General features: G+C 41.7%; 2 protein-coding genes across 7 annotated transcripts; one reads left to right on the top strand and one right to left on the bottom strand.

Annotated features, from left to right (window-relative positions):
- Positions 1–55,487: 55,487 nt before the first annotated feature.
- Positions 55,488–114,951, bottom strand: PMS1 (PMS1 homolog 1, mismatch repair system component). 6 transcript variants are annotated; one of them, XM_066635466.1, is made up of 13 exons: positions 114,852–114,951; positions 106,943–107,114; positions 103,805–103,987; positions 101,864–101,966; positions 96,955–97,118; positions 78,286–78,402; positions 74,620–74,742; positions 73,334–73,477; positions 72,008–72,915; positions 68,054–68,509; positions 66,453–66,583; positions 58,364–58,524; positions 55,488–56,494 (listed from the first exon to the last, which is right to left on the bottom strand). In XM_066635466.1, exons 2-13 carry the CDS (start codon positions 107,072–107,074, stop codon positions 56,336–56,338), a joined length of 2,781 nt encoding a protein of 926 aa, XP_066491563.1. In that variant the 5' UTR covers positions 107,075–107,114; positions 114,852–114,951; the 3' UTR covers positions 55,488–56,335. The 6 variants fall into 6 exon arrangements, 5 of the variants coding, with proteins under 5 accessions (XP_066491563.1, XP_066491572.1, XP_066491593.1 ...); XM_066635475.1 differs by lacking the exon at positions 114,852–114,951 and adding an exon at positions 110,604–110,679; XR_010794801.1 differs by lacking the exon at positions 66,453–66,583 and having other exon boundaries at positions 56,408–56,494.
- Positions 114,952–115,040: 89 nt separating this feature from the next.
- Positions 115,041–125,237, top strand: ORMDL1 (ORMDL sphingolipid biosynthesis regulator 1). The gene is made up of 4 exons (XM_066635456.1): positions 115,041–115,126; positions 118,585–118,766; positions 121,576–121,727; positions 123,330–125,237. The coding sequence occupies exons 2-4, from the start codon at positions 118,593–118,595 to the stop codon at positions 123,463–123,465; spliced, it is 462 nt and encodes a 153-aa protein (XP_066491553.1). The 5' UTR covers positions 115,041–115,126; positions 118,585–118,592; the 3' UTR covers positions 123,466–125,237.
- The last annotated feature ends 248 nt before the right edge of the window (positions 125,238–125,485 follow it).

Below are 125,485 nucleotides of genomic sequence, written 5' to 3'. Positions count from 1 at the left end.
AGGTATATAATGTCTTGCTCCTGCAGCTGGGCAGGTTTAAGATAATATGATAGAAATGGAAACTCTTGTGCTCTGTAAAACACTGAGTTAAAGGAGGCATGAATAAAGCTCTACTTTACTTTGATGAAAAATGCACAACCATGGGTTAGAAAACAGAGTGTCGAACTCTGACACCCTCCCAGCAAACATAACTGCTACTCTAATAAAACGGATTTTAACATTAACACCTTAATGTTAAACACATTATCGTCAGAGGCTGGCTCCATCACAGCCATCAGGTCCTAATTCAAGTTCTAGGAAGGAGCCTCAGGAACACCAGAGGGCTGATTAGCAAAACCCCTGTAAAGAACAGTGATTGGTCAGCCACCAGAAAAGTAATTGCCTTGAAACTCCCAGAAATGGCCAGGAATCTCTGCTGTTTCTGGGTGATCAGACCATGGAAGGGCAACAGCAGTTTCTGGAGCTCCCTTGAATGGAACCTTGACCATCACATGATGTTTTGGTAAGACATGAGACCCATGAAATGAATCAACCGCAAAAGGTTCACTTTCTTGGCTTTCTGGACTTTGATTAGTGCTGAAGTAAGCTTGTGTTGTCTCTCCTCCAACAATCAGTTGCAGAATTTCTCTGTGTTCAATACCACTCCTAAGTGCTGCAGAGGCATGACTAGGCTCATGGAACTCTTTTCCAGGTTGACTACAAACTGATGGTTTGCACCGTGATCTGAACATCCCTTAACCTGTTCTTGCAAGAATGCGAGTGCAACAGAATATTAAGAGAAGGATGAAAGTAAATACCTGAACTCTTGAAACATGATACCACTGTCACCAGAATTCTTGTGAACACTTTGAGAGCTGATGTAAGACCAAATGGTAGGGTTTTGTATGGGAAACGTCCGCCACTGTAAGTGAAACTCAGATACTGGTGATGATCATCTCTGATGGAAGCAGCCTTCTTAGCATTGTGACAATGGATCTGAGGGTCCCTAGCCCAAATAACCTCTTTCTCAATAATTGTCCTCCTTCATCTTGGACACCAAAAAGAGAATGGAATAAACACCCCTTGTCCTCTGCTCCCTGGTTTGTATGTCAAACAGATGTTGGGTTGCTGCCAGCATTGCCCCATGCTGTATTGCAATTTGGAGCCAAGGAATGGGAACAAACCTTTATTTTGATAAGGAGATAAATTCCAAGACATATCCTGTCAGTTGTCTCTGAGATGCAGGTGTCCAAGGTAACATTAGACCACATGTGGATGAATCTGAAGAAACATTCACCTTCTGGTATGCTATCAACATCCCAGGCCTCATGCCAATGATTAAGGGCCAAATTCCATCCAATTTTCCAGTGCCAGTGCAACCATGCCAATGAGGCAAATGTTGCAACCTGCAGCAGAAGGGCAATCATGGAGGCCTCCTCCAGGTAAGGGAACATTTGTTCCCTTTCCTCAAGTCTGCATTGCAGCTGCACGAACACTGGAAGGTTGGATAGGATTGGGCCTTGATTCTTTTGCCCTTTGGTAAAGAATGGACCTTGGGTGGCTTCAGGATGACTGCTGATTTACCCTCTGTGGCTGCGTGCCACTTGAACCCGAAAGCTATAAAGCGGGGGTCAACAATCTATAACCTGGGGGATGGATCCAACCTGTCTCCTAAAGTCATCTGGCACACAGTCTCTAGCCCACAGAATGTAAGGGTGTAAGAGTCCACCCTTTGTCTGCTGGGTACTGCATGTCAAATTTAAATATCACAAACAATCGATTAAAAAAACTGTTAACCATGCTATTTTGTTATTATATGAAACATGATGGTTTACAGAATAACCATGTTCTGTATACCATTGAATTATTAACAACAGAAACAGGATAATAACACTGTTTTGTTACTTATAGTTTAAGTGGAAGTACATTAGTTACACCAGTGGTTCTCATATATTTAGCACTGGGACCCACTTTTTAGAATGAGAATCTCTCAGGACCCACCAAAAGTGATGTCATGACCGGAAGTGACATCATCAAGCAGCAAGGTTTTAAACAACCCTAGGCTGCAATCCTACCCACACTTACCCAGGAGTAAGTTCCATTTACTATCATTGTTAAAAGAATATACATACAGGTGCAACCTATTTATCCACAGATTTTTTATCTGCAGATTTGTCTCAATACAGGTGGGGCGAACTGAAAGTCGAACACACCTTTGCCTCCTTTGCCCTGCGCAGATGTCTCACTTCATTCAAAGGCAGCCCAAAACACTGCAAAAAGGCTCCAACTGGCACAGGCAGGGAAATAGCCCTGGAGCCATGGAAGAGGTTCCTCTTGCGAAGGAACAGTAACACTCTTGGAGCCCCTGAGCCAGCAAAGAGGCTGGGGGCCCCCCCGAAAACCCCTGTAGCCAGAACACGTGCAGCAAGGTGGAGCACTCACTCTCTCTCTCTCACACACACACAGGGGCAGGTGCGGTAGTAACAGAGGGGATTGCTTTAAAAAACTCAGGGAGTGTTTGCCCAGTATCCCCCTTCAGACTGAGATGGTGCAGGCTCTCCGTGCTCCAACCTACACAAACCAAACAGCTTAGCAAGCAAGACTTCCCAGCAAGCAAAGCATGAAATTTAGGCTACAATCAGATCCACACTTTCCTGGGAGTAAGCCCCATTGACTAGAATGGGACTTACTTCTGAGTAGGCAGGCATAGGACTGGGCTCTGAGGCTACAATCTGATCCACACTTTCCTGGGAATAAGCCCCCCCCCCTGACTAGAATGGGACTTCTGAGTAGGCAGGCATAGGACTGTGTTCTCAGGCTACAATCCTCTCCACGCTTTCCTGGGAGTAAGCCCCATTGACTACAATGGGGCTTAATTCTGAGTAGAAATGTGTAGGACTGGACTCTTAAAAGCTCAGCATCCCACCTGTGAAAGATGCAGGGGGGGCAGCTGGCAATGGGGAGGGCTGAGTACAGAGCCAAGGAGGGGGATGCGGGAGGCGATTGAGAACCTCTGCCTTAGTTTCCTTCCATCCCCAAGTGTCAGGCTGTAGCTTATTTGCGTAACTCTATGCAATTTAGCACAACACGTTTTTTCTTAATCGAGGCAGGTCAAGGAACTCACGTGCATAAATAGGCTCCACCTGTAGTAGCTTGTTAAAAGTACCTGTCTGTAACATTTCCCCAAATGCAGTCACATACCATGGTAGCATCAAGTCTAATATACTAAAAATAAAATATTGAAATGAATGGGGACCCACCTGAAATTGGCTTGCAATCCACCTAGTGGGTCCCAACCCACAATTTGAGAAACACTGAGTTACACAATTGATCAAAATTTTAAAGATAAAGGAAATGGCAGAACTTTCACATACTCTAAGTGAATTCACAAAATTTTCTACAAGAGAAAAAAAATTAAATAAATGCAAACACTTTTGAAGAGTGCTTTTTCCCCCTGGGAACAGATGTTTAAACTAAAAGTAATATACAGTGCAAGTAGGGTATATTTATTTTCCAATTGTAAATATAGTTACATATTTCAAGGATATGTTTTCCTCCCAATATGAGCACGTAACTCCTATTAACACTAACTGGAGCTACACATGCACACTGAAAGAAGATATACCCCTTTTCCTTTTATGTCACTATCTAAAAGCATTAGAGTAGTGCCAGCTGCCTGAAGGATCATACTGCAATTGTGGTGCTAATGTTAGCAAAGCTATATCAAGTAATGTATGTAGCAATACGGCCATCTATGCAAACATTTAAAATAGAAAATGTTTCATTGATAGCTGCAGCAGAGTGAAAATGCACATGCTATATATTAATAATTAATCACCCTCTTCAAGATCTTTCTTTTATAAAGATAACTGTTTCTGTATTTATTATTGTGATCAAAACATTTTCCTTTTTGTATTTTAATGACAGTATGATTGCAAACTTATATATCCTTAAAACTAATTTATAAACAGACACTATCAACATTTGACTTGCTAGTGCCAGAAATATACCGCATCTTTGCCTACTTTTGCCTTCAGAGTGTGTACTGGGCTGCAAAGAGAAAGCTTGGCCTCAAAATATCCAGACCTGATTCTCCCTCCCCCACTGCCAAACCATGCACTGCAGTTTAAGGATAAAGAAAAAGGTTGGTTCATCTTCTGCTCCACCTTTTCCCAACCCCCTCACACCACTACACTTGTCTAAATATTTAGGCTGGCCAGGGAGCAGGTCTTTTGTTTGATGTTATAAATACATGTTAAGGTGCAATACTAGTAGTTATCTGAGCATCAAAATAACTACATGGAAAATCAGATGCACCTGCAGAATCCTCTTTGAGAATCAGCTTTACATAAAACTACTATTAAGAGACCATCATCAAAAACAAAAACAGGGAACACAGAAGAGGATTTCAGCTACCCATTTAGGGTTGCAGTCCTATATAGATTTTCCTGAGAGCAAATTCCTTTACACACAGTAGAAATTACTTCTGAGTAAATATATACAGGCTTGCACTGAAAGTGCAGTAAATTGTAGATCAGTATTATACATTCTTTACAAGTTAGTAATCCTGATTAAAAAATGCAAAAGACTTGGTATACTTTAACAGACATGCTACCCATTTAAGAATGCTTTCCTCCATTTCTATTTACTACTAAAACAATTAATTATGCAAAGAAGTTTGAGATTAAGATCAGATGATGGCTGGAAACCTGACAACCAAACAGTAATATAGCACATTTCAATGGCATACCCAATACCCTTACTTAAGATTTTCCATTAGCTTCAATGAGGCTGTCATGTCTGGAATGCTGAGACCTGGAAACTTACCTCTCACTATGGTAACTATGCTTGATCAATGGTGTTAAAAAAATAAACCAATTACTCTTTGCTTTAATATAATACAATAGCTGTCAACTTTTGAAAATTGCACAATTATTCTTCAAGATATAAACAGAATATATATATAAGAATGAAATCTATAAATGTCTAAAACTCAATATACGTGCTAAGCTTGTGAATGTGATCTTTTGAGGCATCTGTAACCCTCTGCAGGAAACAGAAGGAGCTTCTCATCTTCCTAAAGTTTCTGCTGATGCATTCAGTATGCAGCCTGGGATTAATGAATCTCCACATGTCTTGCAAAATACCAACAATTAGAATAAGCTATGATAAGGATAATTTTTTAGGTATATAAAACATTAGCTGTTTTCAAAAATGTAAAAACACTTCTATTGACAAATACAGCATTCGAAAAAAGTACATACGCAGTTTGGATAATAATATTATTTGGAAAAATAATAAATATTATACTAAAATCAATTAAAAATAGCTGTACTATCAGATGGCCACTGCTGGGCTCTGAATGGTTAGTAAACTCCATATTCCCACACCCCAATCTCCTCCAGACTCTAATCTGGAGTCACCAGTTATGGCGCCATGGGTCTATCAAGACCATATTTTGAAATAAAAAAGACAGCATTAGTAACATGTATGTTAATCAAGCACACGAATTAATAGCAAGGGAATACAGATAGAAAAAATCAAAATGCTTTTGAAGTTCTTCATGCAAGTATTGACAACTAATACCTTGATTCTAGGTGTTCTGGGGGACTGTTATGGATTTTGTAAATCTGTTCTGCTCTTCTCTGGAGATTCAATAGCTGCATTGCTAATTATGGTATATAATTCAAAGTTTGTTTAATTTTGTTTGCAGTCTTAATGTACATGTCATTTAATTTTAACGCTATTAATGCCTCTGATTTTGACAGCAGTATGGAACATTCCTAAGCAGGCAGAAAGATATGAGTAAATCCTCTTATAATGTTTGGCATCTATGAGATGTATACATACAAAATCATTTCAACAGAATGCAACTTGCTCAAAGATGATACTCTGAGATGAAACTAGATGATTTCATTTCAGGATAATCTCCTACCAAGCTGCATGAATGATCAATTCCAATCGAAGGTTTTCTTGTCTGTGCATCTGTGGAAATCATTCTAAGAACTATTTTATGAATGCAAAATACATTGTTTTAAGTGGCTTTGAGCTATAACTATCAGTAAACATTTCTTTTATAATATTGTTTAATGAATGAAATATTAGACATTGAAATCACAATTATATTAAAGGCCCAACCCTACCATGGATTGGGCTGGTGCATGAAGGGCTTTACAACAGCAGAATAGTTTCACTGTTGTAAAATGGCTTTTGATGGCGCACACAGCATGCCGCCAGCAGCCATTTTAGGTGCGCTGTAGCAACTGTTGGTACAGGTGCTACCCCCCCCCCCAGAATTAAAAAGGTAGGTATGACAGTGGCAGAGGCAAAACAAAGTGAGGAGGGGTGGATCAGGGGTGGAGAGGTTAAAATGGGGGGCAAAGAGGGAGACTGGGGAGATTTCGATGGCCCTTGTGTGCACCAATAAGCCTCAATAACATCCCCTCTTAAGGCCCACACCTATACATCCCCAGCGCTGAGGTCCAGCGCTGGCACCGGGTGTCACAAATGTTCCATAAAGCATATCCGCGGCACCTGGAGAGGAGGAGCTGCCGGTGCTGGGCCTCAGTGTTGCATGGAGGATTGGTTGGCTTTCCAGTAGCACTGGCCCACAGTAGATTCAGGCAGGAGGAGGTGGGGAGTGGGTGGAACAGGGTGGGGATGGGGGAGGAACTGGCCCAAGGGGTGTGGGACCAGCGGAATTCTACTCTGCCATATCATATCCTCTGTGTCAGGCTTCTGTGTCAGGCTACAAAGGAGGCTCTCAAGTCTGCACCAGCAAAATAGACAGTGCAGACTTGAAAAGTCACATTGCAGGGCTCATAGCTTTCCCTGGGGGAAAGGAGACAAAAGTCTTCCTTCCGAGACTTCCAGCAGTCTTGGCAGTGCCACTGGATGCAGCAATAGCCATTTTGGCTCTGTTGCACCTGGCGGAGCCAGTGGTTTCAGAATTGGGCTGTTAGTTGCCTTTTTCTCTAAACTACAAAGTCCAAAACACTAACTTTTCCTTGTAGGGAAGGTTCTCCAACTGATAATTTTCACTGCCCTCTTCTGCACCTTTTCCACCTGTACAATCTTGTATTTTGAGATGTGGTGGACATAACTGTATACAGCATTCCAAATGTGGACTCATTGCTGATTTGCATAATGGTATTATAATATTAGTGATTTTATTTTCAGTCTCTTTCCTTCTTCATAGCTTCCAAACGCTGAATCAATGTTTTCACTGAGTTATCAACCATGACCCTAAGATAACTTTCCTGGTTTGTCACACACTGCTCAGTATATATGTGAAGCTGGGATTTTTTTGTTTGCTGCAGTATTCATCATTTCACACTTATTTACACTAAATTGAATTTGCTATTTTGTAATCTACTCATTCAGTTTTGAGAAATTGTTTTGGAGTCCTTCACAATCTGTTTTGATTTTCACTATCCTGAACAGCTTGATGTCATCTGCAAACTTGGCTATCTTGTTGCTTATACCTAAATCCAGATCATTTCTAAACAAGTTAAAAGGCACTAGTGCCAACAAAGACCTTTGAGGGAGCATCTCATTTTACTTCCCTCTATTATGAAAATTGCCAGTTTATTCCTTCTCTCCAGTTTCTGTTCTTTAGCCAGTTTCTAATGCAGAAAAAGGCTGTTAGGAGTTACTCCACAACTGCTAAATTTACTCAAGAACCTATGATTAGGGATTTTGTCAAAAACATTTTGAATGTTCACATATACAGTATAAACTGGATTGCCTCTAGTAACATCCCTGCTGATACCCTAAAATAACTCTACAACAGTGTTTCTCAAACTATGGGTTGGGACCCACTAGGTAGGTTGCAAGCCAATTTCAGGTGGGTCCCCACTCATTTCAATATTTTATTTTTAATAGATTTGATGCTACCATGGTATGTGACTGCATTTGGGGAAATGTTATAGATCTGCACTTTTAACAAGCTACTATGTAGATTCTTTTAACAATGACAGTAAATGGAACTTACTCCTGGGTAAGTGTGGGTAAGATTGCAACCTAGAATTGCTAAAAATATTCCTGCTTGATGATGTCACTTCCGGTCATGACATCACTTTTGGTGGGTCCTGAGAGATTCTAATTCTAAAAGTAGGTCCCAGTGCTAAATGTGCGAGAACTACTGTTCTACAAATTATTGAGATATGGCTTACCCTTACAGTAACCATGCTGATTCTCCTTTTTCGTTCTTCTATATGCTTCATAATTTTATGTTAAATTATACTTTCCTTCCATATACTTGCAAGCTAAAAGACTTTCCTTCCATATACTTGCAAGCTCAAAGATTTCCTAGATCTCTCCAATTTCAGGAACAAGTTACATATTTTCATTAAGCAATCCACCAGGATCCCAAAATATCTTTCCTGATTAATTTAACATAAAATTGAGATTAGAATCTCTCAGGACCCACCAAAAGTGATGTCATGACTGGAAGTGACATCATCAAGCAGGAATATTTTTAGCAATTCTAGGTTGCAACTTGAGTAGTGTGCCTATCCCTGCATTATATTTGTGAGAATTCAAGTATATGAACTCAACAATGAGAGAGAGAAAGCAAAAATTTAAAAAAAGAGAGAGGAAAGAAGTTTAAATAGTGCCTAGCAATTCCACTCACTATGTGCCCTGGAGTAAGCAATGAGAGGGTAGCATGAAATCTGCTATTCCCTTTGTTCCCGTATGACTCTTGTAGTTTTTAAAGAGATAGTATATATTTTTCAGATCTAAGGTAGTTTCAACTACAGGTCCAACCTTGTTATACATGGATTTTTTTATACACAGATTTGACTCAACAAGAATGGCCACTGCAAATGAAAAGGAATGTGCTGATCCCTGGAGAAGGGGAAAAATCCATCCCTTTAAAATCACAGTTTAAAAAACTGCTTTTCTTACTATTGTAGAGAGACAGTAATGAAAGGGATTACATGTTTGTTTTTTTTAAAGCATCAAGTACAGCATTTTGTAATTATAACAAAAGGAATCTATTTAGGGTGACAATATAGATAGGTTCTTCAGTTTCCACAATACTCTTTTTTTCCAAATTCAAAAGACATTGGCTTCCAGCAAAAAGCACTAATCTGGAAGGGATTACAGGTATAACCTAATTATCCAAGATTTTTCTATCTCAATGAGAAGGGTCCTTTAAATTCAAGGAAAACATTTGTTTAACATGTATGATTATATGCCTCTGGGGCATAAGTCATGGGTGTGTCCTCGGTGCAAGGAGCTCCAGGCTCTCAGGGAACGCGTCCGCTCCCTTGAAGCCTTGGTGGCCGACCTGGAGAAGCGCAGGCAGCCAGAGGAGGACTGTGGGGAGACTTCCGGGGACGATCAGGCTTCGTCCCAACCTCAGGCGTGCAGCTCCTCGGCTGCCCGGGTGGGAAGTCTCGGGACTGGAGGACGTCATCCTGGAGAGGAGGGAAACAATCCCCTAGGGGGGACCCCTTCTCCAGGGGATGGGCCCGTATCCGAGTGCACTCGGGATACTCCTCGGCGGGAGGGGGGTCGGGGGCTTCTTGTAGTGGGGGATTCGATTATTAGAAACATAGAGAGGGGGGTTTGCGACGGATGTGAGGACCGCATGGTGACTTGCCTGCCTGGTGCGAAGGTTGCGGACATCACTTCTCGTCTAGACAGGCTAGTAGACAGTACTGGGGGAGAGGTAGCGGCTGTGGTGTATGTTGGCACCAACGACGTGGGCAAGTGTAGCTGGGAGGTCCTGGAGGCCAAATTTAGGCTTTTAGGCAGGAAGCTGAAAGCCAGGACCTCAAAGGTAGCGTTCTCTGAAGCGCTACCTGTTCCACGCGCAGGGCCAGCTAGGCAGGCGGAGATCAGGGGTCTCAATGCGTGGATGAGACGGTGGTGTAGGGAGGAGGGGTTTAGATTCGTTAGGCACTGGGGAACGTTTTGGGACAAGCGGGGCCTGTACAAGAGGGACGGGCTCCATTTGAACCAGAATGGAACCAGACTGCTGGCGCATAACATTAAAAAGGTGGCAGAACAGCTTTTAAACTGATCCCTGGGGGAAGGCCGACAGGAGCCGAGGGGCATCCGGTTCGGGACTCCTCATCCCTATGGGATGAGGATGGGGAGGTTAGAGAACAACAAGACAAAGGCAGGGTAGGAGAAGAAATTGGGAAAGGTAGGGTGATGGGATGTGATAGACGGTTTGGCACAATGAGAGGATGCGGGGACAAAGGAGCAAATAAGCAGCCCATCCTGGGGCATTCCGTGTATAAATGCTTTTATGCGAATGCCCGAAGTCTACGAGCAAAGGTGGGGGAACTGGAATGTCTGGTGACAAGGGAAAATATTGACATAGTGGGCATAACGGAAACCTGGTGGAATGCGGAGAATCAGTGGGATACCGCAATCCCGGGCTATAAACTCTACAGGAGGGACAGGCAGGGGCGTGTTGGAGGTGGGGTGGCCCTTTATGTTAAGGAAGGGATAGAATCCAGCAAAGTAGAGATTGAAGGTGGGTCCGACTCCACCGTAGAATCTCTGTGGGTTAAATTACCAGGCTTGTGCAGCAATGTAATACTGGGGGCGTGCTATCGTCCTCCAGACCAGAAATCTGATGGGGACCTTGAAATGAGGAAACAGATCAGGGAGGTGACAAGGAGGGACAGGGTTGTAATCATGGGGGACTTCAATTATCCTCATATTGACTGGGTCAATTTGTGTTCTGGTCACGATAAGGAAACCGGATTTCTTGACGTGCTAAATGACTGTGGCTTAGATCAGCTAGTCACGGAGCCCACCAGAGGACAGGTGACTCTGGATTTAATATTGTGTGGTACGCAGGACCTGGTTAGAGATGTAAACGTTACTGAGCCATTGGGGAACAGTGATCATGCTGCGATCCGTTTTGACGTGCACGTTGGGGGAAGAATACCAGGCAAATCTCTAACAAAAACCCTTGACTTCCGGCAAGCGGACTTCCCTCAAATGAGGAGGCTGGTTAGAAAGGGAGGGTAAAAAGAGTCCAATCTCTCCAGAGTGCATGGAGGCTGCTTAAAACAACAGTAATAGAGGCCCAGCAGAGGTGTATACCGCAAAGAAAGAAGGGTTCCACTAAATCCAGGAGGGTGCCCGCATGGCTAACCAGCCAAGTTAGAGAGGCTGTGAAGGGCAAGGAAGCTTCCTTCCGTAAATGGAAGTCTTGCCCTAATGAGGAGAATAAAAAGGAACATAAACTGTGGCAAAAGAAATGTAAGAAGGTGATATGGGAGGCCAAGAGAGACTATGAGGAACGCATGGCCGGCAACATTAAGGGGAATAATAAAAGCTTCTTCAAATATGTTAGAAGCAGGAAACCCGCCAGAGAAGCGGTTGGCCCTCTGGATGGTGAGGGAGGGAAAGGGGAGATAAAAGGAGACTTAGAGATGGCAGAGAAATTAAATGAGTTCTTTGCATCTGTCTTCACGGCAGAAGACCTCGGGCAGATACCGCTGCCCGAACGGCCCCTCCTGACCGAGGAGTTAAGTCAGATAGAGGTTAAAAGAGAAGATGTTTCAGACCTCATTGATAAATTAAAGATCAATAAGTCACCGGGCCCTGATGGCATCCACCCAAGGGTTATTAAGGAATTGAAGAATGAAGTTGCAGATCTCTTGACTAAGGTATGCAACTTGTCCCTCAAAACGGCCACGGCGCCAGAAGATTGGAGGATAGCAAATGTCACACCTATTTTTAAAAAGGGAAAGAGGGGGGACCCGGGAAACTATAGGCCGGTCAGCCTAACATCCATACCGGGTAAGATGGTGGAATGCCTCATCAAAGATAGGATCTCAAAACACATAGACGAACAGGCCTTGCTGAGGGAGAGTCAGCATGGCTTCTGTAAGGGTAAGTCTTGCCTCACGAACCTTATAGAATTCTTTGAAAAGGTCAACAGGCATGTGGATGCGGGAGAACCCGTGGACATTATATATCTGGACTTTCAGAAGGCGTTTGACACGGTGCCTCACCAAAGGCTACTGAAAAAACTCCACAGTCAGGGAATTAGAGGACAGGTCCTCTCGTGGATTGAGAACTGGTTGGAGGCCAGGAAGCAGAGAGTGGGTGTCAATGGGCAATTTTCACAATGGAGAGAGGTGAAAAGCGGTGTGCCCCAAGGATCTGTCCTGGGACCGGTGCTTTTCAACCTCTTCATAAATGACCTGGAGACAGGGTTGAGCAGTGAAGTGGCTAAGTTTGCAGACGACACCAAACTTTTCCGTGTGGTAAAGACCAGAAGTGATTGTGAGGAGCTCCAGAAGGATCTCTCCAGACTGGCAGAATGGGCAGCAAAATGGCAGATGCGCTTCAATGTCAGTAAGTGTAAAGTCATGCACATTGGGGCAAAAAATCAAAACTTTAGATATAGGCTGATGGGTTCTGAGCTGTCTGTGACAGATCAGGAGAGAGATCTTGGGGTGGTGGTGGACAGGTTGATGAAAGTGTCGACCCAATGTGCGGCGGCAGTGAAGAAGGCCAATTCTATGCTTGGGATCATTAGGAAGGGTATTGAGAACAAAACGGCTAGTATTATAATGCCGTTGTACAAATCAATGGTAAGGCCACACCTGGAGTACTGTGTCCAGTTCTGGTCGCCGCATCTCAAAAAAGACATAGTGGAAATGGAAAAGGTGCAAAAGAGAGCGACTAAGATGATTACGGGGCTGGGGCACCTTCCTTATGAGGAAAGGCTACGGGGTTTGGGCCTCTTCAGCCTAGAAAAGAGACGCTTGAGGGGGGACATGATTGAGACATACAAAATTATGCAGGGAATGGACAGAGTGGATAGGGAGATGCTCTTTACACTCTCACATAATACCAGAACCAGGGGACATCCACTAAAATTGAGTGTTGGGCGGGTTAGGACAGACAAAAGAAAATATTTCTTTACTCAGCGTGTGGTCGGTCTGTGGAACTCCTTGCCACAGGATGTGGTGCTGGCGTCTAGCCTAGACGCCTTTAAAAGGGGATTGGACGAGTTTCTGGAGGAAAAATCCATTATGGGGTACAAGCCATGATGTGTATGCGCAACCTCCTGATTTTAGAAATGGGTTAAGTCAGAATGCCAGATGCAGGGGAGGGCACCAGGATGAGGTCTCTTGTTATCTGGTGTGCTCCCTGGGGCATTTGGTGGGCCGCTGTGAGATACAGGAAGCTGGACTAGATGGGCCCATGGCCTGATCCAGTGGGGCTGTTCTTATGTTCTTATGTTCTTAACAATAGCCTCTTTAATTTGAGAGAGGGCAGCCTCTGACAATCCATTAACCATTCTCACTCCAGGCTTCACTCCAAGACAAAGCCCTCCCCCCCAACACGTGAAGGAAAGATCATTTTGCTCTGGGTGGAGGTGTTGCTGGCTCACCTGGGAGAGACTGATTGATGGATTGTCTGCTTAATGACTCTTTCCAGCAAGGCTGTTTTTATATCTCCTAGCAAAAGGACATTTTCTAAATGGGTTTGCTTTAGTGCAATTTTTGCAATTCACTTGTGTTCTGGGAAAGGAACCATTGTGAATAATGAGACTCAACCTGTATATGCGATTTTCCCTTTACCTGCTGACCCCAGAACCTAATTTTCATGTGATATACTACCTATCTGTAAAGAGTACCTTTTGAGAGTTTGCTGAGTCTCTTTTCCCCATAAAAAAATTCATGTCAACTGTTTCATAAAGATATTTTTGAATATCTTATCTCTGTTAAGACGTAAAAACCCAAATATGATGTTGGTTTAACATGTTCTGGGACAAATATGAAAAAAGAAGAGCATGGATATGGAGAGAAAATTCATTTTACTATTGATGAAACAATTCTAGAAACACAATATAATTCTGTTAATCAATAGATGAATATTCAGTATCTCTACTGTGACTAGCGGGTCATGTTCACCCTAAGCAGAGTGATGTGCATTCAATACCACTACCATCCCAGCTGTACAGAAGCTGAGCTATCACATAACAGTGGCAAGTCTCCAGGGAAGACAAAATGTGCTGCACCTGTTTATAAGTGTTTAGCTATTATTCATATTTACCTTCACCCTACTTTTGCTGAACCACTTCCCATCATGACTATCACTATGTCTACAAAATATCTTCTTAAATTTCTGCATTCTAAAATCTGAATCCATAATCCCGCCAATAAACAATTAATTTTTACTGATACCAACCCTGTTTTTATGTCTGCCACTGACATTTTACCTGTAAGCAAAATCTCTTTAAAATTCTCACAATTCATTTTATGTGCATTATGGTTTATCACAATACAGTAATGCAATTTCTACTACTTCAAACTGGGATACTCCAAATATATCACAGCAAAGCGTACTTCAATTATGTACATTCAATTACAATGAAAATACTCTAAACTTATGTACAGGTGGAGCCTCCTTATTCGTGATATTGTTAACCACAAATCTGACTCAATGAGGGTCCCCAGGACCTATGTGCAGCCAGACTTGGCCCACCTGAGCCCTCCGGAGGTGCTTCTGAGGCCCGTGGAGCCGGACGCAGCCTCCATGAGCCTCACAATGGCCTCCAGAGGTACTAGAGAGGTTTTCAGACAAAAAGGGGCTCCGGAGGCAACTGGAGCACAGCTCCAATCACCTCCGGAGAACTGGCCTCTGAGGCATTTAGAGGCCTTTCTGGGACCCACAGAGGCCATGCGGAGAACTGGCCTCTGAGGCATTTAGAGGCCTTTTTGGGACCCACAGAGGCCACGTGCAGCCTCCAAGGGCCTTGGAAAGCCCTCCGGAGGTCCTAGAAGGGCACTTCCGGTTTTCAGCTGAAAACCGGATGTGCTCTTCTAGGACCTTCGGAGGCCTTTCCAAGGCCCATGGAGGCTGTGTGTGGCCTCTGTGGGCGTCAGAACAGCTCCGGACATGACTGGAGAAAGATTTCAGTCGTGTTCAGATGTGGGTGGAGCCCAAATTTCATGTGACTTGGTTCCACACAAAATTTGATATTCGTGTGGGCTCCAGAAATGGAACCCTCGCGAATAATGAGGCTCCACCTGTACGTACATACATACTTACATAAAGAGTAGTTTGTTATTGGCTGATGCTGGCATATGTAAATAGCTAGTCCAGCAGCTGACTACCTCCAAGTCCAACTGTTAGTTTTGGAATCAGCCTGGGAGCTTAAGACATGGCTGATTGGCAGAAGATGAAGTATTTGAGAGTGATTTAAAATTTAACAACCATAACTGTAAAATCAAATTGGCTAAAAGCTGTTATGGGAGGACATAAGTAAATAGGAAATATTACCAAAGATGTGGGGTAAATATCACAACTCCCTATGCTATGGAATTTAAACATACGAATGACCAAGTTTTACTACTTGAAATCATATAGGAAGGTTGGTTTACTACCAATTTCAAAAGGAAAAGTAATTGTAGGGCTGATCATGTACAGCAAAATAGTTTTATAAACTTCATTGTTTAGAGAATGCAAATTGTATGAAAGGTCCAACACATCTATCACTTACAGCACAATCCCATGTACGACTTTGCAGAAGTACAACCCAATAAACCCAATGGGATTTAGGGCCCAATCTTATAGGTGGTACCATTGCTAGGAGCAGCAGCACCAAAGCAGCTACCACTGCATCCTGTGGCACCTTGGCAGCTGCTGGAGGTCTCCCCCAGGGAAAAGCCCCAAGCCCGGGGGAAAGCCCCAAGAAAACTCTGGGGGCATTTCAGGACAGGGAAGAGCAAGCAGGATCCAGTGTGCATGGCTGCAACTGAGATCCATCCTGCTCCTGGCCTAGTCCACAGCCCACCCTGATCTGCCCCAATCCTCCACTTAGCTGGACCCAACGCTGACTTACCAGTGACAGAAGACATTCTGCAGCCCACAGAATGGTGGAGTGTTTGCTGTTCCAGCAGCATAGGCCTTAAGTAGAAGGTTGCAAGTTCAGCCAGCATAAATCCTGGATAGGACTGGGCCCCCTCAGTACCTGTTTCTTGTTATACTTATTCTTGACAATGGGCTGCAAAGATTTCCACAGCTCAAGCCTTGACAGTAGATCATACTGTTTTGTCTAATTCATTTGCAATGTGTCATCTGAAAATGACCATATCTATAAATTAAATTATTGTGAACAAGAGTACATTTTTCAATAAGAAAATAACATTGTAATCCTATACCAAAGCGGCACCATGACTGCTATGTCACTGCAACTTTTGTCATAAGTCTAAGCCCAACCAGCTCTAAGGGGGAGGGGCGAATGAGAGACCAGTACCAACATCAATGTCCATGGAAACTCATCATTTATGAACTGGTAGTCTGGTGACAGCACAATGTCTGTGTGATATTTATTTATCTGAAAAATTTATATCCTGGCTTTCCCATGCCTAAACAAATGCCCTAGGCGGCTTACAAAGTTCCATAACAAAAGTACAATGTATCACAACAGTAAGTAGGAAACATCAAAACAGAGCATTAAAACATTAATTTTAACATTAAACACTAAAACATAAAAACATTAAAAGCCCAACATGCAAGAAGACAAACACCACACCTTTCCAGACCCAGTGCTGGCAGCCAGAGAAGTCCTACCAGGGTGAACCAAGCACAGAGTTGGGGCAGGGGCAGGTCCAATGAATAGCCAGTGCTGGGATGGTGCCTCCCCCCCCAAGCCCCTAGGATTGAGTACCACAGATACAGTCATCACCAACAACCATGGGGGATACCACAGTGACACATCGCACACACAAGGATGCTGCAATATTCTCTGCCCCTATAAGAGCTACTGTGGCACAGAGAACAAGGAGGTAAAAATAAAGAACTGCTAGGAATCCCAGTACCTAGGGTTTGAGTACGTCATTCACACAAATGCACACACCCCAAAAATACCTGACTACAGTCAAGTATAAGATGAAAGGATAAAGGAGAGTATAAGCAGCCCATCTTGAGGGATCTTTGTATACAAGTGCTTTTATGCAAATGCCCAAAGTCTCCAAGCAAAGATGGGGGAACTGGAATGTTTGGTGACTAGGGAAAACATTGACATAGTGGGCATAACGGAAACCTGGTGGAATGCGAAGAACCAGTGGGATACCGCAATCCCGGGCTATAAACTCTATAGGAGGGACAGAGAAGGGTGCGTTGGTGGAAGGGTGGTCATCTATGTTAAAGAAGGGGTGGAATCCAGCAGAGATTGAAGGCAGGTCCGACTCCACCATAGAATCGCTGTGAGTTAAATTATCAGGTTCGAGGAGTGATGTAATAGTGGGGGCATGCTACCATCCTCTGGACTAGAAACCAGAAGGGGACCTTGAAATGAGGAAACAGATCAGTGAGGTGTCGAGGAGGGACAGGGTTGTAATCATGGGGAACTTCAGTTATCCTCATATCAACTGGGTCAATTTGTGCTCTGGTCATGAAAGAGAGACTGGTTTTCTTGACATGCTAAATGACTGTGCTTTAGAGCAACTAGTCAGGGAGCCCACCAGAGAACTGGCAACTCGGGATTTAATATTGTGTGGCACTCAGTACCTGGTTAGAGAGGTAAATGTTACTGAACCACTGCGGAACAGTGACCTTGCTGCAATTAGTTTTACCATGCATGTCAGGGGAAGAGTGCCAAACAAATCTAACACAAAAACCCTTGACTTCCGAAGGGCGAATTTCCCTCAAATGTGGAGGCTAGTTAGGAAGAAGTTGAAAGGGAAGGTAAAGAGGGTCCTATCTCTCCAGAGTGCGTGGAAGCTGTTTAAAACAACAGTAATAGAAGCCCAGGAGAAGTGTATACCTCAAAGGAAGAAGGGCTCCACTAAGTCCAGGAGGGTGCCCACCTGGCTAAAGAGCCAAGTTACAGAGGCTATAAAGGACAAGGAAGCAGAGGCTATAAAGGGCAAAGAAGCTATACAGAAGCTATAAAGGGCAAAGAAAGCAGAGAAATTAAATGAGTTCTTTGCATCTGTCTTCACAACAGAAGACCTCGGGCAGATACCGCCGCCTGAACGGCCCCTCGTGACTGAGGAATAAGTCAGATAGAGGTTAACAGAGAAGATGTTTCAGACCTAATTGATAAATTAAAGATCAATAAGTCACCCGGCCCTTATGGCATCCACCCAAGAGTTATAAAGGAACTGAAGAATGAAGTTGCTGATCTCTTGGCTAAAATATGCAACTCATCCCTTAAAACAGCCATGGTGCCAGAAGATTGGAGGATAGCAAATGTCACGCCGATCTTTGAAAAGGGAAGGAGAGGGGATCTGGGAAATTATAGGCCAGTCAGCCTCATGTCTGTTCCAGGTAAGATGGTGGAATGCCTCATCAAAGATAAAATCTTAATACACATAGACGAACAAGCCTTGCTGAGGGAGAATAAGCATGGCTTCTGTAAGGGTTAGTCTTGCCTCACAAACCTTTTAGAATTATTTGAAAAGGTCAACAGGCATGTGGATGCAGGAGAACCCATGGACATTATATATCTGGACTTTCAGAAGGCGTTCGACACGGTCCCTCACCAAAGGCTGCTGAGGAAGCACCACAGTCAGGGAATTAGAGGGCAGGTCCTCTCCTGGATTAGGAACCGGTTGAGGTCGAGGAAATAGAGAGTGGGTGTCAATGGCCAGTTTTCACAATGGAGAGAGGTGAAAAGCGGTGTGCCCCAAGGATCTGTCCTGGGACTGGTGCTTTTCAACATCTTCATAAACGACCTCGAGGTAGGGCTAAGCAGCAAGGTGGCCAAGTTTGCAGATGACACCAAACTTTTGATGACCAGTGATGAAGACCAGAAGAGATTGTGAAGAGCTCCAGAAGGATCTCTCCAAACTGGGAGACTGGGCAGCAAAATGGCAGATGTGTTTCAATGTAAGTAAGTGTAAGGTCATGCACACTGGGGCAAAAAAATCAAAACTTCACATATAGGCTAATGGGTTCTGAGCTGTCTGTGATAGATCAGGAGAGAGATCTTGGGGTGGTGGTGGACAGGTCGATGAAAGTGTCAACCCAATGCACGGCAGCAGTAAAGAAGGCTAATTCCATACTTGGGATCATTAGGAAAGGCACTGAGAATAAGACAGCTAATATGGTAATGCCATTGTACAAATCAATGGTTAGCCACACCTGGAGTATTGCGTCCAGTTCTTGTCGCCACATCTCAAAAAGGATACAGTGGAGATGGAAAAGGTACAAAAGAGAGCAACAAAAATGATCACTGGGCTCAGGCACCTTCCCTATGAGGAAAGGCTACAGCACTGGGGCCTCTTCAGCCTAGAAAAGAGGCGCCTGAGGGGGGACATGATTGAGACATACAAAATCATGCAGGAGCTGGACAGAGTGGATAGAGAGACGCTCTTTTCCCTCTCGCATAACACCAGAACCAGGGGACATCCACGAAAGCTGAGTGTTGGGAGAGTTAGGACATACAAAAGAAAACATTTCTTTACTCAGCATGTAATTAGTTTGTGGAACTCTTTGCCACAAGAAGTAGTTATGGTATCTTGCCTGGATGCCTTTAATAGGGGATGGGACAAATTTCTGGAGGAGAAGTTCATTACGGGTTACAAGTCATATGTGCAAGCTCTTCGTTTTAGAGGCAATCTGCCTCTGATTGCCAGATGCAGGGGACGGCACCAGGACACAGGTTGTGCCTGTTGTCTTGTGTGCTCCCTGGGGCATTTGGTGGGCCGCTGTGAGATACAGGAAGCTGGACTAGATGGGCCTTTGGCCTGATCCAGCGGGGCTCTTCTTATGTTTTTATGAAAGATAGCTCTCTTGAAGGAGGGCAGTCATATGAGATTGCCACACAAGTCCATACACAACAAAAATTTGGGTCTGTGTGGAGGCACTCCCCAGCTGAAAAGAATCCTTTTCCCAGGGAAGGGACTGGGATGCATCAGAAGGGAGCCTCAACGTTCAGGCAAGGCAAGGTGTTAGCAGCTCACTGCAAAGAGATACAGCCTGGAAGCCAAGCAAGATAGGTTCAAGTGCAATTAATTTGACTCACAACTGGCCAGAATCACCTATGGAAGGGAAAAAGAAGGGGGGGGGGTTAGAACCTACACAGGCTAGTCTATAAAAACTGCTATCCAACCACTCCGCCACAGCAGGAGACAGCAGTGTGCATCTCATGGAACATTCAGCATCCTGCAGACCATATACAGGCACACCTAGTTGGGGCACTATAGCACAGGGCTATATTGCACTATAGCCAACCCACACCACATGTGTCACTAGTGGCATGTGGACACTTCTTAAGTTGTGCATGCAGATCATGTGGGGTGGCAAAATCACTCAAGCAGGTCCTGAAAGGACCAAAACAAGGAGGAGTGGCATATTCAAGATTCTGTACATAATTTTGAAGATGCCACTTCACCTTATTTTGGTCTTTTCTGAACCTTCTCAAATGGTTTTGCCAGTCCATATGATCTGCTGAGCTTTGCAACAGCGAGTGCACAGCACCTCCCCTGGCACAAAGCCCAGAAAGGGAGTGACAAGGCACAGGGCAGGGCAAAGATAGTCTTGTGGAGACTTGGCAGATCACACCATACTTGGATCATGAGGACCTGGCTATAGTGATCCATGCCACACTATCATGGCTGGATTATTAGAACATGCTCTATGTGGAGCAATGGTGTCACTAGGGGCGAGTGGACCACACCAGGTGACACTGCTGAGAGGAGAATGACACCACTACTAGCCCAAACTGTGAAAATCCTGGCATTTTCAAATAATACTATCATGTTATACATCATTTGATGGGTAATTTAATGCAGCAATGAAATAAAATATTATTATTATTAAGAAAAAATTTATATCCTGCCCTTCTCATGTCGAAGCAAATGCCCAAAGTGGCTTACAAAAATCCATAATAATCGTACAATGTATCACAACAATAAGCAAAAACATCAAAAACATAACATTATCACATTAATTTAAACACCAAAACTTAAAACAAAGCAAAACCCATGACACATTGTTGAGCCATTATGGGGGAAGCAATCAAGCCACAGCAATATTAAAGAGGTGCAGAGGGGAAACATCCTCCCATCAATCAAATGCCAGATGAAACAGGTATGTTTTAAGCCTTCGCCAAAAAGCCACCAGGGAGGGATAATTGATAAAATATCTGTATCTCATCAAAAGATACAGCCAAATAACCAGAAATGGAAAACACAACTGCCTTATACAACAATAAGTGGATTTTCTTAACTTAAAACTGATCAGTGAGACTGATTGTTCTGAGAACCAATGCCTGCAGTTCTATTATGACACAGTAGGGAACAAATAAGGTGTTGGTATGAATCAGCTTTCATTTTGATGTATCAGAGCTAATCCTATAACTCTTATTCAGTTGTGTGTCATCAAGTTGACCTCCGGTTTTTTGTTGGTTACTGATTTGTTGGGTGACCTGTTCTATAAAGTGAATGGGGGTTACACCAGCCCTAGTGATGCCACTGCATTTAGGCTGTGTGTATGATATTGCAATTTATTCTGTATGGTCTGGTACAGGAGGAGGTTCATCATGGGGGTGAAGCAATGAGGTCTCGTATTGGGTGATGCAAACCCTAGTGATACCTACCTCTCAAATTAAAAACTGCTCCTTTCTTGTGGGGCCTGGTGGAGACATTCCTTCTCAGATAAGCCTTCTGAGTTTCTGGACTTTTCTAACAAAGACATCTAGCCTTTAAAGGTTTGGCCTTTTCTTATAAGGTGTTTGCTGTTGCCCTTGTGTTTTTATTGTACTTGGTTATATGACAAGACTTGCAGTTATATGTCAAGGCTTGCAATGTGTTTTAAGAGACAATGAGTAAGAGACACCTCTGAGGGGCACAGCTGCTGTTTCCTGAAGTGTAACTGATCCAGCATACTCTAACTGCAATCATGGGTGTTAACTTTTATTTATAATAGCTGAGAAAGCAACACGTATAGAGAAAGGAGTGTCTCAAGCACATGTGGTACCTCAGCAGAGACGGTTACTTAGCTTTCCATATCATGGCTGGGTCAGTTTGGGACAGACTATGTTAAGTGAAAGAATTGTGTTCAGTATTTATTTGCTAGATTAATTTGACTGAGTATTCTGATTATATATTCTTATTTTATACTTGTTAGCGAAGATTGAACATTTTGTCCCTAACTTTCATGCGAGTCACTGAAGGGGAGATCATGTAATTTTCTCATGAAAATTTTTGCTAACTTCAGTTGATGAGGGAGGTTATAGAAGGATCGTACCATAATAGTTCTCTGTCTTAAAATGGTGATGGTGATAGGATGGGAATTGAGAGGGAATAAAGCACTGTCCAAACAATGGTTACCACTCCTGGTATGTAAGAATTAAATGCAGCAGCACCAGGACAAGAATCTCTTCATATCTTTAGTGAATATGTTACATATTTTCAGGAGTCAAATATCACCCTGCTACTTGTGAATAGGATTTGGATTTTCCTACACACCATTTTCTGCTGGCTACAAGCTGGATAAATTATGTTGATGGGAAGGATGTATGAATGCAACCAGCAGCGTACTGTTGTCTCAGTTTTCTCTAGGTGTTGCTACATTTTCTTATCTTGCTAACTGTTCTACTTGCTCTAGTTAGTGGCAGGACAGCGGAAAGAATGGAATTATAATACAATCTCTCACTCCCACTCTTTTGCTCTATCTCCTAATACCAAGTCTGAACTTTATCATTACTATCTAGAGCTGTTTGAAAATGTAAAAATCTTACAGCTGCATAATAGTCTTACATTTAAATGCTCCACTTCATCCAATGGTGCCCACAGATTATACACTGCAATCACTTAATCAGTTACTGAAATACAGCTACTTCTGGAATGAAATGCAACAACTGTTTCATACTAGAGTGCAGCTTCGTTTCACAAGGGAAGTGAAGAAGAATACCATAACTAATTGAAATTGCAAGGAGAATTTAGGTAGGAAGAATGCAATTATCCCTTTTGGAATTTGGCCAGGATATTAAGACTAACATCTTATACTTCCATGATGAGTCCCAAAGGAATTTTAACAGCTACAAGTGGTCAGGACCTTGGTTTTACATCTCAGTCTACAGAAGCTCTAAAATATAATGCTTGGCTTTGGCTTATGCAGGAATTAAATGGAAGGGTGAGATATGCTTCACAAGTTTCTACACCATTTAGATTATTCCTTAGAGGTTTTCCATCCAACTATCTGTCATCAAGACAAAGCCTTTTGCTTCTATGTTGAGCTACTATAAAATAAAGAGTGCAAAGGTCTACAAGGATCTAAGCAGCTATGTGAAATGACAGCATTAACAACCTACTAAACAATAGTATTGAATTATTGGTTTGCACTGAAAGGTTGTTGAGAAACCAGGATAAGGTACTAGAGTTTGTGTAGAACCAGGGTTGGGAACTCAAGTCAGTGTCTCAAACTTGAGTCACAAAAATGCATTATTTTAGGTGACTGGGTGACTCAAGAGTCACATACGTGGAAGACTCTGAAAAAGACTTGAGTCAGGCCCCTCCTGACTCAGCACTTGTCCCAGAGCATGCTGACTCGAGTCTGCCTGTGTCTGGGTGTGCTTGCTTACTGTTTTTGTGGCGTGAAAAACCTTGTGGGGCCAGCATTCCAATGGGATGAGCAGAAGGAAAGTTTTAGCCGGGAAGAAGGAAAAGGTTAATGTTTGCAATGAATGGAGGGGGGGAGAACTGGATTCTCTTTTCCCATCTCTGATAGGAAGGAAGGAATGGATGATCATTAACAAAGGATGGGCATTCTGATATTTTCATTGGCTGAGGGACAGCAAGAGGAGAAACCAAGGGGGGGGGTTCTTGCCTTACGATTGGCTTGAGAAGCCCAGAGAGGGGGAGAGAGTTCATAGTGATCATGCCTTGCACCGCATGGAAAGGGAGGAGGAATTCTCATTGGATGACCGGCTGCAGTGGGACTACTTCTGAGTAGGGCTGCAATGGATCGGGTCATTCTGGTAAACTTCGCAGCTGCTGCACGTGACCCTCTTCCCTCTTGCTGCTTCTCTTCTGGCTCTTTCACACACCCTCCCACGTCCTCCTGCCCTGTTTAAAGATGGGCGGGGACATCAGGGAAGTGTTCAAAGAGAACTCCAGAGCGCGCGCGCGCACACACACACACCAATCAGCAGCAGCCCTGTTTTTTCCATGGTAAGTTTTTTTAAAGGGGGGGGTGACTTGACTCAAGTCCTTCAGAGTCACTAAAGAGTGACTCGGTGACTTGGAAAGTGCCCCCGTTTTGACTCTTTTTCGAGTTGAGTCGCGGAAGGTGGTGACTCTAGACTTGACTCAAGTCAAGCCATGCTTGGTTTTCCCATCCCTATGTAGAACATGTATATTGCCATAGATCCTGGCCTATAAGGTGAGAAATTTCTGCCAATATATCAAGTGTAAATCATCTCCTCACTCATCTGCGGGTCACTCAAGGCTCAGGGCTGTTTAGGCACATGGAGGCAGCCAGGAGACGCCCAAAGGATTGCAGAGGACAATGCAGAGATAATTAGAAGGCAATTAGTCCCCAAAGCAACCAGGATTCAGGGCAAGCTGCAGCCAAAGTTAACTTTTTCACTCCTTTTGGGAAAAAGTAAGTCAGGGCTCAACACTTCCATTTAAATCAAGCAAGTCTTGTTCTCTTTGGCAGGATCACATCCAACCCTTCTACACCCTCCTTCCATTTTATAAATGTTTGGCAGAGGTCTGGTTTTTAAAACACCAGGATGTAATTCTCATTTCCACCTGAAACAAAGTCCGAGGTTCCAATTCAGCACACCTTTACTTAAGAATAACACCCAAGGAAAGCAATTGGTCTGTTTGAGTAAATCAGGTTGCAACTATGTGTAGCTGCACTTGCTCAAACGCATTCGCTGTTGCTTGTCTCTCCGCTGTGAATTGAATTGCGCACTCCCAGTTATGTATTATAAGTTGTATGTTATATATTGAACCTCTGGCTTAACACACCAGGCACCTTAAAGAAGGATTTAATTAATGGTTCTACTGGTATGTTGTTTACAATGCACTTAACTCTGACAGTGTTTACAAAATGGTTCTGAAGACCAACATTAAAAAAGTTAATGAGTAAAAATTATGATCTTTTACTATATTTTCAATAAATTAGAGACTGTACAGCTCTTAGGTAACAAATACTGGTAGGTTATTTTTCAGGATCTGGCCTAGGGTAAAATCAAACAAAATGATAGTCAGACACCCCTGAAGTTTAGCGCCCTCCCCCCGACTTATCCAGGGCTCATGGAAAATTCCATGATTTTTGGTTCAAAATCTGCCCTCAGTTTATCCGTGAGGTAGACTTATACTTGAGTGTCTGTGGTGATACTAATACACAAATATCTCTGTAAGCCTGCTAACTGGGCAAAGAAGCACCTTTTAAAGTGGTGGATCTCTTATATTTAACAGACGAAGAGAACTGTCCCTTTTCAATCTAGCACTGTGTCTAAGCAAGCCTTTTTGTGACGGGGACCATTTATTTTTTATTTTCACTGTGTGAACTCTTTTTGTTGAAAAATGGTACATAAATATTTCTAATAAATATTTCTTTCACCATGTGACTTTCACCAATGACAACCTATGTTAACAAGCAGAAGCAACAGACACACAGACAAGACGAAAGCTTTAACGTTAACAGGAAACCAGACAAACACAAGCAATCTAGAGCTGTCTTAAATAGCTACAAAACAGCCAGTGGGCCTCCACAGTTTGGTTGTTCCATGAGGTAGAACAGGGGTGCCCAAACCCCGGCCCTGGGGCCACTTGCGGCCCTTGAGAACTCCAAATCCAGCCCTCAGGGAGCCCACAGTCTCCAATGAGCCTCTGGCCCTCCGGAGACTTGCTGGAGCCTGTGCTGAACTGATGCAACTGCTCTCAGCATGACAGCCAACAGTTTGATCTCTCGCATGAGCTGTGGGACGAGGGCCCCCTCCACTGCTTGCTGTTTCACATCTGTGATGCAGCAGTGGCAGCAAAGCAAAGGCTGGCCTTGCTTTGTGCAAGGCCTTTTATAAGCCTTGAGCTATTACAAGACCTTCATTCATTCATATAAGTTCTATCTCTAATATTTTCATTTATGTAAATTTATTCAAATTTGAAATGTAAATTAATTCTTTTTTTCCCGGCCCGCCACACAGTGTCAGAGAGATGTTGTGGAAAGGGAAGTTATACATTCTTCAAAATAAACAAACAGATTGTGATCAGGGCTATACATAATAATTTCTCATTGCTAATTCACTAATGTGATTTTCCAGTCAAGGAAATTACCAGCAGGATGTACAAAAACTAACAATACATCTGTGTTAACTGAACTGTATTTTGTATGCCAACTGCAGAAAGCACACCCTGGAGATGTGGTTCCAAAAGGGACATTATCATTTGAGGGCCCAGTCCTATCCACTTACCAGTGCCCATGCAGCCCCAAGGTAAGAGAACAAACATTCCCTTACCTTGAGTAGGCCTCTATGACTCCCCCACCCTTGCAGGATGCCACACACCCTGTTGGCAGAGCTGCATCAAGGTTGGAAAGGTGGCTAGGATTGGGCCCTCAATCATCTTTGGAACCAGTGCTTACCTTTTCTCAACCTCTCTCTTCTTGCCCCAGCCTCTCAAATTCTAATTTTGTGTGTGGTTACTCAAACAAGTGTTACAAGAACAGCTAGCTTTCTCTTTTATCTTAGAAAATGGATGCCTTGAAACCAAGCATGGTACCTAAGGAATTGATTTTCCCGCTCCATCACTTTATCTGTAGCTGCCATTCCTCGGTGGCAGCTTGAGCCAGAACATAGTTTAAAGGTCACTGAGCTCATATTCCACTGGTTTCCTGACAATCTGCAACAGCATAGATGTAAGTGTGACATAAGAGATAGGAGGCAGGAGGTGTAGATCGTCATCCTGTTGTTTCCTACTTAATTCATAAGTTTACTCGGTTCAACCAAAACATCACTCTGATTATAAATTCAAAATTAATGAATGGGTTAACAACTTATTATGCTGAGGAAGTAATCATGAACACAGAGTAGACATGTATCTTAACACCTGGAAAAAGTCAAGGAAGGCACAGCTGGCTTCTAGCTGGTCACACATTCCTAAGTCTTTAGTTACTACTAGTCCTCTCAAACAAGGCTACAATGACAAACAGTTGCAGATGGCCAAGATACTTGTATGCAGAAACAGTTTTACTCAGCAAAAAGCTAAAGTACTTTCAAGAGAAACATTTGTGTATCAGAACGTGAGTTGAGCAGCTTCAAAATGCTGTCTTTGAAGACTGTCATTGTGAAAGAAGACGTGCACGTTACTTGGAATATATAAGCATAGAAGACATAAACTGGACTATTTGTAATGAAGATCTACTGAGTAGGGCTAAGGTACTCAGTATCTACCCTGTTACTGGCAATGCCTTTTAAAACACCTGTAACAATTGCACATCGGGGAAAAACAATTGTGTACAGGGACCCTGTGTAATGGCCAATGGAATGACTTTATAATTCAGTGGTAAAAGGAGAATGGAGACAAGGGTGAAGGTACACAAAAATTTACTGAAGTGCCCGACAACCACAAAAGAGGTTCAATTTGGGCCTGACTAAACTAGATCACACAACTTAATCTTCAGGGAGAATTCTACAGCTAACTTTCATACAGCAATGAAGCCTTGGGAAAACAGTGGAAGTGTGGGGAGGAGAGAGGAACAGATGCTCTTAAGAAGTTCCTTAGAGGAGGTAGAGCAAAGGGGGAAATACATGAGGGGAGGAGACAGAGAGAGATTAGCTGGGCTTCCCAGAGGAACTTGAGGGAAGGAAGTAGGGTTTAGGGGGTACAGGGAATGTGGGAGAAAGGGTAAAAAGTTGGGAGGTTCACTGGAGAGGAGGGAGAATAGTTCTGGTGGCAAAAGGCTGTGGCTGGAGGTGGTTCTCTGTTGCCTGAACCAAGGGCTATGGGAAAGGGGTTAGCCTAGAAACAGGTTGTGAATGCACTTTACCACTTCTGGTGGGGGAGCTAATCTCTCTTACTGAACTAATATTTATAACCCATGTCTCAAGTCTCTGACAAATCTCCAGTGGAGAAGCCACCAGAGGGACTGTTCCCAACTCTTGTGTGGTTTGAAGGATCAATTATGAGGATCTGTATGGCAAGGAGGTCTTCACAAGAAGGTACAAAAATCAAATAAGTTTTCACTCACACTCACAGCACACAATACTCGGACAGGGCCTTCAAGATCTGAGGCGTGGCACATCCCCTTACCTGAGCTATGACTAAATGCTGTTCCATATCCAGTTGTGGGGAGGGGGTTAGTAACATGTAACCTAATGTTATCCATATTTACTCAGAAGTCCTTCTGGGTTTAATAGAATTTAGTCTGGTGTAACTCTGCATAGGATTGCAGCTTTTAACATTTGAGGCTGCATTATATAGAGTTAGACCATTCGGTTGCAGACTACTCAAACTTTCCTGGGAGTAAGCCCCATTAAATGCAATGGAACTTGTTCATGTGCAGAGATTGTAAGGCAGGGAGGTGAGTCCACATCTTGAACCATGACCTGTGTTTTCTTCAGGCTGATTGTCAGTCCAAAATCTTGGCAGGCCTTGCTAAAACGATCCATGAGCTGCTGAAGATCTTTGGCAGAGTGGGCAGTAACAGCTTCCTCGTCAGCAAAGAGGAAGTCACGCAGACATTTCAGCTGGACTTTGGACTTTGCTCTCAGTCTGGAGAGGTTGAAGAGCTTTCTGTCTGATCTGGTCCGGAGATAGATGCCTTCTGTTGCAGTTCCAGCTTCAGCAGGACAGCAAAGAAAATTCCAAACAAGGTCAGCGCAAGAACACAGCCCTGCTTCACTCCGCTTTGGATGTCAAAGGGGTCTGATGTGGAGCCATCAAAGACTACAGTGCCCTTCATGTCCTTGTGGAAAGACCTGATGATGCTGAGGAGCTGGGTGGACATCCAATCTTGGGGAGAATCTTGAAGAGGTCGTCACTGCTGACCAGGTCAAAAGCCTTCGTGAGATCTATGAAGGCTATAAAGAGTGGCTGTCGTTGTTCCCTGCATTTCTCCTGCAGCTGTCTAAGGGAGAATACCATATCAGTGGTGGACCTGTTGGCTCAGAATCCACACTGCGATTCTTGCTAGACACTCTCTGCAAATACCTGGAGCTTCTTTAGTGCAACTCGGGCAAACAGCTTTCCTACAATGCTAAGGAGAGAGATGCCGCAGTAGTTATTGCAGTCACCCCTATCGCCTTTGTTCTTGTACAGTGTGATGATGTTTGCATTCCTCATGTCCTGAGGTACTCCATCTTCTCTCCAGCAGAGACAGAGGATTTCATGCAGCTCAGTGGTGATGATCTCTTTGCAGCACTTTAGGACCTCAGCAGGGATGCTGTCTTTCCCAGGTGCCTTGCCAGAGGCAAGGGAGTCCAGGGCCATGTGAAGTTCTCCTAGGGTTGGTTCACTGTCAAGCTCCTCCAACACAGGCAGGCACTGAATGTTGTTCAGTGCTTCTTTGGTAACTACATTTTCTCTGGAATACAGCTCATAAGAACATAAGAACAGCCCCACTGGTTCAGGCCATAGGCCCATCTAGTCCAGCTTCCTGTATCTCACAGCGGCCCACCAAATGCCCCAGGGAGCACACCAGATAACAAGAGACCTCATCCTGGTGCCCTCCCTTGCATCTGGCATTCTGACATAACCCATTTCTAAAATCAGGAGGTTGCGCATACACATCATGGCTTGTACCCCGTAATGGATTTTTCCTCCAGCAACTTGTCCAATCCCCTTTAAAGGTGTCTAGGCTAGATGCCAGCACCACATCCTGTGGCAAGGAGTTCCACAGACCGACCACATGCTGAGTAAAGAAATATTTCCTTTTGTCTGTCCTAACCCGTCCAACACTCAATTTTAGTGGATGTCCCCTGGTTCTGGTATTATGTGAGAGTGTAAAGAGCATCTCCCTATCCACTCTGTCCATCCCCTGCATAATTTTGTATGTCTCAAAATTATGAGTGCTCAGAGTAGTGCTGCACCCAGCGTTCCATCTGCTGTGCCCGGGTCTGAATGACCTCACCTGTGGCAGACTTCAGAGGAGCAATTCTCTTCTGTGTTGGACCTAGGGCCTGCTTGATACCATCATACAACCCCTTGATGTTGCCTGTGTCAGCTGCTATCTGTATCTGGGAACAGAGTTGGAGCCAGTAGTCGTTCGCACATCTCCTGGCAGTTTGCTGGACTTTGCTGCAAGCAGCTCGGAGGACATGCAGGTTGCGCTCACTGGAATGAGCTGGAATCCCTAGCATGTTTGCATTGCTGAAGCAAAGACGCCTGCATTGGCTTGGTCATGTCGTGAGAATGGGCGATGGCCGGATCCCAAAGGATCTCCTCTATGGAGAACTCATGCAAGGAAAGCGCCCTACAGGTAGACCACAGCTGCGATACAAGGACATCTGCAAGAGAGATCTGAAAGCCTTAGGAACGGACCTCAACAGATGGGAAAACTTGGCCTCTGAGCGTCCCGCTTGGAGGCAGGCTGCGCAGCATGGCCTCTCCCAGTTTGAAGAGACACTTGCCCAATAGACTGAGGCAAAGGTCTGTAGCCAGGGAGACACATCAGGGACAGACTACAATTTCTCCCAGTGTGGAAGGGATTGTCAGTCCCGAATTGGCCTTTTCAGCCACACTAGACGCTGTTCCAGAACCACTTTTCAGAGCGCGATACCATAGTCTTCAGAGACTGAAGGATGCCAATTGATTGATTGATAAGGGGCAGACTAATACCCCAAGATGATATTTGTGGACCCATGAATTGGGAGGAAGGTGCCCCCCCATAATGAATTCCCCTCAAGTCCTCTTGGTCCCCAATATCTACAATAAGCCTCAAACTGGATAACCAACTAGAAGCTATGCAGCACATTAGACATTAGAAATGTGAGTCAAAACGAAAGAACCACATTTCTTTTAAGTTGCAATCCTCTACACACTTTCCTGGGAGTAAACTCCACTAAATACAGTGGGATTCACTTCTGAGTAGACATGCATAGGCTTGCACTGGTATTCTTTCAAAATGAATTTATAAACAGACCCCCATCCACTGAAAGACCTCACCAATGTGGGGCAGCTCCCTAAAAGTCTCATTAGTAGGGAGATGATGCAAAAGGCAATATACGAGTAGGTCTAAGCAACATTGCTTGTTTTTTTCAGAAATAAAGAGTCCTCACTGTTGGGACTTTTCCAAACAAAGTAGAAACGTCAAAATCTTCACTGAATTTTTCAAGATCTATATTGGAGGAAGCAATATTACAAGAAAGTGGATATCTTTGTAATAACAGCATGGTACAAGTTTATTATGTCACTTTTCATTATATATGAATACTAATGAAAATATCTGGAAGATCTAGGTTCAAATCACTGCACAGCCATGAAGCTTCCTGGGTGAAGTTGGGCCAGCCACTATCTCTCAGCCTCACTTACCTCACAGAGTTGTTGTGAGGACAAAAGGAGGAAAGGAACCATGTACACTGCCCTGAGCTCCTTGGAGGAAGGGCGATAATAAAATAAGAAAAATAAATATAAAAAAAGAATGTGTTTAAATCAGAAAATCTTTCTATTTTGATTTCTCAATTTTCAATTAAGAGTGCTGACTTTTTTTTTAAGCCAGTACTACAGCTGCAATCCTAAACACATTTACTATAAACACATTGACTAGAGAATAATCCCCATTGAATGCAGTAGGATTTAGTTCTGAGCATGCAATCATAGGATTCGGCACACCATTTTCTAGAAAAGCAAATACAGCAGAAAAAAAGCAGTAATATGGTGCCTTTTGCACAGGTGCTATTTCACAGTGATTAGTACAGATTATCAGATGATCATCTTCATCCATGTGATCAACAGAGACCAAAGGTCACCATGGTTTAAAGTTTCCATATGCTATAAAATTCATGTTCAACGGATGGGCTAATTTTTTTTCTAGATATTATACATCTTTTAAAATAAGAAAATCAAAAGTTAGATTACAAAACACTTAGTGTAATCTCCTTTTAATATTCTAATACATTATAATAGGTAGCATAGAATTTTGGACTGAGGAATTTCTTAAGCCTTCTAATGATGTTACCTAAGTTTTGCCTGGGAGATATAACATCAGAACAAATGCATGAGTGATAATACAAAACCTTCATTCTGTAACCCTTGTGAATAACATTCTGTGACTATGAACCTATAAACAACGAAGATCATTTGTCAAAGAAGCAACTTTGATTTTAAAAAAATTAGGTTTGCTATATTTACAAAGATTCCATTAAAGAGTCTTCAAATTAATAGCTGATTAGCGGTTTAGGACCATTTTGAACATGTAGTTTGTTACATTTCTAGAAAGCTGTGCTTCTACTACTTTATTTAGCTGCAACACCATGCACAAATGCTGGTTCTAAATATATCTGCTGAACTCTATGTGACTTCTGTTTATATTAATAGGACATAACAAGCTATTAAATCTTCCTTACAACGAACTACCCTATGCCAAAATAGTTCTGAATTTTTAGACCACAGCTGAAATGCTTAACTAAAAGCAACTGAATTAAAGTGTGTGTATTATGTAAAATATAAATTTGTTTTCAGTAATACTGGCATAGTACTACAGTCCAGCAAAGAGTTAAAGTGATGTACTTAAGCCCCTTCATTTCAATGGGTTTAAGCATGTTTAGCTCTGTTGGACTGTGGCCATAATCTAAGTCTACTTTCTATTTGGTTAAATATTTGGTTAAATAAAAGAATTTGCTATTTGGTAAAATAAAAGAATTTTGTCTTTTGTAGCTTCAGTAGTACACATAATGGCACTGATCCAGAGGTCCTTTCACATTGCACTGGACTAACATATGATATTGTGTAGGATGACACAGAGAATCCTCACTGTCAGCTCCAACACTGGTCACTTTGGGGGTAACAGAGGTGCCTAGAAATGCAACACTGAGTAAATCCTACTTTCAGTGGCTGGCACGGTAGCATAACAAAATGAAGTAGTTAGAAATCAACACCTCCATAAGAATAACAGGTCACCTGTCTAACCATAATGTGAAACATAGAAATAGGATAGGTATAAATCAGTGTGCTAAAAATTCATGCCATCATTTTCTAGGGAGATAATTCAGTTTTTAAAAATTATATTTTCTATTTTTGTTTAAACAACTTTCATTCTTACTAGTGGCATTGCTAGGTTTGACAAAACTTGGTGCAGTCAATACCAAACCTCTGGGTTGCCCCAATGCCCACGGCAGCTCAACCTGCCACCACCTCCCCCCTCTTCCCCATTTAGTAGCCCAGAGCCTAACCCTGCCACCACCTCCATCCCGGAAGGAGTAGCCCAAAGAACGACTGCACTGATGCTGTGCAGTCACTAGAAGCCCAGTGTTTTTTGAGCTGCTCCTGGAGCCACCAGGTGGCCTCCAGAGCCTACACCATCCCCACTGGCCCACAGCCCTATCAGAGGCTGTTGATCATAAGTTGTTTACCCTACCAGGCACCCAATGGCATTTGGATGCTACACAGCTTTTCTGTCTTGATTGCTGCAGCTGCCCAGCAGTGTGTTCTAAACCTGCCTCCTTGTAATGATAAAGTGCTTAATTTTTTTCTGGGGAAATGTAGTCAATTAAGGCAGCCTAATTTACATACTTTTTAATGGATGTTTTCATTAATAAATGAATGAAATGAATTTATCTTATTTCTCCATCCTTTGGCCCTTCCCCCCCTCCCCATGCACACACCCCATTAAAGAGGCAGAGAGTGCAGGCACTTCCAGCTCAAAGGGGCAGGCTGTTACTCCCTCCTGGGATCTGGCAAGGCAGACATCTGTGCAGCCCCCACCAGCAGAGCAGAGTCACTCCTTTGCCACCAGGCTACTTGTCCTAAATGGAGATCCTTGGGAGGAAAAAAGGGGGGCAAGTGAAGAGGCCCAGGCACCCTCTTATAGCCCACATCCAGGACAGATTCCTCCTTCCATATCCTCCCTTGATACATGACTGCAAGTTACCATAATACATCAAAGACAACAAAAAAAGCATTCCTGCAGAATAGATATAAGGTCATAAGGTATTATTCAGTTCTTATACTTCCTTAACTGCTTTACTGCATGCTGCTCCACAGGTGGGAGTTGTTTGTCACAGTGCTCACTATTATCTATACTTTTAGGAATGTGGTGAATGCTCCTAGAAGTGTGTGAACAGGACAACGTATTAGGAAGCCAATCACATTACTTGCATATGTTTGCATGTTCAAAGCAGGTAATATGTCAAATTTATTGTACATAAAGGTGAAAGAAAAGATATAGGTACTACTCTAAAACATGATGGGCAGAGCAATCCTAGCTTGACCCTGAGCCACAGCAAGTCCCGTCCCAAGTGTCATGAATGTGACATAAAGCACATTTGTGGCTACTCAAATGGAGACTAGGCCAGTGCAAGGACATGCACTGGTCTAGCAGCACTGAACCTGCACCCAGAGAAGGTTTGTGCCAGCCCAGGCAGGCCAGCATAGGGGGCTGGAGAGGGTTGCGGGAGGGCAGAAGGGAGGCAGAGAGGGGTGTTTTTGGGTAGGGGAGAGTGGCATGAGAGGCAGATCGGGCCAGGGTAGGTGGAACAGGTCATGGCAGTGCAGGCCAACCAGTATTACGTGGGCTACTGAGGTTTGCACCAGCAAAATCTCAGGCACAGATCCAAGTAACCCAGAAAGCAGGCTGGCACATGACACAGGTTAAAGCAGGGGTGTCCAAACATTTTGGCAGGAGCGTCACATCATCCCTCTGTGTTGGAGGCCTGGGAAAAAAAAGAATTAATTTACATTTAAAATTTGAATAAATGTACATAAATGAATATATTTGAGATGGAACTTATATGAATAAATGAAGGTCTTGCAGTAGCTCAAGGCATATAAAAGGCCTTGCAAAAGCAAGGCCAGGCTTTCCTTCACTGCCACTGCTGCATCACAGATGTGAAACAGTAAGTAGTGGAGGGAGCCCTCATCCCATAGCTTAGGTGAGAGGTCAAACAGTCATCCTCACACTGAGAGCAGTAGCATCGGGCCAGCATGGGCTCTAGCAAGTCTCTGGAGGGCCAGAGGCTCATTGGGGGCTCCCTGTGGGCTGGATTGGGAGCCTCTGAGGGCCACAAGTGGCCCCCGGGCCAGGGTTTGGGCACTCCTGGGTTAGAGGAATAAAATCTCTTTATTATGAGTTACGTCCCAGCATGCACCTACCTTGTGCAGGGTACAGTGCATGGCAACTTGACCAGCCTGTTCAAGCACAAGCACAAAGGACTGAGCCCTTAAGGACATTTACAAAGTCAAAGGTCACTGTATGACACAAATTAGGCTATTTTTGGGAAATTGGTTGCAGTTCAGAAAATAATGAATCAATCTGGACTTGGTATATACGAAAATTAAGTTAAAGAGCTAGACTAACAATGTAAAATGGTAGTGGAACTCCAAATTTTACAGGGGTTTTGCTAAAAGGGCTTTAGTGACAATTTCCCCAGAAAATATGGCCAAAAACGGCTTTGGGCTGAAGTACTGTTTTACAGCCCAATCCTATCCACACTTTCCTGGGAGTAAGCCCCATTGACTAATGGGACTTGCTTCTGCATAGGATTGGGCTGCCAATTATTTCACATAGCTAATTCAAGCATATTCTGCTGCCTCTGTCTGGAGGCAGCAGAATATAGTACCCCCCAATTGTTTTATTGTTTTTTTTTATTAGTTATTTTTTTACTCATTGTTTGTATACATTTATTAAGGAACTTTGTAGGCCACCTTGGGCATTTGCTTCAGCAAGGGAAAGGTGGGATATAAATTCTTGAAGTAAATATTTGCTAGCAATTTGGCATGTCTAAATCTGATCAATGCTCACACAGGTATGACTGAAAATATGAGAGCCATTTCATTCATCGTGCAATCCTATTCTTGCACTTTGCTGGCACAGCGGTTATTGTGTCAGTGCAAGCCATCGTGAAAGCGCTGTAAAGTGCTAAATGACAACTGATGAACAAGCAGCACTGGTGAAACGGCCTATGCTGGCCCACCCATGCTGCATTCAGACTGTGGGCTGCTGGCGGAGACAGGTAAGGTGCTTAGCAGCGCGGGGTCAGGGAGAGGGTGGCGAGAGGGTGTTACGAGGGGAGGGGATGTTTCAGGGTGGGGGACGGTGGAATGAGGGTGGGACAGTCCATTTCTTTTACTGCATATCTGTCTTTTTTTCTGCCTCAGGATTTTTAGCTTCCTGCATGCTGCTATTTAATATCTATTACTGCCTTAGTATTGAACTGCTGCTGCTTTTTATAGAGCCATCTTTTACAGTATTTGTTGCTCTGGCTTTGTAAATGCATTTTCTAGTTTAAATCTGTAAATTTTTAATTTTTTGAATGTGCATACTTTTAAACTTATTGTATGTCATTCTGTATTTTTAAGATAGATTTTATTTAGCACTGTAAGCCGTATTGAGCTTTTGGAAAGGCAGAGTATAAATATTTTAAATAAACAGATATTGAGGCATGTTCTGCTATAAAGCAATTCCAGTTTGGACAGTTGAACAGAATAGGAACACCCCTTCTCTTGCACTCTGTGCATCTCCACTCAGTGGAAGGTAGTGAGGGTGGCTTCTCCCAGGCTTCTTTTGTCAAATTATGTAAGCAAGCATGAATAAGTATTTGCTTGCGTAAATTTGTACACTGGGATGTCAGTACACTCCAGCTAACAATGGCACTTCATGTCCATTGTGGAGGCTACCCTAACAATATTTTCATTATAGAAATGAAATTAGGTCCTCTATGGGCGAAACACACTTCCCATTCTCTATCTGATGCCTCTGAAGACATAATGGAGGCAGAGGGTTCCAACTCCAGGTTTCTCAGCCATTGTGGAAGAAGGAAAGGCAAGTAGAACTGCTGTCAAAGGAAGTACAGGTAGGTATTACTGTCAATATGAAAAAGATCAATGGGATTGAAGTTGATGGAGCCACCATTGATTTTCAACATTGCAGGTGGCAGAACAGCAACCAGTATCATACAATGTTGAAGTCAAAGTCTGTCTCAGGATGAGAACTGTAAGAGACTGAGGGCCCAATCTTATCCAACTTTTCAGCACAGATGAAGCCATGCCAATGGGGTGTATGCAGCATCCTCCAATTGACAGGAGGGTAGTCATGGAGGCCTCTTCAAGGTAAGGGAACAAAAGTTATTTTACCTCAGCATTGTGGCAAATTGTGGATGTGGATGGACAGGATTGTGGCTCTGGATGGACAGAGCCACATTGTGGCTGTGGATGGACAGGATTAGGCTCTGGATTGTAGTTTTCTTCATAGGTGGCAAAGACACTGCAGTCAGTGATGGTTGTCTTGGCTCATGCAAGCAGCGTGAAAGGAACTGCAAGATTCTATGTCCACATACTGAGCTGTAGTGGTCCATGTTGAGCATTAAGGATGGTGATATGGATAAGGGCAGTGTAAATACTATGAATATCTTGAAACTGAACCTCAGTCAGAATGACAATGTGAGGCTCTTGGGCTATGATACAACCACTGAGCTGGAGATCTATGCTGGTAAATTGCTTCTACTTCAAAGCTTGTTGCTCGTACTTCCAGGTCAGTCTTGGCATCAGTCTGCCGCCTCAAAAAAAGTCTGACATTATCTCAACCTGCTCCTCTTCAGCAACTACAACACTGTCTGATCCAGGAGATGGTATCTTCAAAACCAATCTTGTTGAAGAATGAGATCATTCTAGGGTCTGGTCACTGGCAGGAAAGCCTTCTGGTACAGAGACATCGCCGGTGTCACTGCACAAACTATCAAATTGGAAGGTGTTGATGTCTATGCCCCAGAAGGTTTTTCTGTGGACGCATGAATGTTTTGACACTTTATAAGGGGCACTCAGTCATGGCTGACCACTCAGAGTTGGACTTATGGTGTTCATCATGCCCCTTGTGGGTATCACTTTGGGCCCAATAGCTCTCTAATAAGGATTCTTATACTACCTCACCCTTATACTTTGAGGAAGCTGGCTGTGGTGGTAGAGAAAAAGATGAAGAAAGAGAAAGAGGCAGGATCATAGGAAATGCCAGCAACTCTAACAGGAATGAGGGTGAATTCCCAGAACACCAACCAGAGGCAAAGTTCTCTGTTCTTTTTTGAATGCTTGGAAAAATATCAATGAAGGTTTATAGAATGTGACTCTCTCCCAAAGAGAAAAGTATCATGCCTATCAATGGAGAGGAGTTCTGCCCCACACTGGAAACACTTTTCAAAGGTGACCCTGCCTTTAAAAAGACTGTATCGGATAGAAATTGATACACTACCAGTTAAATCATGATGCCACAATAAAACAGCAAATAAGAATCAAAAGGCACAGTTAACATTAAAAAAAACAAATGGAAAAGGGCATATACACCCCCCACCTCCCAACTAAATATTTCTTAATAACTCAGTAGAGTCGACTTCTCTGTGTTTCCACAATGCCCTCTGAATGAGGCCCATTCATTTAAAATCTAAAGGATAATGTATAGTTCAGTCCCCATTTTTAGAGATAGTACCTGGTCAAGTCTGACACAATAAAGGCCTGAAAAAATAAGAACTGGCTAACCTAGTATAACACCTTCAACTGAGACATTAGCTAATTTCCAACATAAGGAGATTAAAAGAATAACAGTAACAAAAAAGTGTAATGACTTGTGCGCTAGAGAACATTTTTGGAACTATGTGTCTGAGAGGTTGCTGTATCTTGGCTAACTAGTCCTGTGACTCCTGAATCAATTCAAGTTTGCAAACAACTGTCCCAGCAGAAGCAGATAGTAACCTTAGGGCGCAATCCTAATCCCTTTTGTCAGTGCTTTCCAGCACTGGCATAGCGGTGCCAATGGGATATGCACTGCATCCTGCAGTTGGTGTCATTCATGGAGGCCTCCTCAAAGTAAAGGAATGTTTGTTCCCTTACCTCAGAGTTGCATTGCCCTTATGTTAGTGCTGGCATAAGGGGTTAGGATTGCGCCCTTGGTCTCTGGCCTTACTAAACTATCTTCTGTGACTCATGTGTAGTCAAAATGTGATACACTTCGGGCCCAATTCTATCCAATGGTCTAGTGCTGATGCAACTGCAATGCAGCCCCAAAGTTAGGGAACAAATATTCCCTGACCTTGAGGAGGTCACTGTGACTGACCTCCACTGCAGGATGCAGTACACCCCCGTTGGCACAGCTGCATCAGTGCTGGAAAATTTACTAGGATTGGGCCCTTAGTGTTTCTATCCTCTCCTTCAATGCATGTGTTGTAAATGTGTGTAAATCTAAAACTCTCTGGTTACCTTTTTACCAATCAGAACAGAAGCTTGAGATCAAACCTAAATATATGGATCAGCAAGAAGTGTAAGGAACAAAGAGAATCACTTCTTGCACTCAATTTCCATTGGAGACTTCTAAGTCAAGAGTCATATGGTAGGAGAGACTAGTTTTGCCATATGAGTGACTTAGGGTCACAATGAGTGACAATCCTAACTTCCTCTGGAAACAGGCAGGCCAGTGGGCCTGGCTGAATCCAGCACAAGATTCAGGCGGTTTGTGGCTTGCCCTGAGACAAGGGGAAACATTTCCCCTTACCCCAGGGAGAGTCACTGCAGCCCCAATGAGGCTACTTGGATCTGCGCCACCTAAACCGGCAGCACAAATCCGAGCAGCCCAGGACTTCTGTAGGCCGCCCAGGAACAGGGTCAGGATCCAGCGTAACTGCTGGATCCTGGCCCTGCCTCCCATTCCCCACCTGCCCGCCCCAGAACATCTCCTGCCTGCCCTCCCCTCGCCCCCTCCAGACCCCTGCATTGGCTGAGCTCAGCCAACACAACTCATTGTTTTCATGGGGCCCACGTCAGCGCCGGCCTATCTGCCCTCAGAGTGGTGCAAAAGTACTTTAGGGCATTTTTGCGACACTGCTGAGCCAGTGCAAGGGACTTGTGTCAGCCCAAGTGCCAGTCAGGATTGTGCCCTAAATGGCTCATTGAGGGGCTCACTCCTTGCCTCTAGCTCCTGTTCCAAGCTGCAGTAAACTTTGTAGTAAGTAAAGGTCTTATGCCACAACTGGAACACTTGGTTCTACTGAGTTTCTTTTCCCTTGCCCCAACTTTTTCTCCTCCCCCCCTCCCCAAGACCACACAACTTTCTGGTTCTTCTTGGTCCCCCTGGGTAATCTCCCTCATTTCCCTAGACCCATATACCTCCCCACTTACATCCTATTTCTCCTTTACCCTTTCTCCATTGTGTGATCAAGTCTCCCTCCCATTTCCAAAAAGTCTTTTTTCTTATACAGCCTAGCAACGGCTACCATTTAAGGCCTATTTCTATGTGCATGGGTGTGTATTGCACATTCTCTTCCCCCCTCACAGTACATTTATCCCACAACACTATAAATTGTATTGCATTGTGTGATACAGTTTTATCTCCTCCTTATAAAATGCCAATCTACTGGTGATCCATTGCATCATGATCCATTGCATCGTGGTGTCTGCATACATGTTCAAATCCCACATGTGCACATGTTAAGTGTCTAAAAGCATATCCAGTAACAATTTATTCATGATTTAATTAGAAAACAATAAAATCATAGAGGAGCAACAAATATAGTGATTCAGTAAATGCTTCAGTATATCTGCTTATCTGAAAAACTAACATACAATATTTTTAAGTAAAACTTGTAAAATTTATGGAAGGCAGAAAACTCAGAAAACAGAGTGAATGAACTAATGCTGAATTCCTGTATGCATGAATTAACAAACTGATCTGGGCTTGAGTACAATATCTTAATAACACAGCTGCCATGTTCATTGGTCTCTATGTTTCCAGAAATTAATCTCCTTACAACAGTCAACTACTGTGCTTCTATTCTGTTCTATCTAATGACTTAATAATGCTTCACAGTTGCATGACATTTCATTAACAACGCCACTTATAATATGAAAATACCTGTCATAACTCCAAATTAAAATGAATGGAAGTTTTTTGTATAAGAAAGTCATATTTACAGGTTTACGCAAGGGTTTTTACTGCAATGAGAAAGAAAATCTAGTTCAATTTATACTACAACCTCAAAGCACTATGCTCTACTAAACGTATACTCAGTTATAAAGTAGGAGGCATTGCAGTCAACAGACATTACAACTGAAAATTTGGCAAGATATTTCAATGAAATTGAAATACATGTAGTTCAGTACTTTCAGCAACTGGTTCTCAGTTGAAGACATGAGGGGGAAATTCAGTATCACATCTGCTAATCCCACTTCTAACCTTATTTATGATAGCTTATACAGTAGTTCCAGAGGTTTCCTCTGGGTAAGGGAACTTTTTTTTTCCTTGCCTGAGAGTAAGCGTCCACTGTCCCACTGCACTTACTTGGACCTGTGCCAGCAATTTTGCTAGTGCAAGTCAGAGCAAACCTGGGAAGGCTGACTGACGCCAGGAAGGGGGGGGAGGTTATCAGCAGTGCTGCTGCTGCTCATACCACCCCCTTCCTGGCTTCGATTTGCTCTCCTCCCTGCCCCGGTCTCTGCCCCACTCACTCTTTCCCAGTTCTGCCCAGCCCTGCCCTGCCTCCCCATGTTGAGGCTTGTCGGTGGGTCACTGATATAGGTCAGCAGCGACGAACCAGTTGTGGCGGTAGCCAGACCACTCTGAATAGCATGTTGGTGTTTGCGACAGCTATAAAGGACCTTGCATGGAATGCTATGGCCCCAGTAGAATTGGACTATAAAACTAATTAGTCTAAGTCTAAATAAAAAAGTCTAGAATTCAACTTTTTGAAAGATTGCCAGTTCATGACTAAATCAGTAGGACCTGGACTTGAGGAGGAAGTGGCTCCTAGTTCAGCCCATAGACAAGTCTTCTATGATTATCCTTCCTCCTAGGAGACATAGGGGCTTGTCCTCTGCCCCCAAAGCAGCTTCTCTGGCCCCATACAAACTTCCATATGGTCGCTTCTCTGTAGTCTTCTCTCAGCAAGCAGGAGGGCAGCTAACAACTGCACCTGCCACCGCAGGACAAGCACCTAACAGTGCAATCCTATGCATTGTTCAGAAGCCAGCCCCATTTAGTTTTGTGGGGCTTATTCCCAGAAATGTATACAGAATTGCCATCCAAGATACTTCACTGGGGCCTGTATAAAGGAAAGCTCTCCTTACTGTGTTCTTCACTTGACTTTAATTTTTTATAATAAAGTTTATGAAAGGGATGTTTGCAGGGCACAATTAACAAGCTGAAGAGGTGTGCATAACCATACCCTAGCTTCACATTGATCCCATACAAATGCTGCCCCAGGAGATTTTAAAATCTTTTCTTGGAAAATGGAAGTGAGCCAAGCTGAGAAAAATCAATGGTTGGGAGGGGATATTAAAAGGGAAAAATCAGTGGGTATGAAAGAGATAAAGCATTCTCCCATCTGTCAACAATCCACCCTGCAAATATCTTATGCCCTACCTTTTCGTTATTTTGGCAAACATCTTTTTGCTGATATTACCATCTATGAGTTTCACTCATAGTGTATCCTTGTATGCACATAGTACATCCTTTTGTTTTGTTTCTTCACCTTTACTTTTCTGTGAGTGTCCATTTGTTTGTTAGGAAAATCTAATTTGAAGCATAAACCCATAATTTATTTACCGTATATACTCACCTATAGGTTGAAAAATTTATGCCTAAAAATAGAGCCTGAGATCATGGGTCAACTTATACCTGGGTCAATGCAGTGAATGAAGCTGAATCCTCTGGGAGCTTCTGGGAAGCTTATGGAAGCTAACCAGCTGTGTGGTGAAGGGGGGGCGTGGAAATGGGCTGAGAAGCAGGAAACAGGTGGAGAAAAAGGGGAATTTTTATCAGGAATTAAGGTATTCAGAGGCAGCCATTTTAGCCTCTTCTCCAGACAGGAAGAGAAGTGAAGGCACTTCTGGGAATTGTAGTCTGTATGGGGCTGCTGCTATGGAATGCAGCACATACTCCCACAAAGCCTCCCCAAGATTCCCAGAAGCCCCTTTGTCTCCCTTCCAGTTTGGAGAAGGGAAATGCCTCCTTTTTTTCTTTTGCTGCTGCCTCAGAACATTCCTGGCAAGTCATTTGCAAAGAATTTCACCACCCCTCCCCCAAGTTTAGGGGTCTGGTTTTTAAAACCCCAGGATGTGATCCTCATTTCCATCTGAAATGAAGTCCCAGGCTAGAATGCACCATTACTTAAGAACAACACCCATGGAAAGCAGGGGGTCTGCTTCTGAGCAAAGAGCGTTGCAACTGTGCGCAGCTGCACTTGCTCATGCTCAGTCCTTGTTGCTTATCTCCCTGCTGTGAACTGAACTGCACACTCCCAATTACATGTTTTATGTTGCATGCTATATGTAGAGCCTCTGGCTTCACACACCAGGCACCTTAAAGAAAGATTTGATTAATGGTTCTATTGGTATGTTGTTTACAGGCACATACTTTGATAGTGTTTACACAAATGTTGTGAAGACCAGAATCAAAAAGTTAATGAACAAACATGCATCTTATGATCTTTTATTACATTTTTAATAAATTATGAACTGTACAGTTTTTAGGTAACAATTACTGAAAAGTTATTTTTCAGGATCTGGCTTCAAGTAAAATCAGACAAAATTATAGTCAGACCCCCCCCCCAGTTTAATCCCTGACTTATCCGAGGGTCATAGAAAATTCCATGATTTGGGGCTCAAAACCTGCCCTCAACTTATCTGTGGGATCGAATTATGGACGAGTGTCTGTGGTGACATAGATAAATGCAGCAATTATTCACAGAGAAATCCTAACCAGCACTTAAACCTGCACAGGTCCCCCGCCCTGGCTTCCAGGTGTAACAAATGTCCCATAAAGCATGTACATGCCACCTCAGGAGTCAGCAGAGGCAGTGCAGAAGCCCCTGCCAGTTCCCAGAGGTTGGTTCTGGACCCTGCACTAGTAAGTTTGTGTTGTCCAAGGCAGGCTGGTGCAGGGGATAGGAGACAGTAATGGGCATTTTTAGGTGGGGGAAGGGCGGCCCAGGAGGTAGTTTGGGCTCGGAAGAAGCATAGGACTAGCCATGGGGCGCAGGCCAAATCTCAACCCCCATCCCTGGCCTGTATAATGCTACATGGGCTGCTTGGATTTGTAGCCCCATAGGGTTGGCTGGGGCGCAAGACAGGGTAAAGGGGAAAATACCTCCTTACCCTGAGTTGCCTTCAGTTGTGCTGGATACAGTGCAGACAACTCATCCTGCCTGTTCCAGTGCAAGTTAGTATTGTACCCTCATAATGCAATCCTAACTTGTGCTGAAACAGGCAGACTGGCGCGCCTGCTCTGTATCCAGCGCAAGTTTTGGGCTGGCTGAGACTCGGCCTGAGGCAAGGGAAAAAATTCCCCTTACTCTGGGGTGAGCCACAGTGGCCTCAATGGGTCTCCTTGGAGCCTGGAGTCGCTCTGAGCTGCCCAGGAACGGGGTTAGGATCTGGCATAATTGCAGAGTCTTGGCCCTACCTCCCACTCCCCACCCACTCATGGGCCAACCCACCAGCCACCCTCCCCCACCCCAAAACACCTCCTCCTCATGCCTCCCCGACCCCTGTGCCAGTCAAGCTCAGCCGGCGTGAACTGACCAGGCTCAGTTGGCGTGAAGGCTGAATTTGGCCTCCAACAGGCTGGCGCGCATCCCTGTGCCGGCTCAGCCATTTCACATGGAGTCACAAACATGACTTAAAGGATGTTTGCAACCCTCCCGGGCCAGTGCAAGGGTCTTGCGTTGGCCAAGCGCATCCTTTGGATTCCATTCGCAGTGAGTTATCTAGTCAAATGCACTCAAGCATACTGTATTTACATATTGCGGGTCCAGGCTGATAAGGTATGAAAAAAATCAAGTAGTTACATTTTTATAACTGTACTTCTATATATAGATTTAAAGAAGAAAATTACAAAGTTACAGTATATATTTAATCATTATATTATGAGATATAGTGAAAGTTATAATGAAAGTTTAGATTATCTTATTGCCTTAAAACATTCCATTACGTTTTGCATCTGTTTACTGATAATAAATGAAACAGCTGTTTTAAACGTAACCAACAGGTGCTAAGAGTTCATTTGAGACTTTAAACAGAAGCCAAACTCAATTTCCTATTTGAATATTTTGAAATTACATTCCAAATACAGTTTCCAGTACTGTAAACAGTTAATTCATATTAACTTTGATTCATATGTGATATATGCAAAACAAACTTCCTTCAAGTTGAACTCAAAATTCTTTTCTTATACTGTGCACATGCTGAACTAATTATGTCAGATGTGTTCCATAAAACCTTTAGTCACACAACTGAGCAGTCTTTCTTCGCCAACTGTTGTATATCAAATTCGCTGTAGAAAACCATGATAATTATGAAGTAACAGAGTATCAAATTCATAGCAGTAATATATCTATATCTTAGTTAAGCTATAAATGATAAGCAAGCTTGAAATCGCATATTTATTTAAAATAAGTTGAACATATCATTTGCAACCATGTGTGCTTTACAAAATGTAATAAATATTTGATATTTCCATTTTTAAATTCTCAATAATGCTACATATCCTGCAGAGAACATTCTTGAACATAACTAAAAAAAATTGAATAATGTTCCTTTGAAGCAAATATATAAAATACACATATATTATCTTGCCCAGTGACTGGATTCCACTAGAGAAAGTAGCGAGGAAAGATTTGCATTTGACAATAAATAATAATGCTTTTCTAACTATACTTTTATGAATAAGATAAACATATGTTTTCCTGTGTCTAAAATGCTTACTAATTATTTTTCATAAATGTTTGTTAACTTACTTGATAATTACACTTTTATTGAGGGCTTCGACAGCATGAAAACATCAAGTTCTTTCAATACGAGTTGCTCCTATAATAAAAATAAGATCATAATAAAAAATAAATAAATATCACCTATAATAAAAATAAGATTAGTTTTCATTTTATATCCATAAATTGTGATTCATGTCTACTAGCTAGCAAGAACTGTAAACTGAAAACATATTAAAGAGAAGCATGCCATAATGCTAAGTGTTTGACCAATTTTGTCTGCTTTCTCTTTCAACAGATTCAGTTCCACATGACCAACAGAATGGTACAAATAGATTTCTTTTAAAGGCAGAAACTACTAGTGTATTATATTTATACTGCTAATCAAACTAAAAGTATTTCAGACAAAAGAATGGTTTGTTACTTTTGCCAAGTACAATGTTGATGAAAAATGCTAGAATGGGCAACAGCTTCCACTGTCATCCTACAATTGTTTAAATTCTAAGAACAGTAAATATTTCCTATTTTACTTTAAAAGGGATACAATTGTTTTAAATCGCTCATCTTGTTGAAAATTAAATCACCACTTAAAAATATATTTTGGGGTTTCAGGGCTATCCTTAAGGGTTTATAATTTTGCATTGACCATCCCACGTCCATATTCTTCCCCATATATCGCAAATGATGCTCTCTCTATCTCCTTTCACCATACTTCTCCAGAATACACACTGATGATTATTTAATACCAATGAATTATATGTTCATGGACTTTAAATGTCCTGTTCAACTCTAGTAGACACAGTAAAGAAAAAAATTTCTGTAGATGTTACTGTAACTGTTTTAAATTACCCTGATACAAATTGTTTTCAGTACAAAGTATGCTGATGAGCATCATTTTAGGAAAAAATGTTAATGATTAACACATACCGCTATTTACATTATTTTCTTTTTAGTTTTTTAGTTTCCAATCTGGAGTTTGCTAGTAGAGAAACATGTATAGGATTTTCTCCCTGTCTACACCATAGAGTAGCATTGAGCATCAAACAGGTGTACACATTGTGGTGCAAGAGAGGTGAGTAGTGGAGGCATTTGAAATTTCATATCTGTATTCTCTTTCATGGAAGAGCAACCAGGATAAGGGACATGCTAGGATTACACTCAGTGGGAGGAAAATGACATGGAAAACTCCCATTGACAAAGATGTTTGTTCTTGTTGATAACTAAATAAAAATGCAACATACCACATTTCACATTATAATAAAAACATGAAATGTCACATTTTTCAAAACTATCCATAGGTAACAAGTAAGGAACTCTAGAATCATGTATTAAGTTGTGAACAAAAACACAAAACACCATATTTTCCAATTCAACAAATTTTAAAGACGCCATTTTCAAACAAACACCTCTACCATTGACAACTGAGAAAACCAGATTTGGCTGCATGGGTTATAAAGAAGATTTTGGTAGACAGAATTGGTGGTACAAAAAAAGATAGATTTTTCTTTTTTTTTTCCCCTTTTTTTGATGGAAGGAAGGAAAGCAGTCACAGAAGGGACAAGTAGTTTGGGAGAAGGGTCTACAAAATAAACAAACATGAGGGGTATCAGGATGTTGAGTCCATCTTCTGGGCAGGGCCAGGAGATGGAGCTCCTGATGAGCTGGTACAGGTGGTGGCTGACTTACCCGGACACAGAAGGAGACGAGGAGCTGGTGAATGTGGTCTACCAAAACAGTTTAATCGAGTTATGGCTTTTACATTCATTGGGGTCATTGCTTTACAAGAACCCCGGGTACAAATCCTTAGCACAAGTAGTGCCTCAGTCACTGCACAAAGGAAACACAGGGAGTTCCTTCCCCTTCCTTCCAGCTGAGGTGCCCAGGGCTCGTGGGCCACTGCCCCCCCAAAAATGTTGTAGGGTCTCTGCACCTCTAGACTGGTCTGCTGCCTTGGCAAGAGACATGACTCCTGGCGGCAGGCCTCATTGGCCAAAGGAGCTGGATGCAGTTCCTCTCGGATGAGGCAGTTGTTGGTGGCCAGGGTGTCCACTGGCTGCAGGTCCCCGAGGCCCCCCTTGGGTTGTCAGGAACCTGTCAGGGGACTCCCAGGGGTACCCCTCGCAAGCCCAGCTTCCAGGGTTTTCCCTTTTCCTTGGGGTTAGCTATCCCCCAAGGATCCCCAGGGGGGTCATCCCTTTGGAGTCTAGGGGCGGTCACCCCTGCAGGGCAAGATAAAGGTTTAGGGATGGAACTGGGGTTGCTTCCCCTTGCTGCCATCCCAAAGCCAGAGCCCAAAGGGGAGCAACTTCTTCTTACAGCTGCTGGGCTCCACCCCTTCTGGCCATGTGATCCCAGGCTCTAATCCAAGGGAGACCCCTTGCATGGGGGCTGGATCCTGGCCATACTCCCCTGCTCCCAAGGAGACCCATGGTGCCTGGGCTGGGCCCTGGCAATACAGGGCCAGCAAGATGCCTCAGGAAGCTCATAAGCATGGCATGAAGCGGATGGTCTTTACTCATTGCCTATCTGTAGTATAGTATTCAGAGGTATACTGCTTCCAACAACAGAGGTGTCATTTAGCTACAATAGCAATTTGCAGGGCAGATGACCAGTGCCGAAGTACCACCCTGACCTCTTTGAAAGCATTCTGAGAAAACAATTCAGAACTTGAAAAGCTTATAGTGATATTCCATACCTAAGTGAACTCTTTGCTTTCCCCCACCATCATACACGCAATCAAGGTAAATGCTAATGATTTTTGTCACCCTTTCAAAATATGCAGAGTGATGCTAGCTTTTTAATTCATATTGACAGAAAACCAGAGATTATCCCAAGTAAAAACAAGATATGCATATGCAATGCCATTGTTATTCTTGAACCCGGAATTGGGTGTTCTCCTGCTCTCATGTCCTGATTTTCCATGACTTTCCAGTTGTGTAGTGGGGGGGGGGGCCCATGGGGACGCTGTGACCCCAGGCAGCACTCTGTGGGGTCGGTGGGGGGCAACAACATCACCTTTGCAGTAATCCACCTAACCACAGGTTTTTCTTTTTCCCCCAGCAAAAAGATAGGTTTCTCTTATTAATTAATCCCCCCCCCCCCAGTTTCACTCATCTAGCTCAATGGTTCTCAAACCTTTCAGTTTCTGGAGCCCGTCACACTCTTAAACACTCAGGGAGCCCTGCCAACACCTGCAGGGAGTCTCAGAGCATGCACAGAGCGCTGCACTGCTGAGCAGATGGTGGCCACTTATTGTGTGTTGCGGAGCTCCTGAGGAGGGCTCAGGGAGCCCCAGGGAGCACACTTTGAGAAACACTGATCTAACTCCACACCTTAGTACTGAGCCTTATAGGACAATTGTGCCAGAATGTTGAGATTCCAGGCTAGGTGGACATGAAGCTACTCACACAGTATTGCTGTGCTCCAGACATATTTCACAATTGCTTATTCCTCACATACCCCCAATTCCTCACCAACCCCACAATTGTTTTCTAAAATGTTAAGCAATTCTTTTAACCTTCCTATTATTAGAACCTCAGCGATAGCACCAGTGTGCGTATCAAGTTGCTAGGGGTCCTGGAGGAAAGGCTTGCCATGGCTCCCTCATTCCCCCTACCACAAGTCCTTGATCAGTGCACAATCTGACCAACCCTCCAACACTACTCCCAGAGTGCTGCTCTTTATGGCTGCTTCTTTTGAAGAAGAGCATCACTGAGGGGAGAAAAATTTGAGAGCATGTTGATTATTCCTCAGGAATTCTGGTTACTATGAGATACAACAAAAATGACACAGCACACCTTCGTTTGCAAATTAATCATGAATACACCCCAAAGTTGTTATTTGAGCATTGCTGTAACTCTTTACTACCAACTTTGAAATAGCACTCCCTGCTCTTTTTTCTAATTTCTACCCAATGTTGCAAATATGCAACAAGGATCAAATGTGTACACCTGTGGGTTGGGCAGAAATGGGTTAATTATCTTCTCACTTGGGGAATACTCAACATCAATAAAATCTCTCCATACTCCATCTCCTCCAAATTCATATATAGGTGGAAATTTAGATTATTAATAACCCATTCTTGCCTGGCCCACAGTTGTAACATTTGATTCCTGTTGTGTTTATGCAACATTGGGCAAAAATGGTAAGATATAAAGCTGTAAATCAGTGGTTCTCAACTTTTAGCACCTGGACTCACTTTTTAGATTGAGAATCTGTCAGGACTCACTGGAAGTGATGCCATGACCGGAAGTGACATCATCAAACAGGAAAATGTTTAACAATTCTAAACTGCAATCCTACCCACTCTTACCCAGGAGTAAGCCTCATTTGCTGTCATTCTTAAAAACATATACACAGTAGCCTGTTAGACGTACAAATGTGTAACATTTCCCCAAATGCAATCACATACCATGGTAGCATCAAGTCTACTATATTAAAAATAAAATACTGAAATGAATGGGGACCCACTTGAAATTGGCTCACCATCCACTGGGTGGGTCCTGACCCACAGTTTGAGAAACTTAAGTAATTAGAACATTCAGCGTCGGCCGTATTACATTATTAGAGGTATTCTTTATTAGTGGTATAATTTAATGCATCTTTAATGTGGTGGTCTGTTTTTTTCCTCTTTTTTCTTCTCTTTTTACTGTGTTTTTCCTTTATTATTATAAAGAAATGAAATAAAAAAAACATTTAAAAAATCAAATTCATGAACCACTTCTGAAGTTCTTGTCAACCAGAGGGCCCAATCCTATCCAATTTTCCAGGGCCAGTGCAGTGGTGCCAATGGGGTGCGCACTGCATCCTTTAGTGGCATGGCAGTCACAGAGACCTCCTCAAGGTAAGGGAACATTTGTTCCCTTACCTCCAGGCTGCATTGCAGCTGCACAGGGACTAGAAAGTTGAATAGGATTGGGCCCTAAGTTATTATTGTGTGTGTGTGTGTGTGTACACACACATATATATACACACACATATGTACATGTGTGTATATATATGCATATATGCATATGTACATGCATGTGTGTGTGTGTGTGTAGGTATACATATACACATGTATATGTATGTGTGTGTGTGTATACATATATATACACATATACATACTTACACCTCCCCTCGTTATGTGTGCGCGCGCGCGTGTATACGTGCACCGCCCCTCTTAGCACACCTCTCAAGAGGCGACAAGGCGGGAACGCGTCTCAGTGCCTCGCCTCACCTGCAGCGCGGCAGCGAGCGAGCGAGCCAACCCCTTTGGCTCAGCGGGCCCCACGTGAGACACTTCCCGAGGCGGCAGGGAGAAGAGGCGGGCAGGCGCTCCCGTCAGCTCGTGGCCGCGAAGCGAGCCGTTTCCTCAGCCATCCCGCTTCTCTCGGCCCCTGGACGTCTCCCCAGCGCCCGCCTTCGGGGCGAGCGAGGCCGAGGTGCTTCCCCGCTGCTCCTGCCCTGCCGGCGGAACGGGCCGGGTGACAGGCAACGTTCTGAGGCGGTTGGGGGCGACGGTTGCCCCAACAGACGAGCCCCGCGGGGGGAGGGGCGAGGTACGCCCAGCGCCCTGGAGCCGAGCCGGGCCCCGTTCCGAGGAGCCTGCTCCACGTCACCGCCCCTGCAGCTGCCGCGGCCTCACCACCCTCTAGCACTGCAGGCCGCCCGTGGACCCCGCAGGGCGACCAGATGCCTTCTTGCAGCCTCCTCTGCTGGAAGAGAACCGCAGCGCCTCCTTCCCCTGTGAGCTGAGCCTGCTTCTGTAAAGAGATTAATAGTTAATATTAGAATTGTACTAGGTCAATTAGATAGATATTATAGTCTTATAATTACAAGACTATCATATAATATTATATATAACAGACAATATATTATACATAACAGACATATATATATATACACACACACACACACATACATACATTTAAAACTATTACATTTGCACATAATACATTAATTATAATATAATTACAATTAGTATGTTAATGTGCATAAATGTTATATAGTTTTAAATTTAATAATAGGTAATACCTTTTATTATTAAAATGCATGCCAAATTCAGCTTACACCCAAGTAAGCGTGCCTGGGATCCGGGCTGCTCCATCCATTCAGCAACAATCCTCAAACCTCAATCCCAAGAATGATTTGGTTCACACTGGAGTTGTCGTGAAGCATGTGCTCACTCAAACCCAAAGTAAGTTGTTCGAATAGTTGCTGCATGACTTGTGCACTGCCTGGAAACCTGGAAATGCGGAACTTCTGGTTTCCCCAGCAGCCGCACACTTTGGGTTTCAAGACAGTGCATAAGGAGTGCAATAAGGTGGGAAGCAGGGTTTAGAACAGGGGCATGGAATCTAAGCCTTCAGGTCGCACCACCCGTACCTGAGAACTTAGATTTATATCCTGATTCTTTGCATATTTACTCTGAAAGAAGACCCACAACATTCACTGGGGTTTCACTCTAGTAAGCGTTCAGAACATTACAGCTTTAGGGCCCAATCCTATCCAATTTTCCAGTGCTGGTGCAGCCGTGCCAGTGGGGCATGCACTTTATCCTGTGGTGGGGAGGCAGTCACGGAGGCCTCCTCCTCCCTCTCCTCAAAGGGAACATTTGTTCCCTTACTCTGGGGCTGCACTGGTGCTGGAAAGTTGGATAGGATTGGGCTTTCAGGCTGCAATCCTCAAGGCTGGCCTTGCCATAATGAAACTACCTGAAATGGTTGTATGGAGCTGCATCCTTGAAGGGTGGCAGATGGATGAGCATCCAGCCCATCTGTTCACTATCCTCCCCAAACAGCCACTGCAGTAGCTCTTCCAACTTGCTAGATCATAAGACTGCAGGAGCAGCAGCCCCCCTCTTCTACTGGAGAGGAAAGCCACTTCAGATTGCCTTTCCCTGCCAACTTGGTGCTTATGAAGCCTTTCTTTACGAGCATGGCTTGCAGGTCCCTGCTCTGCACCAGTTCTGTTTGCAGTGATAAGGAGTAGGGAATGATAGGCTCCCCTTAGCTTCTGCTCCTGTTTCAAAGAGAAGCAGTGTGGAACAGGGAGGCTGCACACCATGCTTTTTGTTAGTGAAGGGAAGGGGGGCAAGAATGCATGCTCATTTGCCCACCTGCCCACTTTACCCTCTCATCCACAGAGGCGCATGCACCTGCAGAAGCAACATTTGGGGAGATTAAGGAGGCATGGGGGTATGCACTGCCCCGAATCATGTGCACATTTTCCTGAGCACAAGTTCCACTGAACACTTCAGGACTCATTTGTGAATAAACATGCATCGGATTGTGCCCTTGTGTTTACATTTACAACAGCCCTGTGAGGTAGACTAACAGACCCATGCTGGGGTTTGCCAACCCTCAAGAATTGTCTTGGAGCCTCCAGGAGTAATCATTAATTTCCAGGTGACTACCACAGGCTATCCTGGAGATTTTAATAAGGCCTTCTTGACTTATGTGTGGTATACTGGCGGACTATATGGTACATCTTCATTGCAGCCTCTCCACTAGTCTGCAGTCACCAGTGCAAGACCCAGAAGAGTGGCTACCAGCACAGTTTTGCTGGTGATGGGTGGATCTTGGTAACAGTGGCACCCCCCCCCATCCAAAACCACCATCCTGGACAAGGCACATTCTCAAAAGGCTCCTCAAGGGTATGTCACCAAAAGATCTGGAGTAGCTTTGAGGAGTTCCATCAAAGCTTGAGTTTGATGAGCTTGAGTTTGAGGAGGGTATCAGGCAATGGCTGAGGAGGCAAGTAAAATTTTTCTTACCTTTCTGTATTGGCCTGGTCCCCAGCCAGCATGCAGGGTGCGTGCAACAGACATTGTGTCAGTGCCCCCAAACCATGCAGGCTGACCCAGGATAGAATTGGGCTGTTAAAGATTACTAGAGGAGTTTAAAAATATTTTACTCAGAAGTAGGTCCATTGTGTTCAGTAAGATTTAGGTTGTAATCCTATCTTACTCACCAGAATCACACACACACCTCTAATGATTACATCCTGCTGCAAAATAAATAAAATTCCAGGAATAGCTCCATTCAGATTTGGCAACCATAACACAAGCTCTGTTGGTTTCATTAATTTTATATACTACGAACTGGAAGCCATTTGCACAGATAAGACTCAAACCCAGCTTTTTCCTTATCCCATCTAGCCCAACTCAAGTTAAACTTTCTATGAGAGGGGCAGTTCCATGCATACTCTGAACTACACCATCTAAAAGTTTGGGGTTCTGTTTCAATTTAAAAAGCAAAAACAGTGTGTAAGAAATACTGAACCTTATCACCCAGTTTACCTCCCCCCACTCAGAGCTTCATCAAATGTGGTCAGCAGAATGGTATGTTCATTGCCTCAGTGCCTGTTAATACTGTACTCCCACAAATTTTTGTGTGATTATAACAGTTCAGTATATTTTAAATTACCATTTTTTTGCTACCATCCCATTTAGTTTTTCCCATCTACTTTGACTCCAACTCTCTATCCAAATAATTTTGACTTTTTATATCCAGCCTTTCCTCTCTCCAATGGGAAGCACCCAAGGTAGTTTACAACAGAATTTAAATACAGTACAGTACTGCCAACAACAAAAGCTCAAACATTAGGAAAAACCTCTATGGAAAGATAATTGTCTTGTAATGCAGGTGCAGACACTTTATCTGCGGTTTTGCTGTGGTTCTGTTTCATATAATAAATCCACTGTCCCTTACTTAACATGTGATCTCTACCCTGATCCCAACTTTGTCTTTAATTCCACACATTTCACACAGATTCGAATTCCATTACCCATAAACATGTTTTAAAGTGTGTGACAATGTAATTTTTCTGTGATAGTTTTGCATATGGTCTTGGAATATTTCTTCATTTGGAATAAGAGTTAACACTGTTCACTCAGTGTGTGCTGCATCATAAATACAAACCAGTGCTGAAGACACCAGCAAGCAAGTCTCAGCTTTTATGTGGATCAAATGATACATGGATGTGTCATTTTTGGTGGCCATAGATTCAAAATGGGGAAAAAAATAGTGAAAATTAGATTCATTTCCAGTCTATCCTGTATTGTCCTCTTAAGTCATTTCTGCCCAATGTTGCATATATGCAACAGGGACCAAATATGTACACCTGTGGGCTGGGCAAAAATGGGTTAATTATTGCTGAATTTTCAGATTTCCAATTTGCTGCATAGTGACTGAAGGGGTCACATTCTCCTTCATGATAGTTACAACTTGACAAAAACTTTTCTGTTCACAAATAGGTTGACCATCTCATTCTCATTAAGCAGTACAGGTACTCCCCCACTTTCCCATGGTTCATTTTTTGACCTTCTGCTCTTTCAACACTTCAGTTATACCTGGAAGTCATTCATTCAATGCATGCTCTGCTCTTTCAACCTCTCTGCTGTTCTAAATGCTAAAATTGGCCTTCTCCATCTTGATTTGCATATGACACAGTGATTCAAACTGTTTTGGTATATGTGTGTGTGAGAGAGTGTGTGCCAACTTTAGCACTGGGTCTATTCCCATTCCCGAAGGCATTAATGAGAGTCCATTTGCAGAAATCTTTGTGTGACAGCAGGCATTTGCAAAATAAAAAAGACATTTGCAATTGCTAGCTAAAAAAGCATTGGAAGCAATATTTGTAAACTAAAAAAAGACTGGGTTCCACTTTTCAATTTAGCTTTTCACCACTGCTCCAGTCTCTAACCTGTCAAATGAACAAGGAACACTTGTACTGGAAATGTATGTTTGCTTTATCAAACTGCTATATTTTCATCAGAACAGTTCACTACAACCATTTGACATATCACAGTTGATCCAGTGAACCTAGGCGAGTAGAATTAGCAATAGATGGAAGAGTCTTACATCAGTGCCAGGCCATATCTGACCACGTTAGTTTGCAGATACATATTCAATGTGTGCATTTCTGAAGCCAAGGATAACCATATGCAGAAGCAGCTTCTGCACACATAACTTGTATATGGACAGATTTGAGGAACAGCCTTTTCATTGAGAACGCACCAAAATAATGTATTTATACACAATTATCAAAAGTCGATCTAACGAGAAATACAAAATCAAGTTGGGATGTACCAAATTTGTATATCTTCACCTGCAGAAAATATATGTGCACATGTAGATGTTCACGCAACAAGTCTTATTTTTTTCTTTCTTACTGCTGGTTTTATCTCATTTTCTTATCTACCAGTACTGCTAGCTATTATGATGTGTCTTTGCAAATTTTGTTTTATGAACTACAAGTTGTGGCCAGCAGACCAAACTTTATTCTCTCTACAGAAAACTAACCACTGCATTTGGCGATCCTGTATCTTCTCATGTTTCAGTGTTCTAATTTCTAGACATGATAGTTTTCAGCATTGTTTTCTCAAGAACATATCACATTTCAGTACTTTATTAAATGCTTATATTCATTTTACAAATTAGCAGGTCCATTACATGGGGATCAAAACAGTGCAAGGCAGTGACACAATTTCTCGATTTATGTATCAAAAGCAATATTGTCACATGTATAAAAATAAGAAATGTGATTTGAAATAAGATATTGATTTATTGTCCTTGCTAGTTACTCTGGAATATCTGTTAAATAATGAATAAATGGCCGTCCATGAACACAGCCTTTATGTTGATTTCCAAGTTGTTTCTCCATTCTGCATATTGTGTCCTCTACAACTTCCTTTGATAAATATAAAGGCAGCTGCCGGGACAGTCGCACTGCTTCTCCCTATGAAGCAAAAATAATAGTTTACATTTGGACACCCAACTTGGGACAAAAATAAATTCAATAATGTGATGTAGTGCAGAAAATTTTCCATAATGGATAATTTTTCACTGCTATATATTTTCACTGAAAAGATTTCATTTTTAAAAATGAATATTACCAACATAATTTAATACAAAAATAAATTGAACTGTTTCAAAGTGTTTTTTTGGGCAATTTTCTTAGATGGTGTGTGTGTGTGTGTGCGCGCAAAATGAGTAGGTATCTCATTTCCAAGTTGTTTCTCCATTCTGCATATTGTGTCCTCTACAATGTCCTTTGATAAATATAAATGCAGTTGCCAGGACAAAGGTAACTTCTTTGCAGTTCTAAAATCATTAGGCTAACCATTTTCAGTATTTTTTTAAATCACTATGGCATAAGCCACTTTGTGCATCCTTGTATTGGTAGGGAAAGATGAACTGAATGTGTTTTAATCATAACTGAAGCAGGGACCTGAGAGAAGGCACAGAGTTGAAACAAATGGGTCAAAGCGGTGACAAATGGGTCAAAGGAAGAAAGAAAAAGAGCCTAATGATAGAAAAGGCTGGGTACTGTTGATGGAAAGATGAGGCACAGACAGGTGTGCAGAGAAGGTAGCAGAGGGTGCAATCCTAACCAACTTTCCAGCACTGCCATAGCTCTACCAAAATGGTGTACACTGCATCTTGCAGTGGGGAGGCAGTCAAGGAGGCCTCTTCAAGGTAAGGGCAACTGTGTTACCTTACCGTGGGGCTGCATTACGACTATGTCAGTGCTGGAAAGTTGGTTAGCATTGCGCCCTAAGCTGATGGCTAGGAAACAATAAAAAAGAGACAGGGTGGCTGAAGGAAGAGGGACAGAGAATAAAGCAGCTGAGAAACAAGAACTGAACTGGATGACAGAAGAAGAACTAGAAGAAAAAAAGAGGCAGCTGGGGCATACCTAGGGACAGGAGATGTATGCTGTTGGCTTTAATAGTAGATGAACAATTAGTTGGAGGGGAGAGGAAACATGGAATTGCACAAGCATAGTCAAGTTTTTCAGGTTTTTGTTTGCTAACAGTAGCATCCATTGCTGTGCCAAAAACCACTCCTCGTGCTCAGCATTGTAACTGAATGGTAGAAGAAAAAGAGAAACATGCCACATTGCACAGCTCACCACATGGTTCTCTCAACAGAGACTCATGAAATGGGCAACAACAAGGGCAGAGAATTGAAATGATGGGGAGATAACCAATTAGGCAGATATTTGACTCTATAATTTTAGTGATTCTATATTTCCTTAAATTGTTAGAGTAAAACACATAAATAACCGCTTTATTACATTATCTCAGTGATTTTCAACCACTGAGCCATGGCACATTCATGTGCTGCAAGTGGTCCACAGGTGTGCCGCAGGGGTTTGGGAGAGGGTTATTTATTTGTAGGGCCATTGGGGGATGTGAGGCTTCCACAAGCAGTGCTGTGTTTGTTAATTATTTGTTAATTATTTTTAAAAAAACTGATGGTGTGCTAATTTTAGCCCCTTATCAGTGTGCTGTGAGATGAAAATGGTCAAAAATTGCTTATCCCCATTCATAGCATATGCATAACTAAGAACTCAGCCAGGATATTTTCAGTCTTAGACAAAAGGAACCCTTTACCACAAGCTGATACCAGACACTAAACAGAAATGTTCTAGTTATTAAATTCAATTTTTCCTTCTGGTATCCCATTTTCATCTCTTATGTAGCTATATGTTTTGTATAAAAACATCAAGCTGAAGAGTTATCTTTTATAAAGCTGCACTTAAAGAAATATGGTAGAAGGGAAGGCCTACTAAACTAAAATACACAATACTGCTGTTTCTTACCTCTAAGTAGTTTACCACTTTGAGAGGTCTACACTCATGGACCTCCTGTGCATTATTATTTACCACAGCACTCAGAATTTCTTTCAAATCTGGTACCCCATAGTATGGAACACAGTTGGTCATTGCTTCTATTTCTAGTTGATTTTCCATAGCGGAAGCACCTATTAGTAATAAACAAATTATGTTAATATCTGGAGTTATTGAGTGCATTCTACATGCTGTTTTAATTTATACTTCCCCAAAACATGCATACATGACAACCACCAAGATGTTAAAACACTTAAAAGTAGCTATTAGAATTCAGCACAGCTAAAAAAAAATATTTTTCCTTCCCTGAACTGAAAAAATATGACCATCTCTCAAAGCATTTTATATCAATTATAAGTCATCACTGCCTTTTCACATGAATTGGAAGCACATTCTAAGTTCAAATCCAGCCATTTTATTTTTTAGTATGTTCATGTTTGGAAAGAAGCCTAAATCCCAAGACACTTATTAAAACATAAGTGAAATTAAAGAAGATGCTGGAATAATTTCATATTGTTTAACCCAGCCCTTGTCTTTAGAATACTTGAGATGGCTATTAAACTTGGAATCAGCTTGCTATTTTAAATTGCAGTTGACTGCCTAAGTAGAATGATTTCCTACACCATAACCAATTGCCTACACAAAAATTATTTGTTTTTTTTTTTAACAACTACAAAATCAGCAATGAGCAACCCAATCCTGAGCTGCCCGGGGTGCCCAGCCTTGGCAGCACCGAGAATGGCTGCTGTCAGATCCTGCGCGCCCCGGTCAGTTTACCAAAAGGTTTACCAAAAGGTCAGTGGTAAAGTAAAGGCGCTCGTGGAGGGCGCCGAACCCTCCACGTGTGCCTTGGATCCGGTGGAGCGGAGCTCCACGGACCAGCCTCCCTCCCCCCTGACACGCCTCCCCCCATCCCTGTCCCCCGCCTCCCCTCGCCCTCTCTCTGCCCCCTGCTGGCCTCCCCCCTCCCCGAAACACCCTGCCCCCCTCCCGAACCCTCTTACCATGCTGCGGCTCGGCAGTCCATGAGACCACCGAGCCATGGAGGCTGGGCGCCCGCCCCACACTAGCCCAGCGCTAGCCCACCACCGGCCGGCGCACTGAGCCCAGGATTGGGCTCTGAATCATTTGACAAAGTCTTTTATATACAGAAAGCAATATTAATTAAATTTCTTGGCCATCTGAAAGTGACCACATCAAGGGGTGCTACTTTTGGAGATAGATCCTTGAACATTAACCACATTTAATTTATGCAGTAATTTTAATCACATTTCTCCTTGAAAGTAAGTTGCCCTGAAAGAAAATGAATACAATATTTGAAAAAGTAAAATCATGTAATTTAAACATGTTGTTTCCATTTAGATTTAATTCTGATGTATTTCAGTTGGAATAAGTTTCTTTTTTAACAATAACCTGGTCTGAAATGTATCTGCACTTAATGCAAACATATTGTCCCTTAAAACTGAAGTTATGATCCTCTTATGAAACACTATTTTTCTTTGTAAATAAAGAAGTGTTGGGAAAACATTTTCCTTAATCATCATACAGCACAGCATTTCATGACATCTGAGACCAGGGAATGGCAACAAATCACCAGAAGTGTCATCTACTGATTCCTCAGAGCTATCTTTTCTCCTATTTTATGCTTAATTACCTTATCGCTCAGTTTGGCTCATCACTAACATTGTTATATATAGTTTTATTGCTATTGCTGATTTTAACTTTTGTTGTTACCTGCCTTGCAAGGACCCTTGAAAGATGGAGTGTAAATATTTATTTTTTAAGAGCATGTTATTCTACTTGCCAATCAAATAACCTTGAGATTATAATCCTATATCATGGAGAACACTGAACTGCCCCAAAACTACTACCAGCCCATCCTCCTGATTGAGGGGTGGTACACAAGTTTATAATCTATCCTCTGAGGTTGTATGAGGCTCTCTTAGGTTTATACCAACATATTTTTATAACTATAGCAACCACTTAGTATGCATCTAAATAATAAATGGAAATTGGTTTAATGATTTTATTGGCATTTTTTTCTTGGTGATTTAAATCACTTTGATTAAAATCAATCCACTCTTCACTGAAACAAAATTTACTTCAACCTAAATTCACTTAGTAGTGACTGCCTAACAACCTAAATGGATCAATTTTAACACACACAAGGTTGAGTACTTCTTTCAGTTTTTGCTGATCTCCCCTTTCCTCTGTAGCCTCCTAAACTCTGTTCCTGAGCACTGATGTACAGATATTACAGGGAGAAGGGCTCAGAAGACTGCAAAGGAAAAGGACACTAAACAAAAATCACCCTCTATCCCTTGCACAAATGGAGCTCTTCTTCCACAAACGAAAGGGGCATTTTTAGGAGATAATCCAGTCATTCTAAGCATGATAGTTAATACAGATTCAGTGCTACGTAAGAACAGTACATCTAACATTGCCCTTATTTCCTCAGGGCAACAGAGATGTGTTTTATATTTGGACCACATACCAAAGTTTCTTTTAAATTCATATTACAAGTGTTTTATTATTAAAAATATAGACTGCTTTTCAACAAAACATTTGGTGACTTTGCACACAAACTTTCCATCATACTCCCTAAACTGTTGAAAGATAGGTCCTTTAAATTTCAATTATTTTTATTTTTGAAAACTTTATTTTAAAAAGCAGCTTATCAATCTCAAGTAAATTAGTAGAAAACATTATTAAGTCTTAAGCAATTAAGTTTTAAACTGAAAAGAAGGCTTACTGAGGAAGAATCAACAGAATTCCCTCAAGGGAAGTCTTATTTCACCATTCTTGTAATTTGAAAATATCAATGTGATATTGGGTGATTGGGTGAAACAGCAGATCTTATACACTTGGGCCATTATCCAAGGTAAGAATAGTCTCAACCAAGTCCTACTGAAATCTGTGTGACATTGGGCTTTCAAAACACTTTTTAATTTTATTTTTATTTAACAAATTTAGATCCCATTTTTCAAGTACTGAATCTTGAGATGTGTTAATGAAGGCAAGTTATCTTGTGTATTTTACTGTTCCAAATGCCAATAAAGGTTTATGAAATGAAATAAAAAAGTACTGAATCTCAAAGTGACTTACAACAGAATTTTGTAAGAAAATATTAAATGCAACAAAACAGAAGAAGAATGGGCAGTAAAAACAAATAAAACAGTAACCACAATAAAAATTTATCACGCAAACAAGGCCATTACAAAAAGTCTTCAGATTTTTCCTCAACACTGCAAGTGAGGGAGCCAAATTAGGACCCAATCCTATACAATGTGCACTGGCTCATTGCTAGCACGCATTGTCGCAAATGAGCCATAAGGCACGTTTGCAGCCCTCAGCACTGGTGGAGCACCCGTGCTAGCTCAGCGCTGGCTGATGCTGGGCTAGCACCAGTGGAGCACCAGTGCTCTGCTGCTCAGTGGTTGCGTAGACCGCTGGGCAGTGGAGGTAGGTGGGAGTGTGGGGGAAGGGAGCCTTCTGGGGCAGAGGGAGGTGGGGAGAGTGCTGGGGGAGGGAGCATGGTGGGTGGGAGGCAGGACCCCTGAGCCTCTATGTAAGGCCACCCACGGAGACTCTTAATTCTACACCGACCCTTGGGTTGGCATAGAATTGAGTAGCCCCATTGCGGAGTTACTTGCCTTACCCAGAGGAAGGGGACAAAAGTTCTCTTCTGAGGAGCTGCTGGCGCTGCCTGCTGAGCACACAGGATGCGGCAGCAGCCATTTTCGGCACTGTGACCGTCCCATACATTGGGCGGCTCAGGATTGCGCTTCACATTTCTCTAGGAAGGATGTTCCACAGTTATGCCACTACCAAAAAGGCTCTAATAGCACAATCCTGTGCCTAACTATTCAGAAGAAAGTTTCATTTTGTTCAGTGTGGCTTACTCCCAGAAAAGAGTGCACAGGTTTGCAGCCTAAATTCATCACTGACACTGGGACAAAATATCCTTTAGAACAGATCATCAGTTTTTGAGCTAAAAGTAGCCTGGGGAGGGGAGACTGGAGAAATGGCACAAAAGGAAGAATTAACATGCCCTCTCCTAGTCAATCAAATTTGCTCCAATCAAATTCAGAGCCCTGTTTGTAGGCAAAAATGAATAAAATTGGAAGATTCAATGACAGAGCTCTCTTGCATCTCATTTGGTTTGGTTTTCAGTTTATTTTCCTGAACATCTCACCATTTCTATGGCTACACCACTTGTCTGTTTACTCCTTTGGAAGTGTTTTCACTTGGGGTTAAAACAAATCATCTCAACATGCTGGGAGCGATATAAAAGGATAACCAAACAGTTCTTATTTTATTTCTGAAATACAATATTTATAATATAAGTACCACATGAACTTTAAAACTTTTGCAACCTTTTTTGTTACTTCTAGGACCTTCAGAGTGATCAGAAGTAAACCCATGAGATAATTTTTATTCCAGAGAGGCAGTTCAGTTTCTAAGGCAAGCCACCATTTTATGAGTTTCAACATTCTGGTAAAATATTAAAATTCAGGACAGGGATATTTCTAATCACTTTTTCCAGTAACTTTTTTTTAATCATGTGAGAACAAACATTGGAAAGGTTTTACATGGCAGGTAATTTTTTCCACTTTTCCTACTACTTTGATCAGTTTCATTTCTTCCATAAATATTTGCTTAGCTTCTCTTCCATAATTAGGAAGGTTTGAGCAGACTGAACATTAAGAGGTAAAGTGACAACAATTTCCTCTGTAAATCCACAAAGGAATAACTGGTCAAATTACTTTAATTCCATTATACTTTAAAATTTAGGCAACTTGTATTTAAAATACACGTTGTACAGTATTTATGCACCTCTTCAGACAATTTCCACAGATTTTTACAAAGCCCTGAATGATTCCCAAGGGAAAAATATTCCAAGTTACAAATGATTCATTTCCAAGTGATTTAAACAATATGACCTTCCTCTGTTACAGGTGTTACATCTTTCTTTCCAAAATGTCAAAAAAATGTTATTTTTGGAAAGCGTCCTTTCTCTGGCCAAGAAAAAACACAGAACTTTTAAGCTGTCACAAAGCAACCCAAAGTAACCATAATATTTGGTGCAACAATAGCCATGTGCATGCTAATGGCTGCATTTATCTGCATACAGCATAATTTATCCATTCTGTCCCTTTTTTCTGCATATTAATTATTCTGGCATCAGAACCGAATTTCATGGCTTAGCTCAATTAAATCGTAGGTAATATAAAACAGTAATGATCAGCAACCACAACATTGAGTTGGTTTTCAAAAAATTAGAAAGTGAAGACAAGCAGTTTTGTTTCCAATGGAAACTGGTGTTTATTCAGAGATATTACATTTGTGGCTATGTAGTTTATTTTTTGAGTGTTGCTATTTTTATTTTAAAATTCTGTCAATTTAAATTAGTATTTTTCAATCTACCTGTGGTCTTCTGGGCCAAAATAGAGATTATAAATTTTAAAACAAACACTGTATTCTTGTACATTGAAATCTACTCAAATACACTGACTAGAAATTTATTTATAAGCTAAGTTTAAAATCAGCATGTGGCAAGTGTTTATCAGGTTGTGCATGGCTAAGAAAAGTAAGTCAGTATCTCACATTAGAGGGAATATAATTAGTTTTTCATCAAGATACTTACCCAAAGTTCCTTTTGGGGAACGATCCTTTAGGATTCCCATATGTTACAACAGATCTGTCAACATTCTACATATGGGGGTAGGGTGGTAAAGCTATAGCATTTCTAACAACTCACAGCAAATCTTTGCTTAGACCTAGTGAATTACCATCTAGGCATCATATTCCAATGAACACTAACCTCCCACAGAACTGTCAAAAGTAGTGTTTGAAAGATGTTTTGGGGAAAATTTGTAGTAGTTTCCACAAAAGGACCCTATGCCGGTTGGGTTAATCCGTGGCATAAGTAACAAGAGATTTGTAGCTTGCCTCAAGCAGAGTACAATAACCCATAGACCTCCTTGTGGCAACAAGTCAGGCCTACACTCCTCCTTGCCACTCCAAACACTATTCTACTATCTTTCCACCAGCTTAGCAGTTTAGAAGCAAAGCCACACCAAGATATGAGAAACTGAATAGTACTGTAGCATGCATTAAAACAGTACTCTTACTTTGATTACTCTTAGGTGAATGTGCAAATAGCAAAGTTTCCCCAGAAGTTGATCACTGCTGTTACGACAATCTTGCTGTGTCAAATCAATATAAGGAAACTAACTGGGAGCAAACTGAAAAAAACAAACCCACCATTTTGTGTTTTTGTTTTTCGTTTGTTGGAATTCTGAATGGTAAAATTTATTTACCAAATTTTAACCCTATCTTTCCACTCTAATGAAATATGAAATGATATAAGATTACCAAACAATCAAAATAATAAATTAAAGTACAGCAAAGAAAAAAATAATACACTCATGAGACAAAAACAAAACAAATAAATGCATTAGATAATCAAAGGCCAAACTAGATGCACTAGTGACAAATCCATGATTTGTAACTGGATGTGCAGGGCAGATTTTGGTTTAAATTTATCACCCCAAGGCACAGACTGAGAAGGTCAGGGGAAAGTCTGCATGGCTCACTTACATGCCCCTTTTGTTCCTTAGGGTGGATACAGAGCTATCTGTAATTGGGTCTGATCCAGTTTCAATACAGTATTCTGCCATCACCACATCCAATTTTGCCCTAAAACAGTGCTGGTGCCAGTTGCTGGAGGCCCTGGGACAAAGCCATACTGAGCCCTGTGTGTTGCTCTATATGACACACTGAGCGTAACCTCTGCCACCTATATTGAGAATTTGGGATAGTCTGGCCAGACTGGGCTCTCTGAATGGGTTTGGACCATTGGCTAATACCCAATCTGGCCTATTTCTTATTTGACCCCTGCTCTAGCACAATGCCATTTTTCCTATTATTAAGTCCTAGTGAATGTTTTCTTTCCTGACACATTTGCATAAAACAGGGGTGTCCAAAGTTTTTGGCAGGAGAGCCACATCATCTCTCTGACACTGTGTTGGGGGCCAGGGAAAAAAGAATTAATTTACATTTAAAATTTGAATAAATTTACATAAGTTTACATAAATATATTAATGATGAACTCATATGAATGAATGAAGGTCTTGCAATAGCTCAAGGCCTATAAAAGGCCTTGCACAAAGCAAGGCTGGCCTTTTCTTTGCTGCCACTACTGCATCACAGACGTGAACCAGCAAGCAGTGGAGGCAGCCCGCATCCCACAGCTCACACAAGAGGTCAAACAATTGCCCTCACGCTGAGAGCAGTTGCATTGGGCCAGTGTGGGCTCCAACAAATCTCCAGAGGGCCAGAGGCTCATTGGAGACTGGGGGCTCCCTGAGGGCTGCATTGAGAGGCCTTGAGGGCCGCATGTTTGGGCACCCCTGGCATAAAACATAACTCAGAGCCCAATTCTAAACAGCATATGCCACCTCACTGCTGGCGTGCATTGTTGTAAACGTGCCGTAAAGCACGTTTGCAAGCCCTCAGTGCTAGCCGGTGCTGGACTAGTGCTGGTATAAAGCCGGTGCTCTGCCATTTGGTGGTCACCCGAACTGCCGGCAGCGGAGAAGTGGGTGGGAGCATGCGGGGGGGGGAGGCAGGGAGGACACATTCCAGGGTAGTGGGAGATGGGAGAGGGACTGGGACTAGTGGAGCTCAGCTCCACAGGATCCTGAGCTTGGTGTTAGGCTCCGAGGCCCAACGCGGTGGCTCTTGATTCTGCAGCAGCCCTTCAGCTGCCGCAAGGGTGCTGCAGCAGCCCTTTGGCTGCACCCTTCGGCTACTGCAGAATGAAACATCCCCACTGCGGGGCTACTACGAACATCCCCTTCTCCCGAGGAGCTGCCGACAGCTGCCTGGTACACTTAGGATACCACAGCAGCCGTTTTCAGCACTGCAGCAGCCCTGCATGCCAGACAGCTTAGGATTGAGCTACTAGTCATCACTCTCCTGTTGAAGTAAGAAAAAAGGCAACTACAAAACGTTATATGAATAGGGTCAAAAACCAAGATAGGATGCCACATCATACCTGGTAGTATTTTTATCTTAAATCCATTCGCCACAAGTCTTGAATCTGACAAACAGAACGATTGATCAAATCTTACACTTTCCTTGGGCATATTGCGAAGAACGTCCATGTAATGAGACCCACCAAGAAGACTGAAATTTTTTTTTTAACAAAGATAAAGTTTTAAACAAGAGATACAGAATAAAATATTCTGATAAAGAACAAGCATTACATAATTTATAGCACATTTATCAAAAGGATTTTCAAACTACCTTATATATCACAAATACCTGTCAGTCTCTTAATAAGGTTCTATAGACAGTTTCATCTCATGTCACTTCTGCCAACAAGAGCAGTTTGGCCACCAGTACAATTGCTGGTGGCCAGCTGCATTGACTGGTGGGAAAGCTTCTGTCAGCCAGCGTGTAGTGAGTAGCAGTGGAAGTGGGCAGTGGGTGGAATGGGGGAGTTTCTGGGTGGAAAGGGACATGGAGAGGAAGGTGGAACGGGGAAGGAGGGGGGCATGATCAGCAGTGGCCAGATCCTAGCCTTCTCTCTTTCTGCCACCTTTACACACCTTGTTCTGCACCATGAAAACAGCTGGCACAAGGACGAGGAAACCAAGAGGAAAAGTGGAGGCTTCCTCCAGGGCAATGGAACAAAAGTTCCCTTATTCTAAGGAGAATTCTGCAATCCTCCTACCCCTACGATGCAGCACGTGCTGATAGGTAGGGGGCTGGGAGGAGTTTAGGTAGGATTGAGCTGCTAGTTGTATCTAGAGAGCTGAAACAAGAGACTTGTTTTGTGGTACAGAAAAAGTAAAAAATCACCTATTTTCACAGACACAATACTGAAAAAAAAAATCATTACCTTTTTTCACATACGATTATTCCACACAAAGGGCAACACCTCCAAATACCTAGGGCAGTGGTTCTCACACATTTAGCATCGGGACCCACTGTTTAGAAAAAGAATCTTGTCGGGACCCACTGGAAGTGATGTCATGACCGGAAGTGACATCATCGAGCAGGAACATTTTTAACAATCCTAGGCTACAATCCTACCTACACTTACCCAGGAGTAAGTCCTATTTACTATCAATGTTAAAAGCATATACATAGTAGTCTGTTAAAAGTACAGGTCTGTAATTTTTCCCCAAATGCAGTCACATGCTATGGTAGCATCAAGTCTAATATATTAAAAATAAAATATTGAAATGAATGGGGACCCACCTGAAATTGGCTCACAACCCACCTAGTGGGTCCTGACCCACAGTTTGAAAAACACTGACCTAGGGCATTGAAGAAATCTAGCTAAACTATATTCAAAATTAGATAAGTCTTTCCCAGCATTTATCATCTAGATGTGATAAGCAATTTAAGCAGAGGTCCCAATTTCCTCAAGTACTATGCAAAAACTACTGCTTCACAGCATTTAAACTGCTGCTATGTTTTTCTAGCATCAAAAACACATAACTACTGTACTCTGGACTTAGTTGTAATTGTTGTTTCATATCATCAAATGGACAAGTACTTTATTTTGAAAATGTTTTAAGTGTCATAAAATCAAAACCTTTAAGATGTTCTACTTCTACAATTACTTTTACTTTCTTTTCACTTTACCTTTCAGTTAATATAATTGGTTTGTCCAACTTCTGTAGAGGTAGCTTATGATTTTGAAGAAGTCTTTTAAGCAGAAGGGCTTCTTCTACTCTGTATGGATTCAGCATCATTATCTTTTTCTCAGAGGCAATTATCCATGCATCAGGAAAATTAAGAAGATGAATTAGGCAACGTTCATCTTTTTCTGAATCTTTGTTTTCAAGCAAATGAAGTTTATGTTTGAATGAATCCATGGAAAAAGGCACGTCTACCATTTTTATTGCTTGGCAACTACGTTTCTTTTCCAATTGAGAATGAAAAAGGTTGTCAAGTTTCTGCTGATTAGATAGGCAATCTTTCAGTTTGGACTTGTATTTTTTTCCTCTTTCTTTTCTTGCTTTCTGCATACTTTGATCCATTGCTTTTCTGCTTTGCCTATTGTATCGCTCCAGGTCTTTTTCAGCTTTGTCCTCATATCTTACAAAGAGAAAGGGGCAGAAAAGAGTAAAGCACTTGAAAAATGTCTATGGTTCACTCACAGAATTGTTCAATACATTTCTTTGTAGTTTATCTTTCAAACAGAAATGGTTTGGAAAAATCAAGTTTTCTTTTTCTAGTCCATGTTAATATCTTGGTTTTGTCTCTTATAAATAATCTGATTTTAAATAGAAAACACTGTTCAACAAAAGTAGTGTACTGGCAATGCATTATTTTGACTGATTGTATATTCATATTATTTACTGTGACTACTGTAATCTGATTAGTCATGTCCCTTTATTTCCCTGAATGATAAAGAATAAGGCAACAATTCACTATGATAAATTGTGATACTCAAGTATAAGTCAATCTCACAGATAAGTTGAGGGAAGGTTTTCAGCCAAAAATCATGGAATTTTCTATGATCCTTGGATAAGTTGGGGGAGGGGGGTTAAACTTAGGGGGTGGATGATTTTACCCAAGGCCAGATCCTGAAAAATAACCTACCAGTAATTGTTACCCAAAAACTGTACAGTCTCTAATTTATTAAAAATACAGTACAGTAAAAGATCATAAGATACATTTTTATTCATAAACTTTTTAAAATTCTGTTCTTCACAACCTTTTTGTAAACACTATCAGAGACATACCGGTAGAACTATTAATCAAATCCTTCTTTAAGGTGCCTAGTGTATTAAGCCAGAGGCTCTACATATAACATACAACATATAACACATAACTGCGAGTGTGCAATTCAATTCACAGCAGAGACAAGCAACAAGGAAGGTGCATGAGCAAGTGCAGTTACACATAGTTGTAACCTGATTTACTCAAATATAGACCCCATTGCTTTTCATGGGTGTTATTAAGTAATGGTAAGTTAAGTAAGGGTGCAATTCCAACCCACTTTCTAGCACTGACATAAGGGCTGTGCAACTCATAGGTAAGGAAACAAGCATTCCCTAACTTTGAGGATTCTTCTGTGAGTGCCCCCCAACTGCAGGATGCAGCACACGTCCCATTGGCACAGCTATGCCAGTGCTGGAAAGTGGATTAGGATTTGGGCCTACGTTATTCTTAAGTAATACTGCACTGTACCCTTGGACTTTGTTTCTGATGGAAATGAGGATTACATCCTGGTGTTTAAAACTCAGACCTCTGCCAAACATTTGGGCCTTTCTGCACAAAATAGGCAGTACAGACTTGAGAAGCCACATTGCAGGGCTTGGGGCTTCTCCCAAGGAGACCTCCCTCACCCTTGGAGGTGCTGCTGGATGCAGCTGTAGCCATTCTGGCCCGGCTTTAGAACTGGGCTGTTGATTGATTGGTCTGTTGACAGAAATGACCCGGAGGGGCAAAAAAAGCCACTTCTGGTCTCCCAAGGGAAACCAGAAGTGACATTTTCACAGTATTAGGCATTTTGAGGCCCGGAGAAGGGAGCTGCCCAAGCCTCAGAGTGCCTTATATGGTGAAAATGTCACTTCTGGATTCCCTCAGGAAACCGAAAGTGGCTTTTTCTTTCCCTCAAGGTCACTCTGAAGCCCACAGAGGGAGTGGGTGGACGCTCGCTGCCTCTGTGGGTTTCAGAAAGCCCTCCGGAGGGGACCTGAGCACAGCTCCGGTCCTTTAGAGAGCTCAGGTGGAGCAGAGTCTGGCTCAATGTGGGTCTGGGGGAACAGCGATGAGCCTGATCCGTGGATGAAAAATTCACTGATAAACAGGCTCCACCTGTAGTTCAAACAGTACATTTATTTTAATGCAGGTCATTCTTATCATGTATACTGTACACTCATGTATACAAAGCCTATCCAGATTGAACGTAGTAACTGACTGGCAGCAACATCCATTATCATGGGTCTGCTTTTCCTAGACACTGCCAACCAATGACATAGAGCTAGAAAATAAATAAAAGGGAGAAGCTATAGCAACCTTGTGATTTTAAGGTCTCTGTCTGCTATAAAAAGTGGCAACCCTAATCAAGTGGTTGATAAACAATCATCATCTCAGAGGAGAGGACTACTTTACCCAGAAAGTTCACAGTAGTTTGCTAACTTCAAAGAAAAATAGCTTTGTTAAATTTCTGAAATTTGTTTTATGGTATGGACACCCAAGCAGGTGATAATGAGTGACCTTGTAGTACAGTATACTATTCAGCTAAGCCAGTTTCAAAATCATAGTGGTTCATTAAGTAGTCATGGTTGATCTGAAGTACTCCAGAAGCAAGCTACTAAAGCCACAGTTCAACCAAACTTACTAGGTAGTAAGTCCCATTGAACTCAGTGGGTTGTATTTCTGAGAAACACACTCAGGATTGGGCTCTTCATGAAACAGACTAAACTAGAATGATAAATTCTAATTTTGATGGCACATACATATGTTGCCGTTGAAAAAAGTAAACAATTACATTTATATCCTAGCTTTCTTCCGTTGTGAAATACAAAACTACATGAGGCTCTCAGGTAGTCACACATGAGACACTGATCCTGATCTAGATAGTACTTATGATTAATAGATATAAGCAACTATTGCATCTTTTAAAAGCCAAATTTTATTTTTTAAAAAGAAAGTAATCCTCCTCTGACAGTTCCCTACAACAACCTTGATCTCAGTCCTGCTTCTACCTAAATCTGTGGTAAACTTTCTATCAATTTCAAAACATGGAATAAATTATACAGTTGATTATAAAATTATGTGTACAGTTGACCCATTTTGTTTACAACTTTTGAACATCTGGATATTGAGAATGTCCTTTTTCTTTACTCTAATGACAATGTTATCGCCTTTTTGCCACAAGTATAACCTACAGGACTGGATAAGTCGTTTGCTATAGCCTTTTCAGTGCTATACTGATTAGGTGCTTCTAATTCCAGCAATCCAGAAGTGCGAGGAGGTTCAGTCTTTGTTAGTCCCCTGCTGGTCCTCATGACTGACTGAGTCTGCACAGTTGGCTCTCTACAATGAATGCTAGAGTGTTCCAAGGGAAAGGTAAGTGTCTTTGCCTAGGAAACTTGGCAAATTTCTGGTAAGGCATAATACCCCCCATTAGACACAGATGTCTGGATGTGACCTGAGATAATGGCTGGGATCCATCATTCCAGAATGGAACTCTGCATACATGTAATTACCATCTACCTATGTTTGAACTCCCTGGCTAGTGTTAATTACAAATACAAAATATGAAGTATGAACTAAAGGCAAGCGTCCATGTAAAAGAAAATGTAAATTTATGTGCAAGAAGTTTCACATATATTTAATGCAGATGATAAACACATTTAATCAGAAAAACTGAAAGAAAAAAAATCCAGCAATACGAAGCTTTATAAATCAGCAAGTGGTAGGTAATTAGCAATAAAATATCTATGTAACATGTTACAACAGTTGAGCCAAAAGCATTTTCCATTCTGTTTTTGAAATTAATTGGGATACAATTTATTTTAGAACATAATGAATCACATAGGATGGAAACCCAGTGAACAGATGTGAGGTCTGCAAACTTACTTCTTTTTCTCTTCTCCATTCAGTGCCTCCCACATTTCCTCCATTCTCAACATTAGTTCTTCTGTGCTTGCCTTCATATTTTCAGTCAGCAATCTGGGACGACGGTCTTGAGCAAAAAGGGCAAACGCTGACATGGGTTTCCTTATTATCTGACTCTTAATTAAATCATAAGCTGTAATCTGTCCCACTTTATCATTTACCACATTTGATCTGTTAGTATTTTGATGGTTTTCCTGTTGTAGTTGGCCATCACCATCATTTTTCTTTTGAGTTCTTGTTCCTTCTTTTTCAGGAATCAAAATCTGAACAGGTTCCAGGTTTTCCCCTTTGGAATTTTTAAATGCATTCCCCAGGCTCCATTTATCAGCAGCAACTTCCAAAGACTCTTTTGTAATTATGGCTCTCTCTATTTTTCCTACTTCTTGGAAATGGTCATTTCTCAAATCATCTTCAATATGATTTTTAGAATGAATGTCCATTAAAGTATTTCTATCTAGCTGAAATATTATTTTTTCCCTATTTTGTTGTATTTCACATGGCAAATTATTTAGTGAGCTGTCCTGAAATCTATCACACCTGGTTGTCTCATTTTCAGATATTTCTTTTTCAGTAGGGATATCGTAAGGTGAATTATTACACACTACTTGATTCCTCAAACAGACATCCATGTCATTTTCTGTTTCACCATTTTGCACATCATTTCTAAACAAAAACATGGAAGTATTTACACACAGATCTGTGTTACTGCAGGATTCTGTTTCATTAACAGGTACATCTGTTTGTTCTATGTCATTAATGAAGGTATCTATTGAGGTAGCATCTGTTGTATCAGTTTCAGAAGAAACATTTCCAGATAAAGGCCCATATAGTGATGTCAAGACATCTTCAATGGCAAGACAAACAGACTCCTAAAAGAAAACCCAGAGGGATTGTGATAAATAACTGTTCATCAATTAGAGTATAATTAAATCAACTCAAAAGCCCTAGGAAATTGACCTGGCTCTGCTCATTGTGAAAACTAAGTCATAGCAAAAAGAAGCAGACTCAGGAAACAATATTTTTAAAAAAGTGAAAACAAGAAAGAGTCCTGGGGTTCCTTAAAGGCTAACAAGTTTATTTCAGCATAAGGCCCATTTTATCAGATGCAAAGGGGTAGACTTTAAGATGCCATAAAACATGTTCTTGTTTCTGTTGCTACAGAGTAACATGGCTATTCCTCTGAAATCTAAAAATTAAGTAACTTTTTATTGTAATTACTGCAGTAAAATATGCATGATTCAGTTAATGTGTGTGAATACATGTTAACTGAATACCTGAACACCATACCTTATTATGCAGCAACACATGAGATTTATCTGGTGTTAAATTGACATCCACAGCAGATGGCGGAATAGTAATGTTGATAAAGAATACAGGGTATGAACGATTAGAATCCTTGTGAGATTTCAGGTTATAGTACTGCTGAGCCAGCTAAAAAAAATACAAGAACAGAGCTGAATAGATGCTCTCCAGTTTAAGATAAATGCAACACAGGATTAAAATCAAATGTTTCATTATCTTCTATATAGTAGTAAATATACAATAAGATTAATCCTATTGTATTTTGGTGGGAAAAAGTCATCCTCTTAGCTGAAAACTGTCAGCTATTGTTGCAATTCAAAGAGTTGTCAAAGTTTTAAAACAAAATGACTTGCAGATAACGTATTGCAGTTTCAATACTGAAGTATTGCGGTATATATCAGTATATACTGATACTGAAGTATTGCGGTATTTCATCTACAATTGTTTTCTTGTATTAACCACTAAAAATAGATGATAGTCTTGTAGATGCTTCAAATTACACAGCTTAGTGCAGCTCTAAGCCTACCAAAGCTTACCAAAGAGGTAATTAGTGCACCAATTAATGCATTATCATAATCGGTGAGAACAAACTTTCACTAGAAATATTAAAAATACTGGAGGGGTCCCATATCCGCAGATCCCATATCCGCATTTACAAAACTGCAGATTGGGTCCGGTCTCCCCCCCCGTGTGACCCTCCCCCATGCGCCCCCTCCAGATGTGCATCTGAGCCCATCTGTGCATCTGGGCTCAGATTGAGCTCAGCAGCTGAAATGTGACTTCTGGTTACACAGAGACATCGGAAATTATGTTTCTTCCACTTTCTCCATGAAACCGGAAATCACATTATTTCAGCTGGCCTACAGAGGGTGTGCAGTCCCCAGAACACAGGGATAGGCATTTGCCCATATCTGTGGTTTTAACTATCCACAGGGGGTTCCAGAAAAGAACCCTCACAGATATGGAGGCATGCTTGTATAGCAATGTCTCTCATTTTACTGTTCCTGCAATAGAGAAATTCATGGCCAGGATTCAAATAGCCATGGAACTAGTTCTTCTACCCTAAGGGAGATCTGCACTTGTCACCTTTTCCAAAGACACTGTGCAAATCAATTTTGAAATTAAAGAACATATCCAGAACAAGTTGTGATATGGTCTGCTGTAATGATTTTAAAAATATTATGGGAATATTATGGGAAGAGCTGAATTCAGCTCTTTGGAACTAAATCAATTTTTTATAATCCACCAAAAAACAGGTAAGAAGGCAGTACCTTGAGAATTTCTTTCTGGTACACTGGTCGATTGTTTACAAAAATGAAGCTCCTGTCTGAACTTGAATTACTTATCAAACAACTATCTGATTCCGGCTTTGGAAGGAAGCCAGTAAGAAATACCTAAAATTGTAATGAAAAAGCTGTAAATTCATTGATACAAACCACTGAACCAGTCAAGAAAGATCAGATTAGAATGGAGAAATAAATGAATTTTTGTTACATTTATTTTTAAAGCATCTCTACCCCATCATTTTTAAAAATAAAATCAAGAGAGTTTACAGTTAATAAAATACAGAGCCAGAGTGATGCAGTGGATAAAGCCCTGGGTTTAGATGTGGAAAATACAGGGGCGAATCCCATTCAAATACAGAAGTCAATGGCTGGCTCTAGAACTCACTATTTATCAGACAGACTAATTTCACATAAAGGTTATCAGGTTAAAACATTGCTCTAAGAGCCTTGAAAGAAGAATAGGCTAAACATAAATAATATTTCTCCGGAAATAAATAAATAATAGAGAAATAAATAATATTTCTCTAACATAAATAATATTTCTATAATAATAATAATAATATTATAAATAATAATTCTCTGATAAAAATCACACAACACAAACCTTCAGATTTTTACACATCTGATCCATTTGAATTCACAGATATTAAAATGCTAGTTCTTCTGTTACAACTAGGTGCCAACAGAAAGAAAAGAAATCAAATGTGACTTTAAAAGTAGTTTGAGGATTGCAAACCCTTCAAGGTAGGACAACCAAATTCTACATTCATGACTAGCAAAAGGCAGGGAAGGGAAAATGACCAAGTGTAAACCTAACACTGCTTCCATGCAAACCATGTTTTAAAAAGTGAAAAGTAGCCTCAAGAAAACGTACAGGTGGAGCCTCGTTATTCACAAGGGTTCCGTTCCTGGAACACATGCGAATACTACATTTCACGTGAAACCAAGTCACGCAAAATTTGGGCTGCATCAAGCTCCAAACGTGACCGGAGCCTTCCGGTTGCTGTACGCAGCCTCCACAGGCCTCAAAATGGCCTCCGGAGATCCTAGAAAGGCACTTCCGGTTTTCGGGCAAAAACTGGAAGTGCCCTTCTAGGACCTCTGGAGGCCTTTCCGAGGCCCATGGAAGCTGTGCGCAGCCTCTGTGGGCCTCAGAAAGACTACAGAAAGCCTTCTTCTGAGGCCCATGGAGGCCGCGTGTAGCCTCCACAGGCCTCAGTGATGCCTCCAGAGATCCTAGAGAGGCACTTCTGGTTTTCACCCAAAAACCGAAAGTGCCTCTCTAGGACCTCCACTCAAGAAGGCTGTGCATGGCTTCCATGGGTCTCTGGAAGGCTCAGGTGGGGCCAAGTCTGGCTCCACACACGTCCTGGGGACCTGCACTAAATCAGATTCACAAATAAAAATTTCACAAATAAAGAGGCTCCACCTGTATTCTCTTTTCTGCTCTCTGAAAGAAAATGTCCCCTCTTCCCTCAAAAACACCATAGAGTTACACTGTTCCTAACTACAGTTAACACTAACTAGGACTGCATCATAAACCAGTGTTTCAGACTGGTTTGAAATGAGTTTGCAAAGCATGGTTACAGGCAACCTGGTTAGTGTGTAGAAGCAAAAGTTAGTTTTAGACCTAGCCTGTAGATTAAAAGTGAAATTGGAACTGGAAGTGGTGGTGGTTAAAGCATATTAAAACAAAGTGCTGACAGAGATGTTACTATACAAACTGTTCCTAGATAACCATGTTACAAATTGACCTAAGCCTTTAGGGGAAACAAAACCAGGATGTTCTTATCTGTAAATCTTAGGTAAGGTTGGTTTCAGTACCTTTCAAATAATGTTGAAATGTTAGTCTGCACAAATAATAACGCTGTACTAAATAAACCATAAAGAAGGACCACTGACTTGTCATGTTAAGGCAATTAATATGCTCTGTCCTTATGGCTGTAGATCTCTCACGACTGTAATCTAAGAATAAAGACTGACTCTGCCTTCTTTGCTACACTGATCATGGGAAGAATGCTTTTCTTTGACAAGTGTTAAGCATGTTTAAGAGTTGTTGCACAAGTAACCATCAAATGGAATAATATAGAGATGTTAAGAGATAAATAGCAAGTCAACCACAAACCAATCACAATCTATAGAACACTTAGGCAGACTTCCATGATTTTATCTGCCTCATTCAGTAGTGACTGGTGCCACCATCTGATGAACAGAATGAGACCTGGCCTTCCTCCAAAACCTGGAACAAGAGAAATGGGTGGAGATCATCCAACAGTTGCTAGTGATCCCCATCCCTTTCCCAGCTCCTATGCTAGGAGGAAGCCTGCGAATTGGCTGTCATGTTGCCAAGACAGCATCTTGGAATGACTTGGTCATGCAGAGTCCAAGAAACAAGCTCCATTCCGTCCCACCAGTTTCTTGTGCAGAAGAGAGATGCATGATAGTTCTGCTTGGGCACTGCTCAGTCACGGCACTCTAAAGCATCTCAGCCAAGCAGCGGCTGGCCAACCTAAATGCTTCCCCTTACTCTATTCTTTAGAACAGGAGTCTCCAAACTTTTCACTATGAGGGCCACATCATATATTTTACACATTTTGTGGCCGAAAAAAATTAGTTTTATAAATGAATGAATGAAATTTAAATGAATGAATACATTTTACTTAGATCTTTTTTGTAATCAGCATATGATTCAAAACAAAAGAGAAATGTGACAACTGCAAAGAAATAATGAATAAAAATGTCAAATATAACAAAAGCTCTGACAAAAAAATGTTGCTGTGGGCTGCATAAAATTTTGGGGCAGGCCAGATGTGGCCCCTGGGCCATAGTTTGGAGACCCCTGCTTTAGAAGGAAAAGGTGTGTTCGACAGCAACAACAGCCAAGTCATTTTAGACCACTCATTACATGAGCATCAACTAGGCACTTTTCACAATTGTTTTTACTTGGTAAATACCCATCCTAAATACCACTATGTGGAAAGTCACGATACTGATTTTTTAAAAAATTCTTGTCAAGTATGTTTATATAAAAATGGATTGTACTGCAATGTGTGTCACACACTTCCCTGCCCCCACCTCTATCCAGTACCCCACCTCTGCACCTCCTCTAAAAACTCTGCAGGTCAGAGGACTATCCAGAATAGGATTCTGTGGCCCATGGACAGCTCCAGTGTTATGGGGAGATCAGCAATGATCTCCCCCCCCCCCCCCGGCATGAATGGAAGTGCCTTCTGTTTGCAGAAGGGAAAGTTAGGGTATAACTCATTTTGTTTATGACTGCAGTGTAAAGGCGAGGACTAGGCCACAACGTAATAAATGATAACTTTTACTCTTCATGTGATCATCCTGACAAATATATGATACAAACTGGTGGCACACACGTGTTGTCTGCAATAATCTTCTGTATTATATACTGGGGAATTGTTTATGCAGAGAGAAAAAATACCTCTTGACTGTGGACTAGTCCTAAACAACACTGCAAATGCAATTGTTGGCATGCATTTCAATAACAATAGCAGTGTATTTAGCAGAAAAGAAAGAAATTTCATTATTAGCAATCCCACTACAAGCACGCTACTCAAATTTATATCTTTATTCTTCAAATCAAAACTCTGTTTTGTTGATGAGAAACATATACATTTATAAACTTACCTTGGGATCGTCACAGTGGTGTTGAAAAGGTACCATGTTACCCATAACGGCAGTTCCCAATACTGCAATCAAAGCCATTTTATGATCTGATACCCTATTCTTTTGCCAGACAATGTTCTGAAACAATACAGCATAGACATTAAATTTAGGTTTATTTATTTAGCAAGAACATGACATGTCCACAAGCATTTGAAAAGAAGACCTCCCATGTGCAATGTGTTTAACATTCTGTTCCTCGTCACCATATACATTCATTACTTTCTTGCAAGTGAATAACTGTGCTCCATATTTTTCATACTGTACCTCCATTTTCAATATCTGAAGCAACTGGGCTGTCTCTTGGGATGCATGGACAAATCTTGGGATTTGCTTAGATACACTGTCTTAAGTTTTATTTTTAACTTCATTTTAAATAGGAAATTTCAATAGCCTTCAAAAGCTGAAATGAGCTTTTTGATTCGCAGGGGCAGAATCTGTGCTTCTAGTTTTCCGAAAGCAGTTTAAAGCATCAGGGAACCTCACAGAGGTTTCTCCATTGCAGGTGGAGGTCATGCGAGGCTCCGTGAGCCTCAGGTGAGTAGGGGGGTGGATTTCTGTGCAGGGGGGCAGCGGTAGCCTGTGGGGGGGCGCCATCACAAACTGTTGCCCTGAGTGCAGGACTGGGGAGGTCCACTGCTGGGTGAGTGAATTTATTCTATTTTTCAACTGTTTTAGGGAGATAAAAGATTGGCCTCAGGCCTCCATCAAACAAACTCCCTTAACCAATCAATTGAGGACTCCAGAAAAAGGAAAATTCTTTTTTTAATTCCTTTGGAACAGCAGTCTTCAACCTTCTTTTGTGCCATGACCCCAATAAAGAAATCAAATATGAGATTGTGAACCCACTGTAATTTCCTCCCTCCTGGGACACTATCCACCTACTCCCTGCCCCTATTATGCCCTTCCAGCATTGTTCACTGTAACCAAATCTTACTAGAGAGAGAAGAAAAAGTTGCCTGAATCCTGGCACTAGTAAAATCTATTTTAGCATCATTACTAAGAACCTGAGCAGGACTGGAACACAATCTCCTGAAGGGGTACACCTTGTAGTGCTCTAATCCAGTGATGTTCAACCTATTTCATTCCTGTAAGTTGCCACGACCCCACATCTTTGGGACCCATTTGGGGACATGACCCCAAGGTTGAAGAATACTGCTTTAGAAGGATTGAGACACTGATTAAAACTAGTTATTCAGTGGATAGTTTACCTACTGCAAGTGAGTGAAATGATTTCACAGCCTGCCTCTTGGCTCATCCCTTGCATGTAGCCTGTAGCCACATGTGTTCAAGCTACACAGGACCACTCTCTAGCCCAGCGATTTTCAACTGTGGGAATCTGGGCGAGAGTCATTTATTATTAAGGCCATTGGGGGATATGAGCCCCCCACCAGCAGCATGGTGTCCCTTGTCAGATGTCAAAAAGCTGATGGTGTGCCTTGACAATTTTAGCACCTTGTTAGTGTACCCTGAAAAAGGTTGCAAGTCGCTGCTCTTGCCACATCCTTTCACCATGGTCCAAACCACAGGAACTTTTCTCTTTTCCACTTCCTCTAACATTTTTCTCCCTTCTACCACCTTCCCTGCATCCTAAACCCCCACTTTTTAAGTCCTGGGTCTTTCTGGGAAACCCATCAAATTTCTCTATGTCCCCTATCTTTCTTTCCTCCCTTCATGTTCACCTACTATGCATCTGCTTTCTACTCCTCCTTCCCTCTTCTTTCTTTTCTTCCTACTTACACTTAGGGTCCAGCCAAGAGTGAATGGTCAGAAATAGTTGTTGTTTTGAATTGTGGGCAAGAGGGCAAGCTTACCCAGGCATTATTTTTTAAAAATTTCCCCTTCTTCATTTTTGTTAACTATCTCCAAATAAATTTCCCTCAGTTTCCCTTGTCCTTTCCCAGCTGAACTGCATAGCCACTACACAGTATTCCTCCACACAATTAGGTTACCCTCTTAAATGCATGTCATACATGTTTAAAAAGCACTCACAATAACTGGCAGGGGGTGGAAGTCAGAGAAAAATTATGGCAGGGGTTTACAGTGGCAAATATTAAAGCTTGCTTAGATCTGTGCCATGGTTTTGCTCTGGAATGTTCTCCTCGCCCCATAATTGTGTGGAATGATTTATTCTCTCTTTATTACTGATCTCTCATCAAAATGGAGGGTGTTATTGCTCACCTTTGAAATTTTTTTTATAAAAGTGTACAGTAATTGAATATAAAGTTGCAATTGATGAAAATGCACATGCATTAGTAGTGTTTCTCAAGGTTTGTCCTCTGCTGTACCACTTCACATAGTCCACCTATTTGAAGTACCATCAGAAGTAAATGGTGATGACATCATTGCCAGTTACTTCTGGGTTGGGAGACCAGCTGTGACATGCCAAACAGCAGTAAGAGGCTCAGAGTGGACGGGACAGCTTTTTTAAGCACAGAAAAGCATGCTTTGGAGCTCTGCCCACTGAGCCAAGCTTCCTACCACTTGCACGGTAGGAAGATGTCCAGGGGTGTCACGAGTACCATCAGACACCAACTCAAGTACCACTGATGGTACCCATATCACTAGTTGAGAAACACTGCATTAGTATCATCAACCCTCCCCTTACGTTAGTGGAGTTTTTAGTAAGGGGAGACATATTCAAAAACTGAGTAGTAAACTTTATACAAACTGACCAAAATTCAAAATAAGACAGCGTAATCAAAATGTAACATTTTGTGATTCCATTAATCTATGCTACTGATCCAGTCCAGATGTGCTCGTGTACAGAAGGATGCTTACTGCAGTTGGTTGTAGCCAGCAGCACTGACATCAGCTGTGATTAAGTATTCACATCAGTGCACAGAAATGGGCAGTCACTCCCACATTTAGGGCAAACATTCAGGATGGCATGTGTTGCAAGTGGCTCGATTTATGCCAGATGCTTTCTCCTGATTTCAGCCAATTCTTCCTCCCCCCTGCAGCCCCCCTCCATACAACATGCCATTATGTTCTCAGAGGTCCCCCAACACTCATGAGCTGTTTCTGGGGGTGCCAAAGTCGCTACCCACAAGCTTCCTTCTGAATACACTTGTTTGGATACAACCCATTCTCAGCCATTTCTTGCTTCTGTAGAATTTTTGTTTGGTGTTGGTTGTCTATTTTGTATGTGTATTTTGTATGTTTGAGTTAAGTTTTATGGTATTTTATCAATTTGCTCATTTGGTGGGCCACTGTCAGATACAGGAAGCTGGACTAGATAGGCCTATGGCCTGATCCAGCAGGGCTCTTCTTATGTTCTTATGCTTCTAACATGTTGCTAGCTACATTGAGAACCTCCCTCAAGGAAGAGAGGAAAGGCAGGATATTATTATGATTTTAAAATGTCTTTCAAACCCAATGTGCATTGATTTGAAACTGCACTGTTGTAGTGCAACTACGAACACGCAGTTCAGAGGACCTACCTCAACTGTACAGGAGCCACTCAGTTTCCCTGCAGGCATCAGTCCCTATTCTGCACATGGAGGCCAAACTTCTAGATCAGGGTTTTTTCTTTTCTTTTCATGCAGTGGGGTCCAATATGGATTTGGGTATGCAATGAAACACATTTCTAATAGTCTACTGTACACATAAGATGGTTGCAAGTTTAATATAAACAAAATGGTACTTCCTTTGGCATCAGTGAGATGCCAAAGATATAAACCTCAACTTTGATAGTTTTAACATACTAGTTATTGATTTTATAGTAAGCCTCCTTTACATTTATTTTAAAATTAACAACCTACACATATTTTGAAACAGAACTTTCATTGAAGTTACTTGGGGAAAAAATCTATTCTATTTTATTTTATTTATAAAATAAAATGAAGTCACTAGAATAAAATCTCTTGAAAATGGTACTAAGTCCTATGATCTTGTCAAAATTTAACAAAACAGAACTAATTAGTTGAAATTCAAGTACTCAGGCATCAATAGTGTCATTGATCAAGATGTAGATTCAACAACAATGCCAATATATGAACCAAGTCACTGTATCTAAACCAAGATATGACTGACACAACTGATATAAACATCGTGGTGCTTATTTTAGCTTCTATCAGTGTGACGCCACAGATATAAATCTTAGTTGCTGATTAATGCAAGGATGCTATTACGGTGCCTGACCTGCTGAATGGTTGATATACAAAACTGTTAAAAGATCACTCAGTGAAACTGTTTTAAGAGAGCTCTGGAACTTGAGAACTTACTAAATACAAACGTTGTTAAAGTAGATACAGCTAATCATTGGAAGCATTTATTATTCACTTTCTCTTAGGAGCTGAGACTGGTAGGAAAAATCCATTCCAAGTTCCAAACTCACTTGGTAATCAAACTAAACTAAAAAGCTATGCTACTTTTACATTTTTTTACTTTTGAATGCGACTTGATTTCCCAGCAGGTTTCCTGCACTATTTCATTTATAACCATGATTATACTCGGAAATTATGCTAAAAATACACTCACACACCCCCATGTATTTTCTAGGTCACATAAACCTGGGGCCTCTGATGAGCCAAGAAAGAATCTGACTCTAGGCAGTATGATGACACTGCAAAAATACCCTCTGAAAATATATTATTACATACAGACCATCTTGGGTTTAGTCAGAGCTGGCCAAAAATATCTTGCCTCCTCTCCTTTTCATTGAAGAGTACGGCATGAATCAAAAGACTGCAAAGAACATCAATTTTGCCCCATTCAGCCCTCTTCCATGCAGGAAAGCTGAGGAGTGAGCCAATCTGCCTCCGCAATGAACGCCTGCTAGACTTGTTCAAATACTTAGTTTCTTTGAGATTGCACTATTAGAGAATTTTGTTTTAAGCCATACACAGTGTTAAATTATGGCAGGTTGTGTGAACTCTATGAGCTGCAATATACAAAATGTTTCGATTTTCAGCCTTTTGTCTGTGTGGGAAACACTGCTATACTGCATTTACAAGTAGGGCAAGAGGCCACCTAGAACAGCCATGTTGATTTATTCAACTTATTGTTACTGTGCTACAAAATCCATAAACAGATGAAGGTTTTTTGAAGCCAAAATATAAATCCCTATTGAAAAAGATAATACATCATATATTATCTTTTTAAATAGATAATACAGGTTGAGTCTTATTATTCTCAAGGGTTCCATTCCGAGAACTCAGGTAGATGGCAAAAAATGCACAAAATCAAATCAATTTAAAAAACAATGCTAGGTGATATAAAAAACACCCTTGCTGATCTTTGTGATGGAAGAAAGAGTCATTAAGCAGACAATCCTTCCATCAGCCTCTCTCAAGGTGCTTAGAAATGCTTCACTCTGACCTCTCCCTTCACCAATGCAAAATACCTTTCTTTCAGGTGCTCAGGAGGAAGGGAGGGGCCTGGGAGTGAAGCTGAAGCTGCCTGGAGAGAGTGATTGATGGACTGTCAGCCAGCTGTCCTCTCTTGCATTGTTAAATGACTGTTTTCCTTTAATTTAAAGGACACTTCCCATTGTATTGAGAGAGAAAAATCTGTGGATAATTAGGTTATACCTGTAATCACTTGCATGACTGTGAGCACAATCCTAACCCCTTATGTCAGTGCTTTCCAGCACTGACATAAGGGCAATGCAGCTCTAAGGGAAGGGAACAAACATTTCCTTACTTTGAGGAGGCCTCCATGAGTGATAGTCAACTGCAGGATGCAGCACATTGGCACTGCTATGCCAGTGTTGGAAAGCACTGACATAAGGGGTTAGGAATGCGCCCTGTCTCTCTCTACAACAGTAAGAAAAGCAGTTTTTTAAATTGTGATTTAAAGGAATGCATTTTTCCTCTTCTCCAGGGATCAGCACATTTCTTCTCATTTGCAGTGGCCATTCGTGTTGAGTCAAATCCAGGTAAAACAAGGTTGCACCTGTATATTATACTTTAAGGAACAATGGCTCCTTAAAGGAGGAACTATTGTGCACATATAATGCAAAGGACAGAAAACAGAACCTTTTTGCTTTTGCAGAATGCCTTTTACAAAACCCTTATAAGTAGCACTCACTTAATATGGATATTTTTCTAATTATTTCACTGTTTTCACTTTTTTTAAACAAAACTGTTTACACAACAGAGAAATGGCTACTGTTCAATATTAAACTACATATCAGATAAATGATCCCAGTCTTATTTTAGATGTACAACACTTTTTCTTTCTTTCAATTTTCTTTCAATTGTACAGTTTTCTTTCTTTTGCAAATCAACATTTGAATTTGCAACAGAAATTGAAATATAATCAATGGCAACACAGTATGTGTCAGTAGAATATGTTTAAGACATGTACATATTTTAAACCTGGACTAAATTAGTTGTTTTCCAAGCTAGAAAAAAAAACTATTTTCCCAAAGCAGTAAAATCTCCCTTAGGTGAATATTATTCCAGTCCTGAATACTTGGGTATCTCTACTTCAAGGACACTAAAAGCATGGATAAAGAAAATGTGATGGCCAATCCTATCAAGGCCTTGAGTTGACAAAACTCGTGTTTTGTCAACAGAAGGTCTGGGCTGATGACACAGGAGCCGCAGCAATGGCACACTGAACAGATCGCAATGCAAATTTCTGGTGATCACAAACATGCAGTCCCAGTCACCATAAGGGCCAGTAAGTTGGCATGGTCAGGGTCAGCTGGGGGTGTGTCAGGAGAGGGCAGGGCAGATACTGGTAGTGCCAGCGCAGCTAATATCCTATGCTCCTTTCCTAGTTTTATCACACTCCTTAGGGCCCACGCAAAGGTCTGGCACAGATCAGAGTAGGCCCATTGGGGGCCATTGTACAGCAGAGTAGGTAAAAAAAATTTTTATATTGTATATCACATTCTGGTCCCTTGCCAGCCTATAGCATGCAGCAGGGCCCATGCCAGTTGCTGCATGATACAAGCCAACCAAGGACAGAAGTGGACTGTCATTGAGGTTTCTTTGTAAAATGCATAAGCTCTGTAATATACCTTGTTCAAAATAAAATCACAGCGTATAGGTGTGCATTTGATTGCTTTCTTCCCTCCCAGGGGGACCATTTTTGCAGGCTGCCCCATTTGATGAATGGTTTGGCAAGCAACCCAACTGCATATCAACAAAGACTGAATAGAATTGTTCTATGTTTATCTTACCTACTCCTCACTGGCCAAGGCTTAAGTGCAAAAATGCACTACACAGTGGAAAATTATGATCATTTAAACCCACCTCAGTGGGCTCCAGTATAAAAGTATTTCCACACAGTGGACTGATGTAGAAAACTACTACTTCAAGATCAGTTGCTGCAAGAGGCAGTCTGGCCTGCAGGCTGCCAGATGGCCTTCGCTGTTTTAAAGGACCTAGCTTTAGAACATTCTGTTTAAAAGTTGTAAGCACATGAGGCCATGTACACTTCTGAAAGCTAATGCTTGATGAAAAATAATACTAGTGTCAGGAGCTGCCTGATCTTACAGAAGCACTGCAAAGCACATATATTAAAAAATGAGGAATTCAACATATTAGGAAGTAGCTATCAGGATTGTAAAGTTATTTCCTGCTTATCAGCACAGTATTTGTGATTATAAACAAATGATAAACGTCATTACGCAGTATAGGAAACTAGCAATCAGAAGAAACATGTTTATGTTAAACTGACACTTTCATGACATTATCTATGCCATGGATTTGTCTAGCAGATACTGAGAATAATCTATTTTATATTAGATTTTCCCACTGCTGATCCCAAGAGCAGATTTGTCAACATTGTCATACTCAGATTTCTCCTTGCTCATATGAACCCTTCCTCTCAAAGGGGAGGTATTTTGGGGAAGCAGGTGATAGAGAAGATTTTGGCACAGTAGCTCGCTACTGAAAGAGGCTGCCAAAAATCTAGCGTGCATCAGGATAATGAACCTCCACATGGTTAGCCCTTATCTCTGGCAAAGTCTAACAAAACCATATCAATCATAAGAGAAACAAAGATTCCCCTGTTTCACTAAGAAATAAATCAAAGATTATAACATAAAAAACAACCTCTGCAACCATGTTTGCAACACTTGTGTTTTATTCAGATAAATGCCAGAGTTCCTTATTTTAGAGGAAATGTAATGAAGAGAATGTTGTGGCACCTAGAAGACTGACAGCCCAATCCTATGCATGTCTACTCAGAAGTAAGTCTCATTAAAGTCAGTGGGACTTATTCCCAGGAAAGTGTGGATAGGATTGGGCTCAGGCTGCAATCCTAACCACACCTTCCTGAGAGTAAGCCCCACTGAACAAAATAAAACTTACTTCTGGTTAGGCTTGTGCCCTAAAAGCTTTATTACATCTTATCAGATGCATGAAGCGTAATCTTCACTTGGCAGATACCTGTGTGAGTATGTTTTAAGAAAGATGTGGGGTCAAAAGGCCATGAAATTTAAGAGGTACAGTCTGAGATAATTCTATGCAAAGCTCAACTGTTTATACGCTCAACTGCATGCATCTGTCACAGACTGTACCTCTTCTACTTCATAGCCTTTTGGCTCTATCAGTTACAATTCTTTCTTTGTACCAGTGGGTATACATGCATGTGTGTCTATTAACAGAGGACTATACAGAAGTGAGACCAACTATATTTTATTAATAAATTATAATTAAAGTTAATGCATCAGGATTTTCTGTGTCCCACCATTACAAAGCCTGAACATCCTATTCATTATAAGACGCAGACAATGTGTCTTCTTAATATGAAATCTGAGATTGTGAATCTACTTGGCATGGAGTATAATCTGGCCAAATGTCATTAAAACCCAATGAAGACTGGCTTGGTTATACTAGTTGAAGTATTTTCCTTTTAAAAGGATAGATCGCCATTTGCAGCCAGTTTGGGTCAAAATCTTCAGTTTCTCCTTTTGATGGTTCAGATTCAATTAAAAATTCAAGGATATGGCATTTTTTTCCCTTGTGAATTTTTACCCACTGTGTATTAATAAAGTTACAGAACTAGGTTTTTAAATTTTCATAAAATTAATAAAGGGCACGTTATATGCACATTTGGGAAGTTCCCTGTAAAAAACTGTATCGATTAGTCAACAACATGTTAAGTGACGGATCTTTTCAGATCATAATGGGGGACAATGTAAGAAGGTTAAACAACGGCCTCCCACAAGGCTCTGTAATGGCACCCACACTATTTAATGCGCATCTCAGACTTGCCAGTAACAAGGGGACATAAATTTGGATATGCCTACGACCTAGCTCTAGCAGTGCAGGGAAAAAATATGGAGGTGTTGGATGGCCTCCTTTCAGAAGAACTTAAGATCCTGGGAAAATATTTTGCTGACTGGAGGTTAATACCCAGTATCAACAAAACGGTGACCACATGCTTCCACCATAACAACAAACTAGCTAATGCAGCTCCGAAGGTCTAGCTAAACAATAACCTACTCCCTTACAATCCCCATCCAAAATATCTTGGAGTAAGTTTGGACCCGACTCTCTCTTATACCTCGAGAATACGGTATACTCGGTGTGTGTGTAGTAAATCAACAGCATCAACATGGATCTGAAAACAGTTTCAAGATCAGGCTTTCACTATTATTTTTTTAAGTATTCTGTTATGAATAAAAAACAGCCCAATCCTATGGGCTTGTAGCACGGTCAGAACTAGCATTCTGCCAGTGCTAGCTACCTTAAGGCAACTTGTGACAACACTTCTGGCAATGCAAGGACTCGTATGCTGCTGAAGTGCCAGTAGGAAAGCTGGAGCCTTCCCACGCATGCCAGAGCAGCAGAGAGGACTTGCCAACAGAGGTAACATTGCAGGGAAGGCAGGATGGGAGGAAATGAAACAGGGATGGGGAAGGGTGGAACAAGGCAACAATGAGGCAGGTGCAGATATGGGTCCACCAAATCCTAACTCCCTTCCCGGACACGATCCACAATCCTGGGTCAACAACGACTTGTGTTAACCATTTCACAAGGCCTCGCCCCCCACCCCGCACTGCAAAGGCTCAACCCGGAGGTTACAGTGGTAGCCTTTTGGGCACTACTGCATTGACAGGGGTTATGGCTAGGATTGCACTCTGGAATCAGAGGAAGATTTTCCTCTTTCAAACATTCTCTCTCATATAAAATACTACAGTGCTTCTCAAGGTTTGTCCAGCCTTTGCTCCTTCCACTCTCCAATGTTTTAGCTCAGCACACTCCTCCCCGCCACATATCCCCTTTCTCTCTGTCCCCCCTCTTCCTTTTTTCCAATCCAGGGAGTGGAAGGAGAAAGAGGAGCAGCTGGAGGCAAGTTTGGACAGACATGGACACCCCCCACCCACCAATCTGCTCCCTGAAGCTGCACTTCAGCTGGTCTCATAGCTGGACTAGCCCTGCACAAAGTGCCTGTAAAAACAGAATGCAAGCTACAGATATATTGATTCACATTTTACAGAGAATGTGTACTTTAGCCCCCTTCTACTTTATCTGAAATTCATTGTCTAGTAAAACCAAAAGGAAATGCTCAAAAAGGACTGAATTTCCTTGCCCTGCACTGAAAAGGAGGCGCTACTGGCACCACACTTACTGATCCATTTATGTAATAGCCAGCCAGCATAGCCATCTAGCTATCTGAAAGCAGCTCTGCCTTACTTACTCAGGGAGCAGATGTTTTTGTCTACCAGGGGACAGCAGCAAAGAACAGATCAGCATGTGCAGCAGCACCATCTCCTCAGCAAGACAAATTGGGACAAAACCAATCCTAACAAGCCTTTCCAGCCCTTCAGATTTGCTGAATGGTGGAAGAGAGGCTGCTCTTTTCCACAGGATTCCAAAACGATTTATGAAACTTAAATCCACACAGTCCCTGTAATGCATGATTATGCCCTGTTAAGACCTGAGGACAAGAATTTCAACAGGTATTAAAATAACATACAATATAAAAGCAGCTGATATAACATTTCTGCTATATATGCTGTGCTGTCATTTGAAAAGTGTGATGGATGAGAAACTGGATGAGTCAAGGAATTGGTAATAGGATACAAAACATTTCACCTTTAGGTCAGCACTTCAAATGCAACCTGTTTGTAGCAGGCGGAGGAAAGTTTTACTGTGTCTCAGCTGTTCAATATTTGATCTAAGCTGAGTTGGTCTTAATACCTTCCTTGTAAACAGGTGTCCATCTCAGAAATGTTCTAGTTCTACTAAATATGCTTTCTCCTTTTCATACAGGTATGCGCTCTCTCTCTCTCTCTCTCTCTCTCTCTCTCTCTCTCTCAATACTAAGTTTTTTTTCTTATTCTCCCTTATTAGCACTACCTTTGTAAAGACTTTTGCAGAGCAATATCTCAGCAGAAACTACACTAAGGACACAGTCGTATCCAATTTTTCAGCAATGATGCAGCCATGCCAACAGCGCATGCACTGCATCCTGTGGTGGAGGGGTAGTCATGGAGACCTCCTCAAGACAAGGGAATGCTTGTTCTCTTACCTCGAGGCTTCATTGCAGCTGCATCAGTGCTGGAAAGTTGGATAGGATTGGGCCCTAAGTCCCCAACATGCATAGTGGTTCTGTTCTGGACATCTGTCTGGTAGTCGGAACACATGTACCTTCAAACAACAGACTCTTGCAGCTCCAGCACTATCATGCCTGTGCAAAACACCACAAAGGATGTACTGAGTCTGTGTGAAAGCCCCAACACAGTCACCCTTCTGTCAGGGAGCCAGTGTTCTGGGAGGGGAGAAGAGGGGCCACTCCCTTGATTCCCATGCAGCGGCCTATTTTCTTCACAGGCTGCACAGAGAGGCACAGAAGATCAGGTCAAATTAGTGAGAGACATGAGGGAGAGGGGCTCTGTCATGATGTAGCATGAGTCATCACATTTTTGCTGAAGCACTAGTAGGAAAATATGTAGAGCTACATAACCTTGAATTTGAATATTAGCACAGTAAGGGTTGATTCACACTAGCCAATGGTACTCACATGAATGCAAAGATGGCTGCTAAATCTGCAGCCAGGAAGTACTTGTACAGAGATGCTACTTGAAACAACCGTCACCTGCATGTGGGGGCTTGCCATAATCTGGTTGCTACTGCATAGCCTCCATATGGGAGATTCTGCTCAGTCTAGCATGCTCTCAACTACTTGCTTGTAGGCCACTGACTAGTGTGAACTGATACTGTATTCTCTCTCCTTTTAAGCGTCTAACTTGATTTAGACATTTTAAAAGAAAATGGCCAGTTAAAACACAATTTGCCAACAAGAGTAAAAACAACACTTCTTGTCAGCAGTTTTGTCTATTTTCCTAAACCCAAAAATCTGCAAACATTTGTATGCCAATGCAATACCTACTAACATTATACAAAGACACACCAGATATAAGTTCTTTAGAAAGACGACTTTGTAGGAGACAAAGTTTTCAGCACGAAAACAAGCAGTCCATAAACTCAGAAATGGCCTATGTTGGGGTAATGCCACATGCAGCCCGCAAGACCTGTATCTAGCTTCTCACTCAGAAATCTGTATGAGAAATATTGTACAGGCCACCATGCTGCAAACATAATACTGGATCTTCTCACTGTGAGGGCTAAGGGTCACAGCTCAGTGGCAGAGTGCATGTTTTCCAAGTCCAAAGCCCAAGGTTCAATTCTCGGCATCTCCAGTTAAAGATCTCAGGTAGCAGAGTTGGGCAAGACTTCTGCCTGAAGTTTTGTAGAGCTGCAGTCAGCACTGAACCAGACAGATGAAAGGTCCAATTCCATATAAGGCAACATCATATGGTCACATAAAAACTTTAAGAGAACTTTATGTTCTAACATACTGCTTTTATGGTGCCTGCTATTTGATAAGTCTAAATTTCATATTAAGAAAGCCTGGCTTCTCAGTTTGATGCAGATAGTGAATCCAGCTAGGGGAAAAGGGGGCATTATGTATGTATGTGGGACTAAAGTATATATATAAAGTATATAAAGTATAGTATATACATAAAGTATATATATAAAGTATATAAAGAACTTCTGTGAGAATCTTGAATCTACCTATCGTTTTTCAAGTAATATTGCCCTAGTTTGCCATAATGGAGTAAAATCCACAAACTTATTTCAAAACTAATTTCAGTAACTAATTTCAATAGTAGCAGAACAGGAAGCCTGCGAATCTGTATAACACCTTGCAACTACTAATGGTCAAATTCATTTCCAGATAGTGGTGCCTTATTGCAGAAGAAGAGTAGGTTGGGAAAGATAACGAGTACCAGGTGTTTGTTTTTGGTGAGCAAGATAGGTTTACAATCTATGTCTTACTGGGCTTACTTCTCAGTAAGGTAAATAACGGGCAGCCCAATCCTGAGCTGCCCGGAGCACCCAGGCTTGGCAGCACTGAAAAGGGCTGCTGCCGAATGCTGCGCCTCCCACGCTACCGTGGGAGGCTCCTCGGGAAAAGGGGATGTTCGTCCCCTTCCCCTGAGTAAGGTAAGCAGCCCCGCAATGGGGCTACTCACTTTAGGAAAAGACGCTCATGTAGGGCGCGCAGCCCTCCACGAGCACCCTGGATCCGGTGGAGCTCAGCTCTGCGGATCCTCCTCCCGCCCGGCCCTCGGCACGCCTCCTGCCCGCCCCCGCTGGCCTCCCCCCTCCCCGGAACACCTCCTCCACACCCCCGTCCACGCCCCCTGTTCCGCTGCTCTGTGGTCCGGGAAACCGCCGAGCCGCGGAAGCTGGGTGACCGCCCAGTAGCAGGAGCTCAGCGGTGAGCCCCGCAAACATGCCTTACGGCAAGTTGGCAACTGTGGTCGGCGGCACGGAATCGTGCCGCCGACCACAGGATTGGGCTCACAGTCTTCAAACACCTCTACTCATAAGGACTCTGTTGCCTCTGAAATTGTTAGCACATCTTAAATAACAGCACATTCTAAATATCTCAATTATTTACAGTAGTATTTCTGAAGTGATAAGAATGGCTTGAATAGATTAACTGGAGCTTGTGCTATATATGTTATACATAACTTTTCTTTCAGCAGATTAAGGAAATCTGCAAACAGCTAATTTAAGTATACAACAACATTTCCTGAGGAATACAGAAGATTTTAAATAGCAAAGAATTTGACACTACTTTTATATAAGCACTGATGATGCAACTCAAATTCTAAGAAGCTGCTTCCTTTACAGTAAAGGAGTACAGCTAAGTAAAAATTAGCTTAAATTTCCAGGTGGCTAGAATATGGCATGTCAAGCTAAAAATGCTGACATTCTTGAAAGGGCAAGATGAAAACACCCAGTACTTCCAACCTTCTGTTCCCCCCAAGAATTTTAACTTAAATAAACATAATAAATACTTGTGTACATTATCTCCATTAGATCATTTCATTATTCAATCTGCTTTCAAGGAACATGGTGATGAAAGAGGAAAACTACCTCTTTCTAATGTAATGATACTGGCAGGAGTTTCAACATTATCAGTATTCAAAGAATGTCTTGGCAGGATAAACCTTCATAAAAAGACAACACACAAGCTAAACCAAGTTGTCAAAATAGCAATAGTCTGTCAAGGGTTGATGGGTTAAGTAAGCCATTATTTATTGCTAATGCAAACAAAACATTACAAGCACCAAGAAAAGCATCCCAAGCTTGCTGAAAACTTTAGCAAACCATTAAATCCTATTATTAAAAAAAATCCAGCAAATAGATTAGGATTGTAACTCTATGTGCATCTTTTTAGGAAGAAGTCTTGCTGAACTCAGAGGGACTTACTTCTGAGGACATATGCATATGATTGCAAGACTCAAAAAATAAAGAATTAAAAATAGATGTTTCACATCAAAAGTCACTGTACAAAGTCACTGTACACTATACAATTTCTAAGTACTCCAGGAGGGAATTTGATTGCCACTGTTCTGCAAGACTGAAAACAAATGAGGTGAAAATTGTGAGGGAATTTCTCTCAAAATACCCCAATTTGTAGGAACTAATAAACAAACAGCTTTATCAACAGATAATCAACAGGGTCATGGTTCAGGATGTGGACTCACCTCCCTGCATTACAATCTCTGCACATGAACTGGAGGTTGTCCATGACTTTGTGTACCTTGGCTCAACCATCTCCGACACTCTTTCTCTCGATACCGAGCTAAACAAACGCATCAGTAAAGCAGCTACCACGTTTCCAGACTCACAAAGAGAGTCTGGTCCAACAAGAAGCTGACGGAACATATCAAGATCCAGGTCTACAGAGCTTGCGCCCTGAGTACACTTCTGTACTGCAGCGAGACATGGACTCTTCGCTCACAACAGGAGAGGAAACTGAACGCTTTCCACATGCACTGCCTCCGACGCATTCTCGGCATCACCTGGCAGGACAAAGTTCCAAATGTGCTGGAATCCCTAGCATGTATACACTGCTGAGACGCCTGCGTTGGCTCGGTCATGTCGTGAGAATGGATGATGGCTGGATCCCAAAGGATCTCCTCTATGGAGAACTCGTGCAAGGAAAGCGCCCTACAGGTAGACCACAGCTGCGATACAAGGACATCTGCAAGAGGTATCTGAAGGCCTTAGGAGTGGACCTCAACAAGTGGGAAACCCTGGTCTCTGAGCAGCCCGCTTGAAGGCAGGCTGTGCAGCATGGCCTTTCCCAGTCTGAAGAGACACTTGGCCAACAGTTTGAGGCTAAGGCCCATAGCCAGGGAGACAGACCAGGGACAGACTGCATTTGCTCCCAGTGTGGAAGGGATTGTCACTCCTGAATTGGCCTTTTCAGCCACACTAGACACTGTTCCAGAACCACCTTTCAGAGCGCGATACCATAGTCTTTAGAGACTGAAGGTTGCCAACATGAATCAACAGGGTGTTAATTACAGGTGCCAGTATATTAAGTTACCCAGTTATCAACTTATATTGATTTTTTTCCCCAATTAAAGCAGAAAAATAAATCTGACCACAACAGTGTGAAGTATTTCTACAACATTTATAATACTTTACCACGTACATGTCTCCTCCTTAAATGCTCATTAAGTCTTTGCCCAAAAGCAGCTTAAATATGTTGCACCCCATCACAATCTGGGATGTTATAGTAGAATGCTAGTGGTCTAGCATCTTCATAAACAATTCCTGAAAGTCTGCAACTAAGGATCTATTAGTGCGGATGTGGGAGAGTGCCTCCTTGGGCTGACCTCCAACTGTGGAATGGCTTTCACCATGAGGCAGGCTTGCCGCTACACTGTTATTAAAAATGGCCATGAAAACATGTTTTTTAATAAATAAATGTACTAGCATGGACTACTTCCCATTTAACAGAGTCCACTGTTTGTTTACCACTAATTTTCACAATGAAATCATATGAGAGCTTGCATTCTTAGAAAACAATCACTGGTATCTCCCTTTTTATGTACAAGAAAAATATGATGGGTTAATCAATTTCATAATATGCATGACAATACATGACTACTTAAAGCTAAAGCTACAGGCTTTAAGGGCCAGTGGAAGTGTAATCAGAGTTGAAAAGTTACACTCACAGATCTGCATTTATGGTAAGACAGCCACCTAAAACGATCATCACCAGCACAACAATCTACTTCACTTCTTTCCACACTTTAAGGATACATTCAGGCCATCAGCTTTTTTCAGGATCTGTTCCTGTTTGTGCAAGGACAAACTATACCCTGCAAACTGTTTGCCCTAGTCATTTGAACTATTCAGCTGCTGGTTTGACAAACCTACACTCTTTTTCTTCCTGCCCTTGTTCCATCTATCATCACACCATTATTTTGCCTTTATAAGAAAATTTTTGAATTTGAACCAGTTCCCCATTTAGACACCTGGTTAATTTCATCTGCTCATAAATCTAGCTACATGATCTCACAATTTTATACTGCCCCTCTCCCAGTAGCAAAGTGCTTCAAGTCTATCAGAGTATTATAAATCTTCGGGTGCAATCATGTAAGAGCTACATTTATTTGCTGAACATCCTAAAAATTTTAACACCCCAATTCCAGAAGGAAGCATGTATATAGAAGACTTTGTAAAGGCTAATTCCTGGACAATGAAAAATGAAAAAATGCAATAAATGAATAATGAAATAAGTATAATAAAACATAACAAGGGTCCTGGACTGGATATGCATTAATACATGAATATGCTTCTGTTTCCTACCACTACATCTATTTATTGTCTGAATTAAGATTGTGATATTTGTAGGAAATATTAAAATATAGTTTTTACACCATATAAACAAACAGATTAATAAAAAGGCCTGTGAATTCTCTATTTTTATTTTGTGTTCCCACCTATGCCATAGCTAATGAGCGACCTCTTGTGTTGAAAAGTTTTCAAGGATGGTATTTTGGATAAACATAAGGCCTGTCAGAGAATTTAAGCTGAAACAGGTTTTCAGCAACAATTCCTATTCTTTTCACTAGGAAGATCTAAATTCAAATACTTTGGTTTTTACTCAGATTTAATTTTCACCTGTCTCTGAAAATACTCTTGCATCGTCATCACCCTTTTACTCTGCTGCAATCAATCACTGTTTGCAACTGCTGTATTTCCAATTACTATGCTTTGATTTACAGACTTCCCAGGAATTGTAGCAACAGGGATAATGATGGCTGATAGTTTGCTTTATCCTTGACTTCTGACACGAGATTTTGCAGAATCTACTACAAAGGTTAGGGCTATATCAAATATTATCTAGTTTCAGTATGTAGGTCAATAATAGTGACTGTGAACAGAGGCAAAAATATTTTCCCAAATACAATATGACTGTGAAAATATTCACCTTTCTCATCTGGGATGGATCTAAACCCACTGGGGCTGAATCCAAAGTTTTTATTTCATGAATGAAAGGAGCATCTGTTCACACAAGGATAGCTTCACTTCTTGGAGGGGTTAATCACATGGGTGATCCCAACTAATGAGAGTTCATGAAGTTAATTGGAGGACATCATTATGCTGTATAGGCAATGAAATGAAGTCAAATGGAAAGCAAGAGAAACCAATGTAAATGTACAAATGGATATTTTCTCAAGCAAGAAACAAAAATCCTGGAGGAGAGGGCTTTCTTCAATACATCAGAGAATATTCCTAAAAAATTGAGAGCCCTAAGACTGCTTTGACTCACAGTGAAAACATATGATCAATACTATTTTCAAAGATAACATTTTTAAATCCCTCAAATCTAGTACCATGAAATTCAAATGGAGCTAAATAAGAAATATATGGAATCTTCAAAAACTAAGAAAAACATTTTAAAATATAGCGAGATAATGTTATTTTGACAAATTCAGTGAGACCATTAGATATCACTCTTGCCTTGTGATAATGCCATAGGAATTTGCAGATAGAATTATTCTCCTATATTCATATATACTGAGGGAGAGTTGCTGGAAACTACTGTAACTGGTGCTGCTGCATACCAGCAGCATTTAACAGAAGAGGAAAACTTCACAAAACCTGCAAAAATAGCTGCCAGGATGCACAGGTTTCCCATTTTATAGATTTATATGCTTTCACCTGGACAAATTCCACTGTTTTTATCATTAGTGAAATATAGATATATCACGCAGGTATGGCCACTAGAAACCTGTATTTAAGGAGATACAGAAATCTGTCATGTAGTGACAAAAAATTTGGGTTAAATTCTACAAACAGAATAGTGCAATAATTCTAACAATTTTGTGGGCAAATTATCTACCTTGTTATGTGTAAACATTATCCTCACTTCTGGTTTTATGATGCCATACGCCATCAGAAGTTTTTGAATTTTTTTAATTTCTTCTTTACGTTTTTTATCTGTGGAATAAAACTGCTTTCTTACAGGCAGATTCTTAAACAGTTTCATAACTGTTACAGTAGTACCTATTAGAAAAAAAACACACAAAGTTGACATAAACACAGATCTCACAAGGATACATGTACAGCTAAATTAGTTTTATAAACCAAATATCTGCTAGACCATGCAGCTACGTGTGCTGATTTTTTTTTAACTTTCTAGTTATGTTCAAACCATATTTTCCCACCTCCAGTATATTTTAAATATACTGGGTTGGATCCTAAATGACGACTCTGTAAACAGTGGTCACTACTTAAGACTAACAACAACACAGATCTTACTACAGTAACAATTTTATCGTTCCCTAGTTCTTTATTTGTGCTGGAGTAAGCAAAAGGAGAACTCTCTTACATGCATCTTAAGGCCAGCACATGAGGCTTAGAGAGAAAAAATTTGCTGAACTAAAAGGAGGTGCAGTTACAAATACACCAAATTGGCCCAAATACACTTGGATACAATCCTATCCCTTTTTACCTAAGAGAAAGCACCATGGAACACAGTGAGACTTATTTTTAAGTAAACATGTATCAGATTGTGCTATAAATATGACAAAAGCCTAATGAAGATAAAATCCACATCCAAGTCCTTGGCATAGCTGAATGTAACTACAATATAGCATCTTGGAAATGACTAGCACGAATACCACAAAACCCATAATTAAATGCATTAATGTGCAATTATTTTCAAGTCAGGAAGGTCTTTTATCCTTAAATGATTCAAATCCACTTAAAGTGTCTTTATTTTTCAAAGCAGCAATTCACTTATAACCTGATCCTTGGTTCTCCTCTGTCTGCAAAAGGAGTGTTCAGAGAGACTACGTAGCAAGAGCAACACTAGTGTAACACCCTAAGGAGGATGTTATACTGGATTTAGAGTGCTTATGCATTTGAGGTGCAAGCAGATAGGCCTGCACAGGTAATTATGATCAGGGCAATCAGATATTTACAAGTAAACTGAAAAAGGCACTATCATGTTTAACAAGAACATTCTTAAGATTTAACTGCTCTGATCTCTGTTTAGCCCACTCTGCAAGCAGCATGATTAAATTCCAGTCTGGTAATATCTTTTATGAAGTACACGTTGTACCAGTTTGAAAGCCATACCATTTATAGCTATGACATAAAAAGTTCAGCCGTGACTGCATCAGGATGAGATTTTCTTTGTTAAAAAGGTGACTCCACCAATGATCAACTATTAAACCAAAGTGATGCACCACTCAACACATCAGATAATTTTCACTGCTGAGGTAAAGATGGGGCGATTCTAATTCTGCAGAATGTGAGCAGCAGAAGCAAATACGGCCTCTTAAGTGGATAATAAAATAGTGGTTATTGTCTTATTATTAAAAGAAATAGTGAAAACGAAGTGATTGATTTCTGAGATAATATATATTGTAATGCAGTTGTTTGCATGGGTAGCTGGAAAAAAAGTATCTCAGGTCACTGCCATGGCAGTGCTGCTGCTGCTGCTTTTTCCATGGCATGGCATTTTCCAATTTCATCACTCCTTTAGGTGAAGCCTTTTCCAAGCCCCCCAAATTCTTTGGTGAGCCCAAGCTCAAACTTTAGTGTCAGCATCTCTACAATAAAATATCATGCTCTTGTTTTTTCAAGAACTAGCTGCACCACACAGACTTCTGTGTGCAAAACCAGTGGGCCATGCTCCAGGAAGTTCTCAAGCATCAAATCTGCTTTCCCTTCAGAGATTTTCAACAGCAAGTTCAACCTCTCTCACCACATTTTAAAATTCTCCAGATTTTTAAAAAGCAGTTTGTTGGTTCATTAAAGCAGCTGATGAAGAGGCCACTGACAAAACAACCAGGGGAAGCCATGACTGAGCTATCATCTGCATGCAAGCTATTTTCCTGGATCACAGTAACAGATCTGTTAGCTTTGAGTTCTGAGGGAAGCAGAACCACAGCTTACAAGTTGGTTCAGGGAGCAGGTGTAGATTGCTGAGTCAGCAGGCACCTGGGACTGACACACCCTGGGTGTGACCAAGCCAGTACTGATTGGCTAAGCTGACTACATAAGGTTAGTCTGCTGGACCTTCCAGTGCAGCAGTAGGGGAGTTGTTGGAGATAGCTGTGGAATTGCTGCCAGTGACTGAGGAGGCTGGATACTGTATGTATATGTTATTACTGACTTATGGACTGAACCTTTGACTGTGTATTGTTGGAAGCTGATTTGGATTTGTTATACTTGGACTGACTGCTCTTCGTGTTGACTCCTGGACTGTTTACTGACTACCCTACTTGTGATATCCCTTGCTCAAATACATCTGCTGAAAGTACTCTGCTGTATTTGCTGTTTTTCTTGCAACCTGCTCACATTGGGACAAAGCAGGGACCAACACCAACCATCCCATACCAAATTAACCTTAACATAACATTAATCATTGTCTTTCGTAACAGACCATGTAGCATTGCTGCTATTTTTCATCCTGCTTCGGAAAGGCATGCCTGAAAAATTTCAAACATCTAACAAAATGGTCTCAACGTAGGAAACAGATTTTACCGAGGAAGTACAAACTCTGGTGTGAACCTTCAGTGTTTTCTTAAGAAAGTGCTGCCTTTTTCACAGTGACACTTCAAAGAACCAAAGCAACACCATGTACTTTTCCCCTTGATATAACTGCCATTACTAGGGACAACTGGCATCTGCATGCTGCAGATCCATTTTGTTACTACCTTCCTTTTGACCTGCCTGCCATAGGCAAGAGGCAAATTAGCCAAAAGAACAGACTGCTTATTTTACTCTAACTATGTGTGACTCAAAACAGTTGTAATCATGACTTGGGTAAGTGTCACTTAGATAACAGGCTCTCAAACTTCACCAAAAACCATTGTCACACAGTGAATTCAACAGAACTGCTTCAAAGACAATTTCTTCTGGGGTTTTACTGCCCCTCAGTAATACCAATACATAGAAAGCAACTGCAAATAAATATGAAAATAAGCCATTACTGAACAATGTAAACAATTTTAAAGCAGAAATACAAAACAATGTGTTGCCAACACTAGGTAGCAACCCAACTAGCACTTCCATGACTGGGAGCTCACTCCACAAACAGAAGCTTCCATCACAAACAGAAGAAAGATTCTACTTGTGGAAGCGTTTCTTGTGAAAGGATGAAGTTTCCATTTGCAGAGCGAGTGTCCAATGGTGGAAACACTAGCCAGGAGGCCATCCCAACATAAAATTTGTGCCACACACAAAACACAGCATAACAGTACAGGGGGACCCTGTATCCGTGGATCCTATGCTTGCAGATTCACTTATCTGCGGATCAGGTACACCATTCCCCGGGCCTCTTAATGCTTTATAAGGCATTTAAAACATCACTTTTGGCTTCATGGAGAAACCAGGAGTAGCGTTTTAGTTTACTGTTGGGCTCAGAGGACCCCCTGGAGGTGAAGGAAGCAGAGCTCCCCCCACCTCTGGAGGGTAGGAACATTCCCTATCAACTACGGTTTCAGTTAACCACAGGGAGGGGTGCTTCTGGAATGGAACGCCCGCGGATGCAGAGATGCGCCTGTACTTTCTTGTAATGACTGCAGAAGGAAATAATGTTTAGAAATTGTATAATCCAAGAGTGAATTCAGATTACCCATTAAAGTGCTAAACTCATCCATATGCAATGATGGATATTTTTTACATTTGTTGAAGCAACGAATTGCCATTCATAAACCAAACCATAGGAAAAAGACAGCTGTGTGACTCCACTTAAAATTTGGGTGGATACAGAAAGAGGACAGGTCTATTTGAAGATAGGAAAATTCCAATTGCACATGGCACAAGTCAGTAAAAGTTATGCACAAGATCCCAATATTTCAATGGGAGATTAAACATATATTTAATGTTAACCTAGGCACTTAACTGCCGGAGGGCGCAATCCAGAGGTGCCCATGGGCTGGCGTGGCCCAGGAGAGTTGCAAATGTGCCATAAAGCACATTTGCACCTCCTCGGGAGTAAGCCGCATCGGCACACAGAGGTGCACCAGCACACAGAGGCTGAATCCAGCCTCCATGGTGGCTTACTCCATAAGCCTTGGAGGCTGGATGAAAAGCAAAACTAAACCCACAGATGTGTCTCACATTGTGCAAGAGAAAACGATAACTTTTCTAGAACCTACCTACACTACAACCATGTGAACTCATGCACAACTATTAGTGAAATAGCACTGTTTTCTCCTACTTTTCTCCCACTCACAGTTCTTCTGAACTGCTTCTTTCCTCCTACTCACAATGCTTCTGATCAAACCAGAGAGAATATATCACTTCTCTGATGATGAGTCTTTGATCAATTTCTAGTTTTGGAAAAATTTTCTGTTCACAAGAATAGAAAACATCCATAATCAACACCTTGAACTGATATTTATCATTTTTAAGTTTGTGAACCCACCACAGTTTTCTGACATGAATTTCTTGCTTATGTTAAATTTTACACAGAAGACTGAAATAGCAGAACTACATGTATTTATAATAAATGCAGCAAACTTGAAGAAAGATTGAATTTTATCAGATTTGTAAATTAAATTAGATTTGTAAAGTTACCTATCATACAGAAGACAGAAACAGAAGAGTTGTTGATTTTCTGTGTTAAACTCTTCCATATCTGTGTGTGGTTTTGAACACCAGGATTTAAGATCTCTATCAAATTTTAAAATGCTACTCAACTGCACAAACTTAAACTATGTGAAGGAGTTAACTGATAAAATTAAAATGCTTTTGTCCCAATAGTTTAAATATATACGTTTTGATAACTATACCTTGCCCAAGATGAGATGGTTTTTGAGAAATTACATGACCACTCCTATCCAAAACATATTGAGTGCTAAAATCATCAGCAGCTGTCTTCGTTGTAATCAGGACCTAAGAAGAAAGAGTCACATGTCAAGTAGTGCTTTTCAAAATCTGTTTTTCAATATCCTATTAAGCATTCCCTGGAATAGCAGTAATGGTAGTTACACAGGAATCTGGAGCAAACATTTTTTCTACAGAAAACACAAAACTATGATGCTCTGGAACAACTGACACTGGCACCCTTCTCCCATAGAAATGTATTTACACCGGTAGTCACCTCAGGCCTAGTCTGCCATCTGAAGCATGATGGGTATCTATACAAGACTGGACCTCCTCACAGTGCAGGTGCCAAGACTGGATTCCCCCCCCCCCCCGGGAAGGTTTATTTGGCTCCCTTAGTACTGGAAATCAGGAGGCAATCATATCACAGCAGTTTTACAGCATTTTCAAGTCAAATCAAATTATTAGTTGCCCATGGGCATTCCTTCTGCTTCCTTTGTTACCTCTTTGGCTGTGCTGTGTATTTTTTATTGCTTTATATATGTTTTATAGTTTTAAGTCATTTCTGCCCAATGTTGCATATACGCAATAGGGACCAAATGTGCACACTTTTGGGCCGGGCAAAAATGGGTTAAGTGCTTGTTTTATACCAACACTCACTTTCTCATGGATCCCTATGAGTCAGAAAGGTGGAGTATATTTTAAATAAAATTCTAGAGTTAATATTTCAAGTGTTGAAGGTCTTTTGAACTTTTGCCACCCAAACGCCCTGCAAGTGAGAACTTTCGGGAGGCAAGAGAAAAACTACCCTACATGCAGAAGTCAGAATTTCTAAGCATTTTCATTATAGATCTGACCAAAGAACAGAGACCACTTGTCAGTCCTATTTGCTAGTGACTACAGGGCATAACCTCAGACAGATTCAACTGCTCAAATCTCATGGGGACCACCACTGAGCTCCGATCGTGACCGGAGCCTTCCTCCAGTTGCATCCGGAGCTGTTCTGAGGCCCATGGAGGCTGCATGCAGCCTCCACAAGTCACAGAGCGACCTCCAGGAGGTCCTAGAAGGGTACTTCCAAAAAACTGCAAGTGCCTTTCTAGGACCTCCAGAGGCCTTTCCGAGGCCCATGGATGCTGTGTGCAGCCTCCATGGGTCTCAGAAAAGTCTCTGAAAGCCTCAGAGGCCACTTCTCCAGACGGGACTGGTGGCTCTTCTGAGGCCCATGGAGGCTGCATGCAGACTCCATTCTCCAGAGGTCCTAGAAAGGCACTACTGCCACAGCTCCAGTTGCCTCTGAAGGCTTCAGGTTGGGCAGAATGTGGCTCAACAGGGGGAGGGAGGGTCGAGAGGACCCTCCCCCCCATTGAGCCAAATTCATAGATGTAAAATTCGCAGATAAGTAGGTTCAACCTGTACTGGCATTGAAGACTAAGAGAACATGCACAAATGAGCACACCTCTCACAATAATTAACTCTTACTTGAGACACATGCATTGCTAAAGATTGTATAAGCATGAATTTTAAGGATTTGCAAATACTCCTCATAACCTTACATCAGTGTTTCTCAAACTGTGGGTCACAAGCCAATTTCAGGTAGATTCCCATTCATTTCAATATTTTATTTTTAATATAGTAGACTTGATGCTACCATGGTATGTGACTGCATTGGGGAAAATGTTACAGACCTGTACTTTTAACAAACTACTATGTATATTCTTTTAACAGTGACAGTCAATGGGACTTACTCCTGGGTAAGTGTGGGTAGATTGCAACCTAGAATTGTTAAAAAATTTCCAGCTTGATGATATCACTTCTGGTGGGTCCTGACAGATTCTCATTCTAAAAGGTGGGTCCCAGTGCTAAATGTGTGAGAACCACTGCCTTACATTATACGTGCCTCTTACCTCTGATATGCAACAAATTGAACCCAATGCTTCACCACGAAAGCCATATGTTGTCAAGTTTTCAAGATCCTCAGAAGAGCTTATTTTAGAAGTGTAGTGTTTCATTGCCATGACGGGGACATCAACAGCTTTGATCCCATCACCATTGTCTCGCACCTCAATCTTATCAAATCCAAAGTTTTCCTATTTTAAAAACAATAATAAAATGATATTTCACAGAAATGACCATGAAATGCATCATGGGCCACTGTGTTCTTTGCAGAGCATAGGAAGCCGCCTTACACCAAGTCAGATCATCGGTCCATTTAGCTCAGTACTGCAGATATTGCCAGGCAACAACTCTCCAGGATTTCAGATAGCAGTTTCTCTTTGCCCTGGGAATGAACCTGGGATCTCTCGCATGCTAAGTAAGTGCCCTCCTGCGGAGCTAATATTCCTTCTAGTCCTAGACCAGAGGTTCCCAAACTCCTACCAGGGAGGAGGGAACCTCACAAATCCCTGCGAAGGTGGGATGGGATCAAGGGGGGAAGCTCTGACAGTGCTGCCGCAATTGCGGCGCTGTGGGGTCCCAGCTACATTTAAGTGTACCTGGGGGGTTGCTGAAGCATCCATGAGGGTCCTGGAGGCTCGCAGCCCCCTCTGTGCAGCTGCACAGCTTCAATTACTGAATGGAGCTCACTTCTGATTTGTGTGAGCGACCTCCATTCAGCAATGGAAAGGGCTGCAAGCCTCCAGGACCCTGGTGGACACTATAGGACCCCAAAGCAAATATTGCTAGGACCCCGCGGCACTGCAATTGCTGCGGTGCCATTGGGTTTCCTGTTACTGGGCCACTCCCCTTAAGGGGAAATGACTCAGTTTATGCACTCAATGGTGGGTCATGACCCACAGTTTGAGAACCTCTGTCCTAGACTATTACCACAACAATTTTAAGGTCCAAAATATTTATATGGTAACAGGGCAGATCCATAAGCTTACACATGGTATGGTATTCCAAAAGAACAACTGGAATAATATTCATAAGACATTCAATGCTGATGCAACCAAACACTACTGCAACTACTTGCAGTAAGCCATTGCATCAAGGTCACCTCACCAACAAGGATTATATTTAATAAACTTAAAATGTGATGGTGCAAGCATGTCATTCCATCAGTCCATTATAAAGAAAAGGGAACACAGACACACATGCTCAAGGCTACAAGGCCAATCTTCTCCAGGAAGAGATTTTCTGCCCAGACATTATACAGCAATCACTTGAGCCAACACTAAATGCTCTTTTCCCCATTAATGTTTAGTGATCCAAAACATGTGTCATGATATTATCACCTTTCCTCAGCTCCATAAATCACAGCCAATGAAGTGAAGGGGAAGCAGAGGTGCTTGCATCACAGTGATTGTGATAGTATCGACTATGGTACCCTTCTGAACCATTCATACCCTTCCCTGGGCTGGGAATTGGAGGTACCATTTTACAGTGACTCTGATCTTTCCTGCATACAGTTTCCAGCAGATGGCGCTGGGGGACCCTTATTCAGATCCTATGGTATTCCACAGGGTTCCATTCAATCCCTTATTTACCCTTTCTCTTCCCCCTCCCTTTCCCATGCTGAAGCACATGCCCAAGGCCTGCTTTTTCACATCTACATGAAACCTCTGGGAGATATCATTCAGGGATTTGGAGTTGGGTGTCAACAACAGACGGATGATGCTCAACTCTCTCTCTCTCTCTCTCTCTCTCTCTCATTTTCATTATCAGCCAAAAAGGCTGTGAAAGTCCTAATCTAGAGTTGGTAATGGAACATTCGATGAGGGTGAATCAACTGAAATTAAGGTGCTATTGTTGAGGGGATCTGAAACCAGGAATTGGATTGACAAACTGTTCTGGCTGAGGCTGCAATCCCCTTGAACAATCAGGTTTGCAGTTTGGGAGTATTTTTGGATCCAGCCTTAAACCTGGATATCTAGGAGGCAGGTGTGACCTGAACTGCCTTTTACCAGCTCAGGTCAGTTCACCAGCTGTGTCCTTTCCTGGCCATAATTATTCACCCCTTGGTGAGAATCCCTTGGTGAATAATCAGGTCGAATTACTCATTCATTCATTCATTCCACCTTTATGGGCATAAACAATATACAGTAGCTGGATTACTATAACACACACTACCTTTAGCTGGCTTTGAGGACTTTACAAAAGCTACAATTAGTACACAATACAGCCACAAGTGTCAGGGGTTATGACTAAGTCACACCTCTAAAACATCTGCACTCATTACCTATATGCTTCAGGTCACAATTCAGGTTATTACCTATAAAGTCCTTAATGGTTTGTGCTCCAGATATCTGAAGGACCATCTCTCTCCATATAAATCTGCCTATCCCATAAGATAATCATGGGTTACCCAGTTGCTGTTTTCCATGTTGTATTTTTAAACCACATGAAGTCTTGCAAATCACTCCTACTTGTAAAAACTGAAAGCCTACTTTCCAAACTCACACACAGGTGTGCAGAGAATTTGATGACATTTGGCAGTACCCGTGTCTCATAAATCCTTTCTTTTAGAGAATGAGATACTATGGTTCTATGACATATACCTTGATCCTAAATACTATATCTTATTCATTTCAATGAAAATTATTTCCAAATAAACGTAGCTTGGTCTTTTTAAAAATTGAGAGAATTCACCACCATCAAGCTGGCAATAGACAGTGGCACACATTCTTTGGCCCCATATGAAGAGTCTTGTTAAGGAGAGATTGCAAAGGAAAAACCATTCACAGTCATTTAGGCTGCAATCCTACATGTACTTTCATGGGATTAAGTCCCATTGAATTTAATGGGAATTACTTTTGAATAAACATGCCTAGGATTACACTGTTACACACCTTTCAGTGAAATATATGTTACCGAGGTGGAGAAATACTTTACTGTTACCATTCAAACAGCCACAGAGGACACTGAATTGAATTTTTTGCCTCTTCCCATTTCCTCCCTTCCACACTTTGATTTGTATTGTTGTCTCACTAAGTTTTAAGAATTTTTTAAAAATTCAAACAGAACATTGTCATTTTCATCCAATACAAAGAAATATTATATTCACAGCCATATTTTTATCTGAACTTTTGCTTACTACAACTTACCAATTTAACATCAACACTGGTTGCATGGCCATCCAAAGAGTTTTCTATCAGCTCTTTTACCACACTCACAACTGATGTTATCACTTGTGAACTTGAAAGAAGTCGGACTGTTTCGGCAGGCAGTTGTTTCATTTCTAGGCGTCAAGGATCAGATCTCAAAGATGAATGCCACCTTAAATTTAAAAAAAATATATGCATATGGTTGAATTAATTTTTTTAATGTTTTGTTCCTCTCTTATTAGAGGTGAGTTAACATAGGCAATATGGTGACAGGCATTTAGTGATGTTTCACTGTAATATATTTCTATTGTACAACATATAACTCAAAATTTACTTTAAAACACACCAGTCTGATCCTCTAAGTCAGTGGTTCCCAAACCTTTTAGCATCAGGTCCCACTTTTTAAAACAACATTCTATAGCAGCCATTTTCAACCTACAAATGGTCCGCAGGTGTGCCACAAGAGTTTGGGAAGGATCATTTATTAGTAGAGCCACTGGGAAATGTGAGCCCCCCACTAACAACATGATGTGCCTTGTCAATTGTCAAAAAACTGATGGTGTGCCTTTACAATTTTAGCAAAAATTTAGACAATTTTTGTCAGTGTGCCACAAGACAAAAAAGATTGAAAATCACTGTTCTATCTGGACCTACCTAGGTTTACCAGACTTTTAAAAAAGGAGATCTAGAAAGAAATAATTTTTATTTAATTAAGTAACAATAACCAGAAAAAGACCCTCAAATTTTATCTCTCTATATTTACATATGCTTCTAAACTGCAGGAACTCATCTCCTTGCAGGGCAGTTAGCAACTATCTTGCAAACTGCAGGAGCTAAGCTCTTTGCAAGGTAATCAGCAGCTATAGTATCTGATTTTTCAAAAGTCTCAGGGCTTGAGACAATTCATTATCTGATCTTTCCATCACCCTTTGGTGACCCACCAAGAATCACGACTGCTCTAAATCAGGGGTGTCCAAACTTTTTGGCAGGAGGGCCATCATCTCTCTGACACTGTGTCAGGAGCAGGAGAAAAAAAGAATTAATTTACATTTCAAATTTGAATAAATTTACATAAATGAATATATTAGAGATGGACTTGTACGAATGAATGAAGGTCTTGCAATAACTCAAGGCCTATAAAAGGCCTTGCACAAAGTAAGGCCAGCCTTTCCTTTGCTGCCACTGCTGCATCACAGACGTGAAACAGCAAGCAGTGGAGAGAGCCCTCGTTCCACAGCTCACGCAAGAGGTCGAACAGTTGGCCATCACGCTGAGAGCAGTTGCGTCGGGCTAGCGCGGGCTCCAGCAAGTCTCCGGAGGATCACAGGCTCACTGGAGACTGGGGGCTCCCCGCAGGCAAGATTGGGAGTCCTCGAGGGCCGCAAGTGGCTCCAGGGCCGGGGTTTGGGCACCCCTGCTCTAAATGGAAGAAGCAGACTATTCCATTCAAAGACATGCATCTATGCACTTAAACCATGTGAGTTATCTTCAGACATGCCATTTCAGATTTAAGAGCAAAGAAATAAAGATTCACAGGCTTGCAGCACTGAAGATTAAACTGCAGCCCATTTAAGGAGTGTAGTGCCTCAGACTATCTTTCCAAATTACATATGTCCCAGCAACAAAAGCTTACTAACTATATTAAAACCCCCAACTTACAGCCTGGTTCTGTTCCAGATAAGGTCTGGAAGTTAGAAAGGATGTAAATGGGAATAGTTCTATCATGCCTGTGTGAAAACACAAGACAAGTCCAAAAGTGCAAGTTTAGCCATTTGTAAATTGGGATGTCTATAAGACAGGGACCCAGTGCATTAGCATTTGGAAGTGTTTTCAAATGTTTAACATGAATTATCTTGATGGAATACTTACAACAACCCTGTAAGATGTGTATCATCATTCCCACACTGCAGCCGGGGCTGAAGGGGAGTGTCTTGCCTAAGGTCACCTACTGACCTCATGACAGAGGCAAGATTCAAACTGGGGAGGTCCTGATTCACAGCTCAGTCTTTGCTACTATATTACCAGTTCTCCAGGTGTATAGTATTTAGATTATATTCTAATCTAAACCAGAATGACATGAATTTTTCTAAGCAGTAAGCACTGTGCTTCCAGTATAGAGAAAACAAAAGTTTGAAAGACCTTATCAAAACACACCTGTTGCAAAGCAATTTTAGGTCATGATCCAGAGTATACCTCGACAAACACATTACTACCCAAATTTTCCTCAGACAGACTACAAGCCTCTTCTTAAACATCTCACAAGTTTAAAAAAAAAATAAAGGTGCTTAGGGCTCAAAACAAGAGTTCCTTAAAAAGAAACTGCCACCGTAAATGTATAATATCCAGACACCCCACCCATTAGTTTAAAGAACTTCAGCACCAAATTATGCTATCTGTATTCAGTCTGACTAAAGACATTGGGATTATATATAGGCATTGTTAATGTGAAACTACTTTCAAGATTGCAGTCACAGTGTAGATTTTTTTAAAATTTTTTCATAGATGGTGATTTACAAGACGCCTACACCAGAATAAACCCAAGACCCAGTAAAAGCTAGTTCAATAATTCCACAGTAGTTCAATGGCTATATCCACAAAAGTAAGTGAACTAAAATTTTTAAAAATGAAATATTGTATGGTATACACTTCATTCTCATTTACATGAGAAATATGAACAAAGATATATACAGGAATTGCTAAGTGCTTCCCAAGGTAAAAAAAATTGCTAGAAGTGTCAATTAATTTCAAAAAACTTGATTTTTCTAATGCAAATTTGCACAGAGGAACCAATCTAGAGTGGGACCAAAACAGGAGAGTCTTTTAAATCTTCTGGCCTTCCAGTTACAGAGACTGGGGGTTCTAATTGGCACAAACTGGAGCTTTGTTGCCAAGGCAAACTACAATAATGGAGAATGGAGGTTTGCAGGACTCAGACTGGGACTGCTGTTGGGCAAAAGATTAAAGCCTGTTGTCGTCACTGTCCCAATCAATGCACAGCATACTATTTACATTCAAAAAATCAAACACAGAGGTTCCAGTTACACAACAGGTATACCATCTAGTTTGGTCCTATATTTCTCAGAATTGCTCTAATCCCTTTTCTTGTATATGGAAGATTCTTAAAAAAAAATACTAAAAAAAGAAAAAAGAAACTTTCAAAATTCAAATTTTGCATTTTAAAATGTAACCCCAATATCTGAAACATGCTTGTTTTGCTTTCTGTCACCTGTGTAAAAGGGTATTTTTGACTACAGGTACTTAAATAGAAAGTTAGTGTAGTATAAAAACCAACATATTGATACAGTAAATGTCAGTTATCAAATACTTTGAAATTCCAAATTAAGGTTTGCCTGGTGGAGCCAGCTGGAGAGCAAGTACTGTGCCATCTGCATCTACAGCTGCCCATTTGAATCTCAATAATGAAAGTAAAAAACCAAACTTTGTTCTAAAATTTCAACTTTCATTAATAAGTTTTTAAAATTATATTTCAAAATTGTCTTAAACTAACAAACTTATTAACACATTATTAAAGTGAATTCTATTTTCCTTTACTGTGTCCACAGCCCACTGAATTATTCAATTAGCTCCATGCAAGCAATGAGGATTTTGACCTGTGTTCTCCTTCAACTACCCTCTACACTCAACTGCTTCTGAAACTCACCATAGTTTCAAAAACAGTTTGTGATGGAGATGAAACAGTTGTGATGGAGATGAACAGTTTGTGATGAACAGATGAAAGATGTCGACTCTACTAAAGGGGGAAAAGGTCTCAGCGGGTGTCCTTGGGTACACCTATAAGTACTCTGAAAATTTTAAAAAGAGATTAGACACCCCCCCCATCTGAATTAGGATTTATAACAATATTTTACAGAAGGGCATCCTAATCAAGGCAGAATTTTAGCAGTGTTATGAGGTTATCACCATAATTGCTTATCAAGCATAGTTTTCTGCTTATGACAAAATCAACTTTATTTCATTCCTCCTTACAAATTATTCTGCTGTTTTCAATTTTCTTTTCTATAGTACTGGGGAAGGAGGATAACACATGGCCAGTCTTAGACCCTCCTTTACACAGAACTAGGGCAGGGAGGCAGGTGTATCCTATAACAGTAAGAACATAAGAACAGCCCTGCTGGATCAGGCCATAGGCCCATCTAGTCCAGCTTCCTGTATCTCACAGTGGCCCACCAAATGCCCCAGGGAGCACACCAGATAACAAGAGACCTCATCCTGGTGCCCTCCCTTGCATCTGGCATTCTGACATACCCCATTTCTAAAATCAGGAGGTTGCGCATACACATCACGGCTTGTAACTCGTAATGGATTTTTCCTCCAGAAACTTGTCCAAATCCCTTTTAAAGGCGTCTAGGGTAGACGCCAGCACCACATCCTGTGGCAAGGAGTTCCAAAAACCAACCACACGCTGAGTAAAGAAATATTTCCTTTTGTCTGTCCTAACCCGCCCAACACTCAATTTTAGTGAATGTCCCCTGGTTCTGGTATTATGTTAGAGCGTAAAGAGCATCTCCCTATCCACTCTGTCCATCCCCTGCATAATTTTGTATGTCTCAATCATGTCCCCACTCAGGCGTCTCTTTTCTAGGCTGAAGAGGCCCAAACACCATAGCCTTTCCTCATAAGGAAGGTGCCCCAGCCCCGTTATCATCTTAGTCGCTCTCTTTTGCACCTTTTCCATTTCCACTATGTCTTTTTTGAGATGCGGCGACCAGAACTGGACACAATACTCCAGGTGTGGCCTTACCATCGATTTGTACAACGGCATTATAATACTAGCTGTTTTGTTCTCAATACCCTTCCTAATGATCCCAAGCATAGAATTGGCCTTCTTCACTGCCGCCGCACACTGGGTCGACACTTTCATCGACCTGTCCACCACCACCCCAAGATCTCTCTCCTGATCTGTCACTGACAGCTCAGAACCCATCAGCCTATATCTAAAGTTTTGATTTTTTGCCCCAATGTGCATGACTTTACACTTACTGACATTGAAGCGCATCTGCCATTTTGCTGCCCATTCTGCCAGTCTGGAAAGATCTTTCTGGAGCTTCTCACAATCACTTCTGGTCTTCACCACTCGGAAAAGTTTGGTGTCGTCTGCACATTTAGCCACCTCACTGCTCACCCGTCTCCAGGTCATTTATGAAGAGGTTGAAAAGCACCGGTCCCAGGACAGATCCTTGGGGCACACCGCTTTTCACCTCTCTCCAGTTTGTTGCAGACACTTCTTTTTGCAAGTCAGTGTAATGACTGACTGACTGTATGTAGCTCAATCTTAGAATTAGATGCACTTAAACTTATTTAAATCCACTGATGTAGATGTGCTTAACCCTACAGAGGGTTGCAACCTCAATTGAATAGAACAGACTTAAGAAAAGTGAAATTTCTATTGAAACTTCTAGTAAAGCATTTGGAATATTCAATCAATTTCCCCAATTGCAAAAGTTGTGTGTTCAATCCAAATTTCACAACTGGCAAATTTCAGCCACAGATTTCACAGAACAATATACACAATTGGGGTTTCTTTTTTGTTAATATGATCCGGTGGTGTTGATACAATCACAAAATAAATAAATAAATAAATTCTTTACCAATACAGCTTTAAGCCATTTCTGCCGAACGTTGCATATACACAACAGGGATCAAATGTGTACACCTCTGGGCTGACAGAATTGGGTTAAGGAGGTCCCTGCAACATATTGAGGTTGTTCTTGAAAAGAACAGCCCCAGCCATCTCCAGCTTAAATTGAAATTGATGCTAGAATCAAACTTGAGACACAGACTCCCTCATTCCATAGCCTACTATTTAGCCATTCTCTTCTGTCCCACACAGCAGCATCTGATGGTATGAGATGTTAGCTGACAGCCCAATCCTATCCATACTTTCCTGGGAGTAATCCAAGATTCCTTGGATCTAATGGGGCTTACTTCTGAGTAGACAAGCATAGGATTGGGCTGTAAGGCAGTCATTTTGCAGTCAATTCTTCACTCCAGTTAAGAAGCACTCTGCTGCATTCCTGCTGTACCTCTGCCAAAACTTGTCTTTCAAGCTGGCTACTGTCATTCTATTCTTCATTCTACAGGCCTGTGTTAGCGTTATCTTTAACATGAAACTGAACTAGAGACTGACTACAACAGGATATAATTCCATAAGGTTGTTTCATGGTTTCAGATGGTTACTGGGGGACTTCCTGTTGAGAGGCATTCATGAAACTATGGGAAGATAGTAGACATGCATTGTGTTCATTTTCCCAGCACTTCCATTTTTGACAAAGAAATGTGCACACACTGTACTGTGGGGTAGTATTAGTCTTGAGTTTTCACTCAGTTTTCCAGTACAACCTTGCAGAAGTGCAAGGAACTATCTCAATCCCGGGACTGTGGACAGGATACAAATTCCCACTGTTCTAGACCATGCTCCCTCGCTGCCTACACTGTACCTATACAAGGTTGAACTGTTCTGAAATGTAACTGTACAGGTGGGTCACCCCAGTTCTTGGTAGCATGACAGGGTACTGGCTGCAAGAGAATTAGGAGCAGATCAGCACTCAAGCACTGGTACGAGTGCTACTTGTATACAAATCACATGCAGCCCCATCTAATGCATGTTTCCTCAGAAGTAAGTCCCACTGTGTTCAAAAGAACTTACACAAGATTGCAGTTTCAGAGACAATGGGAGCATCTGAGTCCACTGATTTCACTGGGATCAGATGTACCACAGCATCAGGTTGAGAAAATCTCCTACCTCACTCAGCTACGCTACAAAATTAAGCACCAAGGCCAAATCCTATTCAATTTTAGTGCTGGTGCAGCCATGCCAGCAAGGCATGCACTGCATCCTGCTGTAGAGGAACAGTCATGAAGGCCTTCTCCTCCAAGTAAGAGGGCATTTGTTCCCTTTCTTCAGGACAGCTCTGTGGCTGCACTAGTACTGGAAAGTTGGATAGGATTGGGCCCCGAGACTGACCAGAAAAGTCTGGAAACATTTTATTCCAAAGTATACTCTTCAAAGCTCAACAGCTCTTGTAAGTGTGCATACTGTATGTTACACTCCACCCAACTAGAATATTACCTGGCTTGGAGTTTTGCAGTGTAAAAAAAAAAAAAAAGATCATCAGCAGATAAAAACCACATCCAATGAATTGCAATCCACAAGGGGAAACTGTTCATGATTGAGTGGTGAAGAAAATAAGGTGAAGAAGCTTGTTCTGTTTTGAATAAGGCCTAATTGATGGCAGCATATTTTTGTGGCCAAGAGTCACTCAGATCCTCAGATGTAGAATGCCAATGGCTTGTAACTTGTGTAAAATAATGAAAACCAAAATATAACTGAGCCTTCAGTAGAGTCAAAGCAAAAGGAGAGCAGGTGCATGGCTGCCCTGCATCCCACACAAGGCTCCAAATGGCGGGATCTCCACATCTGGCACTGCTGCCATCAAACACACACAGTACTGACTAGGCAGTAACGCCCACATCCTATGCATGTCTACTCAGAAGTCAGTCCCCTTATAGTCAATGGGGCTCACTCCCAGGAAAGTGTGGATAGATTGCGGCCTTAGAGCCCAGGCTTCTGCGTGTCTACTCAGAAGTCAGTCCCATTCTAGCCAATGGGGCTCACTCCCAAGTAAGTGGGATAGTACTGCGGCCTCAGAGCCCCGTCCTCTGCGTGTCTACTCAGAAGCAAGCCCATGGGGCTCACTCCCAGGTACGTGTGGCCAGGAGCGCAGTCCCAGCGCGCTCCCTTCTGAGCAGACGGCCCGGGCTCGCTCAGCCACTTTGTTTACTCGCCCCCCCCCGCGAGGCCCAGCGCGCCCTGCAGCTCTGCACGTGACTCGGCTGGCACTCGTGGGCCGAGCCCTGCGGGAGGGAGCGCCGCCTCAGCCACTGCTACCTGCTTCGAGGCTGCCCAGCAGCCCGCGCCCGCGGTCCTTTGATGCGCAACTCGCTCTGCTCTGCCGCCGGAGGGTCGCGGCGTTCCAGCCCACGCGCTGCTTCCCTGAGCCGCACGGAGGAGGAGCAGCAGCAGGCGCGAGCAGTGGGCGGGGCCGGCGCCGGCCAATCGCCTGCTGCGCCCGCTCGAAGCAAAGCGTTCGGCCGCGGCGTACGGCTGAAGCCCCAGCCGAAGCCTTGGGAGCGAGCCGGGCCCGGGAGGAAGACCTCGTCCCGGTTAGTGAGGCCGCCGCGGGCGGGCGACGGCGGCTGTGTGCGCGCGCGGGGAGAGGCGAGGCAGGCTCGGCGTGCCCGCGCAACTGGTGCGCCACAAGGGCGGCCGCATCCTTCGGAGGCAGTGCGGGGCTCGCAGCCCTTGCAGGTTCTCTCAGGCAGGCGCGGAGGCCTCGCCGCCCTTCCTCTGCCCCGCTGCTCTTCTCCTTGGGCGGAGGCTCCCGCTGACCAGGGGCGGCAGAGCCTCCCCACCGCAGTCCTTCGGAAAGCGCCGCCGCCGCGGGAGGCACCCACGCGTTGCTTTCCGAAGGACTCCGGTGGGGAGGCTCTGCACGCCCCTGGGGGCCTGACGAGACCAAGGGGGGCGGCTGCCGCCGCCAGTCCCCCACGCTTGTGGCTCAGGCTGTGCTCGTCCCAGACACGGTGCACAACCCCGAGCCCGAAGCAGGCGGGAGGGGAGCCACTCGCAGGTCCCAAGAGTAGCTCAGGCTGTGCTTGCGTGCAGCTTTCTTAATTGCAGTGAGCGGCGTTTGAACTGCGGCGAAGGGAGAGAGGCGTTCTCTGTTCTGCTCCTCGACTTGGGAGGCTGCAGTCCTGGCCACGCTTTCCTGGGAGTAACTCCCATGGACTATGATGGGGCTTACTTCTGGGTAGGCATGCAGAACGTGGGCTGTGAGAGCCCAATCCTACGCTTGTCTACTCAGGGGTAAGTCCCACTAGATTCGGTGGCGCTGACTCCCAGGAAAGGATAGGATTGCAGCCTGACTTCGTTAGACCCTGTTGCAGGCTGCAGTGTTCCTGAGGGCCTGTTGAAGTATGCGGGCGCAGGGTTAAAAGGATTGGGGAGCTCCCTTCAGCGTTTGGATGTGGTCTACAAATGACTTGTGCTGTACTGAAATACTTGCCAATAAATCAGTTTGGTGCCTGTGGAGCACACAGAAACATGATTGTGACAGGTGTTCTTACATGTGTATTTTTTCACTGGTTTTGTTTTGTCCCCAAGGGAGAAACATACAGCTGTTAAGTGTTTTTATTGCAAGGGTGCATTTTTGTAAATTATAAAATAATTAATTATAATCACTTTAAAAGTATACTCAGTGATATAGGTGGTATAGTGTCAGCGCATTACACTCTTCGCTCACAACAGGAGAGGAAACTGAACGATTTCCACATGCGCTGCCTCCGACGCATCCTCAGCATCACCTGGCAGGACAAAGTTCCAAACAACACAGTCCTGGAACATGCTGGAATCCCTAGCATGTATGCATGCTGAAACAAAGATATGCATGCTGAACAGTATGCATGCTGAAACATAGACGCCTGTGTTGGCTCGGTCATGTCGTGAGAATGGATGATGGCTGGATCCAAAAGGATCTCCTCTATGGAGAACTCGTGCAAGGAAAGCGCCCTACAGGTAGACCACAGCTGCGATACAAGGACATCTGCAAGAGGGATCTGAAGGCCTTAGGAGTGGACCTCAACAGGTGGGAAACCCTGGCCTCTGAACAGCCCGCTTGGAGGCAGGCTGTGCAGCATGGCCTTTCCCAGTTTGAAGAGACACTTGGCCAACAGTCTGAGGCTAAGAGGTAAAGAAGGAACGCCCATAGCCAGGGAGACAGACCAGGGACAGACTGCACTTGCTCCTGGTGTGGAAGGGATTGTCACTCCCAAATTGGCCTTTTCGGCCACACTAGACACTGTTCCAGAACCACCTTTCAGAGCGCAATACCATAGTCTTTCGAGACTGAAGGTTGCCAACAAAAAAAAGTCAGTGCATGCAACCACAGTCATCACCCACACACCCACCAGTCCATTATTAATTTATTGGTGTTTTTTTTTTTGCAGATTTCCCAATGTCTTTTTTTGCCGGGGGGGGGGGGTGTTTTGTTTTGTTTCTTTTACAGAAATGAAAAGTGTAGAAAGTGGTGTTCTGTGTCTTTATTTCATTATCACCAAAAAATCACACCTGTATTGATCATGTACCTTTTTATGTATGACTAGGAACAAAAAGGGTAGCTTTAACTTCACTGATGTGAGTGAGCTAGTGACTAGATTACAAATAAGGACGCTTTACATTGCACTAATACAGTTTATAAACTATACTTGTTTGTCTTGTGGATCATGCCCTGTGATTTTGATTGCAATTGCTGCTTTACAATGTGTTTAGAGCTGGAAAGGTATGTTAAAAGACATTCTAATTTGGTTCAGTAAAATGGGTGAATGAACGATGCTCATGGTTTTCAGTGAGCCATCATTTACCAGGCTTGTATTTTTAACCAGTAGATAATAGGGGGGTGAGTGACTGGGCTAATTGTGTGGAAACATGTTGCAATCCTATCCAAATTTACCTTAAATGGGAGTACCATTTAAGTCAGTGGGTCTTATTTGTGAGTAGGCATGCATAAGATTGCACTGTTAGCCTGTGTTTTGTGCTTAATCTCAAAAGTAATGTAATATCTTGTTAAGATCAGTTGTGCCAATCCTTAGGGAATTAGCGGGGTGTCTTTTTTGAGTTGCATAGCTCTTCATCCTATTGTTAATGAAACAGAAGTCTTCTTTTTATTGATGCATTTCCACTTGTTTTTTTCCACCACAAATAAAAAACTGATGTGGTAATACTCTCTACTGGGTAGCTGCTGCTCTTCATTTTTAAAATCTGTGTGTGCGCGTGCGCATGCGCGTGTGCGTGGACTCTTTGTAAAGGATTGTATGTCAAAATGTTTTAAAATGCACACATAGCTTCAAGTCAGCCTGTGGCTTTGAAGACTGATGCTTAGGTGGAGTTAACCTGCTGTTAGCATTTTGTGCTTGACTACTTTACATAGTGTTGTGAAGCTGCTTTTTCCTAGTACGGAAGAAAAAATTATCATCATAAAATTAAGCTTTTTTGGCTTTGCTTTTATTAACTGTGCCACGGTTGCTAAAAGGAAAAGTAATACCCAACACATGATTGCAAAGCCTCTCTCACTTCTGTAGCAGTGTTAACTGCATTTCACTTTTTTCTTTAGTGTTTTTACTTGCTTGAAGGCAAGTTAAAAAAAATTATTAGTTTGTTGAAACTGTAAAGTGTCTTTCATCTCAAAACATTTCCTACAGGCTGAACCACAAATGTTGCTAGCAGGCAGGGATTGGTCTCCTTGTAAAAAGGAAGACACTGTGGCTATATGTAACTTTGAAGCACAATAAGATCAAACCAGAAGTTTTGAAGTAAGAATTTACAGTGACTTTTGCATTTAAGTTTTGCACAAAACTTCTTTAGCAACTTAGCAGGCTACATATAATGAGTGTCGGAAAGTACTGTGGGAAACAGAATGCAGGACTAGATGAATTTTTGGCCTGATCCTGCACAGTTTTTCTTATGATATTACCACTGTCATAGTGAGAATGGTATGTAGAGTATGTTGAATGCCTGAGAAGTATACTCTCCTTCATCTTTTTTCTTCTGCAATATTACTTTTTAGAATAAAAGATGAATGTCGGGGTTGCCCACAGCGAAGTGAATCCCAACACGAGGGTAATGAACAGTCGAGGAATGTGGCTCACCTATGCTCTTGGAGTTGGCTTGCTTCACATTGTCTTGCTCAGCATTCCTTTCTTCAGTGTTCCAGTGGCATGGACCTTAACCAATGTCATTCACAATTTTGTAAGTACTCTTTTCAGACCTTTCAAGTAGAAGTGGGCCTTTAACCTCTGGGATTGGATCCTTCCGAAGCAAGCTGCTTGGAAACCAGCAGCCTGGCCAGGAAGAGTCTGGAGCTTCCAATTAGAGAACCTCTTGGGCCACTTCCTCCCATTGGCAAGATAGCCCTCCCATTGGCAAGTGTGGGAGCCCAGAGGCCTCTGGGCTCATCCCTCATACTTTGAAAGAAATGAAAAGAAGCATGTTGTGCACTGTTTTTAGAGCACCAACCCTTTTCCTCAAGCCCAGGGGAGCAGTACTATCTGTTTAAAAACTGGACAGTGAGCCATTTCTCATTCAGTTTGTGGGCACCCCTCCTATTAAGGAATGGGAGGCTTCTGTGATGATACAGGAGTAAGTTGGGTTATTTCTGCTGGCTAAAAAAATAAGCAGAGCACAGCAGAGTGTTTGAGTTCTCTAGCACTGCTTCCTTGGCAGAATTGCTTGGAACTGGCAGTTGGTCAGTACTGGTCAGATTGGAAGCAGTACATAAGTTGCCCCATCTCACCTGGTAGGTGCCCCTCCAATCAGAAAAAAACTGTTGCCTTTCATTTCCTGCTGGAAGTTGTGAGAAGCAGCACCATGAAATATGGATGTGAGCAATGGATAGGTCTAAACGGGTTGGAGAAAATAAATTTGTGTGATTTTCAGGTTGCTTGGTCTCCATCTTCACTCTAAAACAGTGATTTTCAACGAGTATGCCATGGCACATTGGTGTGCCACAAATGGTCTGCAGGTGTGCTGTGGGAGTTTGAGGGAGGGTCATTTATTAGTAGGGCCAGTGGGGGGTGGGAGCCCCCAACTGGCAGCTCAGTGAGCCTCGCCACTTATCAAAAACTGATAGTGTACCTTGACCATTTTAGTGCCTTGTCAGTGTGCCATGAGATGAAAAGGGATGAAAAACGCTTCTCTAGAGGAAAGGAATTTGGAGGCTGATTAGAGATTATGTGATACAATTAATCTCTGTGGTAGGATTTGAAGGTCAAATGACAGTTAAAACTAATTTTTTTAGTTTACCCTAAGATAGCATTCTTTTTCAGACTTTAAGCCTATGTATGCTAATATGGGAGCAGGTCTCATAAAATTCAATGGACTTTCTTAGAATAGATGTGAATGGAACTGAGCTGTAAACAAAGCAGAAGTGCTCAAGTAGTTATCTACATATGGGGGAGTTCTGATTTTTTTTTTCTTTAGTTACTACAGGCTTGGTGTCAAAATCTACAAATTCTTAACATTGCAAATACAACACCACTGTTAAGCATACAAGTAATATTCAGATACTTTCCTGTCTTTGAATTGGGTTCGACCACCACCCCCCATACGCTGGGAGTCATTGCAAGATCTCTGGCACATGGCCACAGCTGCTCACCACTTGTAGTGGTACCTGACTACTTAAAACATGGTGTCACGTTTTGCAAAGGTTGTAAAGGACCTTGCACTGCTGGAACAGTTCTGGCAGTGCAAGGCCCCAATAGGGCCTTTCTGACAATGAGAAAGTAGGAACCAATAATAATAGCTGAAGAACAGTGTTTCATGCAGAGGAGCCACTGCAGAAATGTCATGGTTGGGGCCTGGCATTGTTGGCCTGCAAAAAGTGGGTGGTATTTGTGCACGTGCAGCTACTAGGATGATGTTGCAGGAGCTCTCTTGGAAAACCAGTATGATCTTAAAAATTGTCAGAACAATCTAGTGTTTAGTCCATTTTATATGCAACCAATGTCAAAATTAAAGGGAGGATGTAACTGACTTTTAGAACTAGTGAGGGTGTACACTTGGCTCTTCATCTGTGTTGAACTAAAGGAATAGGATGTAACACAATTGCATTCTGCCCTGTTGGTTATAAGGCTAATTAGGCTGCAATCCTATGAAAACTTTCCTGAAAGGAAACCCCACTGAACCCAATAGGATTTATTTCTGATGAGACATGCGTATGATTGCACTCTCCCTGTCCCTATTTCTGTGACACTAAAACTTACCTTTAAATCAGTTTACTTTAGTTAATTGAGTCAAGGATCAGGGTGTGAATTTAACTACTTGGATGTAGTTTGCAAGACAATCCTACGTGAAGCTTATTGAGAAGCAATACCCAGTGAGTTCATTTAAGACTTAAGCAGCCTTGAAACTCAAGAGTTTCAAGACTGCAGTTTCTCTGTTGGTAAAATACAGCCTATTTCTTTACCAAATATCTTCAGATTTCTCTATATTTATGTTTTATTTTAATTGGATGAATGGAGTAGAAAGAGCTACAGCAACAATCCAGTTAATCAGAATAATCTTTCTGTGTTTTGCATATCTAGATGTTTTTGATAAACGGTCAGATGGGAACAAAAGGTTTTCACAGAATAGATTCCTTTTTTATCTCAATAGTAGTTCTTATTGTAATGTGATCTCTTTTTTATAAAGTCATACCTTGACTTTCATCCAAGTAACTTTTCATCACTTCGCTCTTTCAGCCATTTGCAATTATAACTACATTTAAAATTTCATGCACATGCCTTCCTCTTTTGTCTGATTTCATCTGACCATCCATGACATTTGTCAATGTTCTTATATATGTTTTTCTTTTTTCTATTTGGGTTTCATGCACATTTGCATGTGTTATATAGTTAAGTTTTTCTCTGGCCAAAAATAAATTTGCAAGCTAAATAAGGCTATGCTTTGACATTCATCCGTTTTTTACTTTCGTCCATGCTCTGGTCCCTAACCAGAAGAAAGTGAAAGTTATTGCTATAGTTTCTGTATGCAGTAGTAATAAATATTTTTTTTCTTCCAGGGAATGTATGTGTTCTTACATGCAGTAAAAGGAACACCATTTGAAACACCTGACCAAGGTAAAGCAAGACTGCTGACACATTGGGAGCAACTCGATTACGGCGTGCAGTTTACATCCTCACGGAAGTTCTTCACAATCTCTCCGATAATTTTGTAGGTATTTAAGTTCTACTATTACAGTACAGTACGGTACTTGGGACATTTTAAGTCAGTAATATTTGACTTGTCAAATCAGTGTTGCAAAAAGTAAAGTCTACAAACTTATTTGGAGTATTTTGGCTATATTTTGTTGTTCATGTATCTTTCTGTCTATTAAGATGTATCTCTCTAAAGGGGAACAAAATACAGCATTTCCTCTAATAATGGATTTGGATGGTCCCTTACCTATCACTTTGGAGGCAAAATGAAGCCACCCCTACATAGATTAGACATCTCTGTATAATTGGGGTGAATTCCCCAGATATATTGAAGCATATTACAGTGGTGCCCCTTATCCATAAGGGTTCCATTCCAGAACAGACACACACACACACCCCGATAGCTGAAACCACAGATATTCTCTTTCTACCCTATATGGTGATGTTTCAAGAGAAATTCAAGATGACAAAGATGTTGCCCTTTACCACTCAGCAGAACCCTTCTGCCTTGTATATGTGAAATGAATAAAGGGTTGGTTGCTAACTTCCAGCAATTTTCAAATAGGTTTACAGGGCTCCTGTTTCAGGCTGACTGGAGCTTTGAACAGGAGCACCTCTGCTAGGATCTGGGTGATGAGGGTAAGCTGCAAATGATCTTCAAATGTACTTCAAGGTGTGAGTACAGAAACTTAAACAACTTTAAAGTCAAAAGAGTACACTTAAGGGTTCACTTAAATCATATGCACCCTTCTAGAGAAGCCCAGCAAATGTAAATAAACAAAGCAAAATAGTTAAATTTTGAGTGCTTGAAGGGTCTGTGCTTTAAAGGGGTTTAGCAAAACTACATTATTCCATATGGTAAGGTAGAAGATTTTTCTTTTTTAAACATAAGGGCCGGAAACTACAAGCAAAGCCAAAATTATTTGGAAATGTTTGCTCAACTTCTATGTTGGTTGCAAAAGGGAAGACAAAAAATTTCCCTATCAACCACTGCAATGTGTAAAGGAAGCTGTGCGTTTTAGGCACTTGAAACAAACCACTGACATTCCTTAGTAACATTTCAAGCAATACATGTTGTGAACCCAGTAACAAAAAATGGGGGCAGTACTGGACAAATAAGAATCTGTGATGTATTCTTCACCTTTTTCAGTTGGACTGGTAGTAAAATAGCAAACTTTCAGTGATTTTTCTGACAATTGCGTACATCTTCCCTTTGCTTCAGTGCTTTCCACCAAACTTATAAAAGATCTTATACATTTTGTAAAATTAAATAATATACTATAAGTGGTTTTCAGCCCCTGAATCTTCAGCTTCCTTCTTAAAACTCTTCATTTATATTCACCAGGTTTCTTTAGAGACAATAAGACTTTTGTTGTGAATATTATATTAGTTGTTCAGTGGCTCATGGCACAAAAAGTCATCTTGCTAAGTTGCTATGGTTTTACATTTGGGAATAGCTGTAATACTAATGCTCTTCTGTGATATTTTTCTCTTGGGCTCTTTGACAATTTGCTACTGAAATGTTCTTGTTTTTAATATCTTTCATTTTAAAATAAATGACTCCCCTTCCCTGTTCCAAAACATAATCTTTGCATTAATTCTCTTTGTTTTTCTGCAGGTATTTTCTTGCAAGTTTCTACACAAAATATGATCCAACACATTTCATCCTAAACACAGTTTCCCTCTTGAGTGTACTTATTCCCAAGTTGCCGCAGCTACATGGAGTCAGAATCTTTGGAATCAACAAGTATTGAGCAAGAGTGATTACATGGGATCAGTCTGACCAAAACCTGGCTTGGCTACTGTTTTTCTTGGAAGAAGGAATAGTTTGCAGTGCCACTTGTCTAGCAATCTGCAGTGAGACTTTCTATTCCTAAGATGTAAATGCTGTTCTTTCAAAGCTGAGTGGGAGAGAAATAGACTTTCTGAAGATGTGTTGAGTGGAGTATCTTCAGGCTTTTCATAAGGAGCTGGGCAGGCCTAGCTCTGTTATGTTAGCGGCATTGATAAGATTTATGTCCAGCTAACATACATGTTTCTAAAAGGGTATGAATAGTTAGATTGAAACATAGGTGTATTGTTTCGCAAATAACAGTCAGCTATGATAATGCAGAGTGCATTAGTAGGAGGAAGAAAAATCTCAATTCTGTATTTTGGAGATTGGTATGGATTAGAGATGCTGTAAAATAACCAGTTACTGCTTTTGGGGTGGCTTTTGTTTTTGCTTTTCTAGATCCAGGAGTTTTGGTCCAGTTGCAAGTGTTTCCAGGGTAACATTACAACTAGTAAGTAGTTGTGATTGAGTCATAATAGCTTTCATGCCTTATCTTTCCTGTGACCCTTAATCCCAATGACTACTCCAGTTTTATGTGTCAAACCTCAGGGGCCTGATACATCAACTTGTCTTTCATATACATTAACTGATTAAGCTTTTGTTTATTTTCCAGACAAAGCTGATAATTAAAGTAACTGAAAACTAGAACTATAAAACTATGCCTTGCTTTTCAGTGAGGAACTGAGTTCCTTTCTGTCTGAACAATTGGGTTCATACTGCTTTAGGGAAAAAATTGGTTTCCAATTTCAGAAACCAATGCAAACTGCTATGTAATTTGACAGTCTCTAGTTAGATGGCTCACAAAAGGAGAGTTGTAGTGTTTCTGTTAGGAGAAATATTATCTGTAATAGAAATTATAGTCCTGGAAACTCTCAATGATAGGAAACTCAAAAGCAAAGTAGATTGTAATGTGTAATCATCTCATAGGAATACTTCATCTAGGGCTAACAAGCTTTGTTTTTTCATTGTGCTTTGTATCTAGTGTTGTGTTTTTTTGTTTTTTTTAGAAGGACCTAAATGTGTAGATCAGATGTGTTGGCTTAGCAGGGAAACTTCTATTTGATTAGCTGGAGAATCTTTTGAAACCTTAGGGTCCTGGTTTCAATGTTGGGTACTGCGATTGCACCTGTGTGGTGTCAGCATGCAGGAAAATAGCCTAATATGGAGATTGTGTCTGTTGGACAAATCATTTGTCTGACCACAAGAAGAGGCACTTTTCCCCTATTAGAGAGACTAGCTATGATTTGCCAGTACTGAAGTACCTTACTGCCTCTCTGTCCACAGTGACTTTGGAATTAAAGTCCATGGAGATTAATAAATTATACTCTTTTTAGTTGCTCTCTGAAAATGTCTGTCTTGAACAATATCAGTGTTTTTATTAATAAAACTGAATGACTTTGAAACTTGGAATTGTATCACCATAGTACTTTGCAAGTGCAACTTATAGAAAGGTTGTAAGAGCTAACAAATTGATGTTGTGCATTTGTAAATAGAATTATTATATGTAATGTAGGACTAGTGTTTGAAACACTACATAAAATGTGTGCTGAATTGAAGTCTTTTCAATAGTTATATAAGATATTGGTATGGCAGGATTTTGGAGGGTTTGTTGTTCTTTGTCTTGGGGGAATCTGTCCTTGGACACTTTTTCACATCTGATTTATTCAATTAAATTAATTTTGTCCTGTGGAACCTTTGATTTATTTTAAAAATGAATTATCAAGACATCATTTGGCATCTCTCCTATATTCAGCAGGTTAAGGCTTTACACACATCAGGGATGCCTGATATTGTCACAGTTCTTATTCTCTATTCTGATACAAGAAAGGTGTACCAGCCTGTAAGAGGCACTCATGCTGTCTGTTAGATGAGTGGTTCCCAAAATTTATTAGCACCGGGACCCACTTTTTAAAACAACACTCTATCAGAACCTGTCTAGG

Source organism: Tiliqua scincoides, chromosome 1 (genome assembly GCF_035046505.1).
Source record: "Tiliqua scincoides isolate rTilSci1 chromosome 1, rTilSci1.hap2, whole genome shotgun sequence".
Taxonomy (NCBI): Eukaryota; Metazoa; Chordata; class Lepidosauria; order Squamata; family Scincidae; genus Tiliqua; species Tiliqua scincoides.
The sequence above is the reverse complement of the archived record's forward strand: the minus strand, read 5'-3'. Positions and strand labels throughout refer to the sequence as shown.

Bases quoted from the DNA above. Each gene is read 5' to 3' on its own strand.
- PMS1 (XM_066635466.1), bottom strand. From the start codon at position 107,074: ATGAAACAACTGCCTGCCGAAACAGTCCGACTTCTTTCAAGTTCACAA. The intron at 103,988-106,942 runs GTAAGTTGTAGT...TTTTTAAAATAG, and splicing joins CCAGTGTTGATGTTAAATTG to GAAAACTTTGGATTTGATAA. The intron at 72,916-73,333 runs GTATGGTGTTCA...GTTTTCTTTTAG, and splicing joins ATGTGTTGCTGCATAATAAG to GAGTCTGTTTGTCTTGCCAT.
- ORMDL1 (XM_066635456.1), top strand. From the start codon at position 118,593: ATGAATGTCGGGGTTGCCCACAGCGAAGTGAATCCCAACACGAGGGTA. The intron at 118,767-121,575 runs GTAAGTACTCTT...TTTTTCTTCCAG, and splicing joins CCAATGTCATTCACAATTTT to GGAATGTATGTGTTCTTACA. The intron at 121,728-123,329 runs GTAGGTATTTAA...GTTTTTCTGCAG, and splicing joins ACAATCTCTCCGATAATTTT to GTATTTTCTTGCAAGTTTCT.